This window comes from Ranitomeya imitator, chromosome 3 (assembly GCF_032444005.1).
Source record: "Ranitomeya imitator isolate aRanImi1 chromosome 3, aRanImi1.pri, whole genome shotgun sequence".
Lineage (NCBI taxonomy): Eukaryota > Metazoa > Chordata > Amphibia > Anura > Dendrobatidae > Ranitomeya > Ranitomeya imitator.
The window spans coordinates 709755094-709858876 of NC_091284.1; the positions used below are offsets into that span (position 1 = coordinate 709755094).

The window sequence follows — 103783 nt, forward strand, 5'->3', positions numbered from 1 at the left end:
ACCCTAACGGGAAAATGGAAATAATTCCTTTTTTTAAATTTTATTATTTTTCCCCAACTAAGGGGGTGATGAAGTGAGGTTTGATTTACTTTTATAGCGTTTTTTATAGCGGATTTTTGTGATTGGCAGCTGTCACACACTAAGACGCTTTTTATAGCACAAAAGTTTTTGCGTCTCCATATTTTGAGACCTATAATTTTCCGTATTTTGGTCCACAGAGTCATGTGAGGTCTTGTGTTTTGCGGGACGAGTTGACGTTTTTATTGGTAACATTGCCTGACATGTGACAGTTTTTGATCGCTTTTTATTCCGATTTTTGTGAGGCAGAATGACCAAAAACCAGCTATTCATGAATTTCTTTGGGGGGTGGGGTGGGGGGCGTTTATACCGTTCCGCATTTGGTAAAATTGGTAAAGCAGTTTTATTCTTCGGGTCAGTATGATTACAGCGATACTTCATTTATATCATTTTTTTATGTTTTGGCGCTTTTATACGATAAAAACTATTTTATAGAAAAAAATAATTATTTTGGCATCGCTTTATTCTCAGGACTAACTTATTTGTTTGCTGATGATGCTGTATGGCGGCTCGTTTTTTGCGGGACAAGATGACGTTTTCAGCGGTACCATGGTTATTTATAGGTCTTTTTGATCGCGTGTTATTCAACTTTTTGTTCGGCGGTATGATCATCAAGTGTTGTTTTTTGCCTCTTTTCTTACGGTGTTTACTGAAGGGGTTAACTAGTGGGACAGTTTTATAGGTTGGGTCGTCATGGACGCGGCGATACTAAATATGTGTACTTTTATTGTTTGTTTTTTATTTAAAGAAATGTATTTATGGGAATATATATATTTTTTTCTTCATTTAGGATTTTTTATTTATTTATTTATTTTTACACGTGTGGATTTTTTTTTTTTTTTTTTACTTTGTCCCGGGGGGGGGGGGGGGGGGGGGGGGGAGGGAACATCACAGATCGCTGATCTGACAGTTTGCACAGCTGCTCTGAGCAGGTGCTTGGTAAGCCACCTCTCTCTCTCTGCAGGACCCGGATGCCGCCGCCATTTTGGATCCGGGCCTTGCTGCAGGGAGGAAGGTAAGAGACCCTCGCAGCAACGTGATCACATCGCGTTGCTGCAGGGGTCTCAGGAAAGCACGCAGGGAGCCCACTCCCTACTCGATGCTTCCCTGCACCGCCGGCACACCGCGATCATGTTTGATCGCGGTGTGCTGGGGGTTAATGTGCCGGGAGCGGTCACAGACCGCTCCTGGCATATAGTGCCGGATGTCAGCTGCGATAGGCAGCTGACACCCGGCCGCGATTGGCCGCGCTCCCCCCGTGAGCGTGGCCGATCGCATATGATGTACTATCCCGTCACTGGGAATTAAGTCCCAGGTCACCTTGACGGGATAGTACGTCATATGGGATTAAGGGGTTAAAGCTGCTGCTATTGCTATAGAGCAGACCTAGACGTGCCTGCTTTCAGATACAACAGTCAGATGTCCAGTTGTATCATATGTACCGTAGCTAAAGCGAATGTACATGATGAAGAAAACTAAACCACAGACTAAACCCTTTGAATCAGCTTTATTCTTCTAAATCTGGTATTTCAATATTTCATAGCACCTTGGCAATGTCCAGAATAGAATACAAACACACATATACATTTAAAGCATGAACCCTACTTTACAATTTTCAAATAGGACGATAAGCTGGAACAATGGTGGAAAAAAATGCATGTTTTATTTTGACTAAAAAGCCCCATAACTGCCAAGGCAAGTTATAATCACCAGGTAAAAAGATGTAGATACATTTTTTTTTCACAGTTCAGCCTAAAAGAAAAATAAAATAAAGTGTGTTTTTTTGGGTACAATTTAGTTTAACACAATCAGATTTATAAGTGCCAGATGTTCTTGAGTTTTTTTGGGACATGAGAAAAAAAAACTGATTTAAAATATTCCAGATTCAAGAAGTGTTTCTTGATCGTCGAACACAAAGCTGAAAACTATGGTACCACAGTAAAGGAAGCCCTGACAACACAATATACAGAACACAAAATAAAGTCGCATTACTGAAGTATCACACTTGTGTAAATATTCTAGAATAAAACTCAAATGAACCTGGGGGAGGAAAAAAAATAAAAATGTATAACAAATAAAATGGATAAAATCAAAATTACTCTACCCTAGTGCAGTTTCCACAGACAGCTCAAATATTTCACGTGTATTTATCACACTCGCCAAAGAGGTGTTACTGGGTAAAAATCATTATTCCTTTGAAGCAATACAGTTTATGTCATTTCACTTTAAGCAGACTGTAATCACAAACTACTTTACCAGCGTATCTGGTTATCGAAGGAGGAATGTTATACCACACCGTTTTAGATGTTGCCTATATGCGTTACATTTTGCAGAGTAATATAATGTGTTAATAATGGTAGGATCAATTGTTTGAATAGAAGCTGAAACAAAAAAATAAGACAAAAATTGTATGTACAAAAAAAACCAACTCAATGCAAAGAAAATCACCCTGTAAATTTATATATATTTTTTTTGAACATGCTCATTAATGGGAAGAGTTCACAACATTGTTTGCCGAGAAAAAAAAAAAAAAAGCTATAAAGCTGGTATATCAGATCTTAATAAAAAAAAAAATATTGAATTTACAGGATGGCAAAAGTCCGTATCGTAATCTGAGAACATGAGAATATGCTTGAGTTAGCCGCCGGCCTAAAAGGCCATGTGCTTGTCATGCAACATACCGCATATATAGTTTAGAATTCGATATTTTCACAGCCTTTATTACATTCTGATAGCCCCATTCAACACAAAGGGAGGAGGAAAAAAAAAATCATCAAGGGGCAGCGAAATAGTCTGCACGGAAAATTCAAATAAATACTTTTATGAGGGGGAAGAAAAAAAAAGCCTAATGTAGCATTTATACTGAAAGCCAACACTTCCGAACATTTTAATCGGCATTTCTGTACATGAGCTATAAGTCTGATGGGAAGAAAAAAAATGCTATGCACAGCGCAGAGCGTTTTTCAATTTCACATGTTAAATCAACTTACATAATAAGATTTCTGCAAGTCACAATCAATTATAATTTATTTTACATCTAGAAAAGAAAAAAAAAAATTATATATAGTACAATTAAGAAATACTCAAAAAGTCCTATTTCTAGAAGAATAGGATTAAATGCACTGCATTCACATTTCCAGATTTGGACTAGAACGAGATAAAAAAAGATTGAAGATGGAACCTGTTCCAGTGATTAATGAGAAAACAGGCCCCATCGTTCCTTTGTAACTAGCACGATACACGAGTGCTCGCAAGTCAATTTCAGTAGACATGCAACATGTCATTGTGCGGACCTCGGATACAGAGAGGCCCGCTATACAAAAAGAGCAGTGAATGATGCCGCTGAGATAGGACTTCATGTCGAGAAAAAGAAATGATTAACAAAGAGAGAAAAAAAAACACGAACCTGTCGAACTTAATTTATACAAGTAATATAATAACTATGGAACAGTGGACAGGGCAAGTGTTGAACTGATTTGTACAATTTTTGATTAATGGATAAGAAGTTAGTTCAATGGTGAGGCTTTCGATAATGACTGTGCGGCAACAGAGACACCATTTTCGAAAGGCTAAAATTGTGAGAAAGAAAAAAAAACAAACTCTCAAAAACACGTGGATGTAAGCATGTCGGTGAGAGATTGCATCAGTTTACTAGAGATCTATGAAAAGCCGCACAGGATGGTGACAGATGCGTGAATGATTCCAGCGAGAACGGTGATATCTGACCACTTATGCATAGCCCTTTCTTAAAAGATGACACACGTATACACCGCATGGATTCACAGATTAACATCGCTAATGTGAAAACCATGCTCGAGACGGAGAAACGAACAAAAAATATATGGTACATATGAGAAAGCCTGGATTACAGACACGCATGTCTTTGCTATAAGCTAAGCTCTTGTTATCTTCCAAAAGAAAAAAAAAAGTTCTGGCTTGATAGATAAACAGCTTCAAAAGAAATTTTAGTAAGGTCAAAAGACAAACTAAATTTCAAGCTAATAGACATGACAGAACAGCTGTACATTCAGTTTTAGAATCTGTGACAATACAGCATCTGGCCACAGGTACAATACACACTGACCACACACTGCGTCTTTTTATTTCCACTTCAAGGCCAAAATGGCATACGTATACTACCAGCAAAGCCTTAAATAGATTAAAAAAATTAAATTTTCAATTTCTATATTTTTTTCTTTTTTTTTTACATTTTTTTCTTAACAGATCTATTTCTCAAAAATATTTTCTTTTAACCTCGACTGAGGGTCTTCTAGGTTTATGCCAAAACCCTGAAAATGATATATAGCAGGTAACTTCTGCAACAAAACAAAAAAAAAAAAAAAACCCACAATCATACCCAGCCCACAAAAAAAATAAAATAAAAAATTCCTACATATGTTTTAATCACATCTGGAACACGCTACCACCTCAAATAATAATCTGAGATGACCATTGAGTTCCACTATGCCCGCTTTGTACAAAACAATGACAATCTCCATACAAGTCTATTTCTTTGATGTCATCAGTCTGATTAGATAGTTAAGAGACGAGAAGTTTTTTACTTTGGTGATCTTGGTGGCACATATTGCTCCTTGCCATTACGCCGTGTTGCTCCCTGAGGTGAAGATCTGCGTATAAACTGGCGCCTCTGTTCCCTGATTTTCCCAGCACCACCTCGGGGTGCTCCGTTACTTCTGTGCCCAGGAGGTTCTTTTACTTTTCCTTCAACCTTTTCATGCGTCTTTTCTGAACCTTTTTCTGGAACAGATGTTTCTTCATTTTTGGCAGGCGGTGCTATATTTGTACGAAGCTCACGAAGAGGCTGGACTGGAGCTGGTGCTGGAGGCCTTTGACACACTTCAGCATAACTTAGTTTTCGTGGTTCCTTGAAACAAAAAAAATGGCTGATGTGAACACATGGCACAACACTACAGAAAATTATGAGAAAAACACAATAATGCAAGTACATTGAGCACAGCTTATTGTAAAAGCAACTTACACAATTCCAAAAGTAAAAATCTACAACAAATCGTGAGGCATTAAGGTCATTTTATTCCATCATCCAAACTCCAAAGCAGTTTAAAAAAGAAAAAATAAATTAAAAAAATAAATAAATAAAAATCGCACTTAAAATGGGACCCTTCACCAATTTTTTCATGTAAAACTGGAAAAAAGATCAAAAGATGCAGTTGTGGATACAAAGCAGAATAAGTTTGTATCATTTTTACCTAATTTGACAGATGAGTTAAAGTCCAAGTGGGTGTTTACAGTTTTCACTGGGAACCTGTACTTATCCCTATATGATACTGACCAATCATAAGCAGGCAACAACGCTAAAAGGAAAGAACCCCCCCACCATAGCACACAGCAAATTTCTCAGTGTGCAAGATGTATAATGTTAGACAGCCCAGATCTCTTGGGTAACCTTCCACGAGTCACGTGAGAGAAGGGGCAGTGCTGCTGAGCTTAGCTATTACAATACCTTCCATCAGCGCCCTCCTCTAATAACACTGTTAGATGTACTGTACTGCACCTCCCCGCAGGGGAAAGCTCAAAATCACTCTGCAGTGAACAGAACATTACATCTCATACAGAAGTAGCCAAAAACAGACAGGTTACTCATGAGCAAGCTGGAATGACAGCCCTTAACTCAGAGCAAGTACAATTTTCTCTTTAGTCAGTGCAGCTGAGATTAGCCATGTCACATTACAAACTTTTCTACCAGCTCTCCTAATTACTGAGTGTCTATAACCACACCAACGTCTGCTGTGCTTCAAGGGAACCTGTCACCTGAATTTGGCGGGACCGGTTTCCGGTCATATGGGCAGAGTTTTTCGGGTGTTTGATTCACCCTTTCCTTACCCGCTGGCCACAATTTTGGATTGAAGTTCATTCTATGTCCTCCGTAGTACACGCCTGCACAAGGACATGGATACCCGTACTGGGTTGGAGCCAATCATACCAGCAACGGGATGGGGCCAATCAATCATACCAGGAAGAAATTACTATTCATTGCTTTCCACGTCCATGGGCGTGGAATGCAGTGCATATTAATTTCTCTTTAGCCAATAAATCCGGACTATAAGACGCATCCCCGTTTCCTCCACATTATGGGAGGAAAAAAAAGTACATCTTGTAGTCCGAAAAATACGGTACATTTACTACTTATGCACAAAACAAATAGTACTATTTCTTGGGGGTTAAAAGAAGATTACCATAAATTCTGAGAATGAGGTTCCTAAAGTCCCCTGCATGATTGGAGTGAGCACTACTCTTACAATTAGTGAAGGAGAGCTGAAGGAGAGCTGAATACAGAAGCTTAGGAGTAAAACTGGAAATCACCAGAGGACTCGAACAGAGTAGAAGCCTGGAAGAGGCCACGCAGACTACAAGCTGTTGTAAACTCATGTGCAGCCTACTGAAAATCAGACATCTGAGCATCGGATGTCTGAGAACACTGCCAAATTAACTAACCGCTCCCACTGATCACATTCTGAAGCTACTCAGTAATCTGACTGTTCGAGATCTGAGGAGGGGGAAAATATGACTAGTACCTGTGTACTCGGAGCAGGGGACGCATTTCCCACAGGTGCAGTGGCAGCAGGATTAGTTGGTTTTGCGGAAGCAGAAGTACATACAGGCAGCACTGTTGAGGTCTGGCTGGCAACATCTTTGTGACAAGAATTTTCTGCAGGTTTTTTCTCGGGCATGGAGTTGCTATGAAAGAACAATAAAACAGTGAGAAATTAAATGACGCACTGCACATGTGTCTTTAGTTGTCTCAGTTATCGCAAAGCCCTCAGATCTCATAATCTTGCAGTCATTGGAAGAACAATGCAGATAAATTCTGGCCAGAAAAATCAAGAGAAGTGGAAAAAGAATAAAAAGAAAAAGAAAGAATAAAAAGAATAAGAAAGGGAAAGGGTAGTAAGTTGTGAAGAAAGAAAAATGATAGAGCACAGATCATCTGCAAGTCTTTTACCCTCTAAGCGCGATACTTAATCATCACAGGGCTGGAAGAATACAATGAAGGTTGAGGAATGCACGAACAGAACTTTAAATCACAAACGTAAATATCATGCAAACAGACGCATGATGGCATATACCAAGATATTCTAAATCCTGAGGTTTCCCAAAAAGATAAAAAGACTGTTGTAAAAACATTTATGCTTAAAAATTACAAGTATTCTATGAGTAATATCTTATCGTCCAACAAGAAAAATTATATTGGCAAACTTTGAGAGCACAGAGGCTCCTTCATCAGGCAGGTTTACAAAAAGGAGGAGCCTCTGTGCTCTGAACACTGGGTTAGCCAATAAAGGAATCACTCCTAGAACACTTGTTATTTTTGGGTATAAAAGTATTTACATAGATTTTTTTATTGTATATCGAAGACATGATTAAAAGTCTAGAATGTCAGTAATATACTGAGTTGTATAAAATGATCTGCAAGACCCCAGTTCGGTATCCACTTTGGCATTCTGTGGCAGCCGGACCGTAAGAATTTCCTCAGGTGCCACATCTTGTGATTTCTAGACCACAGTGACATCATGAGATCACAGGGGCCTAGTAATCATAAGAGATGCGTAAAGATGCCGGAATTCGAAGCCCGGTGAAGGAAGGGTGAACTGGTTTGGTTCAGCAGCCATGGCGCACCAAAGCATTTTGCTCATCTAGTTTTAGTTGGTCGGCCACAATAAATTTGAAATGATCTCCTTCCTGTTAATGGAGCTTACTGTTCATCCGTACTGTAGGTAATTTACCAGAAATAGATGTATAGTTAGGTCTTGGGGATGGCACGGACACAGGAGTTGCTGTGTGTGCAGAGACCAGATCTAGCTACGATGCCAAACAGTTAACCTCTCAGATGCTACTATTATTAATAGCATCCTGGTAAGAAAATCGCAGAGGGAGATCTCGCTCCCTTTGTCAGCCGAACAATACCTCTACAGCACGATTCTGAGTTGTCAATGTGTTTCTATGGCAACCCAAGGCCCAACAATGGCTTATGTACCTGCCATATACCTCAGCTGACCATATCCCAGAGACAGAGCCATTAGGCTACTTGTCAGTCAAATGCTAACATTTAGTGCAGTGCATTACCTAAGCCTAAGTAGTGCAGTGTATTACCTAATCATAGGATTAGTTCACCACATTCATAACAACCTACTATAAAAACTATTAATATACATTACGCAAGATGAACGCTTTTATAAAGAAAATATGAAAAATTATGCAGTAAATTGTGGTTTTTGTTAGATTCAAATGTTATATGCATCCCAAAATGGTGCAATGTAAAAACTACAAATACAGTTCTGTTTCTTGAGATATAACGATCATCTGCAGAAATGGAGACTTTCATTGTAAATGCTGACTAGGGATCCAGGAAGTATTCTTTAGGTTTTTTTTATTGTTGGTTTTTTAAACTCACAGGTAAAGTTTTTTTTACTTTGCCCAGATATTTTGAAAGACGCAAGACACCAATTTATCCAAGCAAACCAAAATCTGCATACCTTGGTTGGGGTGGCGGTGTAACAGCTCGTGTAGGATGCTGCGTTGAGCTTGTAATGGTGTGCTGCACTGGAGTTTTTGCAGGTTCTTCCTGAGCAGGATTCGTCAAGAATTCCTTATTCTCCTGGAACATATCAGAATACAATAAAGGGGTTTTCTACTTTCAGAAAAAATGGGATACCAAAATACTGCCCATCATATAAAATAAAAACCCATAGTACTCGCCCACCACTGCTGTACCGGCCTTAGTATGTTGGCTGCGGCAATAACCTCATGACAACCGGTCACAGCATCGCTGAGCTCAGCATCTTGGCTAAGGTAGATGGCACGAACCATTGAGCTCAGTGATTGGTTGCTGTGGTGATGTGAGCCATTAACGTCAACTCACCGATGCAATCAAAGCAGACTAATAGTGGTGGACAGCTGGTATAGATCCGGAGAGTGTGAGTACCATCTGATTGTTATTTTGCATGACAGGTAAAGTTCGGCGTACACTTTCCTAAAACTGGCCCAGATTCATAAAGACTGGTGGTTTTTCTCCCTGGACTCTATGAGGGGACGTGCTGGACGTACACATTGAGGCTTGCACCTTTTAATAAATTAACAATGAATTTGGTATGTGTGAAGAGGCGTGCGCCTTGCCAGTGATGTGGCATGCAACTTTCCAGAAATCTTATTCCAGTCAGAGACTAATAATAATAAGTAGAGTAAGTTCAGTGGTACAGGGTACACCACAGCTCGTCATGAATTTGTCACACCCATGTCTTTGCATCGCCTGCTTTGCCAGAGCTGGGGAAACACGTCATGAGAACGCCAGACGAAGGCATTTTTTAGCATTGCCTTGAAACAAAAATTTGACTTTTTAAAGCTTAACTTCAGAAATCTGGCGTAAAAGCTTTGAAGGAAGGAACCTTACAATACAGTAATGAAAAGTGAGAAAAAAAAATAAATCTTAAACAAAGCATTTCCTCATTAAGTTCTGAGACCTACCTTCTCCTTGCAGAGTCCTTTAACAACATCAGCCATCCTGCTTTCAAGTACAGGCTCCCCCGGCGTGCTCACTATGCTTCCAGGCAATGGAGGGAAATTAGATGCTAGCAAGTCAAACTTTGGTGTTGGTGCCATTTCTTCCATTGCAGTCAGGGGCCGCTGAAGAAAATTAAAAATAATCAACACTGCACAGGTTCTGCCCACACACGATCAGATGAATCAGACCATCAGCCCTCAGATCTCAATCTTGCGATCATTGAGAAGGCCAAACAGACGGAGTCTGAGCAAAGAGGACAGAGATCAGAAAGAGGCCAGATAGAAAAGTAGAAATAAGGAAAGAATGAATGAAAAAGGTGAAATAAGGAAGCTCAGACTTCTGAATGCCAGCCCTGTTCCCTCTAAGCGCGATACTTGATCATCACTGGGCCATATAAACTCACCAGATGTATTGTTATTCTAATGTATAGCTAACATTTTTATTAAGTAATATGGATGACGAGCTGCAACATTTCCGTGTGCATGGTTACAATGCCGATCGTGCTTGTGAGCAAAATTTCCTTCAACATATAAAATCCTCAAAGACATCCCACGAATTATAGAAAAACTACAAAATGCACACAGATTATACATAGCAAGATACCTGGCAAAACGAGTCATTTGTCCAGAAGCATAATTGGCTTTGCCCAGCTAATCTGAATTACGGTAAGTTTTTCTGACAAAAAAAAACAACAAAAAAAACACACAAAACTTACAGCAGGTCGCTCGTCATCTCTTCTTCGTCTACCTCTAAAGACATTTCTCCTTTGAAAAAAAAACAAAAAAACATTTTTATACAAGTTTAGTTGCACAATGAAGCAGCTGGTCTGAGCTCAATCAGAAGCGCCGACCCCAGCAGTCAAGACAGTAGGCTTGATGGGAGAGATGTGCTGCTCATTTGGGTAGACAGGAACTTCTCAAATGTCCATGGTTGGAAAATCACTATCAATTATCCACAAAATACACGATTACTGGGGACCCCAATAGTTCAATATTTATGCTAAATGCAAAACTGAATGGAATGGCTCTCGAGAAGGACTTGGTTCTAGATTGTTTCTGTGTGAGTGGAGGGCAGAGCAAAATTGCTGGATTTAAAGAGGTTAGTTAACTTTTCCTACGGGGTTAAGAACTTAGAGGCAAGTAGTTGCTAAGGTCAATGGAAGGAGGAGAAACGCTGGCAGTAGCGGTCTATAACCACTATAAGCCAGCAGAAATAGTCGCCAGGTAGAACTGGCAAATCGTTAGCAACTACCTGCCTTTGAGTACTTACTCCATGGGAAAAAAAACAAAATCCTGGCTAACCCCTGGTGGAGTCTCTGTGGTGGGAGTGTATATAAGAATTAAAAAAAAAAAAAAAAATAATAAGGCGATAAAGGTAAATTTTTTGAAAGACCAACTTAGGCCATTTAATTTAGCAGTTTACAAGTCTAAATAGATTACGGACCGATCAAAAAACCCACTTTCGATAATTGTGATTTTCCACATATTTTATATGCACTGGGATTCCACAAGTGAGAAAACAGAACAGACTTCAACCAAGGGCCTGACAAGCAGAAACATTAACAATAGTGCTTTCTGCCATAAAACCAACATAAGGGCGTGATTCATCAAGATCGGCGCTGTTCTTGCTCATCTTGATAAGGTGGGGTGGCATACTGGGGTCAGACGCTACCAATTCATGAAGAGGGGTGCGCCTCTTCATAAATCAGGAGCGTTGGAGTAGAGTACATCCATGTATACGCCTCTCCACTAATCTTACTCAAGCCCTTGCTGGGGTAATATCTGTGGCATAGCAAACACCAATGCTAGTCATTTTTCAGTGGATCTGGGAGAGACTGGCATGAAGACCCCAACATCTGCACAATTTAGGTGCAACTTCAAGTTGTGCCTACATTTTTCAACTTTTATAGCTTTTACACCACAATTCAGTTCTAAAACCTTTGGAGAATAGGGCCCAAATACTTTTGAAGAAAGATGCTGCTGCTTACCTTCCCCGAGCTGCTCCATCTGTACCATTCTGTTCTATATGTAAAGATTGGGAGTCCTTGGAAAAAACATCCTGATGTCCAGTTAGAGATGTAACGTGCCGATCGGAGGGGAAGGGGCGCGAGTTCGATCTATTTGCATGGATATCGGCTAAAGGTAAAAGAGTTGTAGTGCCAGCCTCAGCAGATCTTTCCGAAGAGTTAGGAGACGATCGAAATGGAGGCTTCACACTAAAAGACAGAAAATGTAACATGTAAAAATAAACCTAATACATTTGTAAATGCATTAACATTATTTCAGTGAATTTTTTTATTGAGCTGTTAATATTTATGAAAAAAAAGTAAATTTTTTGATTCATCTGCATTAAAAATTAAGGATTGATCACTTTGCTTCCTCAGAAGTGCAAATAGTCAGGCTACAATAGTCAAAACAGGTGGAAGCAAATCTAGGTTGTGGCATCACGTGACATAGCCCCCATATAAATATGAATCGTAAGAAACATACAAATAAACCAATTATGGTGTAACACTGGCAAGAAATAAGGCAATAAAAATTAGACTAGATACCCAGTAGTATGGTCAATATGAATGCATAAAAGGTCTCTAATATTAACCAAAACATATGGGAAAAACAAATCCCATAACTATACAAGACCAAATGTCTTCCAAAATAGAGGACCCACTTATGGTTTAAATGCACACTAAACGCAGCAGTAGAATACATATATAGATTGAGACAGTGTGCCTGTAGAAAACTGGCGACGCGCGTTTCACCAACACTGGGCTTCTTCAATTATTGTTAACTAGGAGTGTCAAAAACGCCAGTATTTACCAGCTGTCACGTGTTTACATAAATGACAAATAACTCAAAAGGGAAAAGATGGATTTGTGGCTTCTTCAGCCATGTTATGCATTTGGTGAATTTAATGCTGCGAAAAAAACACAGTGAATTACAGTTCCAACAAAATGGATGGGTTTTATAAAAATCATATGCCCACTGTGCTTTTTTTTTTCTCCATAAACTGACCTACCTGTGGGTGCATTTTTTAAATCCTCAACATGTCATTTATTTGCAAATTCTCTCTATAGACTTGAATAAGATTAGAAAAATCCACAGGTAAAAAAAAAAAAAAACAAAAAAAAAAAACACGTACTCCGCAGCGTCTGATGTGCCAAATACTCAACATGAGTTTAGCCTTCGAGTACACAGCTCGTATACATCAGATTTTCCACTGTGTACTACAGTTTACCAAGAAGCTACACTAGAATAAATTCTTGTGTGCACAGGAGGAGCAACACTATGTAGCCATTATTTGATTCGCCTTTTTCACAAATTTTAGCAGCTTCCCCCTCTGGCTTCTTACCAGTTTCACGTTTTTCTGCCCTTTTCCCCAGCTCCCTTTAAAATGGAATCTGTCACCCCCTGGGACGTATATGACCTGTTAATATAGGCATACAGGTGATAGAAAAGTTACACCATCAAATAAATGATGATCCACAGCACCTCATAGCAACACATGGTTAACTTTTACCTGTAGTAGAAGCGCACATCAAAGTCCAGGGAGTCCTTCCTGGAAAACATCCAAACATCAAATAGAAAGTAGACACAGCGCTTCACAAGTTGGTGAATATCAAGCTTGATAAAGTTCGTGCAGATTGAAACGTCGCCACAGAAGGCAAAATAAAGGAGATGTGATATTCACCAACTTGTGAAGCGCTGTCTACTTCCCATTAGAAATGTTACACTAGTCCTACCTGTATGCCTCATATCAGCGATCTTTTTGAGAAAGCAATAAGCTACTTACCGGTAGTGGCATTTTTCGGAGGCCCATGACAGCACCACGAGAGAGGGGATCCGCCCATTAGGAACAGGAAACCTACAGATACAAAAGGGTGGCACCTCTCCCACCTATCAGTTGTATTACAGAGCCTGAGAGGACTACCGCAGTTAATAGCATACAAATATAAACAATCATATACAATATCTTAATAAAAAACTGCAACCCAGATATCACACGTGAAATTTTTATTTTTAGGAAGTGCAACCCCCACGTGAATAGGGAGGGAACTAAGGGTGCTCTCATGGGCCTCAGAAAAATGCTGCTACCGGTAAGTAGCTTAATGCTTTATTCGGACTCCCATGACAGCACCACGAGAGATGTAAGCCACCTTAGGCAGGGACTATAGCCTGTAGCACCCTTAAAGGGACTCTGTCACCTGAATTTGGCGGGACTGGTTTTGGGTCATATGGGCGGAGTTTTCTGGTGTTTGATTCACCCTTTCCTTACCCGCTGGCTGCATGCTGGGTGCAATATTGGATTGAAGTTCATTCTCTGTCCTCCATAGTACACGCCTGCGCAAAACAATCTTGCCTTGTGCAGGCGTGTACTACGGAGGACAGAGAATGAACTTCAATCCAATATTGCAGCCAGCATGCAGCCAGTGGGTAAGGAAAGGGTGAATCAAACACCAGAAAACTCCGCCCATATGACCCAAAACCAGTCCCGCCAAATTCAGGTGACAGGTTCCCTTTAACCCGAAAGTGAGATCTGAGGAGAATCCCAAGTCCAACCGATAGTGTTTGAAATAGGTGTAAGGGGATGACCATGTGGCTGCCTTACATATCTGGTCTATTGATACTCCAGATCTTTCTGGATGATGCCATGGCCCGGGTGGAATGTGCCTTCAGATTCTGCGTAGCCGGACCTCCACCTGCTGTATAAGCCAGAGAGATAGCCTCCCTAATCCATTTGGCTAGAATGTATTTTGAAACTCTGAACCCTTTCCTAGGACCTTGGAAGGATAAGAATAGCGCATTATCCTTCTTCCAAGCATCAGTGACTGAGATATAATGTAAAATGCATCTTCTAACATCTAATGTATGGAGTTCTTTTTCTCTAGGGTTAGAAGGATTAGGGATAAAAGATGGCAGAACCATCTACTGCGACCTGAGAAAATGGGACGCTACTTTTGGCAAGTAAGCTGGGTCCGGCTTGAGGACCACTTTATCCTGTAAGAATTCTGTTTAAGGGGGAAGTCTGGAAAGTGCCTGGATGTCTCCTATCCTGCAAGCCGATGTTATAGCTACCAGGAAAGCTGTTTTAAGGGACAACATTTTGATTGAGGCTTCTTGTAAGGGTTCAAAGGGGTCTTTCGTCAAAGATGAAAGAACTTGATTTAGGTCTTAATGAACCTTGACACCCAATAGTTATTGGCTTTATTACAAGAGAACAGGGCACTCAGGGCTGAGACCTGTACTCAGTGTCCTTGTGGAAAGATTCAATTCTAACCCCTTCTGCAGAAAGATCTGGCATATCGGCACCCCTTCCTTGATGTTGAAATCTGAAAAGGCCATGAACTTCCTCCAGGTTCTAGAGTAGATTTTTGTTATTTCCTACTCTTTAGAAGGGTATCTACCAAATTTGGGGAGAAGCCTCTGTCTTAAAAATGACCTCTCAAACTCCAAGCCGTTAAATGGAATCCCATCACTTGTGGATGGCAGATCGGTCCCTGGAAAAGCAAGTTCGGGATATCTGGTAGTACCCAGGGTTCGCCTACCGACATTGTCCTGAGCCATGTGAACCAGGTTCTCCTGGGCCAGAATGGGGCAATTAGAATGACTTTCGCTCGATCTTCCTCACCACTAGAGGTAACAGGTTTAATGGTGGGAAAGCGTAAGCCAAAGGAAAGTCCCATTTTATCAGGAATGCATCCACCACAGCCAGAGGATTCTCCATGGGATTCAGAGAGCAAAATCTTTTTACTTTTTTGTTGTCTCTGGTGGCAAAGAGGTCCACCACAGGTTGAGCCCATCTGCGGACAATTTAATTGAAAATGTCGCCGTTTAGAGACCATTCTCTTTGTTTTAGCGTAATTAGGCTGAGAATATCGTAGTTACTTACCGATAACGGTATTTCTCTGATCCCATGACGGCACCACGGAGAGAAAGGGATCGGCCCTCAGGGACAGGAAACCCACAGGTCAAAAAGGCGTGACCTCTCTTCCACCTCAGTTTGGTTTACAGAGCCTTAACAGGACTACAGCTGTAACTTAAATGGTAACTAACAACAAAATAATTAACTTTTTTATTTTTTTGAGACACCGCGTGACTAAGTATCAATGGTTGATTACTAGTGTGCACACTCACACTTGAAGGGAGGGAATGTACGGGTGCAGTCATGGGATCAGAGAAATACCGTTATCGGTAAGTAACTACGATATTCTCTTACACCATGACGGCACCACGGAGAGAATTTCATAGAATGTGTTTTTAGGGTGGGATTACTGCCTCTAAGACCCTTCTACCAAAGGTTAGGTTTGAAGAGCAAGATAGGTCCAGTTGGTAGTGTTTGAAAAATGTAGAGGGAGAAGACCAAGTGGCTGCTCTACATATCTGGTCAATCGATGCGCCTGCTCGCTCTGCCCAAGAGGTAGCTACCGACCTAGTTGAATGAGCTTTTATCCCGTCTGGAACGGCTTCATTGGATGAGGCGTATGCTAGAGTGATGGCATCCCTTACCCATCTCGCCAGCGAGGCTTTTGAAGCTTTGTGTCCTTATTTGGGCCCTGAAAACAAACAAACAGACCTGCCTTTCCTACACTCCCTTGTGGCTGTTATATATTGGGTCAGACATCTCTTGAGATGTGTGTAAAGACTTTTCCTTTTCATTCTTGGGTTTGGGCAAAAAGATGGCAAGGATATCTGCCGAGATCTGTGAAACCGTGATGCTACCTTAGGCAAGTAACATGGGTCAGTCAGTCCTAAGGACTACTCTGTCCTCCAATATCTGAGTTAGAGGCAGGTAAGCTGAAAGAGCCTGCATGTCACTAATTCTGCGGGCTGAGGTTAATCACCTGTAGGTTCCCCGTCAGGGACAGGAAACCGAACTGAGGTGGAAGAGAGGTCCCGCCTTTTTGACCTGTAGAAGGACGTAGATCTTAGGTTCTGTAGAAGGACGTAGATCTGGGGATTTATTATGATGGAATATAGGCTGAACTGGATGGACAAATGTCTTTTTTCGGCCTTACTAACTATGTTACTATGTTACCTGTGAGTTTCCGGTCCCTGAGGGCGAATCCCTCTCTCTCTCCCCATGGTGCCGTCATGGGGTAAGAGAAAGTCTGCTTTTACATTTTCTTTCCCTTTGATGTGAAGAGCAGTCAAAGATTGAAAATTTGTCTCTGCTGTTTGTAACAGGTGATCTGCCACCTGCATCAGAGCCTCGGAACGTGTTCCACCTTGATTTACATAAGCCACCTGGTTGTCCGAGAGGATCCTGACGTGGTGTCCCTGCAGATATATGAGGAGTTTTTTAACTGCTAACTCGATCGCCATTAACGCCCTCTGATTGGATGAAGATGTTGTGCGGAGGGTCCCATTGTCCCTGAACCACAATGCCACCCACGTGGGCCCCCCACGCTGAGGTCCTAGCATCTGTGGTTATCACCCGAGTTATTCGTGTTACCCAGGGTATGCCTGCAGATAAATTATCTTTATCTAGCCACCACCTAAGAGATCTAAGGGTTAACAGGCTCCAAGTTATCCTTTCGCGCAAGGCCCCTCCCAAGGCTTTTTCATTAATCAATATGTCTTTTTGTAGGGGCCTAGGGTGAATTGAGCCCATTTGACAGCTGGAATACATGATGTGAGGGACCCTAAAAAGGACATAGCTTGTCGAAGAGTCACGGAGGGTGCATTAAATGCTTTTAATACCCGTCGTTGAATTTGATCTGACCTCTCCATAGGAAGATGACACTGTTGTGTACCTGAATCTAACAACAACCCTAAAAACTTCTGAACTTTTAGGGGCTGTAACCGAGATTTTTCATAATTTACTATCCAACCCAGGTGTTTCAACTTAATTCTAGCTACCTCCAATTGTGACAAGCAATGATCTATTGAATTCCCCGCTGTGAGGAAATCCCAGGGCCGGACTGGCCATCGGGCACTTCTGGCAAATTATTATTATTATTATTATACATTTTTATAGCGCCATTTATTCCATGGCGCTTTACATGTGAATACGGGGCAAATATAGACAAATACATTAAACATGAGCAGATAACAAGGCACACGAGTACATAAGGAGGGAGGACCCTGCCCGCGAGGGCTCACAGTCTGCAGGGGGTGGGTGAGGATACACTAGGAGAGGGAAGAGCTGGCTGTGCGGCTGTTCAGTAGGTTGAGGATCACTGCAGGCTGTAGGCTTGTCGGAAGAGATGAGTCTTCAGGTTCTTTTTGAAGGTTTCTATGGTAGGCGCAAGTCTGATGTGTTGGGGTAGAGAGTTCCAGAGTATGGGGGAAGCACGGGAGAAGTCTTGGATGCGGTTATGGGAAGAAGAGATGAGAGGGGAGTAGAGAAGGAGGTCTTGGGAGGACCGGAGGTCGCGTGTAGGTAGGTACCGGGAGACCATGTCACAGATGTATGGAGGAGACAGGTTGTGGATGGCTTTGTATGTCAGTGTGAGGGTTTTGAACTGGAGTCTCTGGGCGATAGGAAGCCAGTGAAGGGCTTGACACAGGGGAGAGGCTGGGGAATAGCGGGGGGACAGGTGGATTAGTCGGGCAGCAGAGTGTAGGATGGATTGGAGTGGTGCCAGAGTGCTAGAGGGGAGTCCAGAGAGTAGGAGGTTGCAGTAGTCGAGGCGGGAGATAAGGGCATGCACTAGCGTTTTTGCAGTGTTGCGGTCAAGGAAAGCACGGATCCGGGAAATATTTTTGAGTTTGAGACGACAGGAGGAGGCAAGGGCTTGGATATGTGGCTTGAAAGAGAGGGCAGAGTCGAGGATCACCCCGAGGCACCGGGCGTGTGGGACTGGGGATAGTGAGCAGCCATTGACATTGATGGATAGGTCTGGTGGAGGGGTAGAGTGAGATGGGGGAAAGATGATGAATTCTGTTTTGTCCATGTTCAGTTGTAGAAAGCGAGCAGAAAAGAAGGCTGAAATGGCAGACAGACAGTGCGGGATTTTGGTAAGCAAGGAGGAGAGGTCAGGTCCGGAGAGGTAGATCTGCGTGTCGTCAGTGTAGAGATGGTACTGCATACCGTGGGATTCTATGAGCTGTCCCAGGCCGAAAGTGTAGATGGAGAAGAGTAGGGGTCCTAGAACAGAGCCTTGAGGAACACCGACTGACAAGGGGCGAAGTGAGGAGGTGGTGTGGGGGAGGGAGACACTGAATGTTCGGTCTGTCAGATATGACGAGATCCAGGAAAGGGCCAAGTCTGTGATGCCAAGGGATGAGAGGATTTGTAGCAAAAGGGAGTGGTCTACAGTGTCAAAGGCAGAAGACAAGTCCAGGAGAAGGAGGACAGAGTAGTGTCGCTTGCTCCTGGCAGTTAGTAGGTCATTGGTGACTTTAGTTAGGGCAGTTTCAGTTGAGTGATGGGAACGGAAGCCTGATTGTAACCGATCAAAGAGGGAGCAGGAGGAGAAGTGGGAGGACAGTTCAAGATGGACGTGTTGCTCCAGCAATTTGGAGGCATAAGGGAGAAGAGATATCGGGCGATAGCTAGACACAGAGGATGGGTCGAGGGAGGGCTTTTTGAGGATGGGTGTGATCTTGGCATGCTTGAAGGATGAGGGAAAGACACCTGTTGTGAGTGAGAGGTTGAAGAGGTGCGTTAGGGTTGGGATGAAGACCGTGGAAAGGTTAGGGATGAGGTGGGATGGGAGCGGGTCAAGCGTGCAGGTGGTGAGGTGTGATCTTGACAGGAGGGTGGAGAGCTGATCTTCTGTCATGGTGGAGAAGCTGGTTTTGGAGGAGCAGGGTTGAGCAGCTAAGAGGGGCAGTGGGCGCTGTGGGCCAAAGCTTTCTCTGATCGTATCGATCTTCTGTTTAAAGAAAGAGGCGAAGTCATCAGCAGAAATGAGGGGGGAAGGAGGAGGTGCGGGGGGACGGAGTAGAGAATTGAAAGTGTTGAAAAGCTGTTTAGGGTTGTGGGACAGGGAGGATATGAGGGATGAGAAGTAAGTTTGTTTTGCGGCAGTGAGCGCAGACTTGAAGCTGGCGAGGGACTGCTTGTATGCAGTGAAGTGGTCGGCAGAGTGGGATCGCTTCCATCTCCGCTCAGCAATCCTGGAAGCCCGTCTCAATTCTTTGGTCAGGCTGGTCAGCCAGGGCTGCCTGTTAATTGTACGAGTTTTACTATGCATGAGTGGGGCGGCCGAATCGAGTGTTGTTGTTATTGTGGTGTTATAAAAAGTGGCAGCAGCATCTGTGTCATGAAGGGAAGCTATGTCTGTGAGAGGGAGAAGGGACTCAGAGAGTGATTGTAAGTTGAGATGTTTGAGATTTCGGCGGGGGTGAGTGAGTTTGTGGAGTGGGGGTTGCACACTAGGAGAGGAGAGGGACGAGAATGTCAGTAGGTTGTGGTCAGACAGGGGGAGGGGTGTGTTAGTGAGGTTAGTAAGGGAGCAGAGGCGGGTGAAGATGAGGTCCAGCGTGTGGCCATCTTTGTGAGTGGCCTCAGAGGACCATTGAGTGAGGCCAAAGGAGGCAGTCAGTGATAAAAGTTTAGAGGTAGCTGAGGTGAAAGTGTCAATGGGGACATTGAAATCACCCATGATGATAGTGGGGATGTCAACAGAGAGGAAATGAAGTAGCCAGGTGGTGAAGTGGTCGAGAAAGGTGGAGATGGCTAGTTCTGGGGGGCGGTAGATGACAGCCAGCTGGAGGTTGGAGGGGGTATAGATGCGGACAGAGTGCACCTCAAACGAGGGAAGAGTAGCGGAGGGTGGTAGCGGGATTGGAGTAAAGGAGCAGGTGTCGGACAGGAGCAAGCCAACTCCTCCACCGCGTTTGTTGCTGGGGCGAGGGGTGTGAGAGAGGTGGAATCCGCCATAGGAGAGCGCAGCTGGAGAGGCCGAGTCAGAGGGGGTGAGCCAGGTTTCAGTGAGGCCGAGGAAGGAGAGTTTGTTGGTGATGAAGAGGTCATGGATAAATGGCAGTTTGTTGCAGATGGAGCGTGCGTTCCATAGTGCTCCAAGTAGGGGGAGCGGGGGAGTGGGGGCTGGATGAATGGGTATGAGGTTGTCGTGGTTGGGAAAACGTGCGGAGGATCGTGGCAGGGGGTTAGAAACGAGTGTGGGGATGAATTGGGGAGGGCCGGGATTTGGGGATATGTCACCAGCAATGAGGAGTAACAGACAGATCATTAGAAGGTGGGAGCAGGATAGGACATGATGTGGCCGTGTGTGTCTGGAGAAAAAGGATTGTATGTGGAGGAACAGTTCTGAGGGGAAGGTGAGATGGCTGGGGAGTATGGAGGAAGAAATGACTAGTTCCTTACTAGGTGGAGGGATTTCAGGAGATTGTAAGAAGGAAAGTAGTATGGGGGTGAAAGAGAAAAGAAATTGAAACATTGTAGTGGTTAGTAGTCTGTTACCTTCCAGTCAATTCCAGTCCAATTCAGTCTAATTCAGAATCATAATTAAAAAGATGTAATTCAGTCTAATTCAGAATCATAATTAAAAAGATGTAATTCAGTCTAATTCAGAATCATAATTAAAAAGATGTAATTTAAAAGATGGAAGTTAAAAGATGATTTTCAGCAGACTGAGTCTACAGCAGACTCCTGCATGTGAATATATCCCCAGTTAAAGGCAATCAGGTGTGAATGAGGGGGTGGCTGGGTATGGGAGACCAGATGTAGAGAGTTAAGCAAAGGTCATAAAGTGAGGGAGGGGTAAGACTGACCACTCAAAGAGATGCCAGGATCACACAATGAGAGACATGAAAACAGGTCGTGGAAACAAGCTCATAGGTGAGAAAGCATACTAAAAGGATTGTATGTGCTGCACCAAGACACTCAGATCCAGGGGAAGCATAGAAAAGCCAGTGCAATATACAGAGACATTCAGAAGCCAGGGAGAGCTGGGTAAAGTCAGTGCATACCATGGAAAATCAATGCAGTATACAGAGATATTCTGGAGCCAGGGAGAGCTGGGTAAAGTCAGTGCATACCATGGAAAATCAATGCAGTATACAGAGATATTCTGGAGCCAGGGAGAGCTGGGTAAAGTCAGTGCATACCATGGAAAATCAATGCAGTATACAGAGATATTCTGGAGCCAGGGAGAGCTGGGTAAAGTCAGTGCATACCATGGAAAATCAATGCAGTATACAGAGATATTCTGGAGCCAGGGAGAGCTGGGTAAAGTCAGTGCATACCATGGAAAATCAATGCAGTATACAGAGATATTCTGGAGCCAGGGAGAGCTGGGTAAAGTCAGTGCATACCATGGAAAATCAATGCAGTATACAGAGATATTCTGGAGCCAGGGAGAGCTGGGTAAAGTCAGTGCATACCATGGAAAATCAATGCAGTATACAGAGATATTCTGGAGCCAGGGAGAGCTGGGTAAAGTCAGTGCATACCATGGAAAATCAATGCAGTATACAGAGATATTCTGGAGCCAGGGAGAGCTGGGTAAAGTCAGTGCATACCATGGAAAATCAATGCAGTATACAGAGATATTCTGGAGCCAGGGAGAGCTGGGTAAAGTCAGTGCATACCATGGAAAATCAATGCAGTATACAGAGATATTCTGGAGCCAGGGAGAGCTGGGTAAAGTCAGTGCATACCATGGAAAATCAATGCAGTATACAGAGATATTCTGGAGCCAGGGAGAGCTGGGTAAAGTCAGTGCATACCATGGAAAATCAATGCAGTATACAGAGATATTCTGGAGCCAGGGAGAGCTGGGTAAAGTCAGTGCATACCATGGAAAATCAATGCAGTATACAGAGATATTCTGGAGCCAGGGCCGGTAGCAGTAGTGGGCCGCTCGCCAGCGCCGACTCACAACCCCCCCCCCCCCCCCCCCCCCGCCAGTGCCGCCACATTCAACTATACCGGCATCTATGACACCGATATAGTTGAATGCAATGATGGAGGAGAGAGCGTCTGCTGTCGCTCCCTCTCCCATCATTCCCCGCTCTGCCTCTGACATTGCGGGTGCAGACTGCAGCTGCTGAGACCGGAGCCGGGAGCAGCGCGGGGCACGAGGAGAGGTGAGGAGAGTGTGTTTTTTTTTTAAATATATCAATGAGTGATAACTGGATTGTGGGGCTATTGGGGGGGCTGGCTGCACTACATTCTATGGGGAGCTGGCTGCACTACATTCTATGGGGGGCTGGCTGCACTACATTCTATGGGGGGCTGGCTGCACTACATTTTATGGGGGGCTGGCTGCACTACATTCTATGGGGGGCTGGCTGCATTACATTCTATGGGGTGCTGTATTATATTCTATGGAGGGGCTACATTATACTCTATGAGGGGCTACCATATATTATATATGCAGGGGCTGCATTATACTCTATGAGAGGGCTGCATTTTATTCTCTGGTGGGTTACATTATACTCAGGGGGCTACAATATATTCTGTGGGGTGGCTGCATTATACTCTGGGGTGGCATCATTATACTATATGTGGGCTGCATTATACTGTATCGAGGACTATGGGGAATACATTATACTATATGAAGTGAATTGTACTACATGGATGACAATGGTGGGGAATTATACTATATGGAGCACTATGAGGAACGTATTATACAATTTGGAGGACTGAGGAGTGTATCTACAGTACTATATAATTGTCTAAGGGTCACTTCCGTCTTTCTGTCTGTCACTGATATTCATTGGTCGCGGCCTCTGTCTGTCATGGAATCCAAGTCGCTGATTGGTCGTGGCAAAACGCCCACGACCATTGCCACAACCAATCAGCGACGGCCACAGTCCAGCGGCAATATGCCCGCTCTTTCCTCCCTGCAGTCAGTGCCTGCTCCATACTCAGTCATCCAGTCGGCCCTCACACAGGGTTAATGTCAGCGTCGCCGGAGCGCGGTGTAACGCACTACGGTTACGCAGCTATTAACCCTGTGTGACCAACTTTTTACTATTGATGCTGTGTATGCAGCATCAATAGTAAAACGATCTAATGTTAAAAATAATAATAATAAAAAAAAGGTTATTTTCACCCTCCGACGTGCGTGCTGTCCTCGGCAGTGCAAGCGGCAGGTTCCAGCTCCAAAGATGCTATGCGAGAAGGACCTTCCATGATGTCACGATCATGTGACCGCGACGTCATCACATGTCCTGCGCTCATACCAACCCTGGGACAGGAAGCTGCTGCGTGCACCGCACACAGGCGACAGGGCTACAAGGGGCCCTCAGAGGGCGAGTATGGTGTTTCTTTTTTTATCCTGTTACATACGTGGCTGGGCAATATACTACAGGGCTGGGCAATATACTACGTGGGCATGCATATTCTAGAATACCTGATGCGTTAGAATTGGGCCACCATCTAGTTATACTATATGGAGGACTGTGGCAGTGCATTATACTATATGGAGGAATTGCAGTGTATTTTAATATATGGAGGACTCTGAGGAGTGTATTATACTATATGGAGAACTGAGGAGTGTATTATACTATATGGAGGACTGAGGTGCAGATTATAATATATGGAGGACTATGGGGTGTATTACACTAAACAAGCAAAATGCTGCCTATTCATCAAGTGATTGGATTATTTATGTGGGAACAGAAATCCTTGTTCTCAGCAGCACATCCCTGGTGTAAACTGTAGATGTGCTGCTGATAACATGATACTGTATGGGGACAGATTGATCTAATTGTGATTGTTCTGTTCCCTTCATTCTTTCTCAGTTAGTGTAAAGAGGTCAGGAAACAAGCGAACGACTTCAGTATTGTTGCTCACACTCGTTTATCTAATTTATCTATCCTTTCAAGGGGTAGACAAAAGCAGTCAGTGTCTTCATCTGAAGAGGAGGACGATGAAGCCGAACAGCAGGAACCTTCATCTCTATCCTCATCCACCGAAGAGTCAGAGACCAGAGAAGCTTTGTATTTAGAGCTTCCTGCTTGAGACAGGGACTTAATGTACTGTAACTTCCGCCCTGACCATCTCTTTCAGGCTTGCTGTCACACTAAAAGGATTCCTCCGCTACCTGAGGGGGCAAGTAAGGCAATCTAGTCTATGAAGATCTAATGCCCTCCACCCTTTCCCCTTCCTTGAGACCTCACCATCTGCTGGATACAGGGAGCACACAGTTTTTTAGGGCACGAATCAGGTAAGGGAACTCCGCAGATGGCACATTCTTTATGTTTAACCTTACCGATGCATTTCTTCCCCTAAAGAATATGAGGGGAATCACGTCACTGAGTGAACATTCTCGTAGATCACTTACCAGTGGTTGTCCAAAAAGAAAGATACCGGAATATGAGGGAGATTCTTCCTGGCTGATGCTCCTGATCCCTGTCTGGAGGAGCTTTTGTGACCAGATTCATCACTCCTCCTGTCATGCTCCTTCACTTTAGGCTTCTGACATACCTCATCCAGCAGATGAGGCTGCTGCTCACGATCACTCTCCATACCTCATGGAATTGAGGCCAGAAGGGACCAAATCTGGAGCTCGTTTAAATACCCCTCCTCTGGTCAGCAGATTTGCCAAGCGCTCCCCCTGATATCGCTGTCTGCCCCCCCAGGTGTAGGAGATCAGCCAGAGGGGGCCTGTGAGTGAGCAGCATGCAAATCCCGGTGGGCGCCGCCATTTTGGAGACACCGCATGCGCGGAACTCCCAAGACCTGGAAGCAGACTCCGGCTCAGTTCCAGACGTTACCCCGGCCCGCAGCGCTTCCTGTCGGTGCTGAGAGCACCGTGGGACGCCCGGCTAGCCAGTGGTGCACCGGGTGGCGCCACCCCAATGCCGCCGCACAACATAGCCCGCAGCACCAGCCACACACCCCGGGAGGGGCAACAACAAGGGAGAAATACCTTGCGCTGGCCGAGAGACAGAGCACCGTCGGCGACTGCTCCCTGCTGTGAACGTCACCGCCGTGCAGCCCTGCCAGGACCACCGTGACGTCTCCAGGAATTGCACACCGGCCGAGGTAGGAGAACGCCCCCTCCCCCCCCCCCCTCCACCCAAGTCGGCCGGCCTGGGATCCTTGAAAATTCTGTATGATCTTGTCCTTTTAGGAACAGGAAACCAACTGATACGTGGGAGAGGTGCCGCCCTTTTGTATCTGTAGGTTTCCTGTTCCTAATGGGCGGATCCCCTCTCGTGGTGCAGTCATGGGAGTCCGAATAAATCTTATATTCTTTCCTTATGCTAATGATTTCTTCCAGGATCTGGGGCGTACGGAGCCTGCAAGAAATCCGTGCCTTTTGTCTATTATAACAAGGCCCTCATCCTATGCACGTCAGTTCTGGCACCAAAACCCGCGCTTGCGCCCTGCACAATCTGTACCTTTTACTCCCTTCTGTGGGCAGTGTATTCAGGAACCTTCTTCACAGAAAAGTCAGTGTGACCTCTGGAGTTCACAACGATAAGGTGCTTTCCCCACTTCCTCCCTGCAAAGCCATCGCTAGGAACCATGTGCACATTATTATAGCGCCATTTATTCCATGGCGCTTTACATGTGAGGAGGGGGCATACATAATAAAAACAGGTACAATCATCTTGAACAATAAAAGTCCAAACTGGTACAGGAGGAGAGAGGAACCTGCCTGCGAGGGCTCACAATTTACAAGGGATGGGTAAAGATGCAGTAGGTGAGGACAGAGCTGGCTGATCAGTGGTTTGGTCGATCGGTGGTTACTGCATGTTATAGGCTTGCCGGAAGAGGGAGGTCTTCAGGTTCTTTTTGAAGGTTTCGATGTAGGTGAAAGTCTGATATGTTGTGGTAGAGAGTTCCAGAGTAGGGGAGATGCGCGAGAGAAATCTTGTATGAGATTGTGGGAAGAGGAGATAAGAGGGGAGTAGAGAAGGAGATCTTGTGAGGATCGGAGGTTGCGTGCAGGAAAGTACCGGGAGACGAGGTCACAGATGTATGGAGGAGACAGGTTGTGGATGGCTTTGTATGCCATGGTTAGGGTTTTGTTCTGGAGTCTCTGGGCAATGGGGAGCCAGTGAAGGGATTGACAGAGGGGAGAGGCCGGGGAATAGCGGGGGGACAGGTGGATTAGTCGGGCAGCAGAGTTTAGAATAGATTGGAGGGGTGCGAGAGTGTTAGAGGGGAGGCCACAGAGCAGGAGGTTACAGTAGTCGAGGCGGGAGATGATTAGGGCATGGACTAGGGTTTTTGCAGATTCTTGGTTTAGGAATGTATGGATCCGTGAAATATTTTTGAGTTGAAGGCGGCAGGAAGTGGAAAGGGCTTGGATATGCGGTGTGAAGGAGAGATCAGTGTCAAGGATTACCCCGAGACAGCGAGCTTGTGGGACTGGGGAGAGTGGGTAGCAGTTTACTGTAATGGATAGGTTCGTGGGAAGGGGGGGTCGCGTGAGATGGGGGGTCGCGTGAGATGGGGGAAAGATGAGGAATTCTGTTTTGTCCATGTTAAGTTTTAGAAATCTAGCGGAGAAGAAGGATGAAAGAAGTGGTCAAAGAAGGTGGTGGCTGGCCCTGGGGGGCGGTAAATGACAGCCAGTTGGAGGTTGGTGGGGGCATAGATGCGCAGAGTGCACCTCAAAGGAAGGGAGGGCAACAGAGGGTGGCAGTGAGATTGGGGTGGAGCAGGTACCTCACAGGAGAACCAACTCCTCCGCCATGCTTGCTGCTGGGGCGGGGTGTGTGAGAAAGGTGGAAGCCACCATAGGAAAGTGCAGCAGGAGAGGCTGTGTCAGAAGGGGTAAGCCAGGTTTCAGTGATGGCGAGGAAGGATAGTTTGGTATTAACAAAAAGATCGTGCATGTAGGAAAGCTTGTTGCAGACAGAGCGAGTGTTCCACTGAGCTCCTGTTAGTGGGACTGGGGAAGTGGGGGCTGGGCGAATGGGTATAGGGTTAGAGAGGTTACGGAAATTTGTGATGGAGCGTGGATTGGAGGTAGAACTGACTGTGGGGATGTGGTGAGGAGGACCAGGATTTGGAGAAATATCACCAGCAGTGAGAAGGAGCAGAGAAAGTGTTAGCAGGTGGGAGAAGGAGAGGGCATGAGGGGGCTCTCTGTGTTTGGAGACAGAGGATTGTATGTTAAGGAACAGTTTTGATGAGGAGGTGAGGTGGATGGGGAGGATTGAAGAGGAGATCAACAGTTCTTTACTAGGAGTAGGGATTAGGGGAGTTTGCAGAAAGTTTAGAATTATAGGGTTGAAAGTGAAAACAAACAAACATTGTTTACAGTGACTGTCCCGTTACCTTCAGTTTTCTTCTGGTTCAAGTCTGGTTTTAATTCTAAATTAATCTTCACACTTCTAGGACACACTTATAGGAATCACACAGCAGACTTAAGTCATTGCAGACTTGTACTATGCAATATATGTACAACTAAGTGCATTCAGGTGTGAAGCAGAGAGGAGTGGTCTCTGCTCATCTTGGTCAGATAATTAAGGGTGGACCAGATGCGTACAATCAAGCATTGAGTAAACAAGGTCATAAATAACACTGGGGTAAGCTGGGGTTAGCTGAAAGGCATACCATGTGAATGCTAGGAGCAGAGGAAAGTTGTGTAGAAAGTTGGGTGATGTACTATGTGCACTTCATAGACAGACAAGGCAGGAGAGCAGGCTGGAGAGCTGTACATAGCAATGACTATGCAGGGGGATGGGAGGAGCACATTATCGTCACACACTCCGGAGGTCACTGCAGTGGAAGGTGCCTGCGCAGAAGATCCCTGAATGCAGCGTCCATAGAAGGGAGGAAAAGGTATTGGCTGTGGAAACAGTATAGGATTCTGGAGCCACAACTGACATGAATGGAAGATGGTATTATAATGATGACAAGAGGCAGAGATTTCTTCCAGGCACCGCACACCCAGGAGCCTGGAAGAAATCATTAGCATAAAGAAAGAAAATAAGATTTCTCGACAAGACCATTATGAGACATACAGGCAGGACTAGTGTAACATTTATATTACCGGTATGCCCATATTAATAGGTCATGACCGTCCCAGGAAGGGAGGCAGATTACCTTTAACATTGATGTGTTAATGTAGTATTCCAAATATCCTGTTCATTGCTGTTACTTTGGCAGATAAGGATAGGAGTTTGCTCGATTGTGGGCGCACCTAGTTAAGTAAATATAGCCCATTGGCTTTTAATTGTTTTGGTTTGTATTCTTGTCTTTTCATAGTATTAAAAATAGATTAAATGTTGGTGACCCATTTTTTGCCACACTTTTTTTTTTTTTAAATAGATTTTTATTGATAAACAAAAACATTACATTCTCATCCACATTTCAATATGTTACAAACACATTTTCTTAATTTTTAAAATCCCCAACATTCCCAATGCCACCCTCCCCCCCAAAGGACAGCTCATCTCCATTCTAGACTCCCCTGAGACCGCCAATGCCTCCAATAATACTCGCCCATCAGAGGTCTATAGTTCCCAACTTCTTTTACCCACCTCCCAGCTCAAGCCATGGCGACCACATTTTATTAAACGTTTCTGTTTTTCCACGTCTCTTGTAAACCCCCCTTTTCCAGCTTTAGACCGTGTTGTACATATTGTAGAAATTCCCTCCTCGCAGGCGGTTCTTCCTTAATCCAGTTCCGTGCTATCACTTTCCGAGCCATATATAGTAACCTAGCAATTGCAATCTTCCAGGTGTTGTCCACTCCTATTTCATCCACATATCCCAATAAACATGTTATCGGATCTCTCGGGACTCTACATTTATACGCTCCTTCCACCCGGTTCAGAACCACCACCCAAAAAGCAGCCAATCTAGGACACGTCCACATCATATGATATATTCCTGCATTCTCGCTCCCACACCTCGGGCACTCAGAATCGGCACGCAACCCCGCTCTGTGCAACACTTCCGGAGATTTATATACTCTGTGCAATATATAGAGCTGTGATAGCCTATACGGCTCACTCAATGATAATCGCGGGACCCACTCCAGCAACTACTCCCAGGTTTCATTCTCCACCGGGCCCAGATCCCTCTCCCACTTAGCTCTCGCCTTTATAGGAAAATCTAACAGATACGTATGCATAAGGTCCTTATACAGGGTGGAGATAACTCCCCTTGTAGTCCCGTCACCACACACATACTCCAGTACTATATCCTCCTGAATCCTGATGTCAGCACTCTTATTTTGAGCTCCAAAAGCATGTCTCATCTGTGCATACTGATATTCCCCTGTGGGCCTCAGACCAAACTCTGCCTGTAATTGGGAAAAGGATTTTAACACTCGTTGTTGGGCTATCTGGTACACAAAGCAAATTCCCTTAGTCTGCCACTCTATCAGACCCCCCAGAGCCGCAAATTCCTTTAAGTTATTATTCGACCATATTGGTGTAAATTTGGTTAACCCTGTAACCCCCCGAATCTGCTTCAGTCTGTTCCACAGTTTACGTATCAAAAACAGGGTTGGATATAGTTTCCCCAAAGCTCCCAAGGAGCCGTCCTCCAAACATTGTACCACCGGACATCAGTCTGTCACCCCTTCCATCAGGTGTTGTACTGCACTGGATGACGCCTCCCGCGCCCAGCCCTTCAAATGCTGACTCTGGGCTGCAAGAAAATATACTTCGGGGTTGGGCAGAGCCAAACCACCATCTTCCTTGGGTCGCTGAAGCGTCTCCAGGCTAATACGCGGGTACTGTCTCCCCCATACCTAGCTTCTAAAGAGGGCATTAATCTGTCGAAATTTCCCCCGCGGGATCCAAATTGGCGCATTATGTAGAACGTACAGAATTTTAGGCATCAGAACCATTTTAATAAGATTAACCCTACCAACCACTGACAAGTGTAACTTATTCCAAGCATCTACTTTTGCCTTGAGCACCCCCATAACAGGGGTCAGATTCCTATGCAAGAACTCCGCGATTGGAACCGAAATCCATATCCCCAGGTATTTAAAATGAGACACCACCTTAAGCCGCTCATCACCCACAGTCTCACTCACATTTTCTCCCACGCCATCTACCCTAAACAGAACCGATTTACCCAAGTTAATCGTTAGCCCCGATACGGAACCGAATCTTTCAACAATCTCAATGGCCCCTCTCAGTGAGTCGTCCGGGGCAGCCAGAAATAGCAAGACATCATCCGCATATAGCGCTATCTTTTCCTCAACTCCCCCATACCTAAACCCAGGGACCCCATCAGATTGTCGAATCTTGGCGGCAAGAGGCTCCATAGCTAAAGCAAACGAGAGGCGAAAGCGGGCATCCCTGTCTAGTGCCTCTAGCTAACTTTATAGGCTGAGAAAGTTCCCCGTTTACTCTGATTCTAGCCGTCGGCAGCGAATACAACAGCTGAATCCAAGCCACAAACTGCGGTCCAATACCCATACACTTCAACACCTGCCAGAGATATCCCCACTCTACACTGTCAAATGCCTTATGGGCATCCAAGGACGCAATTACTCTCCGTCCACAGTTGTCAGACTTCAGCTGCAGATTCATATATAGCCTCCGCAGATTAACCGCCGTAGATCTATCAGGCATGAAGCCAGACTGATCCAGATGCACCAGGCCTGTAATGACACTAGACAGACGGGAAGCTAACACCTTGGCCAGAAGCTTGACATCCATAGTTAGCAAAGAGATTGGGCAATATGACTCAGGTTTCCCCAAATCCTTATCCTCCTTTGGAATAACCACTATTATGGCCTCTCTCATAGAAGCTGGCAGACACCCCCGAGCCCTAGCCTCCTCCAAAACAGTCTTTAATCTAGGAATCAACACCTCACCCAAACTTTTATAGATCTCGGCGGGTAATCCATCAACGCCAGGCGCCTTCCCATTGGCCATGGACATCAATGCCCGACTCAGTTCCTCCTCCGTGATAGGGGCTTCCAAGCTCTCCCTATCTACCTCACTCAACTTCGGCAGATCCAGACCCTCTAAGAAAGTCGATGCATCTCCGACCGACTCATCAAACCGGGAGGAATACAAGTCTGCATAAAAGTCCGCAAAAACCTTCAAAATCTCAGATGTTTCAGATATTCTGCTTCCATTTACAGGCTCCAACGAGTGCACATATGAAGTATTTCTCTGAGCAGCTGCCACCAGCGACAGCATATGACCCACTGTTTCTCCCTCCTGATAATACATCACCCTTTGAAATTCGCGCTTCCTCTCAGCTTTTTCCAACAGTACTTTTTCCAATTGATTTTGCGCAGTCTTCAGCCTTTTCCCCGCCTCTGGAGTTCCCAATGTAGCCATTCCGTCCTCTGCATCCTTCAACTCATCAACTGCCGCCCTTTCTGCCTCTCTCGTCCTTCGCTTACACCTACCGTGTTTCCCCGAAAGTAGGACCCCCCCGAAAGTTAGACAGGGTGGGGGTTTCGGGGGGGGGGGGGGGGGGGGGGGGGTGTGTGTCCTCAGGTGCAGCTGGGCGGGTCCAGCGCTCATGGGGTTAACTCGCCGTGTTAACCCCGCAATCCGCCCAGCTCAACAGCTCATTGGCCGCCCCTGCTCCCCACGTCACCGCCGGCCCCCGGCTCGAGCGCTGATTGGCCAATCAGCTCGAGTGCTGATTGGCCCAGCAGCTCGGGCTGTAATTGGCCGCCCCAGCCCCACGTCACCGCTGTTTCCCTGCTGATTGGCACAGCGTTCCCTGCAGCACAGGCCTTCCGCACCCACAGCCGCACCGCAGAGGAAAACGTCCAGCATTTAAAAACCAAGTAGGGAAACATGTACTGTATAGGGTATGGGGCTGTGTGCAGTGGGATACGGCACTGTTATGGGGTATGGGGCTGTGTGCAGTGGGATACGGCACTGTTATGGTATGGTATGTTAATAAATGTTAATTTATTGGTTAAAAAGAAATTGTCATTTTTTTTTTCGGCTAATGTAAGACCTCCCCCGAAAGTAAGACAGGGTGGGACTTTTTGGGTTAAAATTAATGTAAGACAGGGTCTTACTTTCGGGGAAACACGGTACTAATATCTCTAAACAGTAGCCCTCTCAGGTACGCCTTCATTGCTTCCCAAACCGTAAGAGCGTCTGTACTCCCATCATTTAAAACAAAGAACTCCGCCACCTCCCATCCTATATGTTCCAACTCAATACTATGTAACCAACTAGGATGGATCTTCCATTCTCTCCCATTCACAGCCTGTGTCCCCGTCAACTTAAACTCCACCTCAATTGGACTGTGGTCCGATAAGGCCCTTGGCAGATATCTCACCTCTCCCACCAATGTGTCTAACAGCCTATTACCCAGAGCCATATCAATTCTAGAAAGCGTGGCATGCGCCGGCGAGTAACATGAGTACCCTCTCTCCCCAACATGTCTGACCCTCCATAGGTCAATCATACCTATCTCACGTATATAGGTGCCAAATGTTGTAGTATGTCCCCCTCACCTATTCTGGATATTTTTATTTTTATCCCAAAAGTAGTCACAGATGTTATTCAGGTCCCCAATAATCATCAGTGGTGTCGGCCCCCATCGTTCCACTCGCTCCAACACTTCTCTAATCTTCCTGCTTGAGTAGGGAGGTGGAATATACATTGTTGCAATACACACTCTCACTCCATACAATATACACTGTATTATTACATACTGACCATCCACAAAAACCTTCACCTCCTCATACTGCACTCCCGCTGGAACCAAAATTGACACTCCTCTTGAATACGTAGAGAAGGTAGAGTGATATCCCTTCTGAATCCAACGTCTATTTAATACGTCCACTTTCTCCCTTACCAAGTGCGTCTCCAACAAGCATATCACTGAGGCCCGTTGGTCTCTTGCATACTGCAAACTCGCGGCTCGTCTGGATTTATCCGCCAGGCCTCTCACATTCCAGCTCAGAATCTTAAAACGACCCCCCCATCAATTGGCTCATCCTCACTAGCTATGCCATTATTCCCGATCATGAGCTGTCTAACTTCCCTAACCCCCCCTGTCCAAACCCTGCCTCCCACCCTTCCCCCCCTCCCCCCCCCCCCCCCCCAAAACTAGACATTCCGCCTCTTTTCAAGAGTGGGGCATCATCGCCCATAGCGAACACTCCGATTGGCATTACCTTCCCAACCCGCCTCCTGCCACTGTACATAGCAGGATTCCATACATTCTTTAACCTATCGCAAGATTCCAACATAGAATAACCTGCAACTGCAAGTAACCTAAACAAACTTATAATGCGCCGCTTACCCTTCCTCCCACTTTCCCAGCAGCCATTACGGCACTCCCACAACTTTTACTGATTGCAACCCAGCACCACCCTCCAACCCCCACACACCACAACCCCTGGATTGCCAATCACAAGTCTCTTTTCCAAATGACAGTAAAATAACCACATTCTGGATCACCCCACAGTTTCAATCTCCCTTTCCTTTAAGCCTTTTAGCATTAATGTCAATCCATTGAGTAGCTTCCTCCGGCTTCTGAAAAAAATGGATTTTGTCAAACGCAACCACCCTCAATCTTGCTGGAAACATCATGGAGTACTGCACTCCCAGTTCCCTCAGCCGTCTCTTGATACCCGTGAACATCATCCGTTGTTTCTGAACCAAAGCAGAATAGTCTGGGTAAATAGCAATTCTTTGGCCTCCAACTGTCAGATCCGTCATATCTCTAGCCTTTCTCAGGATAATGTCTCTGTAATTTAGAATTTTGGCCAGCATGGTACGGGGATGCGCTCCAGGAACTGGTGGTTTCGGTGGGACCCTATGTGCTCTCTCAACCGTGAACACCTTTGTCAGCGCCGTATCTCCAAAAGTCTCTAACAGCCAGTTTTCAATACACTCAGTTGGATTCCTCCCTTCAGCTTTTTCAGGGATGCCCACTATACGAATATTATTTCTTCTGGACCTATTCTCTAGATCCTCATTTTTTGCAGCCATTTCAGCTATTGCTTGAGTGAACTTCTCAGCTTTTTGCAGCTGAACTATATGATCTTCTACAGTGCTCACTCTCTCCTCTACTTCCCCCACACGTTTGTCAATCTTCTGCATAGCTGCATTTATCTGGGCTGTATCCCCTTTGACTTCCTGCATCTGCAGGGTCAGAGACTGTTTGCATGAAGAAACCAGCGCAAAAACGTCTTAGGGTAGGCTCTGCTCCTGGCGCCATATCTTCAGGTCCCCCTACTGCCACCGCCATATTGCCATCCTTTCTCCCCTGTTGTACCTCATGCTCTCCTGCTGGGCTCTCCTCCTCCTCGGTATCAGCTCCGGTTTCCTCCTCTGCGGCCTCCACTCTTGCGAACTGCTGGAGCTTTGCCGCCACCTCCATGCGCTTGTTACATGCGGCGTTCTCTTTGTCCGCCTTCTCCCTCACATCGGCGCCATCTTGGCTTGCGCCTGCATCCCCGGCTCCCGCGTCTTTCTGTCTTCTGGTCATGTTCTCCGACCACGGAGCTGCCGTTCAGCACCGCCGAACTCTCTGGGTCTCCCCGCAGCCGGTAAGCCCCCTTAGGAACCGATCAGCGGCGGCCACACAGGATTTTAATATATACAGCAGCGGGAGCTCTCTGCCGCACGTCCGCTCACATGGACACTCAGGCCACGCCCCTTGCCATACTTTTTTACTATTGCATGCTTTGCACGGTTTTTAGTATGCTCTTAGCTAGGGAGAACACAGTTTATTGAGTGGTGCCCTCATCCTTTTTTTTGATAAGTAGGGAAAGAGGCAGCTTATACTACGCTCTGCTTCTACTGTTGACTTGTTTAAAAAGTGTGTAGTTACTCATTAAAGTAGGAGATCAGTATGAGAGGTGTTAGAAAATCTTATTAACATGGAGCATAAAGTACACAATGGGAAAAGAAAAAAAAAGCGATCGGCGCTGGTCACCACGGATTACTCCTTTGCAATATGCAGATTAACCAAAGTGTCAAAATCCACTGTGTGCACTTATATGCAAGACAATTTTTTTTTTTACAACATACAGCAGATTGTAAAATTTGCAGCATGTCAAAGATTTCTTGTCCATGCAGAGTGTAATCTGCAGCAAAAACTACGTGTAACAGGAATTGGCATGCAGATCCTTTGAAACTAAAAATAGGTAAGAGTTTTGTATAATCCCACCATTGTGAACAGTGTATTTGGTGTATAAGCGCTGTTGAAACATCTGAGCAATAAACCCTACATAAAGGGAGGGGAAAAAAAAAAAAAAAAAACTAGGGTAGAGCAGGTATACAACTGGTGAATGGTATTGGAAAAAGATTCTACCCACACAAGCAAAAATTACTGCAGACACTGGAAAACCGTGCACGGTGTCTGCTCAATGACCCGACTTGCATTTTAACTGCTCGTGGCCTTAAATGACCTTACAACTTACTAGAAACTAGCGGACCCATTCCAGAAGGCTTTCAGCAGTGCTACACAACAGAACGCACTGCTAAAACACGATTTTTTTGTTAGAGCAGAATTTCAATCCTCTTTGCGGATGTATAACTGGCCCTTGTCAGTAAAGCTTGGACCGACCTTTCATAAATAATTCCCATAAAAATGGATTAAGTACAAAGCTCACACACAGTAACAAGTAGGATAAAACCTGAATGGGAGAGGTTATGGCACAGTATCCAGAACCTCATAGTAATGAACAGGGCATACAGCTTGTACCTACCGGTTTCTATGGAAAGGTCGACCTATACTTAAAGCAGCACTTGTTTTGTACGATCCTGAAGAATTAAAACCATTGACATAGCCACCATTAGGAAACGGAGCCTGCAGAAGATAGATATCATTAAATCAGGGGAATCTCTATGGAGGAAACAATAAATATATCAGGCATTAATAATTGGAGGCCATTTCACTATTTAATTTTAGATTTTGCACAGTTTCCCCAGCACGTGAACACATCCTTATAGTAAAGGTATAGTGGATATACAGATGTAGCAGACGTTGTGTTGACAATATGTTACCAGCTTAGCTACATTATGGGAATGGCTGCTACATTGCAGCACAGACTATGAACATAGGAATTTAGGCCCTCAGATCTCATAATCTTGCAATCACAGAGATGGCCCAGCATTCATTACATGAGAATTAAAAAAAAAAAATCTTGAATATCAGGGATCAGAAATGGGACCCATTCCTGGTGTCTGAGAAGCTAACATTTCCATTAGCGTACTGTTGAACTCATGTAATAGAACGAGGACCTCCTTCTTCTCTCAAGTCGCATGTGTTCATCACTGGGCCAAGCATGACAACACTGGAGTCTGCTTACAGACATCTATGGCCGTTACTTACCAGTGGAGTTTCAAAGTAAGGTGCTGGGTTTGCAGACCATGCTGGAGGCACAAGGTTGTAGAGTGAATACTGTTGATGGGGACTATATACAGGCTGCATAAAGAGCGGAGAATGAAACTGTGCTTGTGTCTGAACAGGCGGACTGTACACATTAGAGTCCATTGATCGAAAGCTGTTCTTTGCAAAGAATGTGTTGATGGCTTTTATCCTTGCCTGCAGGGAAAAAAATACCTATATCATGTAACATTCACAAACTAAGTCGTAACAAGCGAAGATCCATCATTTAACGTTCGAAAAATCTTGCAAATATAAGTTGGGAACATTTCCTGAAGTAGATTTCAAAGGAAGTCTCCAGTGTATGTCTACCACATCAGCCACTTCCACTGACAAACAAAAAACTTTAAATACTATTTTTTTTTTTTTTTTATCCTAGCAGACTATGCTTTTGACCTGCAGTACAGGCATGACCGACATTCTGCTCACTAGAAAACATTAAAATTGGGAGCGCAGTCCTCCGCCTGTAAGGGGATGTCCTGCGCATCACGGTACAAGTGCAGAACCATCAGTCATGCCTCCATCTATTGCTATGGGATCGTGTTAGGACCACAGCTCCAATCAAACGAGGCCCCCCATAGTCTTGTTGTCGAGATCACAGGGGGTCCCAGCTGCTGGCCCACAAGGATCTACAACTTAACTACCATGCTAGTCAGGATCTAGGCACCAAGTAACCAGCCTGTTTGATGACAAAGGTTTACATGGCTGAAGCTAAACGGCTACTTGTGAGACGAGTCACACAGCCACAAACATGGGTACAACTGGTCTGTGACTGATTGTATCAACTATTACTGACATGTTAAAAAAAAAAAAAAAACCCGGCAAAAATGTTTAACATGACTTTCATAAAAAAAAATTGCTTTGGCTTAAGGAGAAACAGTCACTTCACATCGATATATACCATAAATGTTTTACCTAGTTCTAAATGCTGCCGTTCTCCTGAAACTCTGTTCCTGCGTTTCTCCATTCCTCAGAAATGCCCTTTCTATCCATTATGTAAATCTAGTCATAAAAGTGGGAAAGGGCATCAAATCTCCAAGGGCATCTTCATGAGGATCACTCCCACTGACTAACAAGACTAGATGTACACACAAGGAAGAGGGGGCCGGAGGCAGGAAAAATACATCACCAGATTCAGGAGACCAGCAGCTTTTATTCCAGGTAAAGCATGAAATAAATAAATGCGCATTTTAGCAAATGAAACCAGATCAATTTCTCGCTTAAAGATGAAAGAGAACAAGTACAAAATAAGGAGCAGGAAATAAGTCTGCAAATAGAAATCATCTTACCATAATTGGCTTGTCCTGAAATGTTTTAACTTCTTCCCTTAAATATTTAAAAGCCTGCATGAGAAAGAGTAGAGTCGGTGGATTAGTACACACGGCCATCATAAACACGTACCGCCACAACATGAAGTGTAATGTGCTGTATTAGGCTACTTTCACACTTCCGTCGGCTAAATTTAGCACAATGTGGGCAGCGGATGCAGTTTTACAACGCATCCGCTGCCCATTGTGATGAGCGGGGAGGAGGGGGCGGCGTTACGGCCGCGCATGCGCGGTCAAAAGTGGCGGACACGTCGCACAAAAAAAACCGTTACATTGAATGTTTTTTGTGCCGATGGTCCGCCAAAACACGACTGATGCGACGTGTGGCCATACGTCGCTAATGCAAGTCTATGGAGAAAAAAACGCATCCTGCGAGCAACTTTGCAGGATGCGTTTTTTTCCTCTCCAAAACGACGCATTGCGACGTAGCCAAAACGACGGAAGTGTGAAAGTAGCCTTATACACACAGCAGCTACATTTACTCTTTTATTAGATAAGATTAGAGTGGGTTGCACCAACGCAAAAAAACGTGAGGAGACAACCTTCCCGGCTGCTGTAAAAATTGGTCACTGTCAGGTTATGGCACATACAGCTACTATATAATTGTCTAATTCTGTCTGTAACGGAAATCCTGTGCCGCTAATTGATCGCTCCAGCCGCCCGCGACTAATCAGCGCCAGGCAGAGTCCAGCCGCGAATAAGCGCGGGATTTGAACCATGCTTCGCTGATTGGTCCGTTTTGGTTGGTGGAGGATATGGTGGTGGACTTTCCAAATATCGGCTTATTTCCTGTTCCGGTGTTTCAAACAGGAATTTAATAAATGGCACACTATAATAAAGTGCTGCCGTCCGACACCCAGTGAAGCCAGTTTGCCTTTGGTGGTGTTCAGGCCTCTGACTGTATGGGAATGTCCTGGCATGTGGGAGATGTCTGCGTGGTTGAAATTTTCCTCGAGCTACGCGTGCAGCCATTAGGCTGCACGTACGTACGTACGTACGTACGTACGTACGTACGTACGTAGTAAAAAAAAAACGCTCCAAAAAAAGTAGTAAAAAAAAAAGCTATAAAGAATATACAACTCGCTCTGGAAGAGTGACTGTTCTTGCTGAGCATTCCACGACTCGTGGACAACGCTTCTGAGATGTCAAAGCTGAACATGGCAACGGGTCTAATATAGGAAAACTAGTTATGTTACCCATGGCAGACCATCCAATACCAGGTGTCACTGTACGGATAGGGGTTAGCTGATTGGGATGAAATGTATAAAAACTTACTAGAGCCATTGCTTTAAAAAGGAAACTTGTCCATCAGCAGGATTGTGCACAGTAGCCTACAGACAGTGTCATGTCAGCACCGTTATACTGATTACAATGATACGTTGGTTGATGAAATCCATCTTGTGGTTATTTAATCTTTATTAGCAGTTTTCAGTTAGTTTCTGGTGCTTCGGGCCAGCCTGTGGTGCTCTGCCTACATATTCATCTGTATGGCTTATGACAGGTCACTGACCTGCCCCCTATTTTACATAATGCATATAATAGTGTTGATAAGATAGTTGATAATTCATATAATATTGTTGGCTATTGTGAGGCTTAGATAAAAAAAAAACAAAACAAAAAAAAAAAAAAAAACACAACATCCAGCAAGATCACACCAGCAGAAGCGTAGCGCAGTAGCATCTATTGACAAGCCAACAATATTATATGAATCAGTAACATCATCATAAATAATAACATTCTATGCAGTATATAAAATAGGTGAGGGATAAGTGACCTGTCATAAGCCCATAAGGAAATGTATGAACACAAGTTCATGAATTTTCTCCATTTTGGTTCAAGGGCAGAAAATCTAATTACGCCAACTTTTAGCAGGCAAGGATGTGCAAATTTAGTGCCATTTTCAGCCATACCTTTAACCCCTTCAAGACGCAGCCCTTCTTCGTTTTTGCAATTTAATTTATCGCTCCCCTCCTTCCCAGAGCCATAACCTTTTTATTTTTCCGTTAATATGGTCATCTGAGGGCTTATTTTTTGCGGGACGAGTTGTACTTTTGAACTACACCATTGGTTTTACCATGGCGTGTACTAGAAAAGGGGGAAAAAATGCCAAGTGTGGTGAAATTGCAAAAAAACTGCAATCCCACACTTGTTTTTTGCTAGGTTCACTAAATGCTAAAACTGACCCGCCGTTATGATTCTCCAGGTAAATACGAGTTCATAGACACCAAACATGTATAGGTTATTTTTTTATCTAAGTGGTGAAAACAAAATTCCAAACTTTGCTAAAAAAAACAAACAAACAAAAAAAAAAACACCACGCAATTTTCCTATACCTGTAGCGTTTCCATTATTTGGGATCTCGGGTCATGTGAGGGCTTATTTTTTGCGAGGTGAGCTGACGTTTTTAATGATACCATTTTGGTGCAGATATGATCTTTTGATCGCCCGTTATTGCATTTTAATGCAATGTCGGGGTGACCAAAAAAACGTAATTCCGGCGTTTGAATTTTTTTTCTCGCTACGCCATTTAGCTATCAGGTTAATCCTTTTTTTTGTTCATAGTTCGGGCGAATCTGAATGCGGCGATACCAAATAGGTGTATGTTTGATTTTTTTTTTTTTTTTGAATGGTGCAAAAGGGGGGTGATTTAAAACTTTTAAATATTTTTTTTTTTCAGATTTTTTAAAACATTTTTTTTTACTTTTACCATGTTTCAATAGCCTCCATGGGAGGCTAGAAGCTGGCATAGCCTGATCGGCTCTGCTACATAGCAGCGATCATCAGATCGCTGCTATGTAGCTTAATAACAGGCTTGCTATGAGCGCCGACCACAGGGTGGGGCTCACAGCAAGCAGGCATCAACAAGGAGGTCTCAAGGAGACCTCTGGTTGTTATGCCGACGCATCGCTGACCCCCGATCACATGACAGGAGTCAGCGATGCGTGCATTTCCAGCCCGATGGGGGGGGTTAACCTTGCCCAATTGACCGCTCCTCAGGGTCCCTTCTGCTGCGGAGGTCTCATAGCGCTCAGTATAAAGCTACAGCTGTCAGTCAGGATCGGTGTGCAGAGAATTTATACTCTCTGGCGGGACTCAACTCGCATTTTACTGTCAAGATATCACTGCCAATCAGACACGGATTTAAAAAAGTTTACAGTTTGTACAATTTGGTGGAATTTGCTTCTGTTTTTTGGAATACATTTGTTGCACAGCACCATTTGTGACTTTTCATTTAAACAGGAGGAAAGAACAAAAAAAAAAAAAAAAAAAAATGATAAAGGGAGCAAGGTCCCCTCTTACCTGTTGTGCATCAGTGTCAGACTGGAATGTAACATACCAGTTATTGTTGTGAGCAAACTCACAACTTATCACTTTTGGACAATTTTCGTTATCGAATAGTGCTTTCACCTCCTGTAAGACACCAAAAAAAGAGAAAGTTATCAGACATGAAATTTAGGGCAGAATGGTTTAGAATACGGAATTTAATCCATAATTCCTTTGAAAACCTAATGTAATTGAGAAGGGCAGGCTCATTCCAGATTTGTGTTTTTTTTTATTTTAGTAATTTTTAGCAACTTTACAAGTAAAAACAAAACACTCATCGCTCCAGAACCCACTATCCCTTAAAACACAATAAGCATCTTATGGGTAAAATTGACATACATGGACAGATCTCTATGACGATAAATACAATTCTTTCTGTTGAACGTTTCTCCACGATAGTTGAGGTCTAATCTGTCAGTGGTGACATACGGGCTCATTACCGCACATATTATAATGCTTGTATCTTTATTCAAGCCAAACAGAAGGAAAAATGGTCTCCAGCATTGACATTAAAACAAGACTTCACCTTTATTAGGAATATTCATGAATAAACCGACTTTAGACGAAAACATCTCATTCATTAGTAGGTATGGTATGCCGGTCCATCAGTTTTTATGAGAAAATTCCTAATAAAAAGGCGAAGTTTTATTTTTATATCAACGCTGGAGCCAATTTTTCCTTCTGTTTGGCTTTATTTGGACCCATTCTGGACCAGGGCGGCTCCGTGTTGCGATTCCTCTCCCGAGACTGCTTGGAAAAAACAGCGAGCTGTCTTTCCTAATTTCCCCTCCCTTGCATCTTTATTTAATGTTCTGAGCCATTGCTTTAGCGCAGGATATTTTTTATATTGCGTACTGTGTCTATTTGCACCGAGACAAACATTTTTATTTTACTTATAACATTTTCTGCCCTTTCATTTTATTCTGTCATTCATTTTTTCGTTTTGCTTCTAGTGTTCATTGTGCGGTAAAAATGACCTGACAGTATGGTTCTTCATGCCAGTAGTATTTAAGCAATATCAAACTTTCAGTTTCAAGGGTAACTGTAGGATGAGCCCTTTTAAGCTGTCTATATGGGCATACATGTTACAGGAAACTGAATAAAAGGATACGTGATCTTGCTTCAAAGCTGGGTGTGATTATAACAGTACAGCAGAGCTGAGCTTTGTTTCACTACAAACACAAATGTATCTGTTATCTTTCTGCCAACTCAGCTGCACAGCTGTGCCTGCCTACAATTAACACTTCAGTTTTCAGGTGTGGAAGAGGGGCAGCACAGTAAAGGCCCCTTCACATTAAGCGACGCTGCAGCGATACAGACAACGATCCGGATCGCTGCAGCGTCGCTGTTTGGTCGCTGGAGAGCTGTCACACAGACCGCTCTCCAGCGACCAACGATCCCGAAATCCCCGGGTAACCAGGGTAAACATCGGGTAACTAAGCGCAGGGCCGCGCTTAGTAACCCGATGTTCACCCTGGTTACCAGCGTAAAAGTAAAAAAAAAAAAAAACACTACATACTTACCTACCGCTGTCTGTCCCCAACGCTCTGCTTCTCTGCACTCCTCCTGCACTGACTGTAAGCACAGCGGCTGGAAAGCAGAGCGGTGACGTCACCGCTCTGCTTTCCGGCTGACCGACGCTCACAGCCAGTACAGGAGGAGTGCAGAGCACAGCGCCGGGGACAGACAGCGGTAGGTAAGTATGTAGTGTTTGTTTTTTCACTTTTACGCTGGTAACCAGGGTAAACATCGGGTTACTAAGAGCGGCCCTGCGCTTAGTTACTCGATGTTTACCCTGGTTACCAGTGAAGACATCGCTGGATCGGTGTCACACACGCCGATCCAGCGATGTCCACGGGAGATCCAGCGACGAAATAAAGTTCTGGACTTTGTTCAGCGACCAACGATCTCCCAGCAGGGGCCTGATCGTTGGTCGCTGTCACACAACGATTTCCTTAACGATATCGTTGCTACGTCACAAAAAGCAACGATATCGTTATGTGTGAAGGTACCTTAAGAGCTGGTAGGACTGAGAAAACCACTGAAAATAAGTTTACATTTAACCCCTTAGTGACGGAGCCAAATTTTTGAAATCTGACCAGTGTCACTTTATGTGGTAATAACTCTGCAACGCTTCAACAAATCCCAGTGATTTTGAGATTGTTTTTTCGTGACACATAATACTTTATGATAATGGTAAATTTAGGTCAATATGTTGTGTTTATTTATTAAAAAAATATCAAAAATTTGAGAAAAATGTTAAAAAAATTAGCAATTTTCAAACTTTGAATGATTATCCCTTTAATCCAGATAGTCATACCACAGCAAACCATTAATGAATATTTCCCACATGTGTGCTTTACATCAACACCATTTGTAAAATGTTATTTTATTTTGCTAGCATTTTAGGAGGATTAAAAATGTAGCAGCAATTTTTCATTTTTTCAAGGAAATTTATAAAATTTATTTTTTTTAGGGACTTATCCATGTTTGAAGTGACTTTAGGGGTCTCGTATATTGGGAAACCCCCAAACGTGATACCATTTTAAAAACAGCACCCCCTAACATATTGAAAACTGCTGTCAAGTAGTTTATTAACCCTTCAGTTGCTTTACAGGAATTAATGCAAAGTGGCATGATAGGAATGAAAATGTGTATTTTTACCACCTAAATGCCTCTAACTTCTGAACAGATTACTACAGCAATCAGACTCTAAGGCCGCTATTTGGTCATGAATTGCCATGGCAAACATCAGGACCACAAAATCAAGATCTGAGGGCATTAATTTGGTTAAATAGGAAGCCCCCACACTCTGTTAACCATTTACAATGATGTAGTCACTATTGGCAGCAGCATCTAAGGGGTTAAACAGAGTTGGATGGTGCAAACACTGATAGTGGCTGATGCAGCAAGTTGTCAGCTATAATGGGACAGCCGACAGCTACTGGATTGTCACCTGTATGAAGATGCTATTCTCTTATATCTAAGGTCCCTTAAAAGACGTATTGGCGGTCATTAACATAGCTCTGCTGTACTGTGTTATTGTAATCCGAAACAACTCTGCAGTGGAGCTGACAGGACTGCTAAGAGCTGCAACTGCAGATGTGTTAGTGCAGCATAAAGGAGCTTTCTGAATGATTATAGGGTTATTAGTTCTAATCACACAGTTCTGAAGTGAGTTGGAAGGGGCCTCCTGGGTCATCAGGTTTAACCCCCTGCTCAAAGCAGAATTCACCAAATCATCCCATTACATGTCTCTCACTGGCATCACCTCTTCATTTATAACCAGCTCAGGAGGCAGATTGTCGGGGAGCTCAGTGTCAGGCCCATATAGTTTTTTTTAACTCCTTTACAGATAAGAAAAAAAAACATGTGTCTCTCTGGAATAAAGGTACCGTTACACTTAACGATTTACCAACGATCACAACCAGCGATACGACCTGGCCGTGATCGTTGGCACGTCGTTGTGTGGTCGCTGGAGAGCGGTCACACAGACAGCTCTCCAGCGACCAACGATGCCGAAGTCCCCGGGTAACCATCGGGTTACTAAGCGCAGGGCCGCGCTTAGTAACTCGATGTTTACCCTGGTTACCATTGTAAAAGTAAAAAAAAAAAAACACTACATACTTACATTCCTGTCGCGTCCCTCAGCGTCAGCTTCCCTGCACTGTGTAAGCGCGTTTGCCGGAAAGCAAAGCGGTGACGTCACCGCTGTGCTCTGCTTTACGGCCGGCGCCGACACTGGGGGACGCAGGGAAGCTGACGCTGAGGGACGCGACAGGAATGTAAGTATGTAGTGTTTTTTTTTTTACTTTTACAATGGTAACCAGGGTAAACATCGGGTTACTAAGTGCGGCCCTGCGCTTAGTAACCCGATGTTTACCCTGATTACCAGTGAACACATCGCTGAATCGGCATCACACACACCAATTCAGCGATGTCAGCGGGTGATCCAGCGACGAAATAAAGTCCTGATCATTCCCCAGCGACCAATGATCTCCCAGCAGGGGCCTGATCGTTGGTCGCTGTCACGCATAACGATTTCATTAACGATATCGTTATGTGTGATGGTACCTTAAGACACCAGATCACGGATATCAAGGTATTATATTCAGTGTTTTATGACCTGCATGCAAATAAAGATGGTTTAGGAGGGTTGATTTTAACAAATTCTTTTTAATTGATCCCAAAAAAAAAAAAAATTGTAATTTTGGGAGTTGTTCCCTGCATGGCATGTTTTTTTTTTCTTTTCCCCCACTTGTTTGGAGCACCATTCATTGCACTGTTTTGAAGAGTTGTGGCAACCAAAATAAAATCCCAAATACTTCTAATTGATTTATTTCTCATTATGGAATTCACTGTTCGGGTTACTGTATTGAAGTGTTTATTTTTTTTACTGACGTGGCTCAACATATGCCAGCTTAATACGTAAGGGAGGGAATTTTTTTTTTGGGGGGGGGGGGGCATCATTACAAATTATTTAATCATCTCTTTGGACTTTGACCTATGATAGTTTGTATCCTTATTCAATATACTGTAATAAACAGTATTACAATACATAGACAAAACGACATACTCCTATAAAGCTCAGTCACAGGCTTAGCTTCATTGGAAAAAGGTAACAGCCATAGGGGGCATTCAGCCAGTTTCCGTGACAATCCTTCAGCCCCCAATGATGCATCGCAAGGTGCCAATGGGAGCCTATGCCCATGCGCCCTGGCGATCACGCAATTTAAATGCCATTGTCTATGATTGACAGTGGCATGTAAATAACTAATCTGCCGCGATTGGAGACCAGTCCAGTCGTTATGGCACTATTGTGGCTGTGTATCACAGCACGCTTCTCCCAGGTTCAGCGTGAGCTCAGAATCTGAGCCAGCTCCATTCATTGGCACTCAACATACGATGTAATGGTACATATGTCAGGAAGGGGTTAAAAAGTGTTCTGGGTAGAGCAGTGTGGGTATGACAGAATAGCTCAGAGATTAACTCCACTTAATGAGGCAACGGCAGGAATATGTGTGCGTTACACGACAAGCTGACCGGGATACTTTCTGGGTAACTAGATACCAGACATCTCCTGAACAAGATGTCCAGCTGACACACCGGCCACTGTTACATGGCAGGATTTTGAGCAACATTTGTATGCTAAAACCAGGAATGGCTCCAAAACATAGGTGCATTGAAAAATAAATCTGTAACTTCTGTATTTTACAACGACTTCTAGTCTATGCTTACAAATACTAATCTAAATGCTGTCAATGAAAGAGACCCTTGATATTGATCCAACTGGCATCAAGAAGAATCCGTACCTCCACAGGAGTCGTTTCAGGGATTTCACGTAGAATTAGAATACATCGTTTGTGGTTTGGTCTCACTTTCTCTCCTAGCTCATCAACTTGCACCACAGGAGTAGCTGCAACAAAAAAATGATAGAGGTCAGGAAACAAGACAAGGGGGTGTTAATCCCATCACAATCTCATAGGGAAGGTGCCACCGCCATCTGCAGGTGCCCACACCAGGTCACGACACAAATCCCAATCACTCAGTGCCCACTAGCAGAGGTCCTTCTGATGTGTATAAAAGGAACACACGAGATGTGACTACTTACAACGTAGGATTTCAACAATAAGGTTCATATCAGTGGTCAGTTTTTTTATTCCTTCCATACTTGCAACTGTCCATATAGGTATAAACTGATCACCATCCATTTGGGATATCAAGTATAAATCTTTAGATAGGTTCTCTCTGTAGCAAACAAAAAAAAAAAGCCATGTTTAAAAAACACATGCCTTAAATGAACAGAACCATCTCTAGCTTTTCTTTTTATTGCATCTTCCATTAACACTTGACACGACAAGTAGAATTCTACTCATACCTTGAAAAGCAGAACTCCAGTTGCTTTTTCAGACATTCTTTCAGATCTTCAGAAACGGCTTGTGGAACAGAGGACGTGCCTTCACCTTCATAAATACAGAGAAATTAAGGGGTCATTTGGGCTGCTAAATTCAGATGCCTCACAAAAGGAGTATATCAGATTGCAAAAATATAAGTCTTTAAAGGGGTACAATCACAAGGAAATGACCCACTGATTAAGCGATGATTGACCAAGTTCTGTCATTTTTTGGCAGTTTATCGGGCCTTAACCCAACGGCATTATTAATTTACAGTGTGGGGATTAAGCTCCTGAAATTTAGCTAAAGCAGGTCCAGCCTCCAGCTGTCACACACCCGGGGAGCCTGGAGAAAAGACAGATGCGGATTATTACCACTTCTATCTTCTTTTGCAGGCTATATAGTGAACAGTAAGCGCTATGCAATGAACAGAAGCCTCAGCACCATCAATACTTCTACACGACCCGGCTATCATATTAACGCAGGGTCTTTGTCACCGTAGCAAAGATGCTGCCATATGACGCACCAGTGAGGGAGAAAGGAAATTATGGATTTTTTTTTTTACACGTTTTATGTATGGAGAATGCAGTCTGAATAGACTTTAGGCTCATTCTTCCTGTTTTGTTTGTTTTTTTACAGGAGGTTTTTCAGAAGTCTCGTTATCATTACAACCAGGATTATAATGGCAGGTAATATCTTAATACACAATCCCTCCCCTTGACAATGACCGCTGCTCATTAGATGCATCAACACAAAAGATAGGGCCTAACTGTTCATTGTGGGTAAATACATGTGGATTTCCTGAAAGAACAGGAATAATAGAATAGCCCAAGTAGCAGTGTAAAAATTGGAAGACTCTTAATCCATTTTTTTTCTTTTAATACAGATCATATGAAAAACAAGCATTACTAAAGTAAAATAAAAAAAACATTGCACATTAAGACTTGGTTTAAGCAACAGGTCATTTTCTGATTATCCATTTCCTGGAAGAGAGATTGTGCACATCTGAGCCAACCCCTTCTTGATGTTGGCATTTGGCCCTGATAAATTAGATAAGTCGATACTCCCCTCCTGTGCTGGCGCAGTTCCTGCGGTGTCGGCACTCAGGATCCCGGGGCTCTCGTGACATTATGACAAGTGGTACTCGACACCCAGTCAGCTTCTGTCCCCACCTTTGAACATGAAAAAGGAAGTCCGGGCTGTGGCTGCGCTCTGACTTCCTGTTCATGCTCAATTTGTACAAAGTGGAAAGCGGGGGAGACCGTGATGCCAGAAACCTCGTGTCATACAGATGAGTGCACCAGGACCGTGATTACCGACAATGGGGGGTGAGTATAGGCTTTATTTGATCAGGCCAAATATTTAGATCAAGAAGAGGTCGCCCTAGTAGTGTACAACCGCTTTAAGGGTTGTGACAATTTGGTACTTACCGTATATACTCGAGTATAAGCCGACCCGAGTATAAGCCGACCCCCCTAGTTTTGCCACAAAAAAAACTGGGAAAACTTAATGACTCGAGTAGAAGCCTAGGGTGGAAATGCAGCATTTACCAGTGAATTTCAAAAATAAAAATAGATCATTATTTCCCCATATCTGTGCCATATAGTGCTCTGCACCATTCATATTGCCCCATATCTTTGCCCCATATATGCTCTGCACCATTCATTATTGCCCCATAGCTGTGCCATATACTGCTCTGCACCGTTCATATTGCCCCTATCTGTGCCATATAGTGCTCTGCACCGTTCATATTGCCCCATATCTGTGCCCCATATAGTGCTCTGCACCGTTCATATTGCCCCATAGATACTCCACATAAATCTGTGCGGATGCTGCTGCTGCTGCTGCAATAAAAAAAAAAAAAAAAAAAAAAAATACTCACCTTTCACCTCTCGATTGCAGCTACCGGCGTCTCGTTCCGGCGTCCCTCCGCTCTGACTGATCAGGCAGAGGGCGCCGCGCACACTATATGCATCATCGCGCCCTCTGACCTGCACAGTCAGAGCGCAGATAGATGCCGGGAAGATGGAGCGGCGCCCGGCGGCTGGAACAGGGACAGGTAAATATGACATACTTACCTAGTCCCAGCGATCCTGACGCTCCCCGCCTATCCCACGGTCTTCTGTGCTGCAGCCTCTTCCTCTATCAGCGGTCACCGGCACCGCTGATTAGAGAAATGAATAGGCGGCTCCACCCCTATGGGAGGTGGAGCCGCCTATTCATTTCTCTAATGAGCGGTCCCACGTGACCGCTGAAGAGGGGAAGAAGCTGCAGCACAGAAGACCGTGGGACGGCAGGGGGAGCGCCAGGATCGCTGGGACTAGGCGAGTATGCCTCAGCGCCCTCACCCCACCGCTACCGTGACTCGAGTATAAGCCGAGAGGGGCACTTTCAGCCCAAAAATTTGGGCTGAAAATCTCGGCTTATACTCGAGTATATACGATAATGACCGAGCCAATTTTTACAATTCTGACCACAGTCACTTTATGAGGTTATAACTCTGGAACGCATTTAACAGATCCCACTGATTCTGAGATTTTTTTTCGTGACATTGTACTTCATGTTAGTGGTAACATTTCTTCGATATTACTTGCGATTATTTATGAAAAAAACGGAAATATGGGGAAAATTTTTTAAATTTTGCAATTTTCTAAATTTGTATTTTTATGCCCTTAAAATCAGAGAGACTTGTCACCAAAAATAGTTAGTAAATAACATTTCCCACATGTCTACTTTACATCAGCACAATTTTGGAAACAAATTTTTTTTTTTTGTTAGGAAGTTATAAGGGTTAAAAGTTGACCAGCAATTTCTCATTTTTACAACATCAATATTTTTTTAGGGACCACATCACATTTGAAGTCATTTTGAGGGGTCTATATGATAGAAAATACCCAAGTGTGACACCATTCTAAAAACTGCACCCCTCAAGGTGCTCAAAACCACATTCAAGAAGTTTAACCCTTTACGTGCTTCACAGGAACTGAAACAATGTGGAAGGAAAAAATGAACATTTAACTTTTTTTTTGCAAACATTTTACTTCACAACCATTTTTTTTTTTTAATTTTCACAAGTGTAAAAACAAATTCAACCATAAATTTTGTTGTGCAATTTCTCCTAAATACGCCGATACCCCATATGTTGGGGTAAACCACCGTTTGGGTGCACCACAGAGCTTGGAAGAGAAGGAGCCCTATTTGACTTATTCAATGCAGAATTGGCTGGAATTGAGATCGGACGCCATGTCACGTTTAGAGAGCCCCTGATGTGCCTAAACAGTGGAAACTCCCCACAAAAGTGACACCATTTTGGAAACTAGACCCCTTAAGGAACTTATCTAGATGTGTGGTGAGCACTTTGAACCCCCAAGTGCTTCACAGAAATTTATAACGCAGAGCCGTGAAAATAAAAAATCCTTTTCCCCCCCCCCCTCAAAAATGATTTTTTTAGCCTGCAATTTTTTTATTTTCTCAAGGGTAACAGGAGACATTGGACCCCAAAATCTGTTGAATCGTTTGTCCCGAGTATGCTGATACCCCATATGTGGGGGTTTGGATCACTGTTTGGGCACCCATCGGGGCTCAGAAGGGAAGGAGCGCCGCTTGGAATGCAGACTTTAATGGGATGGTCTGCGGGCGTCATGTTGCATTTGCAGAGCTCCTGAAGTACCTAAACAGTAGAAACCCCCCACAAGTGACCCCATTTTGGAAACTAGACCCCCCAAAGAGCTTATCTAGATGTGTGGTGAGCACTATGAACCCCCAACTGCTTCACAGAAGTTTATAATGTAGAGCCATGAAAATAAAAAATCATATTTTTTCCACAAAAATGATCTTTTCACCCCCAAATTCTTACTTTTACAAGGGTAACAGGAGAAATTGGACCCCAAAATTTTTGTGCAATTTATGCTGAGTAGGGTGATACCCCATATGTGGGGGGGGGGGGGGAACACTGTTTGGGAGCATGGCAGAGCTCGGAAGGGAAGGAGCGCCGTTTTGGAATGCAGACTTTGATGGATTGGTCTGCAAGCGTCATGTTGTGTTTGCAGAGCCCCTGATGTACCTAAACAATAGTGACCCCCCACAAGTGACCCCATTGTGGAAACTAGACCCCCAAGGAACTTATCTAGATGTGTGGTGAGAACTTTGAATGCCCAAGTGCTTCACAGAAGTTTATAATGCAGAGTCGTGAAAATAAAAAATTTTTCCACAAAAGATTTTTTTAGCCCCCAAGTTTTTATTTTCACAAGGGTAATAGGAGAAATTGAACCAATTTGTCCAATTTATCCCGAGTACGCTGATGCCCCATATGTGGGGGGTAAACCACTGTTTGGGTGCACGGCAGGGCTCAGAAGGGTGGGAGCACCATTTGACTTTTTGAGCGCAAAATTGGCTGTCGTGTTTGGAGACCCCCCCCCCCCCCCGATGTACCTAAACAGTGTAAACCCCCCAATTCTAACTCCAACCCTAACATACACCTAACCCTAATCCCAACCCATAATCCTAATCACAACCCTAACCCCAAAACAACCCTAATCTCAAATCTAACCATAACCCTAATCAAAACCCTAAATCCAACACACCCCTAATCCTAATCTCAACCCTAACCTCAAACCTAACCCTAATCCCAATACACCCCCAACCCTAACCTTAACCCTAATCCCAAACCTAACCCTAATGCCAACCCTAACCCCAATACCAACCCTAATCCAAACCCTAACCCTAACTTTAGCCGCAACCCTAGCCCTAACTTTAGCCCCAACCCTAAGGCTACTTTCACACTTGCGTCGTGTGGCATCCATCGCAATACCTCCCTTTGGACAAAAAACGGATCCTGCAAATGTGCCAGCAGGATGCATTTTTTACTTATAGACTTGTATTGCCGACGGATCGCGATGGATGGCCACACGTCGCGTCCGTCGTACACTGGATCTGTTGTGTTTTGGCGGACCGTCGGCACAAAAAAGTTAAATGTAACTTTTGTACGTCGCGTCCGCCATTTCCGACCGCACATGCGTGGCCCTAACTCCGCCCCCTCCTCCCCAGGACAGACTGGGCAGCGGATGCATTGAAAAACTGCATCCGCTGCACACAATTTTCACAACGTGCGTCGGTACGTAGGGCCGACGCATTGCGACGGCCCCGTACCGACGCAAGAGTGAGATAAGCCTAACCCTAAATTTAGCCCCAACCCTAACTCTAAATTTAGCTCCAACTCCTCTAGCTGCCGGCGCATGCGCCTGCCATTTTCTTACTGAATGAAGAAGCCAGCGGGCAGGAGGGGACACAGGAGGACCCAGGTAAGTATAACAGGGTCCCCGAATCCCTTTATTTGATAGCAAAACAGGGGTCGGTAAAAACAGACCCCCATCATGTTCTTTGGGGTCTCAGCTACCCCCTGGCAGCTGAGACCCCAAAGAACTTCAGGGTGTCTGCCGGCTGCGCCCGCCATTTTTTGGCCGGAACAAGATGGCGGCGCCTATCGGGAGCTACAGGTGAGTATCAGGGGGCTATCGGGGACCCCATTTCTCTGTCCTCTGATGTGCGATCACATCGGAGGACAGAGAAATTAAATGGGAAATCGCGTTTTTTGGGGTTTTTTTGCAACCGACAGTAAACGGTTAACCCCTTTTTGCCAGCTGACGGAATAGTACGTCAGCTGGCAGATCCCCTGCTTTGAGGTGGGCTCCGGCGGTGAGCCCACCTCAAAGCTGCGATATGTCAGCTGTTTTGTATAGCTGACATGTGTGCGCAATGAGCGCGAACAGAATCGCGATGCGCTCGCGCCCATTAACTAGTTAAATGCCGCCGTCAAGCGCTGACAGCGGCATTTAACTAGCACTCCCGGCCGGAAGTGCTCGCACCGCTGACCCCCGTCACATGATCGGGGGTCAGCGGTGCATTGCCATAACAACCAGAGGTCTCCTTGAGACCTCTATGGTTGTTGATGGCCGATTGCTTTGATCGCCACCCTGTGGTCGGCGTTCAATGTACACCTGCCTTTCTGCTACATAGAGATGATCTGTACTTCACCTCTATGTAGCAGAGCCGATCGTGTAGTGCACGCTTCTAGCCTCCTATGGAGGCTATTGAAGCATGCCAAAATTAAAAAAAAAAAAAAAAAAAAGTGTTTAAAAATATATAAAAGTTCAAATCACCCCCCTTTCGTCCCAATCAAAATAAAAACAAACAAACAAACAAACAAAAAAAAATACACATTTGGTATCGCCGCGTTCAGAATCGCCCGATCAATAAAAACAAAGGATTAACCTGATCGCTAAATGGCGTAGCAAAAAAAAAAAAAAAAATCGAAACGCCGAAATTACGTTTTTTTTGGTCGCCGCAACATTGCATTAAAATGCAATAGCGGGCGATCAAAAGAATGTATCTGCACCAAAATGGTATCATTAAAAACGTCAGCTCGGCACGCAAAAAATAAGCCCTCACCTGACCCCAGATCATGAAAATTGGAGACGCTACTGGTATCAGAAAATTGCACAATTTTTTTTTTTTTATTTTTTTTAGCAAAATTTGGAATTTTTTTTTCACCACTTAGATAAAAAAAATAACCTAGACATGTTAGGTGTCTATGAACTCGTAATGACCAGGAGAATCATAATGGCAGGTCAGTTTTAGCATTTGGTGAACCTAGCAAAAAAGCCAAACAAAAAACAAGTGTGATATTGCACTTTTTTTGCAATTTCATCACACTTGGAATTTTTTTCCCGTTTTCTGTTACACAGCATGGTAAAACCAATGAGGTCGTTCAAAAGTACATCTCGTCCCGCAAAAAATAAGCCCTCACATGGCCATATTGACGGAAAAATAAAAAGGTTATGGCTCTGGGAAGGAGGGGAGCGAAAAACGAAAACCGCTCCGGGGGTGAAGGGGTTAATTACCGGCGATCGCAACCCGGGGGTTGGTAAAAAAAAAAACAAAAACCCCGAATCATGTTCTCTGGGGTCTCGGCTACCCCCGGCAACCGAGACGCCAGAGAAAATCCGACTCTGGGGGGCGCTATTCACTTTTTCCACAGCGCCGTTAATTAACGGCGCTGTGGTTTAATTACCCTTAACTGCCGCCGTTAAAAGGCGTATCGGCGGTCGTTAAGGGGGTGTTATGGATACAGATAGGCAGACAAGTAGTAGTTATGGTCACATGTATATACAGCACATGACCTCTATTACAGATGCCAGCTGTACTTCAACCTTGGTAATAAAAGCTGATTAAATCACCAGCAAAAACAATATTCAAGTGGCTCAAAACATAAAAACTATTTCAACTTTCCTAAAATTTGTACTTATACTTGGGTCCTACAGAGCTTTACAACCCAACATCAAGATGAATTACCAACCTACCAGCAGCTGTCTGTGCTATCAAGGCTAACAATAAATCAACGATATAGCTAATGATGGCCGCCATGGTCACGTAGATATGGGCAATAAGCCATATCAAAGAAGAACAAGAGGCAGCAAGAACCCAAAGATGAGCACAGCGTGAAAACAGCTTCACTTACATAGACAGACCGGCAGCACAATATGATCGCCGAGCAATAAACTTACCGATCGGCGGTCATTTGAACACCTGTTTACACAGGCAAACCAAAGTAAACGATGCACACTAAGCAATCTACACCAAATCACTGTGCACATAAGCTGCCATAACTCGAAAGCACAAGTCCTGTTAACATGGGATGAAGCACCGCCGGAAATACGTACGCTACTCACCTGGTAGCAGTGTTTTTTCAGGAGCCATGACAGCACAACGAGAGAGGGGATCCGCCCTTCAGGGACAGGAAACCTCAGACATAAAAGGGCGGCACCTCACTCACCCGCCAGTTGGTTTACAGAGTATGAAAGGACCTTCTAGGTTAGTAGCACATAAACAATATTAATATATGGTACAATTCACCCAGTGAATAAACTTAGGAATTTCCTAAAGGAAGTGTTGAACCCATAAACAAAGAGGGTAGGGAATATAAGGGTGCTGTCATGGCTCCTGAAAAAACACTGCTACCAGGTGAGTAGCGTACGTATTTATTCAGTCGCCATGACAGCACAACGAGAGACTTTCAGAGAAGTGAAAAGGTGACTAGGGAGGGATAATAGCTTCCAGCACCCTTCTCCCAAACGTGAGGTCGGAGGAGCCACCTAGATCTAATCTATAGTGTCTAAGAAAGGTGGATGGAGAAGACCATGTGGCCGCCTTACAGATGTCCTCAATCGATACTTCTGCTCTCTCAGCCCAGGATGTGGCTACCGCACGAGTGGAGTGAGCCTTTATACCTTCTGGAATCTCCACGCCACCTGCGGTATAAGCAAGAGATATCGCCTCCCTAATCCATCTGGCTAGGGTATTTTTTGACACTCTAAGTCCCTTCCTAACCCCCTGGTAGGATAAAAATAATGCGTGGTCTTTTTTCCAGGTGTCTGTTACTGAAATGTATTTAAGAAGGCACCTACGTACGTCCAAACAATGAAATCTCTGCTCCTTATTGTTAGAGGGATTAGGACAAAATGAAGGTAGGATCACCTCCTGGGATCTATGAAATTTTGAGGCAACCTTTGGAAGATAAAGAGGGTCAGGCCTCATCACCACTCTATCTTCCAAAAATTGCATATATGGACGTTGCCTGGATAATGCCTGAAGATCACTAACCCTTCTTGCCGATGTAAGAGCAACTAAGAGGGCTGTTTTGACCGACAGGATCTTGATCGGGACAGAGTCAATAGGCTCGAACGGAGCTTGTGTTAGAGCTGAGAGCACAAGATTTAGGTCCCATGGAACTATTCTCTGTTTAACAACCGGCCTGGATCTGGTGACCGCTTTGAAAAACCTTGTTATCCAGTGATTACTGGCTATGTTGGAATTATATAGTGCCCCTAGAGCTGAAACCTGAACTCTAAGGGTGCTGGTGGCTAAGCCTAACTCTAGGCCCTTCTGTAAAAATTCTAGGATCTGAGCAATATCAGGTTTTTGATCGATTTGTGCTCCTGAACTTGATAGGAACTTCCTCCATACCCTAACATAAATGCTAGTCGTGGAGGCTTTCCTACTTTTAAGTAGAGTATTTACAAGATTCTGGGAGAATCCCTTTCCTTTCAGAAGTGACCTCTCAAGTTCCACGCTGTCAGGTGCAAGTTGGTTACTCGTGGATGGAAGACTGGACCCTGGGAAAGGAGGTCCGGTATTTCTGGGAGGATCCATGGTTGGGAAATGGACAGGCTTCTCAACCATGGGAACCAAGACCTTCTGGGCCAGAATGGGGCTATTAAAACCACTCGGGCTCCGTCTTCGCGAATTTTCCTCAGAACTATAGGAATGAGATTCAGAGGAGGGAAAGCGTAGGCGAGATTGAAATTCCAGGGGATCAGAAGAGCGTCGACTGCGTACGGGTTGTCCCTTGGGTCTAGGGAACAGAATTGATGGAGTTTCTTGTTTCCTCGACTGGCAAACAGATCTATCTCTGGACATCCCCACAACCGCACGATCTGATTGAAGACAGCCGGTTTTAGAGACCAGTCCCCTTGTCTGAGCTCGTTGCGGCTTAAGTAATCGGCCATGGTATTTAGATTTCCCTTTATATGAAGGGCCGTAAGGGAGAGCAGGTGATTTTCGGCCATCTGAAAGATATGATTTGTAACGTTCATTAATGACCTAGACCGTGTACCTCCTTGGTGGTTCACATAAGCAACGGTCACCTGGTTGTCAGAGAGTATCCTAACATGTCTACCCTGCAGAGGTATAAGGAACCTATCTAAGGCGCGTTCCACCGCCATCAATTCCTTCAGATTGGAGGACGTGTCTCGCTCAGAATGGGACCACAGACCCTGAATGCAATTGCCCTCCCAGTGTGCTCCCCACCCCGTGGGGCTAGCATCCGTTGTTATTACCCGTGATATATGATATATCCAAGGTACCCCTTTACGCAGATTAGGGATGTGTGTCCACCACCTTAGTGAACCCGTGGCCTCTACAGATAGGGAAAATTTTTTGTCAAGGTTAGCGCCCAGACGCCGAAAATTATGCAGAACATCCCATTGCAGAGCCCTGGAGTGAAACTGTGCCCACATCACCGCCGGAAAACAAGAAGTAAGTGAACCTAAGAGTGACATAGCACTTCTTAGGGAAACTACGGGATTACTAATTGCCCTGGAGGCCAGCCGGTGAATAGTATCAACTTTTGAGTCTGGCAGGCGACATTCCTGCTGGGCTGAATCCACAGTAAGACCCAAGAACTGCTGTGATGTTGAGGGCTGAAGACGCGACTTTTTGAGATTGATAATCCATCCTAAGTTGTGTAACGCCGCCATCACTTTCCCCAACTGTTCTTTACAGTGTACATCTGAGCGCCCAACGATCAATAAATCATCCAGATAGGGAATTATTAGTATATTTTGCTCATGAAGGTGTGCCATAACCTCCACCATAATCTTAGTGAACACCCGAGGTGCGACTGCAACACCAAAGGGGAGTGCCCGATATTGAAAGTGCTCCACTGTGCCGGCAAGAGAAATCGCCACCCTGAGAAAGCGCTGATGAGTTGCATGTATCGGGACATGATAATAGGCGTCTTTCAGATCTAAGACAACCATGAAGCAATTGTGAAAAAGAAGCTTTATTGCCGACTTCACAGATTCCATTTTAAAGGATGGGACCAGCAGGAATACATTCAGGCCCTTCAGATTGATGATGGTACGATAAGATCCATCTGGCTTCTTTACCAGGAATAAAGGGGAGTAAAACCCCGTACCTTGTTCCTCCGTAGGTACTTTAACGAGAACCCCCTTTTTTTGGAGATCTCGAACCTCTGACTCCAACGCCAACTGTTCTGCGGGAGAAGAACGGATAGGAGTTAATTTGAATTTTTCCAGGGGGGTATGGTGGAATTGGAACTTTAGCCCCTCTTTAATGATACTGAGTATCCATGGACTATTGGTGATTTTTACCCAGGCTGGGTAGAAGGCCAAAAGCCTACCGCCCACCTGGGCCGCCAGTCATTGATGCTTTTTAGAGTCTCTAGAAGAGTTAAACATGTAACCTCTACCTCTTCCCCTGTAAGAGTTGTATCTGGTCGATTCTCTATTTGAATCCCTGTCCGATCTTCGGCGATATGGCCCTCCTCTATTATAGTCCCGTCTATAGAAGGGTCTTGCTAGGAGAGGGAATCGCTTCTTACTGTCACCTGCTTTTTCTAGAAGCTCATCCAGCACTGGGCCAAACAAATGAACCCCCTCACAGGGGATGCCACATAGTTTTGATCTGGCCTGCAAGTCTCCTGGCCAGCATTTTATCCAAAGAGCCCTACGGGCCGCATTGGACAGTGCTGATGACCTTGCCGCTAGCCTAACAGAATCGGCTGACGCATCCGCAAGGAAGGCTGCTGCATCCTGAATCATAGACATAGATGATAGGATCTCGCTCCTAGGAACCTTATCCTTGAGCTGGTTTTCTAGATTACCCAGCCATACCATCAACGACCGGGCAGTGCAGGTGGCCGCAATCGCTGGTCTCAGGGAACCCGCTGATGTTTCCCAAGCTCCTTTAAGGAATACCTCAGCTTTCCTATCAAGCGGGTCTTTTAGGCTCCCCAGATCCTCAAACGGAAGAGACGTCTTTTTACATGCTTTAGCCACCGCCGCATCCAGTTTCGGGACCTTGTCCCAGGGGGAAGAAGCTTCTTCCTCAAAGGGATATCTTCTTTTGAACGCTGGTGGGAGAGACCCCTTCCTTTCGGGTTTTTTCCATTCTCTCGTAATCAGAGACTTAACTTTATCAACTACGGGAAATACTCTTCTGGATTTGCGATCTATGCCTTTAAACATTATATCCTGGATGGAACATTCCGCCTGGGTCTCCTCAATGCCCATAGTGCTATTGACAGCTTTGACTAAGCGGTTAACCCTGTCCAGTGATAGACAGGTTCGACTAGATTCCACGTCCTCTGATGATGATGACGGATGAGAATCCGAACTCACACCACCCGTGTCTGAATCCACATCCGAGGCTGGGGATAATATCTCCTTCCTCTTTTTTGAAACTGTCTTCTGAGACCTTATGGAATCTCTGACCTCCTGTCTAACCAGATCCCTAAGAGTAGACGTAAGGTCAGGGGTCTCGTCCTCAATTAATTGTTGAATGCAGATGCTGCACAATTTCTTTTTATGTCCATCCGGAAGAGGTTCCGTACAGATGGCACACTCTCTATGTTTGGATTTGGACACAGATTTCCTCCCCTAATAAGGAGAGAGGGAATACAAGGAGGGACAGCTATCAGAAATGTACTTTCACGAAGCTCACTTACCCATCCCTGCAGTGAATGGTACCGTGATCGGGGGGTCCTTCTTAGCCGGAGATTTCTTACGGCCAGAGGACTTAGTTGACTTCTGAGTTTCTTTGGCTCTACCAGCGCGACTACTGCCACTAGACCGCCGCTGGGAGCTGCTCAAAGGTTGTTCAGGTAACTGCTGCTGCTCACCGCCCAGCTGCGGTGTTCCTTCCAGAGACTCCATTCCAAGATGGTGGACAGGAACAATGTTGAGGCCTCAGTGCAGCGTTTAAATCCATCCCCCTGGGTACCACCCCCGGATGGGGGGTCAGCAGGGACATCCCTCGGTGCACCGCTAATTGGTACTGCCTCCGCTAGCGCCCGTAGAGCGCCAGACTCCCTGAGGCCAAAATCCCCCCCTGCGACGCCGGGCGCCGCCATTAGCCAGGATAAGACGCTACCGCGCATGCGCGGCCGCGTCATCGCCCCGCGCCGCACCCGCGTCATCAGGACACGCCCCTTCCGGACGCGGCCGCGGCGCTGAGAGCAGACGCGCCGAGCAAGGACGGCAGCGCTCACCTAGCCACCGCAGACCCCAGCAGCAGCGGCGGACCGACCCCAGGAGCTCCGGCAGATGCGCACCATTGGGCCTCACGTACCAGGTGAACAGCGGCACCACAGAAGTCAAGCCCCCCGCTTAGGGCTGCTTCCTCCTGCTGTCACCTACACAGACAGTCCCCCTGCCGTGTGGTGCTTCCATCCCCCTGATCAGGCCGAGGTAGGGGACCCCCGCTACCTGCATCGGCCTGTCAGGAGTGGGATAGCTTCTATCTTCAACCCTCTTCTCTGGGCCTGTCTGAAGAGGTTCCACTGTCAGGGACAGGAAACCAACTGGCGGGTGAGTGAGGTGCCGCCCTTTTATGTCTGAGGTTTCCTGTCCCTGAAGGGCGGATCCCCTCTCTCGTTGTGCTGTCATGGCGACTGAATAAACAACGATTTTTATGGTACACAAACATTTCACCTGATGAACGAGTGTTTTGCTCATTCACCAGGTGATAAGCAGTCTGATTACATGGCAAGATCGTGAAGTGAGCATTTTTTATTACTCGTTCACGATTATTTTGCAGTAAAGTTGCCCCTTTATATAACAGAATATTTCTTTCAAGGCAACAGAACGGGAGTGGGGAGAGGCGCAACCTTTTCAGATAAGGAAAAGGAGAAAAATTAGAACTATTCCTTGTGGACAGAAGGATCTACAGGTTATCTCAACAAGCAGAAGACAATGGAGCTTTATCTCAAAACAAGGAAGTTCAGAATTTTTACAATGCTGAAAATACAAATCTCTTAAAGAGGCTGTCTTCTAATGACATCCTTATCCATATGCATGAGAGCTAATGATCATAGATGGACAGATCACTATGAGGACCCCCCTCTCCCTTTTACAATTTAGAATAGAAAGCCCCTAGTTCTGGCAGACACGAGCCGACATGGTATTACATCGATGATTTATTATCTAAATAACCAATTCAGTGCAAGGCAAGTGTATGACAGCCATCATGTATATACATCTTGCAACTAGTGTGGCACTGAAGCTGGATGGATCGCTGGATTCAGCCAGCCCGAGCGCCCCTGCAGTTCTACGATGCTGTGGTGCTGCGTCCCCTTCCAGGCAAGCAGGAAGGTTGGGGAGTACTGCCCTCTTGAAAAGAAATCTGAGATTTTCACCTTTAAAATTATATACAGTGTGCACATACCTTCAAAGACTGATTCTGCCAGGACACCACCTGAAAAAGCACATGCAAAAGTGCCCCATAACAATTATGCTCATTCTTCAGGTGGCTTCCGCTGGGAAGCTGTCTGCTCTCTATAGTAAAAGTAAAATATCGAGACAGCAAAACTGCCAGTGAAGCTGCTAGCAGAACAACTGCTGGCGTTCTCCAAAAACTGTTTCGCCTGGGAAAACTCAGCAGATATAATAACATTTAAAAGACAGTGTGCACATAGCCCATCCCCAGGGGGTGCACAAAACCTTGGCCTCCACAATGCAAACCGTGGCTTACAAGCAGAATACCAATAAAACTACATGGGACACAGGAATACTGAATTACCTGAAACCTCAAACATTTGGTATCCAAGTTCGTCTTGTACTAATAAGTCCATTCCATTTGCTGCCGCTTCCTCTAACTGAAGACCATTCCTATTCACGTCACAAGGGGGGGAATACATTACTTCAAAGGGTTTACACGTTTCACTCAAACCTTCTAGATTGCCTGCACAAAAGAAAGAAGATTTTATTAAAGAATTAAAAAAAAAAAAAAAAAACCATTAAACAACTTGTTAGTTCCCCTGAGGAAGCTGTAGTGCGGAACGGCGATACACGTCAGGTTTCAGGCTCTTCTCCTGGGGTGCAAAACTTTTACATTTTCAGGTTCTCTCCATTTTATAATTGGGTTTAATTCTTTTTGGCCGTTTGTCATTACCAGTGGTCTTTCATTTATATTACCCATGGCTATTCGTATTAGGCTGTGATTTTCTGATACATGAAGGGGTTAACACTGCTTATCTTGGATTCAGCGTTGGATCGTCTTTCTATGAGACGTATCCCGTTACAGCAGAGATGCTTGGTTATATTATAACATACTGAAAAGCTTCTCCCAGCTTGTGATTGGACTTATGAGTTGCAATCACTTGATACAGTACATAATTTGCCTTTGAAACGTTTTGCTCTCCATACATATATTTTGCATTATTAACAGGTGCGGCTCTAGCTATAATACTGCTTCCAGTTATCTGGTATGTTTTAAGACAGTATCATAGAATTCCCTAATGCTGGTTTGTTTTCCATGTGTATTAATAACTTTTTTTTGCATTTTTCTTCAATACTATGATCTTTATTAAAAAAAAAAAAAAAAAAAAAAAGTCATTACTGCATTTGTCACGTGGGCCACTTTTTTTTTTTCTTTTAGACTCATACATCCCGTTCTTTCAGGATGAGTTTTCAGCAGGCTCCATATCAGCACAGGCAGGACTACAAGACATGTAACACCTCAGTACACAGCTGATAACACAATAGGGGATGGCACAGATCTCCCTCCCTTCACAATGGCCTTTGCACAAGCTCATTTGACACATCAATACAAGACATTGGTCAGACCTTCGACCCCCTGTGGCTATGTAGATTTGTTATTTCCTGAAACAATACAGAGTTTAACCCTGCTGTTCTGTTGGTCAAAAATGACCGACTTTGAACTTCAATATTCTTTAAAATATTCAAGATGCGGCTCTGAAACCCGTGGCCGACCGACCCATCCTCATTTAAGTCAATCAACAACAAGTTTCAGAACCGCATCTTGAACACCCCAAAAAATACCAAAGTTCAAAATAGGTCTCCCCAGACCGAACAGAACAGCAGGGTTAAAGGGAATTTTGACAGGTCCCCCAGCATTTGTAGCTTCCTGTATAAAATCCCTGCTGCACAGTCCCTTTACTACATTTAATACAAAGATCTTTAGAATAAATATTGCTAAAGTAGTTTTCTCATTTGCTGATCACCTCTTAACTATTCAATGGGGTGTTTGGTTTCCCCAGACTAGTTGTCTTACTCACCATGTTCTCACGCCCCTGTACTGGTCAAAATAAGATTGGCATATGATAAACAGACTTATAAAATTCTTTAGACAAAGTATTTCTAATGTTAAATGCAGTAAAGGGACTGTTCAGAAGTGATTTTATACAGGAAGATACAAATGCTTGTGATTTGGGGGGCACGAGGGACCCGTCACGTTCCCTTTAAAGTCTAACAAAGCCTCAGTGGTAGGTGTAAACTGCAAGAATTTTTTTTTGTTAAGCAGATTGTGACATGATAAAATTTTTAAAAAAAATGTTTATAGTTATATGTTGCCTGTGATGATTTCAATGCAGAACTTGAAATTTTTTTTCCATCTATTTGTCCACTTGTGAGTTTAGAACATTTGAAGTCAATAAATGGGTTGCACGGGCGCATACTCTGCTGTCCAATCTCACAGCCGTGGAGTGATGCAACTGTACACACATCCCATTACAGAGAATGCCCCATACTCTGAGCCCTGGTAACTCTCCCACCAGGCATGTAATGAAGCCCCTCTGTGCCCATCAGCAGCGGATGGCTCCATAAGCCATTAACCGTAAAAGTTATTTTACCAATCAAAATCGGGCACCAAGCCAAAATTAATTTGCTCACTTCCTACAGGAGTGTAACCTGGTAGAAAAGGCCAACATTTCTTGCACGGAAACCAAGTATATTGGCTGCTGATCTAGGTGGTGAGCACTGTCGCCTGATAAAGGCAAGAAAAAAAAAAAAAAAAGGTCTGAAATGATTTTCAATATTTCACAAGGGAACAGCTGAGGGTCGCTCACACGTTAGGCCCTTATTTACATAGTGAGGGAGGATGCCATACACTGGGCTGCTATGTCTATATTTCTTGCTACAAGAAATTGAAGGATGCACAGCTAGTATATAAAATGTTGGGGTGCATCATCATGCATCAAGAATCATAAGTAGGGGAGAGGATAAAGGTGCAATAACAGAGTGCACACCACGAACCACGAATTGTGTAAAAATATAACACGTTATTAAACAAATAAATATCTTAAAATCCAGTTAAAACATGTAACACACAAACCCAATGAATAGATATCAATACACCACATAATATGACCAAAGTTTGGATAAACAGGAGTAGGCTTATATTTAATAGTACCGTATATACTCGAGTATAAGCCGAGATTTTCAGCCCACTTTTTTGGGCTGAAAGTCCCCCTCTCGGCTTATACTCGAGTCATATACCCGGGGGTCGGCAGGTGAGGGGGAGCTGTGTAGTTATACTCACCTGCTGCGGCGCGGTCCCTGCAGTCCCTGGCTTCCCCGTCGCTGCAGATTCTTCCTGTACTGAGCGGTCACATGGTCCCATAGGGGAGGAGCCGCATATTCATTGCTGTAAATGATCGGTAACTGTGACTGCTCAATTACAGGAAGAAGCTGCAGTGCCGGGGAAGCCAGGGACTGCAGGGACCGCGCCAGGAGCAGGTAAGTATACGGGGAGCGCAGCGCTGCGCTATATTTACCTGCTCCTCGCTCCGGTGCAGCTCCGTCTCCAGCGTCCTCTAGCAGTGACGCTCAGGTTAGAGGGCGCTGTGACGTAGTCAGTGCACGCCCTCTGCTGAGCGTCAGTGCTGGAGACGGAGCCGCACGAGGAGCAGGTAAATATTGAAAGCGCCGGCGTCCTGAGCAAGAGAGGTGAGTATGTGATTTTTTTTTATGGCAGCACCAGCAGCAGCATTCTATATGGCACAGCTTTATATATGGAGCATCTATGAGGCCATAATCAACGGTGCAGAGCATATATATATATGGCACAGCATTATATAAGGAGCATCTATGGGGCCATAAAGAACGGTGCAGAGCAATGTATATGGGGCACAGCTTTATAAGGAGCATCTATGGGGAAATAATGAACGGTGCAGAGCAATATACCGTATATGGGGCACAGCTTTATAAGCAGCATCTATGGGGCCATAATCAACGGTGCAGAGCAATCTATATGGCACAGCTTTATAAGGAGCATCTATGGGGCCATAATCAACGGTGCAGAGCAATATATATATGGGGCACAGCTATATATGGAGCATCTATGGGGCCATAATGAACGGTATAGAGCATTCTATATAGCACAGTTGTATAAGGAGCATCTATGGGGCAATAATGAACGGTATGGAGCATCTATTTTTATTTTTGAAATTTACGAGTAGCTGCTGCATTTTCCAGCCTAGGCTTATTCTCGAGTCAATAAGTTTTCCCAGTTGTTTGTGGCAAAATTAGGGGGGGGGGGGGGGGGGGTCGGCTTATACTCGAGTATATACGGTAAGTATCCCTCCTCAGTGGGTTACATCAGAGCCAGAAGGGAGTCTGGAAACCAATGAATGCTCTGTATGAATTTAGAGCCCAGAGACAATACACTGTTTTCCAAATTATTATGCAAATTGGATTTAAGTGTCAAAGATTTAATTGTTTTGTTTTTCAATTAAACTCATGGGTGGTATTGTGTCTCAGGGATCAATGGATCACTGAAATCAATCTTAAGGTACAGTTACACTAAGCGACGCTCCAGCAATATAGACAACGATCCGACCTAAACTAGATCGCTGCAGCGTCGCTGTTTAGGTCGCTGTAGAGACGTCAAACACAGCAGCTCCAGAACGATGCAGGAGCGATCCAGTGACGTAACGGCGACTCACTTATCGTTCTCCCTGGTTGTTAGATCCATGTAAAAAATATAGTTCTTACCGATAATGGTATTTCTCTGAGCCCATGACGGCACCACGGAGAGAGGGGATCCGCCCACCAAGGATAGGAAACCTACGGATAAAAAGGCGGTACCACTCTCCTGCATCAGTTGTTTTACATAGAGAATGATGGGAGACTACTAAACATTTGTTAATTTTAACTGTTTATCATAACTAGATACCGCGTGACTTTAAAACTATGAGTAGACTATGGCACTATTTTGATGTGAGCACCCACAAGTGAAGGGAGGGAATGTACAGGTGCCGTCATGGGCTCAGAGAAATACCGTTATCGGTAAGAACTATATTTTTCTCTGATCGCCCATGACGGCACCACGGAGAGAATTGCATAGATAGTACATTCAGGGAGGGACCACCACCTCCAGAACCCTTTTACCAAAAGTAAGGTCTGAAGAGGAGATTAGGTCCAATCTATAGTGCCTATAGAATGTGGATGGTGAGGACCAGGTAGCAGCTCTACATATCTGGTCAATGGAAGCTCCGGCCTTCTCCGCCCAGGAAGTCGCTACTGCCCTTGTTGAGTGAGCCTTAACCTCCCTGGGAACGGACATCCCACTTGCCGAGTATGAGAGACTGATGGCGTCCGTGATCCATCTTGCTATGGTGGCTTTAGATGCTTTTTTTCCCCTTCCGGGGACCCTGGAAACACACAAACAGAGAGGAATCCTCCCTACTCTCTCTAGTGACTTCTAGGTAATGTAAGAGACATCTTCTTACATCTAGTGTATGTAGTGTTTGTTCCTCCTTATTTTTAGGATTGGGACAGAAGGAGGGGAGAGATATCTCTTGAGACCTGTGAAATTTAGAAGCCACTTTCGGGAGATATGCTGGGTCTGTTTTTAAAATGACCCTATCCTCTAGAAATTGTGTGTAAGGAGGGTTAACTGAGAGAGCCTGTAAATCGCTAACCCTACGGGCAGAAGTAAGGGCGACTAATAAAGCTGTTTTGAGAGACAGGTTTTTTATTGTAGATTCGTGTAATGGTTCGAATGGCGGACTAGTCAGGGCTTTAAGGACCAAGTTTAAGTCCCATTGAGGAACTACTTTTACTGGAAGAGGCCTTGATCTTCCTGCCGCCCTGATGAATCTAGAGACCCACCTATTTGAAGCTAAGTCAAAGTTAAATAGAGCTCCCAATGCCGCCACATGAACTTTTAGGGTGCTAGTGGCTAAACCCATCTCCAACCCATTTTGTAGGAATTCTAGTATGGAAGCAAGGGGAATTTCTTTCCCTATTTTTTCACCTGAAGACGACAGAAATTTCTTCCTTACTTTGCCGTATTGCTTTGTTGTAACCGGCTTCCTACTTTGTAACAGAGTTGATATTAACCCTGGAGAGAACCCCCTGCTTCTAATAATTTCCTTTCAAAAGCCAAGCTGTCAAGTGCAAGTTCTTGACTCGAGGGTGACAGACTGGGCCCTGCGAAAATAGATCCTGGTGGTCTGGCAATACCCAAGGGTCGGATATTGACATCTTCCTCATCCATGAGAACCAAGGTCTCTTCGGCCAGAACGGGGCAATTAAGATGACCAGCGCCCCGTCCTCCCGAATCTTCCTCAGCACTGCTGGAATCAGAATAAGAGGAGGGAAGGCATAGACCAGAAGGTGACCCCAAATTAGGAAAGCGTCCACAGCTACTGGGTTCCCCAGGGGAGATAGGGAGCAGAAGGAGGTTACTTTTTTGTTTAGATGACTCGCAAAGAGATCTATTTTGGGAACACCCCATCTTTCTGTGATCTGGGTGAATATCACCTGATTTAGTTCCCATTCCCCCTGTTTTAGGCTGGACCGGCTGAGGAAATCTGCTTTGTAGTTGTCTACTCCCCTTATGTGTAGGCTTGTTAGGGATAAGAGGTTGCTCTCGGCTATTTGCAGGATTGATTTGGTCACTTCCATTAGATTTTTGGAACGGGTACCCCCCTGGTGATTTAGGTAAGATACTACCACCCGATTGTCCGACATTACTCTTACATGGTGAGAGTGAAGGACCCCCAAGGATTCCTGAAGGGCATATTTTACTGCAAGGAGCTCCTTCATGTTGGAGGATTTGTTTACTGTAGATGGAGACCAAATGCCCTGGGTTACAAGGTCGCCCAGATGAGCCCCCCACCCTGAAGGGCTTGCGTCCGTAGTCAGGACTTTCGAGATCTGAATTACCCATGGGACTCCCTGGGAAAGATTTTCCTGCGATTTCCACCATGTCAGGGAGTGACTGGTGCGAGGAGATAGAGTCAACTGCCCGTCTAAATGCCCTCCTAGATGGATTTGCTCCGACAATATCTGCCATTGAAGATCTCTTGAATGTAATTGGGCCCACTGGACTGCGGGGATGCAAGAGGTCATAGAGCCTAAAGGCCCCTTCACATTAAGCGACGCTGCAGCGATACCGACAACGATCCGGATCGCTGCAGCGTCGCTGTTTGGTCGCTGGAGAGCTGTCACACAGACAGCTCTCCAGCGACCAACGATGCCGGTAACCAGGGTAAACATCGGGTAACTAAGCGCAGGGCCGCGCTTAGTAACCCGATGTTTACCCTGGTTACCATCCTAAAAGTAAAAAAAACAAACAGTACATACTTACCTACAGCTGTCTGTCCTCCAGCGCTGTGCTCTGCACTCCTCCTGTACAGTCTGTGTGAGCACAGCGGACGGAAAGCAGAGCGGTGACGTCACCGCTCTGCTTTCCGGCTGACCGACGCTCACAGCCAGTACAGAAGGAGAGCAGAGCACAGCGCTGGAGGACAGACGGCTGTAGGTAAGTATGTACTGTTTGTTTTTTTTTTACTTTTAGGATGGTAACCAGGGTAAACATCGGGTTACTAAGCGCGGCCCTGCGCTTAGTTACCTGATGTTTACCCTGGTTACCAGTGAAGACATCGCTGGATCGGTGTCACACGCCGATCCAGCGATGTCAGGAGGAGTCCAGCGACGAAATAAAGTTCTGGACTTTCTTCAGCGACCAACGATCTCACAGCAGGGGCCTGATTGTTGGTCGCTGTCACACAGAACGATTTTATTAACGATATCGTTGCTACGTCACAAAAAGCAACGATATCGTTAACAATATCGTTATGTGTGAAGGTACCTTAAGAGGGACATGGCCTGACGGAGTGTTATGGAGGGGAGAGATTGGGTTCTCGATACTAAACTTTTTAGTTTTTGTATCTTGTTCTCCGGGAGCCAACATTCCATCTTTTTGGAGTCTAGAGTGAGACCCAAGTACTCCTGGACCTGCGAAGGCATTAGTCTGGATTTTTCTATGTTTATTAGCCAACCCAGATTCTTTAAAGAGTGTATCACTATTGCCAGTTGATCCTCGCAATGTTGCGGGGGGGAGCCTATCACCAAGAAATCGTCCAGATATGGAACGATTAGGGTATTTTCTTCTCTGAGGTGAGCCATTACCTCTGCTATCAGCTTTGTGAAAACCCTCGGGGCTATGGCAAGACCAAATGGTAGAGCTGAAAATTGGAAGTGATTTATGACTCCCCTGATGTGAACTGCCATCCTGAGGAATCTCTGGTGATCCTTGTGTATTGGGACGTGATAATATGCGTCCTTTAGGTCCAGGACCACCATGAAGCATTGGGGAAACAACATCTTGATAGATGATTTTATCGTTTCCATCTTGAATGCTTGAACTTCCAGGTAATCGTTTAGTTTTTTTAGATTTATAATGGTCCTGAAGGAACCGTCTGGTTTCTTCCTCAGGAATAGAGGGGAATAGTACCCTTGCCCTCTTTCTTGTGGGGGAACCTCCAGGAGTACTCCCTTTTTTACTAACCCGATGACCTCGTTTTCCAGTGCCAGCTGTTCTTCTGCCGAAGATCTTATAGATGTCATCGTAAAAGAGGGACGGGGGTGTCTTTTAAATGTCAGCCTCAGACCTGATTCTATAATATTCAGAATCCATTGACTGGAGGTGATCTTTTTCCAGGCTGGGAGAAAGAGATAATCTCCCTCCCACCTGGGGCGAACCTTCATTGAGAAGGTTTCTTGTTATCGCTGGGGTTTTTGTTAAAGATGAACCCCTTGTTTTTGTTCCTCTTATCCTCCCACTTTCCCTGGCCTCTCCCAGGGTTCTTGCGGAAAAACCTCTTGTTCCGAAAGGGCTTCCGGTAAGAGGGGAGACCTAGAGAGGGAAAGGACTTTTTCTTGTCCCCTGCTTTTTCCAAGATGTCGTCTAATGTGGAACCGAACAAAAACTCTCCTTCGCAGGGGATAGTACACAGTTTTGTTTTTGTTTGCAGATCGCCAGGCCAATTCTTAAGCCAGAGGGCACGCCTGGCCGCATTGGCAAACACTGCTGACCTGGCAGCTAATCTGATAGAGTCTGCCGAGGCGTCAGCCAGAAAAGCCGCAGCTCCCCTTATTACAGGTAATGTCTTCAGCATCGAGTCTCGGGAAGTTTTCCCCTTTAACTGACCCTCTAGTTCAGGGGTCCCCAACTCCAGTCCTCAAGGCCCACCAACAGGTCATGTTTTCAGGATTTCCTTTGCATTGCACAGGTGATGCAATTATTACCTGGGCAAGACTAAGGAAATCCTGAAAACATGACATGTTGGTGGGCCTTGAGGACTGGAGTTGGGGACCCCTGCTCTAGTTGATTTAACCAGATCATTAGGGAGCGGGATGTGCAAGCTGCTGCCACTGCCGGTTTCAGGCCTCCTCCCGCTGACTCCCAAGAGCCCTTGAAGGAAGGCGTCCGCCTTCTTGTCCATAGGGTCTTTTAGGACCCCCATGTCCTCAAACGGGAGAGCGAATTTCTTTGATGCTCTAGCTATTGCTACATCTAATTTGGGGGCTTTTTCCCAAAAGGAGCAGGATTCATCCTCGAAGGGGTATTTCCTTTTTGGAGTTAGGAGAGTCTTTTTCATGGGTTTTTTCCATTCCTTCTTAATTAACGCTGCAATTGCTTCATTAAGCGGGAAAGCTCTTCTCTTTTTTTGTTCTTAGCCCCCAAACATGATGTCTTGTGCTGACTTTTTAGGGTGAGAGTCTACTAATCCCATAGTACTCCTCACTGCCTTTATGAGGCCATCTGTGTCCTCTAGCGGGAAACAATTGTGACCTCCTGAGGAAGAAGTGGATGATGAAGATGAGGAGGAGGAGGAGGAGGATACTGAACTTGCACTATCGCTGTCAGATTTAGAGACTGGGGACGGGGACCTGTGTCTGGTCCTTCTCCGTTTTTTTCCCCTATTAGAAGGGATCTAAAGGTGTCTTCCACCTGTTCTTTAATCAGGTTTTTAAGATCTGTTGCAAACCCGGGCAGGCTTTCGGATACAGTCTGCTGTATGCAGGAATTACATAGCTGCTTCTCCCATGCGGGTGGAAGATCCTCTTTACAGATGGCACAAATTTTGTGCTTTGTTTTACCTACGCTTTTCCTCCCCTAAAAAGAGACAAATAATAATCTTACTGTCTCTAACTTTCACGAAGATCAACTTACCACCTCCAGGACCCATAAATACCGGTTGGGGATTCTCTGCCTCTGGCTTTTTCCCCGACGCCGTGCTGGACTCCTTGCTGTGTTGAGACCTTTGGCGTTCTTTGCTGGTGTCCTGGTGACCTTTCTGCTGTCGCCTCTTTTGCTGCTGCTGCGGCGATGCTATAGGTGGAGGTGATTCAGGCAAGGGAGATGCCGGGTCGCTCATACTGCTGCTGGTCTGCTGTCAATAACGCGTGCTGCGCTGCTGCTGCTGCGACAACTAGTCGCTCCTAAGGCTCTTGCCGATCTACTGCAGAGCCACTGGGAGGAAGTAGATTCTCCCTTTTAAAGCTCCCGCCGCTTTTTTTTTTTTTTTTCTTCACGGCGCCTGCGCAGTAGCGCTCAGCCGACGGCGAGGAGCGTTGAACGCCGGCGCCTGCGCAGACGCTTCTGCGGCGCCTTTGGAACGCACAAGCGTCAGATCAGCGTCGCCTGCGCAGCGGCGTCCAGACAACGGCGAGGAGCGCCAAACGCCGACGCCTGCGCAGTCGGGTTCCTCCAGCGTCTCGCGAGACCAGCTTAACTCCGGGCATGCGCCGGACTCTCAAGATGGCCGCCCAGAGTGCAGATATGGCGCTGCTGACCGGCACCCCCGGTCCTATGCAGACCCTACCGCGCGGCTCTGCACGCCCGATGGCAGTGCAGTGTGCAGGCTGACGCGTGCTAGGGGAGGGCCGCGCCGCACCTCCCGCAACCACAGAGGGACCCCCCTGGATGTTGCCGCTGCTGCATCTTACCTGGGGTGGTGACCGCGAACTCCTTGTCACCTCCCCCACTCACCCTAGAGGCCCACTAGCCCCCAGCGGTGGTGCTTCGGGTCACCACCCCAGCCGAGGCAGAGGGACCCCAGCTGCCTGAGTCGGACTGGTTGGCCCCGGAAATCCAACGTCGAACTGGTAAGTCCGTAGGTCTCCCATCAAGGACAGGAAACCAACTGATGCAGGAGAGTGGTACCGCCTTTTTATCCGTAGGTTTCCTGTCCTTGGTGGGCGGAACCCCTCTCTCCGTGGTGCCGTCATGGGCGATCAGAGAAACATTGCTGGCATCGTTGCTTTTGATGTCAAACATGCCGATACACGCCAACCTGACGACCAAATAAAGTTCTGGACTTCTAGCTCCAACCACCGATATAACAGCGGGATCCAGATCGCTGCTGCGTGTCAAACACAACGAGATCGCTATCCAGGACGCTGCAACGTCAGATTGTTGTCGTTCTCGTTGCAAAGTTGCTCAGTGTGACGGTACCTTTAACCCTGCTGTTCTGTTCGGTCTGGGGAGACCTATTTTGAACTTTGGTATTTTTTGGGGTGTTCAAGATGCGGTTCTGAAACTTGTGGTTGATTGACTTAAATGAGGATGGGTCGGTCGGCCACGGGTTTCAGAGCCGCATCTTGAATATTTTAAAGAATATTGAAGTTCAAAGTCGGTCATTTTTGACCAACAGAACAGCAGGGTTAAGCACATGTGATAATTAGTTTTCCAGGTGATTCTAATTAAAGGAAAACTACTTAAAAATGATGTTCCACATTATTAAGCAGGCCAAAGGTTTCAAAGCAATATGAGAAATAAAAAGGATCTATCTGCTGCCGAAAAGCGTTAAATAGTGCAATGCCTTGGACAAGGTATAAAAAATTAGATACTTCACAAAAACTTTGTGATCATCATACTGTGAAGAGATTTGTGACTGAAACAGAGCACAGACAGTTCATGCAGATAAAGGCATAATGAAGGTTTCTGCTAGACAAATTCATTGGATTAAGAAAGCAGCTGCCAAAATACCATTACAAAGCAGCAAACAGTTATTTGAAGCTGCTGGTGCCTCTGGAGTCCCTCAAACCTCAAGGTGTATGATCCTTCAAAGGCTTTCTGTGGTGCATAAACCTACTATTCGGCCACCCCTAAACAGTGTTCATGAGCAGAAATGGTTGCAGTGGGCCCAGACATACACGAAGACTAATTTTCAAACAGTCTTGTTTACTGATGAATGTCGAGCAACCCTGGATGGTCCAGATGGATGGAGTAGTGGATGGTTGGTGGATGGCCACCAAGTCACAACAAGGATGCGACGTCAGCAAGGAGGTGGAAAAATCATGTTTTGGGCCGGAATCATGCGAAAACAGCTGGTGGGGCCCTTTAAGGTTCCTGAAGATGTGAAAATGACCTCTGTAAAGTAAATAGCGTTTCTGACTGACAACTTTCTTCCATGGTCTAAAAGCAGAAACGTGCCTTCAGGAGCAAAATCATCTTCATGCATGACAATGCACCATCTCATGCTGCAAATAATACCGGAGTCATTGGCTGCTATGGGCATAAAAGGAGATAAACTCATGGTGTGGCCACCATCTTCCCCGGACCTCAACCCTATAGAGAACCTTTGGAGTATTATCCAGCACAAGATCTATGAGGGTGGGAGGCAGTTCACATCAAAAAAGCAGCTCTGGGAGGCTATTCTGACTTCATGCAAAGACGTACAAGCAGAAACTCTCCAAAAACTCAAGAATGCAAGAATTGTGAAGGTGATATCAAAGAAGGGGTCCTATGTTAACATGTAACTTGGCCTGTTAGGATGTTTTGGAGTTAAATAGCTTTTTTGTTCAGTGAATGTGACCTCCTAATGCTGCAAATTCCACAAATGAGCATTTTCAGTTCTTTAAAACATATCAAATGTATAGAAATTCTACTGTGCCTAATAATTTGGAACAGGGCATTTTGAGTTTTTATTCATTTTGGAGATTATACTGTTATCATTGGGAGGTTTCTTCAATAAAATTCGATGTATACTCTAACGGGTGATGACTTATTAGACTGACTCATTTGCACCGACCATTTAGGAAAATCTGAGAAAAATGTCATCTGCATAATAATTTGGAACATGGTGTAGACTGTGAAGTGCCATGGGCAATACAGCTTGTCCACAATTAGAATATATACTTCAATACCAAGTTTTAGAATAGCAAAGGTAAACTCACAAAGAAGCCTGTACAGAGGGGAAGCAACATGGATTAGTATCAAGGTTCAAGTGTAATTATATATAGCAAACAATGTAAGCCATAAGGCTGCTTTCACACATCAGGTTTTTGGTTTCAGGCACAATCCGGCAAATTTGCTAAAAAAAACGGATCCGGTGTAAAATAGTGAAAAAACAGAGGGAGAGGGAGAGGGAGATATATAAAAACGGATTTGGTCGCCGGAAATGTTTTTTCACACATCAGTTCCATGCGTTTATTGCCGGAAACGTCCCTTCAGGCTTTTTCGCCGAACACAAAAAACGTTGTAGGAGACGTTTTTTGTATCCGGCAAAAAAGCCTGAAGGGACGGATCCGGCACAAAACGGATGAAACGCATGTCCTTCAGGCACAATCTGGCAGTAATACAACTCTATGGGGAAAAAACGGATAAGGCATCAGAAAAAAACGGATCCAGATTGTGCCTGAAATTGCCGGATTGTGCCCGAAACCAAAAACCTGATGTGTGAAAGCAGCATAAGAAATACATCATATAATAGCAATAAATATCACATCACCCATGGAAGACTGTGTGGTGTATTAGCCCAAATAGTTAATATTTTTATACAATTCATCGTTGTCGCATCTTTCTCGTCTCCCCTACAAGTATTTCTTACTGCCACATCCAAGTGATGTGTGCAGACCTCCAAAGAAGTTGTACATTTACAGAAAGGAAAACATTGGTAAGTTAGAACTTTTTTTTTTTGCAGACATGGCTTATGGCAAATAAACCAACCTTCAATGTGTGTTTCTGTTGTGGCCACTGCCTCATCCCAAGACTCTTCTGTGCCATTGACAGTCTCAGAACCTTCAGTGTTTCCTTGTGGGATTTCCTGCCATACTTTCGCATGAGGATTCAAACCAGCTCCTTTAGACGCCACCTAGGTAGAAGGTGAGGGGAGAATACAATTATACAAATGTACGGTTATAACTTTGAATGCCGATACAGACATAATTCAAATTTCATACTTCCATTGTCCACTATATAGTTAGCTCATCAACATTTACCATCCTTAAATTTTATACAAGTGTTTTAACATGTGAAGTTTTCTGACACAGAAACTGCATTAATAAAGGGAAGAAATTACTTTCTTGCCATGCTTTGTGTGTATGAGGTTTACGGATTATAATTGACTCAATGGGTGCATGTAGTTTGATTTTCTCTCTGAAAACATACTAAAGAATCGATATGATTATTCCATTCCCAAAAACTGCGACAGGACCAGAAGCCATGATGTTCAGACCAGTGAGAACTGCGATTGACTGCAGCGGTCAGGTGACTGGAGCACGGCATCATCGGATATTTCCCTGATGACCAGCTGTTCCCACTTCAGCCAATCGCAGGCGACTGGTGACCGAAGTCCAGTAATGTCATGTCTTCCAGCCCGTGAGCTGCCTGCCCTGGTTACACACCGGCGAAAGTAACATTGCTTTTTACTCAATCCATGCCTCTATGAAGCTTTTTTTTTTTTTATTGTGGGGGGCATCACCCTTTTGTAGACATAGTCTATTTCCAAGATGTTGGCGAACTGTTGCACTAGTGTGGACCGGTCGTCTGGGATGACGGACAGAGGTTGTGTTACTTTACTCTTCTCATAATGTTACATCGCCTTCCTGAAAATGCTGCAAAAGCTTTACAGTTCTATCGCAATGTATGATGCCCTGAGTGGCAATAAGAAGCCGAGATCTGTGTGTTACTTGTAGGTTCCAAAATATTGAGCATCACCATACTCTAAAAGCCACACATTGTTCATCTGTCAATAGAGAAATCCAAGGAATATGTTTTTTCTTGAAGGATAAATGAGTACCGTAGTTTATAATTAGTGATGAGCGAATATACTCGTTACTCGAGATTTCCCGAGTACGCTCGGGTGTCCTCCGAGTATTCTTTAGTGCTCGGAAATTTTAGTTTTTGTTGCCGCAGCTGAATGATTTACATCTGTTAGCCAGCATAAGTACATGTGGGGGTTGCCTGGTTACTAGGGAATCCCCACATGTACTTATGCTGGCTAACAGATGTAAATCATTCAGCTGCGGCAACAAAAACTAAAATTTACGAGCACTAAAGAATACTCGGAGGACACCCGAGCGTACTCGGGAAATCTCGAGTAACGAGTATATTCACTCATCACTAATTATAATGGTATTATGTTGAGTGCCTCTTACTTTTGACAGTGACGATATGTGTTGGACATGGCTCCTGAACCTGCGCAATGAAAGCGCTTGGTCCACGTCCTCCAGCGTATGGCATGAATATAGGTCTCAAGAGTAGAAAGGGTTATATGTCGGTTTTAAACATTCTTGAAAGTTAAAGTGTTAAACTCACAGACTTTCAGCCCATGACATCACTTTTTAGATGGGAAATCACTATTAAGACCATGCACTGCAACTCCAGACCACACCGGATCTTAAAATAAATAAGTGCAATCCTTTCCATTATGTTGGGACAGGAATAATAAATCCATCTGAAGACAGACCCTTCTATGCTGCAACACCAGTCCCGAGACGCGCTCATCACAGGGATGTCACCGTTTCCAGGAGCATAGGTTACGTAGCCAAACATTGGCCGTTCCTAAACATGGCTGCTTGTATGGTAAATACCAAGCACACAAGGAACAAGACAGTAAGATTTCAATACAAGCGTAGGAGCGAGTGGATGTGGACAAACAGGTTCGGCAAAGGGAAGGGATAACACAAACCTATGGCAAACAAGATTTTCAAGTCATCTACACAAGAGATTGCTCACAGAGATTTTTTATCCTGAACCAAAATCCACATGTATTCCTCATGACGATTCTCAACGTAGATTAGACAGGAAAAATGCATTATGTGGCCTCACATGGATTAGCATCATTGCAAGTAGAGCTACACTGCAAATCCGTGGCAGAACCCTGGGGGTCGTCTGCCGCAGAATCAGAGTAGGATATTTCTGAAAGTAAAAACTGGTCTGTGTACCTGCCCTCCTAGGCAAGGCCTTTGTATCTTCCCAGGTAAGACCTGGTGGCCGGTAACAAAGCTCACCATGGCTGCCAATAAGCTTCACTATCAGATACTGGTGATTTATGGACTGACTACAGCCGACAGCCAGGCTGGCCGGCCCGCAAAGCTCAAGAATAATCCGAATGTCTTACTTGGTTTCATTGACCGTAAGGCTGTGTGCATACTTTCAGGATTTTCTGTGGTTTTTCGCTATAAAAACGTGATAAAACAATGAAAAAAATGCATACATTAAGCATCCTATTAGAATGCAATCTGCAATTTTTGTGCACATGCTGCGTTTATTTTCCACGGCGGAATCGCATTCCGGAAAAAAACCCAACATGTTCATTCTTTGATTCCGCACACAAAAATGCATTGATCCGCTTAATTTCTGCATGTGGCTATGCCCACCCATGCGGGAAGTCAGCGGATCATGTGCGGATGGTACCCAGGGTGGAGGAGACTCCTCCAGGCCCTGGGAACCATAATTGTACAAAAAAAAAAAAAACACAATTGAAATAAAAAAAAAAAGTCGTGATATTCTCACCTTCCGGCGTCTCCGGCAGTCTTCTCGCTCCTCGCGATGCTCCCATTCCCAATAATGCCTTGCGGCAATGACCTGTGATGACGTAGAAGTCTCACGAGACCGCTACGTCATCACAGGTCATTCTCGCAATGCATTACTGAGAACGGGAGCATCGGGAACGCTGCGGGGGACGCCGGAAGGTGAGATTATCACGATTTTTTTATATTAAATTATTTTTAACATTATATTATATATTTTTACTATTGATGCTGCATAGGCAGCATTAATAGTAAAAAGTTGGTCACACTTGTCAAACACTATGTTTGGCAAGTGTGACCAACCTGTCAATCAGTTTTCCCAAGCGATGGTACAGATTGCTTGGAAAACGCTAGCATTCTGCAAACTAATTACGCTTGCAAAACGCTAGTGTTTAGCGGGAATGTGCATGCCAATTCTGCATGCGTAATTGCCACGGAAATTTCTGCGGCAATTCTGCAACGTGTGCACTTAGCCTAATTATAGCTATATGCTCACACGTTGGTTTTTATGCGTTTTTCTCAGACAAAACCTGCTCTCTTGGCAGTAAGAAATTTGCTTAAAAAAAACAGTTATTGCATAGTTTGTCAGGGTACATTTGTCTCTTGTGAATGCTGATAAAGTTTAGTGCATAAAAAAATTATTTGACTTAATCAGGTTTTGGTACCAAAAATGCAGCTAAAACAGATACCTACATTTTTTCAGCGTTTTTTTGCACCACCCATTGCTTTCAATGGGTGAAAGACGCTGAAATAAGTGACATGCTACATTCTGCAAAACAACAATGTTTTTCACAAAATACTGAGGGGAAAACAAAAAAAAACTGCACGAGATTTCCGAGATCTCAGATTTTGCCAATTTTGTCAAACAGCTCAAAACTTGCAATGAAAAAAAAAAAAAAAACAGAAAAATGCTGGGGATAAAAAAAAAAAAAAAAAGAGAAAAAAAAAGCAAAATGTGAACATAGCCTAAAGGAAGTAAATTAGTCAGCACAAGACCTGGCAGGGTTAACATTTGTCAAAGAAGCTTTAAAAGCCAATGTTCAGAGGTCACAAGCTTCCTGGTGGTTCTGTTCTTGGACACGTTACAGCTTGTGGTTTACATCTGCCAGAGACCTAAAAACCAGGACAGAGCTACAATGGAGCACGATGCGAATGTGACTGGCACCGCTCCATACACCCATCCACATTGTGAGTGGTTGCCATTTCATGCCCCCTATAGGTCCATAAAGGAGACCAGTGGAATGAAGGCTGAGCAGGGGAATCATCGCTCACGAGTCCTAGCACATAGCACTCATACCAATGGACTGCTGTGCACATGGAAAGTAAACGCAGCTGCTCGAAGGAGGCCACAATCCTCGCCAGGAAGAAAGCAAACATGCCACAAAAGCTACAATTTCGTCTTTATTTTTTTTTTTAAACAAACTTGACATGCTGAGAAAATAGTGAAGGAAGTGTCCTGGGGAAAAGCCATGGCAATATTGCGTAAGTGACTATGGACACCGAGCGTTGACTTTTCCAAGTGCAGAGGTCATCAATCCTATCACAGCCTATTAATATTTGCCGTCTGCTACAATAGAAAGAATTTACACAACTGATATTATATATTTGTATTGTAATTAAAACCTAAAATTATTTATAAGTAATCAAAAAAAAATGCTTTACATGAGCAAAAAGCCCTATCTCCAGATTCCATTCCTGGTCTAGTCAAGGTCACCAGTCCTCCAGTGAGGATGTGCAGTAAATGGCATCACATGGCTGTCACTCCTGCTTCCCCTACGTGTACTCTGGCAGCAGGAGATCAGGCATGGCGGCCTGCAGTAACAGCCCCGGCTGGCAGCTCTTTGCTAGCAACCATAACGTTTGGTCTCCGTCCAAGTGATCACAGTACACATTGTTTAACAGGGTTGTGTCATATTAACCTTGACGAGTGCTCGGTAGAAGGCACAGCTGCCCACAGACGTACAGATCATGCAGCAGCCACGATCATTGCTGCCAATAACCTGTATCCACAGAGTGATCATGCCAGCATAGGCTGCGGTATGATATATATAGGGCCATGAAGTAGCTTATAAGTGTAGAGTTCTTAGAGATCCGATAGTATGCTTGCTGGGATATGTGGAAGAAATTGGAGTTGACAATACCTGGAAGATTGCAATCGCTAGGCTACTATACATGGCTAGGAAAGTGATAGCACGAAATTGGATAAACGCTGAGCCTCCTGCGAGGAGGGAATTTCTCCAATATGTACAACATGGTTTAAAATTGGAAAACGGGGTGTACAAAAAAGAGGGAGAATAGAAATGTTTAATAGAATGTGGTCTCCTTGGCTTGAACTGGACTGAGGAGTATAGAAGTCGGGTTTCTTAGGACTTGGATAAGGGTAAATTACTCGAGGCAGAGATGGCCTCAGAGGAGTGCAGATTGGGAATGAGCTGTCTTATGGGTGAGGGGGGCTGTTGGGGTAATGTTGGGGTTTATTAAAATATGAAAATGTGTATGTAACATATTGTAATGTAAATGGCATTCTGATGTTCTTTATATTGTTAATAAAAATCTATTTAAATTAAAAAAAAATAAAAAAAAATAAATATATATATATATATATATATATATATATATATATATATATATATATATATATATATATATAGCCATAGATCAGGAGTTCTTTGTTACAGTCACACAAGAGGATGGGCCAGAAAAGAGGACCCTTTAACAGGCACAAGGAAGAGTCCTAGGAGCAACTTATCAGTGTTACCAAGCTGAAGGATTTTAACAATTGAGCACAGGAGCCGAAAGGTTTGTTCACAATGAATCATAGCAGATTGGGCCACTTGAGGAGTCCATGTCAATTTTGGCAGCACTGAATATGTACTGTACTAGTAAGGCCCGTTCAGACAGGCGCATTTTACACCTGTACATGGGCACCAATGCCCAATGACACATAAGGATGTAAGTCAGTCCAGGCACAGCAATCTGTTTAGGGACTGAAGAACTTATGTCTGAACACAGCTTAAATCAGAGTTAAAGGGAACCTGACAGCATGAAAGTGCAGCCCAATCTGCAAGCACCATGTTACAGAGCAGGGGGAGATGAGAAGATAGATATATAGTCTTGTAGATTGTGAGCCCTCGCGGGCAGGGTCCTCTCTCCTCCTGTACCAGTCGTGACTTGTATTGTTTAAGATTATTGTACTTGTCTTTATTATGTATACCCCTCCTCACATGTAAAGCGCCATGGAATAAATGGTGCCATAATAATAAAGAATAATAATATAGTACTGCGAGAAAAGTTTCAGAATAACCTGTGTTTTCATCATTTAATCCTCTGCTCTTTCTGGGGCTTTTAGTCCAGTGGGCGGTCCTAGCAGTGACTGACAGCTTTCTTGGTGTAAGTAGAGACAAGAGTGAGCTGTCAGTCACTGACAGGACTGAAAGCCCCAGAAAGAGCAGAGGATTAAATGATGAAAACACAGGTTATTCCAAATCTCTTCTCAGGAAACTATATTTCAATCTACTCCGCTCCCCCCTGCTCCATAATATGGTGTCTGCACTTTCATGCTGACAGGTTCACTTTAAGGCTATGTGCACACGTCAGGATTCCTTGCAGAAATTTCCTGAACAAAACCGGACATTTTCTGCAAGAAATCCGCATGCGGATTTCTCATTTTTTTCCCCAGAGGTTCTGGGATGCAATAATATAGTGGGAAATCCGCAAAGTTAATGAGCATGCTGCTCTTTTTTTTTTTTTTTTTTTTCAGCGATGCGTTTTTTTTTCACGGAAAAAACCTAACATATGCACAAAAATTGCAGAATGCATTATAAATGATGGGATGCATATGTATGCGTATTTTAAGCATTTTTATAGCGAAAAAAACATGAAAAATCCGCAACGTGTGCACACAGCTTAATAGTCTTGTGGTTAATGTTTGTATTTTAATCCTAGTTTGGTGGAAACAGCAAATTTCTTCTTTCCATTCATAGCTATCTATAGGGCATGCAACAAACGTATCATCTGACAGGCCCTTGTGCTTACATCCAGCTTCTCAGGAGCTCCCAGCTCCGCCATTACTGTCCATGGGAGAACCTGCTGTGTCAGTACAAGCACGCGTGGCTTCTGCACCATAGTTTTACATTTACAGCATACCTGCATTTGCCTTGCAAAAAAAGTGCAAGTGATTGTCACAAGTCCCTTGTGTTATTCAATAGTGTGATCAACTGTAATAATGTGTATGTGGGTCTGCGCGTTCACCCAAGAATCATAAGTTACACAAATAGTGACCCAAGTGCCCTCCTCTGGTACTGCGCCACATGCAGCATAAAAAAAAAAAAAAAAAACACACAACGAGCTAAGTGGTGTGAGCAGGATTCACACCGCTGCATGGTTCTGCTGGTAAGGGTAAGTTCACACAGGGCGCTTTTTTGCTGCTTTTTTATGCTAATTTTCAGCTTTTTACAGTACCAGCAAAAGTTTATGAGATTTCAGAAATCTCATGCACACACATTGTTTGTTTGATCAGTATTTTGTGCTTTGCTGCGTTTTTTGGACATGCAGCAAAAACGCTGAAAGAAGTGACATGCTCTATTTTTTCACCCATTGGCTGTTGAAAAAAAAAAAAACAGCAAAAAAGCAGGTATTATTTGCTGTGTTTTTGCTGCTGAAAATCCAAGGACATTAGCATGGACAAAAAAAAAAAAAAAGCACCAAAAACGCACCTAAACCTGCGTTTTTAACGCAGCTTCTTTACTGCCAAGATCAGGTTTTGCTGCAGAATTAAAAAAGCAGCAAAAACGCCCTGTGTGAACTTACCCTAACACAGCAGGGTGCAGGTATACCTTCAGTGACATGTGGCCGTTGTCAACCATATTAACCGTGTGCTTTCTGTAAACTACCGCTGCTCCGTAGAGCAAGGGTGTCAAACTGCATTCCTCAAGGGCTGCAACCAGGTCATGTTTTCAGGATTTCCTTGTACTGCACAGGTGATAATTTAATCACCTACACACAATGATTTCATTGTGCAAAGCTAAGGAAATCTTTAAAACATGCATGGTTTGCGGCCCTCGAGGGATGCAGTTTTACACCCCTGCCGTAGAAGAGTGACAGAGTGCACCATTAGCAACGGTTGGAGGCCTAAGGACCCCACCAACACAGCTGATGGTAGCGGAGCACAGGCCTCGCACCGGTGCTACCGCTGTGCCAAGGAACACCGCGAGCTGTGCACAGTTGTGAATGGCAGCGGGCACTTCACAGTTAAAGCGTAGCTGCACTGTCAGAAGCATAGGGCATGTCAGGTGGTATGATTGGTGGGAGATGCCCACTGATAGAGAAGGGGCAGGAGCGCTCAGCAATATCCCTCTACATGTATACAAACATTTATTGTGAAAGGAGACACAGCTGAACACTACTGCACCTTTATCCTCCCGCTATCGGTGGGGGTCTCAGCTCCCCACTGATCAAAACTTCAGCAAAGCCTAGGGTATAAAAAGTTTTCTGAAAGTACAGGTACACATTCAGAATTAGCTGCACAGTGTGTATTAGGCTACTTTCACACTAGCGTCGGATTCGGCCCGTCGCATTGCGTCGGGCCGAGATTCCGACGCTAGCGTTTGTTGTGCCGCACAACGGGTGCAGCGGATGCATTTCTCCGGCGCATCCGCTGCCCCATTGTGAGGTGCGGGAGGTGGGGGCAGAGTTCCGGCCGCGCATGCGCGGTTGGAAAAAGCGGTCCGTCGGCTGCAAAAAACGTTACATAACGTTTTTTGCTCCCGGCGGTGCGCCACAACACGGCACAACCTTCGCAAGACGGTTGCAACGTGTGTCAATACGTCGCAATGCGTCGGTAATGTAACTCTATGGGGCAAAACTGCATCCTGCAAACAACTTTGCAGGATGGGTTTTTTGCCCTAAATGACGCATTGCGACGTATTAAAAAAAACGCTAGTGTGAAAGTAGCCTTAGACCTACTCCATACATCTCATGGGCACAGGCTTCCTTTTTGACAACTGCTGCTCCTCTATAGGACAATTTCAGCAGGTCATCACCTCCACACAATTACCATCTATCACCAGGCGGTCTGCCGAAGGATCATCCAGCCTACCGCGCTCCCTCCAGACCCCCATACACATGATATGAATGGTAGTAAACTGACCAGCTACAGGGTAAAGGATCCAGTGTGACGAGAACAAAAATAAATATTAGTCCTTGAGCTCCTCAAAAGCTCCTACATGGTCTATTCAGCCTCTGGGAAAGCTGAGCGAGGACAGACCTGACAGCCATCATACACATACATTGTATACTGGCAGTATTCCCAGACCCCTGTATCCTAATCAATAACCGCCTCCACCCAGAAATGCATTGGTGCAAACACAGATGACACTTATAGAAATACGGTGGTGTCACCATTATCGGCAGTCACCCGGCTTTCCCTGCAAGCTGTATAAAATAATAATCGTGCACCCAGTGCGGGGACTTCAGAGTTAACTTTCTCATGAATGAGGGCAGTGACCAAAGTAACCTGTAACCAAACTAACAGCAGTGACAGAAGTGCCGCAGGTCAGCTACAAAAGGCTTTCCAAACAAAATGGAAGATAAGCAGCCAACAGCAACGTCCTTCTTGCGCGGCAGCACGAGTGGTAACGCTCAGCACTCACCCACTTGTTGCTGATCAGAGTGGGGGATGGGAAACCTCAATGTGCTCATTATATAATCATATATCACACGGTTAATGACGCCTGACATCACCAAACAAGCCCAATCCCCGGACTACTGACCGATGCTCGCAGGAGAGCAGCCCACTACCCAGAGGTGGAGGGGACAGGGGAGCACGGCGGCTTCTCCTCTGTGATGGCACCAGGCGGGCACAGCGACCGCTCCACCATCTTATCTACTGCACTAGAGACATAGCATTCATCCCAAAGCAATCCTGGTTACCCTGGAGCATGGCCTATACATGATGAGGGTGGTAGTGTAATGATGGGATCTAATCCACATGATGGGAGTAGTTAGATCAGTACATGGCAAAGGAGTGGGGTAATGATGGTGGTAGTAGTGTGACCCCCCAGGAATTATGTGATGACGGACGGGGGTAGTAGTGTGACACCAGTGCATTATACAATGACGGGGGTAGTAGTATGTCACCAGTGATGATGGGGGCAGCAGTGTGACCCCCGGGCATTATGTGATGATGGGGGCATTGTGTGACCCCCGGGCATTATGTGATGATGATGGGGGCAGCAGTGTGACCCCCGGGCATTATGTGATGATGATGGGGGCAGCAGTGTGACCCCCGGGCATTATGTGATGATGATGGGGGCAGCAGTGTGACCCCCGGGCATTATGTGATGATGATGGGGGCAGCAGTGTGACCCCCGGGCATTATGTGATGATGATGGGGGCAGCAGTGTGACCCCCGTGCATTATGTGATGATGATGGGGGCAGCAGTGTGACCCCCGGCATTATGTGATGAGGCGGGCAGCAGTGTGACCCCCGGGCATTATGTGATGAGGGGGGCAGCAGTGTGACCCCCGGCATTATGTGATGATGGGGGCAGCAGTGTGACCCCCGGCATTATGTGATGATGATGGGGGCAGCAGTGTGACCCCCGGGCATTATGTGATGATGATGGGGGCAGCAGTGTGACCCCGGGCATTATGTGATGATGATGGGGGCAGCAGTGTGACCCCCGGGCATTATGTGATGATGATGGGGGCAGCAGTGTGACCCCCGGCATTATGTGATGAGGCGGGCAGCAGTGTGACCCCCGGGCATTATGTGATGAGGGGGGCAGCAGTGTGACCCCCGGCATTATGTGATGATGGGGGCAGCAGTGTGACCCCCGGCATTATGTGATGATGATGGGGGCAGCAGTGTGACCCCCGGGCATTATGTGATGATGATGGGGGCAGCAGTGTGACCCCGGGCATTATGTGATGATGATGGGGGCAGCAGTGTGACCCCGGGCATTATGTGATGATGATGGGGGCAGCAGTGTGACCCCGGGCATTATGTGATGATGATGGGGGCAGCAGTGTGACCCCCGGGCATTATGTGATGATGATGGGGGCAGCAGTGTGACCCCCGGCATTATGTGATGAGGGGGGCAGCAGTGTGACCCCCGGGCATTATGTGATGATGATGGGGGCAGCAGTGTGACCCCCGGGCATTATGTGATGATGATGGGGGCAGCAGTGTGACCCCCGGCATTATGTGATGATGATGGGGGCAGCAGTGTGACCCCCGGGCATTATGTGATGATGAGGGGGGCAGCAGTGTGACCCCCGGCATTATGTGATGATGATGGGGGCAGCAGTGTGACCCCCGGCATTATGTGATGAGGGGGGCAGCAGTGTGACCCCCGGGCATTATGTGATGATGATGGGGGCAGCAGTGTGACCCCGGGCATTATGTGATGATGATGGGGGCAGCAGTGTGACCCCGGGCATTATGTGATGATGATGGGGGCAGCAGTGTGACCCCCGGGCATTATGTGATGATGATGGGGGCAGCAGTGTGACCCCCGGCATTATGTGATGAGGGGGGCAGCAGTGTGACCCCCGGGCATTATGTGATGATGATGGGGGCAGCAGTGTGACCCCGGGCATTATGTGATGATGATGGGGGCAGCAGTGTGACCCCGGGCATTATGTGATGATGATGGGGGCAGCAGTGTGACCCCCGGGCATTATGTGATGATGATGGGGGCAGCAGTGTGACCCCCGGCATTATGTGATGAGGGGGGCAGCAGTGTGACCCCCGGGCATTATGTGATGATGATGGGGGCAGCAGTGTGACCCCCGGGCATTATGTGATGATGATGGGGGCAGCAGTGTGACCCCCGGCATTATGTGATGAGGCGGGCAGCAGTGTGACCCCCGGGCATTATGTGATGATGAGGGGGGCAGCAGTGTGACCCCCGGCATTATGTGATGATGATGGGGGCAGCAGTGTGACCCCCGGCATTATGTGATGAGGGGGGCAGCAGTGTGACCCCCGGGCATTATGTGATGATGATGGGGGCAGCAGTGTGACCCCCGGGCATTATGTGATGATGATGGGGGCAGCTGTGTGACCCCCGGCATTATGTGATGATGAGGGGGGCAGCAGTGTGACGCCAGCACATACACACGCACAGAGCACATGGCGGAGGCCGGCCCGTCCATATGGCGGCAGTGTCAGCTCTGCCCCATGTCACCTTGCCGCCAGCAGCAGCTCCGACAAAGGTCACTGCGGCGTCTCCGGCCGTCCCCTCCCCCTCAGCCCCTCGCTGCCCCGGATTAGCCGACAATGATGGCGGCCCCTCACCGCGGAGGATTGCTGTGTCAGCCCGGCCTCAGTCACATGACGGCTCCCGGCCCCTCACCCTCATTTTCCGGTGCTCACCTCCACGAACAAGAGCATCCTACCACACAGGGAGCGGGGCCCGGACACTCGGGGGGAGGGAGAGCGACGAGGATTAGGAGAGGAAGGAAGGAAGGACGAGTGAGTGACAGCGGCGGGGCCCGCACTGCTTGTCACACAGGCCAAGCCCCCACACCCTCCCCGAGCTGCGGCGCTGGAGCCCGGCCTCTTCCGCCGACATCCCTCCCACTAGCCGCTACGGCGCATGCTCACACAGAAACTGCTTCCTACAGTCAGGGGTCAGCGGCCGGCGCCATCCTAAAACACGTGCTGCAGAGCTGCGTCCCTTGGCAGGTCATGCCGGCAGCCGCCATTTTACCGCAGGGCAACAGGCGGAAAGGGGAGGAGGAAGGGGCGGGGCCCTGTGAACTGATGACGCGCGCTGACAGGAGGCGATAGTGAAGCTTGTGGTGGCGGGCGGAGGGGTGGATGGCGGGGGTTATACTCCGGCTACACCGTCTGTGACCGGACAGCTTTCCATTTACGATAGGCCAGACTTGTGAACACGGACTGCTCATGGCGACCAATGGCAGAGCGGCTTGTTTCACCAGAGCGGTTTAAAAAATGAGAGCTGAGCGCTGATTGGTTGCTGTGGGCGGGATTTTTTACTTGAAACTACATATATATATATATATATATATCAATAATAATATTTGCCTAGAATACTACTTCCTGCAATTTGTGCCAACTTCCGTGGCTTTGTCCGGAGCTAATGTCCGGAGCTAATGTCCGGAGATAAGTGACGTCAACAGTGTCCAGTGTCTGATTGGTTGCCGCCTGCTGCGAGCGACCAATCAGAAACGTGCCGTACTGTGACACACTCCGCCCGCCATTTTGGTGTGATTTTTGAATTTTTACCTCACAGCAAGTTTCTACTGCGTGGAGGCGGGCCCAGTGACGTTGCTCTTCAAGCTCCTGCCGAATTTCTAGTATATATGGATTCTAGACTCCCGAGCTGCCATCTAGTATATATATATACACACACACACACACACACACACACACACACACACACACACACACGCACAGTATAATGAGATGCAGTGCCCATAACATCACAGACGTGTTCTCAGTCACCATTATGCTGCTACTTTGGCCCGACAAAGTGTCCTCGCATCAGAAATGTCCCACATGGCGCTTGGGTACCGCGCGGTCCCATCAGCATGGCCTCCGTGCGTCCACCATGGCTGGCGGGGGATTCCTCAGGAGCGACATTTGTAGACGGTTTTCCTCATTGTCACATTTATCAATTTCCACCCAGATTTATCATAGTGTGGCAGGACGTCCGCTGTGCACATCCATGTCCAGCTAGAGCGGAGTTGACCGCCCTCCCCCGAGGAGCGATTGTGGCTTTTATTATTTGAATAATTTGAGGCTTACATTTTATCTGCAGGGACATCTGCACCCGCTTTGCTCCCCACATTTGGGCAGGAGGAGCGTAACATGTTCGAAAGTCACATTTGATTGCATGAAAACTTGTCCCTCAAAATTAGCACCTGTTTTAGGCCGGAGTCACACATGCGAGAAACACGTCCGTGTCTCGCATGTGAAATCCAAGCTCTGGTGCCGGCACTCCAGAGCGGAGCGTGCGGCTCCATGTGTTGCTATGCGGCCGCACGCTCCGCTCCCAAGTGCCGGCGCCAGAGCTTGGTTTTCACATGCGAGACACGGACGTGTTTCTCGCATGTGTGACTCCGGCCTAACAATAAAATCCCTCCATCACCTCCTCTCATTGGTTTGTGAGGCTTTTTTTTTTTTACCTATTATTGATACTGCCAGTATTTGGGTATGTGCACACGATGCAGATTTTCCCATGAGTTTACAGTACAATGGGAAACGAAATCCGCAGTGCACATGCTGCAGAAAAAACCATGCGGAAACGCAGCGTTTTATTTTCCGCAGCATGTCAATTCTTTGTGCGGAATCCGCAGCGATTTTACAGCTGCTCCAATAAAAAACTGCAGATGTAAAACGGCAGCGGAATCCGCAATAGAAACCGCGATAAATCCGCAGGAAAAACCGCAGTGGTTTTGCACTGCGGATTTATCAAATCTGCTGCGGAAAAATCCGCAGAGTAGTTTTCTACGTGTGCACATACCCTAAGGCTGCTTTCACACATCAGTTTTTTACTATCGGTCACAATTTGTCGAACTTTGAAAAAAACGGATCCGTCGCAGATTGTGAAAAACTGATGCGATGGGTCTGTTTTTTCGCCGGATCCTACTAGCTGATCTGGCTAATTGGATGCTAATTAAATCGGAGCACACTCAGTTAAAAAAAACGAATCCGTCGGCCATAGGCCTCCATTCTAGCAAGCGACGGATCTGTCGCTGTCCGTTTTTTGACACACACAAAAAACGTTACTTTGTCCGTTATCTTCAGCCGCCGGACAGACAATTTTTAACGGAGCCGGCGAACGACAGATGAAACGTGAGGCCATCCATCGTTAATACAAGTCTGTGAGCAAAAAAAAACGGATCCGGTGGCATCAGTCGCTGGATCCGTTTTTTTCAAAATCCGACGGATTGCGACTGATGGCAAAAAACTGATGTGTGAAAGCAGCCTAAGTTTCCTTTGTGCAGTTATGTGAGGGGCAGCCGCGGTGTGCGATCCTGCTGGGGTTATGGTGCAGATGTTGGTGTGTCGTGGGGCTGACTACCATGCTGTGCAAGGGAACCTGACCGCAGATTCATGCTGCCCAAAGTAGACACTGGCCGTGTTATGACTCAACTTGAGCAAATATGTTCCGATTCGGTTGCTGAATCTGAATTTGCCATATTCGTGCTATTTTGGTACCCTAATCATGTCGAATTTATGTTTGATGATTGGTTTCGAATATATTTGTTAATTACAACTCCCATTGACTCCAATGACGTATGGCTGTGTTCGGCGAATATTGCAAAAACAATATTCGCTGCCAATTTTGAAAAATTTGCTCAACTCTAGTTATGATTCTTAACCCCTTCATGACCCAGCCTATTTTGACCTTAAAGACCTTGCCGTTTTTTGCAATTCTGACCAGTGTCCCTTTATGAGGTAATAACTCAGGAACGCTTCAACGGATCCTAGCGGTTCTGAGATTGTTTTTCGTGACATATTGGGCTTCATGTTAGTGGTAAATTTAGGTCAATAAATTCTGCGTTTATTTGTGATAAAAACAGAAATTTGGCTAAAATTTTGAAAATTTCGCAATTTTCACATTTTGAATTTTTATTCTGTTAAACCAGAGAGTTATGTGACACAAAATTGTTAATAAATAACATTTCCCACATGTATACTTTACATCAGCACAATTTTGGAAACAACATTTTTTTTTGCTAGGAAGTTATAAGGGTTAAAATTTGACCAGCGATTTCTCATTTTTACAACGAAATTTACAAAACCATTTTTTTTAGGGACCACCTCACATTTGAAGTCAGTTTGAGGGGTCTATATGGCTGAAAATACCCAAAAGTGACACCATTCTAAAAACTGCACCCCTCAAGGTACTCAAAACCACATTCAAGAAGTTTATTAACCCTTCAGGTACTTCACAGCAGCAGAAGCAACATGGAAGGAAAAAATGAACATTTAACTTTTTAGTCACAAAAATTATCTTTTAGCAACAATATTTTTATTTTCCCAATGGTAAAAGGAGAAACTGAACCACGAAAGTTGTTGTCCAATTTATCCTGAGTACGCTGATACCTCATATGTGGGGGTAAACCACTGTTTGGGCGCACGGCAGGGCTTGGAAGGGAAGGAGCGCCATTTGACTTTTTGAATGAAAAATTGGCTCCACTCTTTAGCGGACACCATGTCACGTTTGGAGAGCCCCCGTGTGCCTAAAAATTGGAGCTTCCCCACAAGTGACCCTATTTTGGAAACTAGACGCCCTAAGGAACTTATCTAGATGCATAGTGAGCAATTTGAACCCCCAGGTGCTTCACAAATTGATCCGTAAAAATGAAAAAGTACTTTTTTTTTCACAAAAAAATTCTTTTAGCCTCAATTTTTTCATTTTCACATGGGCAACAGGATAAAATGGATCCTAAAATTTATTGGGCAATATCTCCTGAGTACACCGATACCTCACATGTGGGGGTAAACCACTGTTTGGGCACATGGTAAGGTTCGGAAGGGAAGGAGCTCCATTTGACTTTTTGAATGAAAAATTATCTCCATCGTTAGCGGACACCATGTCGCGTTTGGAGAGCCCCTGTGTGCCTAAACATTGGAGCTCCCCCACAAGTGACCCCATTTTGGAAACTAGACCCCGAAAGGAACTTATCTAGATGTGTGGTGAGCACTTTGAACCCCCAAGTGCTTCACAGAAGTGTATAATGCAGAGTCGTGAAAATAATAAATACATTTTCTTTCCTCAAAAATAATTATTTAGCCCAGAATTTTTTAATTTTCCCAAGGGTAACAGGAGAAATTTGACCCCAATATTTGTTGTCCAGTTTCTCCTGAGTACGCTGATACCCCATATGTGGGGGTAAACCACTGTTTGAGCACATGCCGGGGCTCGGAAGTGAAGTAGTGACGTTTTGAAATGCAGACTTTGATGGAATGCTCTGCGGGCGTCACGTTGCGTTTGCAGAGCCCCTGATGTGGCTAAACAGTAGAAACCCCCCACAAGTGACCCCATTTTGGAAACTAGACCCCGAAAGGAACTTATCTAGATGTGTGGTGAGCACTTTGAACCCCCAAGTGCTTCACAGAAGTTTATAATGCAGAGCCGTGAAAATAATAAATACGTCTTTCCTCAAAAATAATTATTTAGCCCAGAATTTTTTATTTTCCCAAGGGTTACAGGAGAAATTGGACCCCAAAAGTTGTCCAGTTTCTCCTGAGTACGCTGTGTGGGGGTAAACTACTGTTTGGGCATACGTCGGGGCTCAGAAGGGAAGTAGTGACTTTTGAAATGCAGACTTTGATGGAATGGTCTGCGGGCGTCACGTTGCGTTTGCAGAGCCCCTGGTGTGCCTCAACAGTAGAAACCCCCCACAAGTGACCCCATTTTAGAAACTAGACCCCCCAAGGAACTTATCTAGATATGTGGTGAGCACTTTGAACCCCCAAGTGCTTCACAGATGTTTACAACGCAGAGCCGTGAAAATAAAAAAACATTTTTCTTTCCTCAAAAATGATGTTTTAGCAAGCAATTTTTTATTTTCACAAGGGTAACAGGAGAAATTGGACCCCAGTAATTGTTGCGCAGTTTGTCCTGAGTACACTGATACCCCATATGTGGGGGTAAACCACTGTTTGGGCACACGTCGGGGCTCGGAAGTGAGGGAGCACCATTTGACTTTTTGAATACAAGATTGGCTGGAATCAATGGTGGCGCCATGTTGCGTTTGGAGACCCCTGATGTGCCTAAACAGTGGAAACCCCTCAATTCTACCTCCAACACTAACCCCCCCACACCCCTAACCCTAATCCCAACTGTAGCCATAACCCTAATTACAACCCTAACCCCAACACACCCCTAACCACAACCCTAATTCCAACCCTAACCCTAAGGCTATGTGCCCACGTTGCGGATTCGTGTGAGATTTTTCAGCATCATTTTTGAAAAATCCGTGGGTAAAAGGCACTTCGTTTTACCTGCGGATTTACCGCGGATTTCCAGCGTTTTTTGTGCGGATTTCACCTGTGGATTTCTATTGAGGAACAGGTGTAAAACGCTGCGGAATCCGCACAAAGAATTGACATGCAGCGTTTCCGCGCGGTATTTTCCGCACCATGGGCACAGCGGATTTGGTTTTCCATATGTTTACATGGTACTGTAAACCTGATGGAACTCTGCTGCGAATCCGCAGCGGCCAATCCGCTGCGGATCCGCAGCCAAATCCGCACCGTGTGCACATAGCCTAATTCTATGGTATGTGCACACACTGCGGAAAACGCTGCGGATCCGCAGTAGTTTCCCATGAGTTTACAGTTCAATGTAAACCTATGGGAAACAAAAATCGCTGTACACATGCTGCGGAAAAACTGCACGGAAACGCAGCGGTTTACATTCTGCAGCATGTCACTTCTTTCTGCGGATTCCGCAGCGGTTTTACAACTGCTCCAATAGAAAATCGCAGTTGTAAAACCGCAGTGAAATGCGCAGAAAAACCGCAGTAAATCCGCGATAAATCCGCAGCGGTTTAGCACTGTGGATTTATCAATTCCGCAGCGGAAAAATCCGCAGAGGAACAGAATACATGTGCACATACCGAAACCCTAACCCTAACCCTACCCCTAACCCTACCCTAACCTTAGTGGAAAAAAAAAAAAAATTCTTTATTTTTTTTTATTGTCCCTACCTATGGGGGTGACAAAGGGGGGGGGGGTCATTTATTATTTTTTTTATTTTGATCACTGTGATAGATTATATCTCAGTGATCAAAATGCACTTTGGAACGAATCTGCCGGTCGGCAGATCCGGCGGGCGCACTGCGTATGCGCCCGCCATTTTGGAAGATGGCGGCGCCCAGGGAGAAGACAGACGGACCCCGGCAGGATCGGTAAGTATGATGGGGTGGGGGGGGGGAGCACGGGGGGGATCGGAGCATGGGGGGGGATGGGAGCGCGGGGGGGTGGAACAGAGCACGGGGGTGGTAGATCGGAGCACGGGGGGGTGGATGATGCATGGGGGGGTGGATCGGAGCACGGGGGGGTGATTGGAGCACGGGGGGAGCGGACAAGAGCACGGGGGGAGCGAGCACAGGACGGAGCGGTGCATAGCACCGATCGGAGGACTGGGGGGGGGGGCGATCGGTGGGGTGGGGTGGGGTCACATTAGTGTTTCCAGCCATGGCCGATGATATTGCAGCATTGGCCATGGCTGGATTGTAATATTTCACCAGTTATAATAGGTGAAATATTACAAATCGCTCTGATTGACAGTTTCACTTTCAACAGCCAATCAGAGCGACCGTAGCCACGGGGGGGGGGGTGAAGCCGCCCCCCCTGGGCTAAACTACCACTCCCCCTGTCCCTGCAGATCGGGTGAAATGGGAGTTAACCCTTTCACCCGATCTGCAGGGACGCGATCTTTCCATGACGCCACATAGGCGTCACAGGTCGGATTGGCACCGACTTTCATGACGCCTACGTGGCGTCAAAGGTCGGGAAGGGGTTAAGGTACCGTCACATTAAGCGACGCTGCAGCGATATAGACAACAATCCGATCGCTGCAGTGTCACTGTTTAGGTCGCTATAGAGACATCAAACACGGCAACAGCAGAACGATGCAGGAGCGATCCAGTGACGTAGTTATCGTTCTCGCTGGTTGTTAGCTCCATGTAAAAACATTGCAGGCATCGTTGCTTTTGCTGTCAAACATGACGAATCACGCCGACCTGACAAACAAATAAAGTTCCGGACTTCTAGCTACGACCAGCGATGTCACAGCGGGATCCTGATCGCTGCTGCGTGTCAAACACAACGAGATCGCTATCCAGGACACTGCAACGTCACGGATCGTTGTCGTTCTCGCTGTAAAGTTGCTCAGTGTGAAGGTATCTTTACTATTGCTCTTATTCATTCTGGTCTGGACCACTTCAACTCTTTAATAATCAGTCTCCTCCTTACTAAATTCCCCCTCTCCAATCCGTCCTTAATGCAGCATCCTGGATCATATTCCTGTTCTCCCGCTACACCATTGCCTCTACCCTGTGCCAGCCATTGCAGTGGTTAACCATCCCCTATATCAGGGGTCCCCAACCTGTAGCTCGGGAGCCACATGTGGCTTGTGGTCCCATGACTTGTGGCTTGCGGCTGTCTGTCATCTTAGTGCATTGGCTCCAGTTCTAGCAAACAGGTATGAAGAGCACATCTGAAAAAGGGGAATTTTGTGAGTAGCCCTGCACAGAAGAGCAGATCTGGACGCACATATACTGGTCTTAGGGGTTTTGAGATGATTTAAGTATGGTACGCTGGAGACAAGATGACACCACCTGTCAGATGAGGTGTTTGAAGCTGGATGTGGCAGTGTGTTGGGAGTGCTTTTTAGGAGAATACTGAATGGGGGGTATTGTAGGAACCCCTGGATCTTTGTATACTGCTTTGGGGTGATTGATTTTTGTGGAAAAGCCTTGGGTACCATTATGCCTGTAATGAGGGCTTTGGTTGCCACTATTGTGAGAGGGGCGGGAGCTGAATGTGGCTCGCGACCCTCTCAGAGCTGTATGTGGCTCTCAAGGTCAGGGACCTCTGCCCTATAGAATACAATGTAAACTTATCACTCTCACCCACAAAGCTCCCCACAGTTCAGCACCATTGTACATCTCCCTCATCTTTGTCTATTACCCTACCCATGCCCTCTGTTCTGCTAAAGACCTAAAACTAACATCCTTAATAATCCAAACCTCCCACTTCCATCTCCAAGACTTCTCACGTGCTGCGACAGTTCTTTGGAATGTACTGCCCAGGACAAGTTGACTAATTCCTAATACCCACTGTTTTAAGCGTGACCTAAAAACTCATTTCTTTATAGACTGGCCTATCGCCTCACTTATGTAACTATTCCTTTTTTGCCTTTCCTAAATTTTCCTCTAAATCTAGTCCCTCATAGTATCTGTTCACACATCCTCCATGCACTTAAAGGGGTTGTTCCGTCAAAAACGATAAGTCTACAGTGATGCTGCGTGACCGCAGACTTATGAATCTTCCCAGTAAACGTGCGCTGCAGGGAATTGCTGGTTTCAGACCTGGGAAATGGAGGATATATATGAGTTAGACAATATCCCCCCGGCCAGTGGGCGCAGCCTCGCTGTCAATACACTTGCATTGAGCCGAGGCTGCGCTCCAACCAGTCATGCGGATGGCCATTCAGCATGTCCGACTCAAGGATGCGGCCTCACTCCGTACCCATTGGCTAGGGGTATGTATAACTCACACATTCCCTCCGTTCCTGGGTCTGAAAGTCTGCCAACTTGTCCGTTTTGACTGAAGAACCCCTTAAATAGCCCTCTGTATCTGTGCTTGTACACATACTGGCTGGTGACCGGTTTAGGCAGTGTTCTGTGAATGCCCTATGTATTATACTGGTGGCAGGATGGTACAATAAAAGCACTTTTTAACATTTACCCTTCGTGTGTCCCATATTTGCCCATAGATTGTAAGCCTGCGAGCAGCAGAGCCTTCATTCCCCTTGGTAACTGTTGAATGTGTAACTCTGTAATGTCTTTATAGTCTGTAAATGTTCCCCCTGAATTGCTGTTAAATATAATGGTGCGATAGAAAACTATTACGTTTATGGCAACCATGTATATTTTGCTTATTGACGCTACAATGATTCAAAAGGAACATATTCTGAAATCCCGTAGGCGGACCATGTCTTGCTGACTGCTCCGAGGTCGGGCACTGGCAGCTTCTCCTCACCCCAATTCCTGTTAACCTAGGGGAGAAGCGGCCAGGGGGTTTGGACTAATCAGAGGAGACATATAGAGCCAAATTCCTCATCTGCACTTTTTGCACAAGTCCCTTTTCTTGTTTTTTTTTTGTCTTGTAACATTTTTTGTGCGGGAGCCCACGCCAATTTTTTCCGCCATTTAACCCCTTAATTTACTAGCTAGAACGGCCAAATTTTGCATAGACACACTACTGACATTAGTAGTGTGGAATATGCAAAAAAATGGTGATATGAGATGGTTTACTGTATGTAAACCATGTCTCATATCATGTCGGGTTTAGGAAGGAGAAAGCAAAAGCCGGTAATTGAATTACCGGCTTTCTGCTATATCGCGCTGGATGAAATATTAATATATATACATATATGTGTCTACTGACATATATATATATATATATATATAGACAGTATATATATATATATATATATATATATATATATATATATTTTTAACACATGGATCCCTTGTATATCCGTATGTCAGTTTTGCAAGCCTGCGATAAAAACACGCAGTACGGATGACATACGGATTACATACGGAGGATGCCATGCGCAAAAAACGCTGAAACACCCTGCCTATGGAGGAGCTACGGACCACTATTTTCGGAACTTTTCAGCGTGTTACGGCCGTAATATACGGACCGTATTTTCATACGCTGAGTGTGAAGCCGGCCTAAAGGTCTCATGTTTAGCTAAAATGTCTCAAAATTTTCACCAAAACTTCAGGCACACATAAAATCACTCCGTAGGTGGAAGGTCGGGTGATATTGTGAGTTTTTAAAAAGCAGCAATTTTTGAATCAGCCAAACCATTTGGAAACCCTCACGCATAATGATGAACAAAGAAAAAGCAGGCAAACACATAAAATAAACTTTAGAAAGGCATAGATTAAAATAATAAGGCACAAAATGAAAAAAAGCCAAACAGACCAAAATAAAGACACAAATGCAAAAACAAATTTGACCTAGAGTTCCCCGATGGCTTTTCAAACTGGAGGTAGATGCTTCTTAGGCCGGCGTCACACTCAGCGTATAAAAATACGGTCCGTAATTTACGGCCGTAATACGCTGAAAAGTCCCCAAAATAGTGGTCCGTATCTCCTCCGTAGGCAGGGTGTGTCAGCGTATTTTGTGCATGGCATCCTCCTTATGTAATCTGTATGGCATCCATACTGCGAGATTTTCTCGCAGGCTTGCAAAACCGACATATGGATATACAAGGGATCCATGTGCTCAAAAAATAATAAAAACATATGTACTATATATATATATATATATATATATATATATATGTTAGTGAGACACACACACATATATATATATATATATATATATATATATACATATATATATATATTAATATTTCATCCAGCGCGAGATAGCTTAAAAGCCGGTAATTCAATTGCCGGCTTTTGCTATCTCCTTTCAAAACCCGACATGATATGTGACATGGTTTACATACAGTAAACCATGCCATATTCCCATTTTTTTTGCATATTCCACACTACTGTTAGTAGTGTGTATGTGCAAAATTTCTAGCTATTAAATTAAAGGGTTAAATGGCGGAAAAAATTGGCGTGTGCTCCCGCGCAATTTTCTCCGCCAGAGTAGTAAAGCCAGTGACTGAGGGCAGATATTAATAGCCTGGAGAGGGTCCATGGTTATTGGCCCCCCCTGGCTAAAAACATCTGCCCCCAGCCACCCCAGAAAAGGCACATCTGGAAGATGCGCCTATTCTGGCACTTGGCCACTCTCTTCCCATTCCCATGTAACGGTGGGATATGGGGTAATGAAGGGTTAATGTCACCTTGCTATTGTAAGGTGACATTAAGCCAAATTAATAATGGAGAGGCGTCAATTATGACACCTATCCATTATTAATCCAATAGTCTGAAATGGTTATAAAAAACACAAACACATTATTAATAAGTCTTTGGCTGCCGTCACACTAGCAGTATTTGGTCAGTATTTTACATCAGTATTTGTAAGCCAAAACCAGGAGTGGAACAAATAGAGGAAAAGTATCATAGAAACATATGCACCACTTCTGTATTTATCACCCACTCCTGGTTTTGGCTGAGAAATACTGATGTAAAATACTGACCAAATACTGCTAGTGTGACGGCAGCCTTTTAATGAAATAAAAACACAGGTTGTTTGAATATTTTATTATTCTGGTAATCCACCTGAAGACCCTCGCTCTGTGACAAATAAAAAATAATAAACCAACAATATACATACCTTCCGAGGATCTGTCACGTCCCACGATGTAAATCCATCTGAAGGGGTTAATTTTTTTTTACAGCCAGGAGCTCCACTATAATGCAGCTATGCTCCTGACTGTTAAACCCCAGCGAATGAATGGAAACTAGATCAATGACCTGTAGTTACCTTCATTCATGGTGAGGCGCCCTCTGCTGGTTGTCCTCACATGAACTCGAGCCTGGGAACTTTTCTGTTTTTTTCCCACGCTCGAAGGACATCCAGCAGAGGGCGCCTCACTCACTCATATTCCGATGTCTGTCACGTCTCCCGCCGTCAGCTTCCCGCACTGACTGTGTCAGCGCCGGCCGTAAAGCAGAGCCAGTGCACAGCGGTGACGTCACCACTGTGCTCTGCTTTACGGCCGGCGCTGACAGTCAGTGCAGGGAAGCTGACGCCGGGGTACGTGACAGACATCAGAATGTGAGCATGTACTGTTTTTTTTTAACTTTTACAATGGTAACCAGGGTAAATATCGGGTTACTAAGCGAGGCCCTCCGCTTAGTAACCCGATATTTACCCTGGTTACAAGTGAACACATCGCTGGATCGGCTTTACTCAGGGTTGGGTTTGGAGCCGACGCGATCCCCTGAGTATCACTGGTATGTTTGTACAGAACACGTCCTTTACTCCAAATTTGTTATTATTATACTATTATTGATGTGGAACGCTCTGTACATTAAGTAACGCTTTACCTGTCATTATATAACGTATCCATACAAGGGGACCGTTACTGTGCTCCGTGCCTCCATGCTGTGTGCTGCCACATTTTACCCTTTTTTCTGCCTATGTTCTTTGTCCTTTATTTATTGAATAAAATTTTCTACGATTCATTATAGATTTGGACTATGGCACTAATTTCTTTTAGTGGTTTTGTTTTTTTAATGTACGGCTATGGCTAGTTTCACACTAGCATTTATCCAGGCTGCGGAGGGATGCGAACTTACGTGAAGCCCCGCCCACTGCCGCGGCATGGCCTGCGTACCCAATGTTAAAGATAGGGTGCGCACGAAGCATGCAACCATAGGCAGAGCTGAATGAAGAGGCGCGGCAGTGGGTGGGGGAGTGCATGATCAGAAGGCTAGAGAATACATTTCAAAAACCTGACCTGCACATCCAAACATAGACTGAGTGTGAACAGGTGCTGAACCCAGAGTCGCCAACTCGTATATAGTTAAGTAAATAGGGCAGCACACTGCAGCGCCAAAACATGCAAACTTGAAAACACGAAATTTGAACTGCATTACTGCAGTTCTGCACTACTTCTGATCGTGCACTCCCCGCCTCCTAGCTTCAGGTGTTTTAATTATAGTAGGTCCAATACCCCTCCACAGAGAGAGAGAATTTGAGTCCAAGAAGAGGTTTCACATGTACCCATTCAGATGGAGACGTTTATTCTCAGCGAGGTAAGTCAAGCGTAGGACCTCGTATAAGAGAGATGCCGTAAAGTGGCTACGAGGTACACATAAAATTGGCCATTTTTATGCGCTAAAAGCTCTCATTTTTCATATTTCTAGTGCAGTAATGCAGTTCAAATTTCGTGTTTTCAAGTTTGCATGTTTTGGCGCTGCAGTGTGCTGCCCTATTTACTTAACTTGGACCCTGAGAGCGTCATAGGCTATGTTGTGAGGTGAAATTTTAACTCCACGCTTTCCAATTCACCAAACAATTTTGCCCCTATCTACATAATGGGGAAAAAGTGAAAGGAAAAGTGTTGGAGGCAAATTGACAGCTGCCAGATGTGAACAAGGGGGACTTAAAGAGTGAGAGCGATGGCACCAAAGAGTATATACCATACAGATGCTAAGGTGGGGCCCCGACATGGGATACTCACTACACACGGGGATATGAACACACACACAAAAGGCGCCACAAACTACCACGTGCTTGAACGCATATACCACCCTTAGCACACATTTCACCACACATACACCAACCTCGCCACATAAAAGTCGCTGCTCAAAACTCGCCATATGCAAAACTAGGCTCACGCAAAACTCGCCACACGTGCAAAACTCACCTCATGGAAAACTCGCCACACGCAAAACTTGCACACGCGGAAAAATTGCTACATGCACAAAAGTTGCAACACATGCAAAAGTTGCCTCACTCAAAACTTGCACATACTCAAAACGCACCACGCATAAAACTCGCTATGCGCAAAACTCGCCATGCGCAAAACTTGCTGCACACAACTTGCTACACTAACCTGTCACATGCAACTCGACACACAAAAAGTTGCTACACGCATGTCGCCACACAAAACTCATCTCACAAAAGTCGCTACATGCATGTCGCCTCATGCAACTCAACACACACAACTTGACACATGAAACTCGCCCTAAAACACATACAAGTCTGGTATTATCCTTCAAAAATAAAAATCTGATTAATAAGCAGACAAACTACAACAAATGTACCATATAGGAAATACGGCAGCTGTCAGTCACATGACCTGTCTATTATGTGTATGTGTGAGCTAATACAGTGTATATACTGCCAGGGGGGAGGGCTTCCTGTTGGCTGGGGATTTATCAGGCTGCCAATTTAGTACTATATTCAGGAGAGATGACACACAGGTATATACTATATACAGGAGGAGATGACACACAGGTATATACTATATACAGGAGCAGATGACACACAGGTATATACTATATACAGGAGCAGATGACACACAGGTATATACTATATACAGGAGATGACTTACAGGTATATACTATACACAGGAGCAGATGACAGGTATATACTATATACAGGAGGAGATGTGTTATGAACAGGTAATTCAGAACCACAATGGACCTTGAAGTTCAGAGCACACAAGGTGACCTGACATTTACCAAAAACATAGGACAAGCTCTGAGACGTGGAAACTCTGCTGACCGCAATCCCTAATCCTAACAAACCACACTAGAGGTAGCCGTGGATTGCGCCTAACGCTCCCTATGCAACTCGGCACAGCCTGAGAAACTAACTAGCCCTGAAGATAGAAAAAATAAGCCTACCTTGCCTCAGAGAAATTCCCCAAAGGAAAAGGCAGCCCCCCACATATAATGACTGTGAGTAAAGATGAAATACAAACACAGAGATGAAATAGATTTAGCAAAGTGAGGCCCGACTTACTGAATAGACCGAGGATAGGAAAGATAGCTTTGCGGTCAACACAAAAACCTACAAACAACCACGCAGAGGGGCAAAAAGACCCTCCGCACCGACTAACGGTACGGAGGTGCTCCCTCTGCGTCTCAGAGCTTCCAGCAAGCAAGAAAAAACCAATATAGCAAGCTGGACAGAAAATATAGCAAACAAAAATAACACAAGCAGAACTTAGCTTATGCAGGATAGAGAGGCCACAGGAACGATCCAGGAGGAAGCAAGACCAATACTAGAGCATTGACTGGAGGCCAGGATCAAAGCACCAGGTGGAGTTAAATAGAGCAGCACCTAACGACTTAACCTCATCACCTGAGGAAGGAAACTCAGAAGCCGCAGTACCACTCTCATCCACCAAAGGAAGCTTATAGACAGAACCAGCCGCAGTACCACTCACGACCACAGGAGGGAGCTTGGCCACAGAATTCACAACAGAGATGACTTACAGGTATATACTATATACAAGAGGAGATGACACACAGGTATATACTATATACAGGAGGAGATGACACACACATATATACTATATACAGGGGAGATGACACACAGGTATATACTATATACAGGAGGAGATGACATCCTGGTATATACTATATACAGGGGAGATGACATACAGGTACATACTATATACAGGGGCGATGACACACAGGTATATACTATATACAGTGGAGATGACACAGGTATATACTATATACAGGTGGAGATGACCTAAAGGTATATACTATATACTGGAGGAGATGACACAGGTATATACTTTATACAGGAGCAGATGATACACAGGTATATACTATATACAGGAGGAGATGACTTACAGGTACATACTATATACAGGAGGAGATGACACGCGTATATACTATATACAGGAGGAGATGACATACAGGTATATACTATATAAAAGAGGAGATGACACATAGGTATAGAGAGGACATACAGCAGGTATATACTATGTACAGGGGAGATGACATACAGGTATATACTATATACAGGAGATGACATACAGGTATATACTATATATAGGAGGAGATGACATACAGCAGGTATATACTATTTACAGGGGAGATGGCATACAGGTATATACTATATACAAGAGAAGACATACAGGTGTATACTATATATAAGGGAAATGACAAACATGTATATACTGAGGTGAAAATGAAAAGGTGTGAGTGCAAAATGAAAGGAGTGAGGGAAAATAGTGGAGTGATCGGAAAATGACAGATGTGAGGTCGAAATGACAAGTGTTAAGGGGTAATGAGAGGAGTGAGGGGGAAAATAAGAGGAGTGAGGGGGAAAATGAGAGGAGTAAGGGAGAAAATGAGAGGTGTAAGGGAGAAAATGAGAGGCATGATGGGAAAATAAGAGACGTGAGGTGCTATAACTAACCACAGATATTTACTATGCCCAGGCAACGCCGGGCTCTTCAGCTAGCAAATAAATAATAATTTATTAGCTTTGTGTACATTGTCAGGGACTGTCTCCAACAGATGTCCGACCCCTGAATTATGGCTGTTATATACTGCGTGAGCTGTGTTATATACTGCGTGTCTGCTATATACTACATGGCTCCTATATACTACGTGGCCTGTGCTATATACTAT

At 45.1% G+C, this 103783-nt stretch overlaps 1 protein-coding gene across 3 annotated transcripts; it reads right to left on the reverse strand.

The window, feature by feature from the left end:
* Positions 1-1570: 1570 nt before the first annotated feature.
* LARP4 (La ribonucleoprotein 4) lies at positions 1571-87530 on the reverse strand. Of its 3 annotated transcripts, none has more exons than XM_069758657.1 (16): positions 87366-87530; positions 75180-75324; positions 61713-61874; positions 47321-47405; positions 47054-47190; positions 46755-46858; positions 41419-41529; positions 38080-38133; positions 36737-36949; positions 36111-36211; positions 11604-11831; positions 10332-10380; positions 9580-9738; positions 8592-8713; positions 6633-6795; positions 1571-4963 (listed from the first exon to the last, which is right to left on the reverse strand). In XM_069758657.1, exons 1-16 carry the CDS (start codon positions 87381-87383, stop codon positions 4637-4639), a joined length of 2178 nt encoding a protein of 725 aa, XP_069614758.1. In that variant the 5' UTR covers positions 87384-87530; the 3' UTR covers positions 1571-4636. The 3 variants fall into 3 exon arrangements, with proteins under 3 accessions (XP_069614758.1, XP_069614761.1, XP_069614759.1); XM_069758660.1 differs by having other exon boundaries at positions 87288-87526; XM_069758658.1 differs by having other exon boundaries at positions 4298-4963; positions 87346-87517.
* Between the last annotated feature and the right edge of the window lie 16253 nt (positions 87531-103783).

Excerpts from the sequence above, each read along its gene's own strand:
- LARP4 (XM_069758657.1), bottom strand. Across the intron at positions 10,381-11,603 it reads GATGGAGCAGCTCGGGGAAG|GAGAAATGTCTTTAGAGGTA; the intron begins GTAAGCAGCAGC and ends TTTTTTTCAAAG. Across the intron at positions 6,796-8,591 it reads ACACCGCCACCCCAACCAAG|CAACTCCATGCCCGAGAAAA; the intron begins GTATGCAGATTT and ends GTTCTTTCATAG.